The 136,693-nt window shown below is 41.8% G+C and overlaps 3 protein-coding genes across 4 annotated transcripts; 1 reads left to right on the top strand and 2 right to left on the bottom strand.

Moving 5' to 3' along the window:
- Window positions 1-6,314: 6,314 nt before the first annotated feature.
- Window positions 6,315-36,107, bottom strand: HERC4 (HECT and RLD domain containing E3 ubiquitin protein ligase 4). 2 transcript variants are annotated; one of them, XM_054288357.1, is made up of 26 exons: window positions 36,000-36,107; window positions 35,084-35,231; window positions 33,642-33,931; window positions 30,806-30,965; window positions 29,682-29,758; window positions 27,718-27,939; window positions 25,736-25,827; window positions 24,340-24,470; window positions 23,519-23,679; window positions 23,106-23,182; window positions 20,982-21,106; window positions 20,406-20,465; window positions 19,817-19,928; window positions 19,297-19,486; window positions 18,126-18,298; window positions 17,060-17,176; window positions 16,042-16,065; window positions 15,448-15,546; window positions 14,104-14,271; window positions 13,863-14,006; window positions 12,833-12,999; window positions 11,999-12,065; window positions 11,704-11,786; window positions 9,228-9,411; window positions 8,583-8,685; window positions 6,315-7,697 (listed from the first exon to the last, which is right to left on the bottom strand). In XM_054288357.1, exons 3-26 carry the CDS (start codon window positions 33,865-33,867, stop codon window positions 7,489-7,491), a joined length of 3,171 nt encoding a protein of 1,056 aa, XP_054144332.1. In that variant the 5' UTR covers window positions 33,868-33,931; window positions 35,084-35,231; window positions 36,000-36,107; the 3' UTR covers window positions 6,315-7,488. The 2 variants fall into 2 exon arrangements, with proteins under 2 accessions (XP_054144332.1, XP_054144333.1); XM_054288358.1 differs by having other exon boundaries at window positions 35,134-35,231.
- Window positions 36,108-65,664: 29,557 nt separating this feature from the next.
- MYPN (myopalladin) lies at window positions 65,665-109,959 on the top strand. Its single transcript, XM_054288356.1, has 19 exons — window positions 65,665-66,602; window positions 74,606-74,781; window positions 76,242-76,293; window positions 78,277-78,424; window positions 80,448-80,519; window positions 80,743-80,884; window positions 81,458-81,481; window positions 83,469-83,585; window positions 83,983-84,349; window positions 86,428-86,976; window positions 88,821-88,965; window positions 97,916-98,137; window positions 98,688-98,837; window positions 99,684-99,763; window positions 100,253-100,379; window positions 103,000-103,207; window positions 104,308-104,473; window positions 106,620-106,753; window positions 109,790-109,959. The coding sequence occupies exons 1-19, from the start codon at window positions 65,665-65,667 to the stop codon at window positions 109,957-109,959; spliced, it is 3,987 nt and encodes a 1,328-aa protein (XP_054144331.1).
- A 9,915-nt stretch (window positions 109,960-119,874) lies between these two features.
- On the bottom strand, window positions 119,875-120,435 carry ATOH7 (atonal bHLH transcription factor 7). The gene has a single exon (XM_054288375.1). The coding sequence runs from the start codon at window positions 120,409-120,411 to the stop codon at window positions 119,875-119,877; it is 537 nt and encodes a 178-aa protein (XP_054144350.1). The 5' UTR covers window positions 120,412-120,435.
- Between the last annotated feature and the right edge of the window lie 16,258 nt (window positions 120,436-136,693).

Raw genomic sequence — 136,693 nt, 5'->3', positions numbered from 1 at the left:
GTTTCCAAGCCTTCAGAACTATTTTGTACAATTGCACAGTGCAGTAGTCAGTGAAACAGCATTTTTCTATAAACCACTTTTTCAACATTGGCCCAAATGATGAACTCAATGATGTAGATTATTCATATACTTTGCTTTAATATTTATTACATTTTGGAAGATGTATAGTAGCTGTTCTTTGAACATAAACCAACAGTTAATAAGTATTTAAGAACAGCCTCCTGTATTCACGGGGAAATGTTGGCATGTCGTCTCATTGTCCAAATTTAACACGGCTCTTATTTGGCTACATAAAGAATGCAATATGTTTAGTTTTCACTTGCATGTCACAATGTATTAGTTTGTGCTATAGGAGATATTTTAAATTGAAATACTTTGTTTTAAATTATTTTTACAGTGAGGATTGGTTTCTGCTCTTTTATATTGTATATAGTGTCTTTTATGTAATCTACTGGCATATGTTTTGTAGAAGACTGTTTAAAATGACTGGCTATCTTCCTGCAACTTTTGAAATACAAAACCAGTGTTTTATACTCGTACACTCTGTTCTAAAGTCTATTAAAATTGTCATTTGATTTCTGGTTTCTATTAATTTCTAACTATACCTTAAAATTTACCAAAGATGCCCTATCAAGTCAAGGTATACCCTGGCTAATGAAGGCATCACATTTGGAATGGCTTTTTTCCACCTGCCCTGGATTGTTCTGGGTTTGTCCCGTGGCTCCCTGGGGGCTGCAGCTGTGCTGAGCACACCCCAGAGCCCTTCCAGTGGCCCTCAGGGCCCAGTTTAATCAGCTCCCCACTGCGGGACACCTCACTGTGTGGAGGGTTCCACTGTACTGAACCACCACCTCTCACACAAATTGATTTGTATTGGAAGAAAAAAACCCAGAGGTGATAAAACTCACATACTTGAGGCACCAAGTATTAAAAACAGACTCAACACACAAGATGTTTTTCTATCAATTACTTACTACTCTGGATGACTTGTAAACATTTTTCCTCTTGAATAGAACAGCTGCACCTTTTTCTGCACTTAGATGAAGAAGTTTTGCATTTTGTTGTTTCTTGTGTCTTTGAACAGAAGAGGAACCCCAAACTCTCTCTCAGTCCTCCATTTCACACCCTGCCCTCTCCCCAGAGCACGGTGCTGTCTTCCAAGAGTATTTAACATGGTGATGAGCCCAGTGGTGGGCATGAGGAAACGTTTGCTGTCACAGTTTTTTGTTATTCCAAAGCAGTCAGCACCTTGCGTGAAATCTGGAAGCATGGCAGAGCATGTCCAGGTCCAGCTGTAATTTGTACCATCTCAAAAGAGGAGATCACTTATTTTTCCTGATAATTTACACAACTACCCTATGAAAGCATCTTAGCCCTTAGTATTTATATTGAATAGATGCCCTGAAAAAAAAGCAAAGTACAAGCATTTGTTTGCCATTCCCCAGACACCTTCCAGCCTATTCTGGTACATTAGACACAATAATGACCTTGCAAAAGTATTTAAAGAAGCACATATTTAAACATTTTCTCATAATCTCTTCTTAAAGGCTATGTATTTTATTTGGATCTGGCTTGAATTCAGTACATTTTTAATTAGTGTTTCTGATTATGGAAAATATGTAATATTTTAAAATGCCTAACAACAAAGGGGCAGACAACATCCATTTAGGAGGGGCTATAGGAGCACAACAATCTAATGAAACCAGCATCCAGAATCAAACTGGAAAAAGTGAGAAAAAAAGACCCAGGGAAGTACCTCAAGCTTAGTAATCTATGTTAAATACTGAACCAGAACAGCCAAACTGAAAAGCAGCTGCATTTCTTTGCATAATACACTTATCTACAAAGTGACTGGAGAATAAAACCCCAGTGCAAAACTCTGAATTTCAGGCTAAAACAACTGGCCATGTCTGGGTTACAATGGTGCGCCAAGCCAACTGTAAATCCTTGAGGAGTCATGGAGTTGTACCCTGGGTTACTCTCTGCTGGGCAGTTCCAAAAGACACAGACTAGGACTCAGTAGGAAAATAACAATATTAATGATTAATGGTGCAGCACTGTTGTTTGTACCCTCACAGAGCAGATAAACTCCGTTTCCCTGCAAAGCCCCTGCCATGTGCCCTGGAGAGGCAGCCCAGGCTCCCTGGGAGCAGCTCCTGCACCAGGATCACCCAGGACAGAGCCCTGCACAAAGCAAATGCACCAACTACAGACTCGGGTATTTCGAAAGCCACAAAGAAACACAAACTGGAGGTCCTTAGAAACAAAACACAAACACCTTTGGGTGGGATTCAGTTGTCTGGCCATGGGTTTTTTAGCTCTGTACAATTATTATCCACCACCCTTTCCAATGGCAGAGCCCTGCTCCCAGGTCCAAGCCTGGGCTGGGGGGGACCCTCCCCTCTCTCCCCCCAGCAGGAGGGAGCCCACAGGGAGCCTGGATCCTAGAGAAGCTCCAAACCCCGGGCTCCAGAGACCACCCAGGAGTGCTGAATGCTATGGAGAACTGGCCTTTGGCCCTGTGGGGCATCACCACCCCCCTGCTCCAGACTAAAGCTGAGCATTCCCTGCTGGGCACTGGCAGAAATCCCTGCAGGGCCTGACCTCAGCCTGCAGGGCCATTCCAGCCACCTCCCCCTCTAAAGACACTGCAGGGCTTCCTTATCTCAGCTACCCTCCCCCTCTGCTTGCTCCTGATGTCACACTGGCACCTGCTCAGGACCCCCTGACACTGCACAGCCTCAGACCCTGGAGATGCTGCACCCAGAGTCCTCAAACTGCTGCTGGCAGGGGCTCCCACAGAGCCTCTGTGCAGGATCAGGCCACCAAAATTTACACTGATGGCAGGTACAACTCCCACTGGAAGCTGGTTCAGCTACACTCTGCCAAGTGTGTTTGTTACTCCTCCCAGACATGCTCAGAAAAGGGAAGGAACCCTGACTTGTGCACTCGAAGTGAAGTCTCTGAGTCACACCCATCCTCTGTCTCCTCCTGCCATGAGGCTCTGGAGGGAGGCACTGAGCACCTGCAGACATTCACTGCACAGGTGAGGATCCACCACCTGCTGCTAAGAGCAGCCTGGAGCAATGGTGAGACCAAGATCCCCACCAGCACTGCACACTCCAGCTACTCTGAGGTTACTAATTTGGTACTTCCTACGTGGAATGAGATTCCCAAACCTCATTTTCCTAATCTGAAACTGATGTGCCTTTGGCTGGAGAAAAATAATGATGCCAAGTGCTGTCCTGGCTAATGTAAGGGGGCTCTGATGGCACTCTGGCACCTGCCACACACCTGATTTTGTTTTGTAGAGTCAATAGCTATGTGCAAACCCAGGAGCTCAGACTGTTCAGGCCAGCAGGGCTGTGGGTGAGGTATTTCAGCACAGTTCTGTGCCTGCCATGGCCAGGGCTCCCCAGCCCCAGCTGCCCTGTGGTTAGAAGGTGACACATCTTTCTCATTCAGCACTCTGCAGCAGGGACAGGCAAAGGTTTGCAGTTACCAAGTTTCAGCATTCCCACAGAAAGGCACTCAGTGTAAGAGGCACTAGCACAGAGAAAATTCTGTGTATAGGCACAAACTGGCTCCCCAGGAAAATAAAAAACCTGAGGACTCAGTCCCATGGGCAGGGAACTCAGGTGCACAGAAATGATGCCTGGTGGAGCTCCTCCATGGATTAGCTGTGCACACAGAGCAGGCAAACACTCAGGGGCATTTCCTGGGGCTCTAAGGAGCTGCATCGAGCTGGAGACAGCCAGTGACAGAAGATGCTCTGCACCTTTCACTGTCTAGCCAGGGTTACTGAAGCCATGGCTCCAGACCTGACCAACACCAACAGCAGATTGAAGGACCAAACCAGCAGGCTGATAATTGGTGCAGCCAAACTCCACTCTGCCCTGGCAAGTCAGAAATATCCACCTGGTAAGCAATGGGACCCTGACTCTTGTCAGGGGAAACAAATATTTTGTTTTTCCTCTTTTATCTTCTCCCCTTCAAAAACTGAGTAAGGCAACTCCCCACAGTATACACAAGTACGTAGTTCTGGCTGCTCACAGAAAGTCAACACAGCCACTCTTGAAGGTTTCAACTCTCTACCAGAGCTGAAAACTGTAATATTAAATGAAACCTTTTATCTACATTTATCTTAGCAGCAGAACCTCAGGTGTCTTTAAGGAGCTCTCTTTTACAGTGATTTACATTTGATTACATTAAGCTTCATTTATTATCAAGTTTATTGCAGCAGAGAGCAGTGCAATGAATTAAAACCCTCTTCAGAGTTGTTTATAAACATCCTTAAAGGGAATACCATGGCTCAAAGCTCTATGATGAGTAACAGCCTCATTAACAGCAACTCCCACAAAGTGCCAAAGGACACAAACCATTGTGCTTAAGCAGGGCTCACTGCTTTAACAGCTCTACACTGGGTTCTTACCTTGGCCCTGGAAAATGAGGGAAAAACATCTGCTGTGCCTGTAGCTCAAAAAGCCTGGGGAGTTCAGCCTCCATCCCTGTACTCATGTGGAATCCAGGCCATGGCTGCACTGCTCTGGCAACAGCAAATCTCCCTCAGCAGTCATGAAGGCAAGTCTGACATGCAACTGGTCTTCTCCACTGAGAATTCTGAATCTTTATCAAATGCTAATCTAATCATCAAATAAAAATACTTAAAACATTAATTATTGTGAAATGCTCCCACTGAATCCCAAGCTACTGTAATTCCCCAGTCTGTGTTACCCTTTTAGCAGTGGTACCCAAGGTTTCCTGAGTAACTGAAGGTCTGAGGAAAAGGAAAGCTCTAAGTTTTCTTCACTAACATCATGGCTATTTCAGCTACGCACAAAATGGGGTTTTCCCCCTTTCCTACATGTTCCACAGCATCAAATATTGTATACAAAATGACACTTGACCCAAGCAAGAGAATTGTGCCTCAGGGCACAGTTCCGGCAGAGCTGTGCTGCCCAGGGCTGCTGTGACTGCCAAGGGAACTGAGGGCAGACCAGCACTGCAGGAAGCCTTGAACTGCCTGGCACAAGTGATGCCACCACTATAAATTGTTCGGGTATCACACGGAACTCCTTTACCTCGTTACACAGACAGCTGGGCACTGCCTCCCTGCAGAGTGACCCGACACCTCTAAGATCATCAGGAGCATTCAGCATTTCCTGCAGAAGTGAGTAACACCAAGGCCAGAGCTGCAGAGAATTCTCAGGTGAGTGCTGTCCTGAGGGAAGTGGCTCCAGCCCTGCCCTGCCAGTGGGCTCTGATGTTAAACCAACCATTCCAGCACCACCACCCTCCTCCCAAACTCATGTCCACTCGTGTCCCAAGAGAGTAAGGAATGTGTCTGCCTCATGCTGCAGCAACATGAAGCACCTGCCACAGCAGTTTAGGCTTAGCAGTTTAGTTTTTGATGTGCAAGAACTGCACATCAAAAATGAAGGACATCTATGATGTTTAGTGAGTGCATCCTAAACTGGGCACCAAAAGTGGGCAAGTGAATTACAGCTTGGATTCTGCCTCTGAGCCCTCACCTACAGAATGAGGTTCCTTAGTCACCCTTCAGGTTAACATTGACATTGACTAGAAATCCAATACAGCAAAAACCAGAGAATATCCCACAGGGAAATGAAACACATACATGTACCCCTGGATTTGCATGATATGGACTAAATCACAACTGCACATAAAGCCCTTCTTACTGAGCAAACACCAGCAGCAAAGGAAACAAGGCTCCCATGGTGAAAAACCCAGCACTTGGACATGCAATAATACACAGAGGAGAAAGGAAGAAGATAATTTTACATTAGCCACTTCCTAACTTCTGAATATCTAACTTTTGGTGTTTCATAATTAAAAATGATGGTTTGGAATTACCTGGTAATATGACTGCATAATACCTTTTTTTCCTCTTTCTTCTCTCCTTTTCTTTCTTCCATGTACAGCAAGATTAAGCTGCTTTAGTATTTGCTGGTTTCTTGTTTTTTCCAAGAGGGAGGATTTCCGAGCCAGGTAACAGAAATTGGAAAAGATGGAATATGGGCTGCATACAAAGAAATTACTAAGAGGTTACACCGTGTGAGAAAGTTGTAAAAAACAGTGCTAAGGAAAAACACTGATTTTAACTGTACTGACCTTTTTTTTTTTGTATTGTATCAATATGTACTGCCAGCACAGAAACTGGATGTTATATAGCTTATTGCAATGACTGCATTTCCCTGCTTTTCCTAGTTGTACTCTCCAATTTAATGCACTGGAAGTTCCTCTCCAGCTGAAGAACTCTGCTTGCTGCAAGCATCCGTACACATCAACCAACAAAGGTTTTCATTCAAGTCTTTTATTATAGCTTGAATTTTTTCACTGCATTTAAAAATCTAAAAAAAATAAATATTTGTTTCACAGCTGCAAGTCACATATGCATTAACACCACAAAATCTGGAATTTAACCAGAAAAGGAAAAGTCAAATCCAAAAGTGTCCAGCTAAGCACAATCGTCTCAGGGCAATTATACTAAAAATAAAATCTTAAGAAAAAAGGGAGAGGGGTGTTAAAGGTTATTTCAAATGCATTTATCTGGAAAAAAGTGAAAATTCTATTAGAAACCATAAACTACGCTTTCAGCATTTAAAAATAAACGTTTTAACCTTTTGACAGCAACAATTGGCTGGTGCACCTTTTTCTTTTCAGCTGTATTCTCGACACATGACTGCAGAGGTTTCAAATAATAAATTAACCTCTTTTATAACTGTGTCCACTTAATTACAGAATCAGTCCTTAAAAAGAAAACAGTGTCTCAAGTCAGCTTGTCCATCCACAGATTAAAAATGCCATTGGCTGCGGTTTTGTATCGGCACTAAGTGACTGCTTCATGGATTGTACATTGTGAGGATGAATGTCTCTTGAACAATCACTTTCATTAAGGTTCTTAAAACAAACCAGAAAAATAGATATCTTCAGAAATCAGAGTAATTACTTTTTTTTTTTTTTGTTAAAAGCCATAAAATAAGCTCATATTCAATTACAAGCAATAGAAACCATACCGGTATTGGAACAGAACTATTTTATCACAAAAATTTATTATTTACAAAATGAAAAGGTACCAAGTGAATTTATCAGGGAAGAAGTTAAATGTTCTTACTAAGTGATTTGAAAAACTGAAGCAAGTCTCTCATGCACTCACACGCCAAATTGTTTGCATAAGGTGAAATGTTAATTCTTGTTAGTGAAACTTGACTCCCATTCACAATACTCTCATTTTTATTGTAAGATGGCAAAATCCACATGGCTCTGTACAGGAAGGTATGTATTAAGACAGCTCCTCAGTTTTGGAAATGATTTTTTTGGCTCTCATGAATATCCATACCACTGAACATTTTTTGCAAATAATCAGTTATATTATCAACTGCATCACTTAATCCACTGAATTTACCACCACAAGAAAGACACGAAAACTCAATGATCCCACGGTACACGGAACTTTCATTGCTCAAGTTATACTAAACTGAAACCTTCATAGTGGTCTATAGCCTGGATCAACTTAGACTTCAGGGTTTCTTTATCAGTGTATTTTGGAAGATCAAGAAGATTAAAGCAAGTGTGAGCTACGGGCAGGTAATCTTCTCCCCCTCCTGTTGGCTGGATGACCAGTTTCAGACACTTCATTCCAAGGATGGGAATCCGATCGCTGCCTGTCAGAAACACTGCCAAGGAAAAACAGAGGCTTGTAATAACTAGCAGAAGACTGTCTGTGTCACTTATGAGGCTCTAATCATTGCTGGCCTTTTGTAATCATTCCAGCAATGGCCAGCTTTTCACACCAGCATCCTCTGAACTCTGGGAAACAGGGAATAATGACTCCACCCTGTCTCTCCCCTCTACATCTGAGCTCATAACTGTAACACAACAAGTGATCCATAAAGGAAAGTATTTCATTCTAGCATATGAAACCAAACAGTCCTTCAAATACTATAAAGTTTTTCATGCAACAGAACCTTCTAACTTAAAATCCACTGGCTGTATCTTTACTGAGCACTTCCAAGAATCTTGTAAACACAGAATTAGTTTGTTCAGTAAGTAATTTATCTGAATTGGAAACTAATCTGTGATCTATTCCAAGCAAATCCTCACTCACAGCAAGCTTTGATTACTTTATCACCTGTACATTACCACTTACATCAGTACCTTGACAGATATACAATCAGTTACTACTCCAAATTTCCATCTCTGTGCAGTGAAAAACCTGGAGAATGTGGACTGTATGTCAAAGCACAGGAAAAGATATCCTAGTTACCAAATAAATGTCACCAGCAGATTAGGTTGTTGGTGTTTTGGGGGGTTGGCTTTTCTTTTTTTTAATGCTGCTCTGAGCTACTGTGATCTAACTACCCATCACCCAGAATGACTCAGGACACCCCCAAGAAAATCAGAGACAAGCTCACAATCAATTTTTTCTATCATGTTTTTCCCAAATAGTTAATCACATCATTACAGACAAATACTTACACCTGCCCTCATACAGCAAGAGCCTGAAATCCCAGTGATCCTGCTCAGTTAGAAACTTCAGTGAAATAATTTCCAATACTTACACAAAAACTGCTTCTTCTTCTCCAAAGACAACTCGTGAAAAACCTCCCAGAATATTTTAATTGTAGGATGGTCTGCCCAGTATTCTCCTTTGTATTCTGTGTTCTAAAATGAGCAGGAAATGGGGTTATTGCTTGCTCACAGAACAGTTGGATAAGCTGACAGAATGAATGCAGTTTGTGTGCAGGCACACAGCAAGTGACACACTACTACAACTTTCCTCACTCCATTTCCTTCAGCTGCTCACTCTGAATTCAATACAGGGACAGATGCCTGTACTGCAAAGCATTTGCAATCCCAACAGAGACCAAGTCTCACTGCACTCTGACAATTGAGAATATTTACTTTTAATAACTGTGTGCAATCACTTCACTTTCTCATGTCTAATATGAAAGATTGTATAGCTGCCTCAGGGTTCTGTGGATTTTTCTGCCTCTCCTCTAAGTCTGATTTCCTTCAGAAATTAGATGGAAAAAGTTAAAGCAGGAAGGTAAATAATATTTTAGGATCTTCATTCACTGATGTTTTAAGGTGTCAATAAATGACAGGAGTCACATTAATTAAAACAGAGCTCAAGAGGACACCGAGCTGCTTTTGCACCCTAAAATTAGAATTATACAAAAGCAAAAGCTAACTATGATTCTTACCTTCTCCAGCTCCTTCCAGTCATAATTTGTGTTCCCAATCACCATTGCCTGCAGCTCACTGGGCTGGAAGAGCTGAAGAACTTTGCCTCCACACACTTTGTGGAAGCCTTCATGGAATGCACTGTACAGGGAAGCCACAGATGTATTGAAGATGTAGTCCACATATGCATCTACAAAATCTTGCCTGCACAAAGAGAAAGAAAAATTATGTTAAGGAAATCAAGAGGAAGTAGTACAGGTCATCCTTCTACCAATAAACCAGAGGCCATTTCTGTACAGAACAGACAATGAAGCAACCAGGAGCCCAATACATTGTATTGTCTGCTTTGTGTAACAAACACAGTGAAGACAAAATGGCACATGAATGTATTCCCCCAGCACACTCCCAAAGGCAGTCTGCAACACAAGAGCAGGAACATTTAATGTTATATACCTCAGGCACTACAAACACCTCCCTTGTGTGCACTGCAGTGAACTGGACTCAGTGGCAACAAGCTGAAAGGCCTGAATTCCAGGGAGTGTCCTGAAAGCCACTAATGAAACTCACTGCTCCATTTTTTTAAATTAAAAAGATTACCGTATTTGCACTAAAAATGCAAATCAACTTCAAAAGGACATTTGAGTCTTGCACAGTAAAAAGACCAGTGCCAAGGAGCTGGGATAGTGAGGAACAGATGGCCTGCTATCTGTGCTGGTACAAGGAGTTCTCAGATCCTGCTGGAAACATCTCCAGCAGCACTGAAGGGAGATCTGAAACTCCTTGGTGTGATACAGCATTTATGGTGATTTCTGAATCAATGCCAGTGCACAGTGTTTAGTTTCTGCACTGGCAGTGCCCTCAGCTGCACATTACAGCCATCCTACCAACACATGTTCACTGTGCAGAGAGAGAATGCATTCCAGCACCACCCCCAGCCCCTGAGCAACATCACCAGCAGTTTACAGACTCATACAAACACATTTAGATGATGTGTTTATTGCAGCTGCTGCACTGAAAATGCTGGAGATGACCAAGTGGTGATCCACACTGCTCCCCTTTAGCACTCCTTATCCATGGAGGGCAGGTAACTCGTGTAACACTAACACTGCAAGGCTGCTCCAGGGAAAAGTCACAGTGATAAACTAATTTATATCATAAAATTAACTGAAGCATCAGGGAATATTTAGAGCTTGAGAAAGAGGAATTCTTCATTACTGCAAGACAATGTGTGGTAGCAATGCAGGAGGCATTCCACAGGCACCTTGAAACCTTTCCCATAACTCAGTTTTACAGTCCCTTAGTGACAGAACATCAAACCTACACCAGAGAACTGCAGAGCTGCAGTGTTTTCCCTGTGCATTCAGTTCTCATGGAGTGTGCTCTTTCCAGTCAATTCTCCCTTTAGCCTGGGAGAAGTACAAGCACAGAGAATTCATAAAGATCAAAGAACAGACTGGAAAATTCTGCAAAAAGGGGACAAAAGCACCAGCAGGTATGTTCTGCCTATCTTCCAGGAGCAGAAAGGGAACAAAGGGCAGGAAAGACTGTTTTTATAAATACAAGTTACAGAATCCTTGACTGAGGAAAAATCCCTCCTGTCACTCCTCTTCTGACAACAACACTGGATTAACTTATTTAATGTTATCTACTCCACAAAGGGAAAACTGCACTGAAATCATTTTCATGTATGAATGAGGAGTTGTAATGATGGCCCTTAAGTTAGAGTTCTCATCATTACTCACTGAATTTCAGTGATATGCAGCTTCCTGCAGTGATGCCTTAAGACTTCAGCTTTTAGTTTCTCACATCCTACACTGCATTAGTGCACAACTCTGAACTCCACACACAGTGTTAGTCAACTCCCTTCACATTTATTTAGACAAAACAATCCCTCTGGGCCTGTGACCCAAGGACAGCCTCAGGCCCCAAAAAGTACAAACAACAATGAACTGGGGGGCAGCAAACTGGGGGAACATGACTTCATTGCCTGAGGCTGGAATTGGAGCTTTAACCCCTGATATGTGCAAACAGACCAAACTGATCTCTGTCTGAAAAACTGGTGACCATTGTCCACCTTGGGTGGAGCCTCTGGAAGGCTTCTGGCTGCCCAGGCCTTGAATAAATACTGACATTATTAACCTTGTCTAGCCTCTGTCCTAGGCAGGCACTCCAAGGCATCGGCAGCACCTCAAACATTTTTAATCTTATAAAATGTCTTATGGCTGGGCTTGAAGGCGACCTCTGGAGATCCAGTCCAGCCTCCTGCCATGGGCAGGGACATCTTTAAGCAGACCAGGCTGGTCCAAGCCCTGTCCCACTCCCAGGGATGGGGCACAGCCTGTGTGTGTGTCAATACAGAACAACAGAGAGAAGAGCTTGGGAAAACAGCCAGAGCAGCTCTGCCTCCAACAGCAGTGTCAGAGCTCAGCAAAGGTCATTTACAGCAGCCCAGAAACCCTCCCAGGGCACCCAGCAACACCAACCCACAGAACTCACCTATTTTGTTTGACTACAGGAATGTCAGCACCTTTAGGAACAAGCTCCTTAATTTCTGTTGTACCAAAGTTTTCCACAGTGATCTATTTGAAACAAACAAAAATAGTGCAAATCTTATTTACTGCATAAATACTTCTTCCCACCACTTAGTGAACAGCAACATGAATGGCAGACACAGGAGCTAAACCCCATGGGAATCAGCTGCTGATGCTTTGTTCAAACACTCCATCAGAGGCAATTAAAACAGATGGTGTGAGCTTGGCAAGACATACTTCAAACACTACAGAAAACTTACAGTAAAATTAAGACAAAATGCTTCTTCTATGTCATCCTCTGGATAGTCCAGTAGCTGTTGCATTCCCCTGCAAAATAAGTTACAAAATACTTGCACCAGGGGAAAGAAAGATGAATTTATTTTGAAGTGTTCTTTATGCTTTGATAATTCAAATTTTAAAAGTATCTTTCTACTGTTATTTCATTCATTATCTTATTGACTTGCAACTTGTGTAGTGCTGGGAAATTCCAAGCAATCATTTCATTTTGGTTATCCCATGGGGTGAAGAGAGAACATTCCTGCCCTAAGACTTCAGCTAAGGAGTTCCCAAAGCAGAGGCAGCTGGCTGGCTCTTCCATTGATACCTCTGATTTCTCCTTGAATCTATGAAAACTTTGCCATCCACAACACTGAGGCAAGCAAGCATCCTTTTCTGTTCATTTGAGCCTCCTACCTGCTAGTCAGTCCTATTCAAATCCCTGGTCAAAAGTAAATATTTAGCAGGCATTTGTTCCTGAAATAGGCAAAAATATTTTCTTGATGGGTTTAATTAAGGACTGAAACTATGTTCACACTTAGGCTTATAAAATTAGTGGCTAAAGCTCGAGGGGTTTGAATTTCAAGGGTTTATTTTTCCCCTAAAATTCCTGTAGGATCATAAAACAGAAGAGACAATCACTAACACCAGGCACTGGGACACAGGTGTTTATTACATTTACACCAAATGACACAGTGGCTGCAATTTACTCTGAGCTGTTTTCCCAGTGACTGTGGAAAGGAAATGTAATGTTCCTAGAGGAAAATGCTGATTTCAAAATTAATTTCTACCAACGCCCGTTTTTCTTTCTTGCTTACCTGCCAACATCTGGCATCAATTCTTTTAAGTCATCCAGGGATGGTTTCTGATTCAATAGCTTTTTGTACAAAGCCAGAGGAAAATGAAGGTCTACAATAGTAAAATTATATATTGCTAGCCCACAGACAACACCAATCAAATGAAACAAGTCACTGTCTTCAAAGGTCTAAGAACAGAAAACAGACAAAATGGTTTAAAATAAAGAAGTTATTTTAACCTTGCAGAGTGCAGGAAGAAATGTACAGTACAGTATAATCTGAGTGAATTTAATTCATATTTTCTTTAAATATGTATGTATCTGTAAGTACCAAGGAAAACAGAATAAAGTTTAACCAGCTGAGACTGAAATCCAAGGGTACGGAATCCTTTCTACTTAAAATTAAAAAGGCTGAGCTGCAACATATCCTGTGTTACAGGGGACCCAGACTGCACTAAGGTTCTGCTTTTGTCAGTCACTTCCTATTGCACTACTCAGTGATTTAAGATGTCAATTTTAAAACAAATTATTCTGGGGAGGAAGAGGGAAGAGTTCACTATTGAAACCCTCCGAATTAATTACCAAGGCTTTAAGCACCACTGTGGGAATGTAAATATTCAGGTGTTTGGGATCCAGCCACCCCAGTCAGTGCTCTTTGAAAGATGACTCAAAACTTCCAAATCAAACCTTCCAATAAAGCACAACCCCATGAGCACCCATCACCCATAAATGCAAGTGCACACAGGGAGCCCTGTTCAACAGGCCACCTCCAGAATTTGTCTCTGCACCCTGACTTCCTGACCCTGCCCTTGGAATCAGTTTGTTCTGGCTACTTCTTCCCAAAAATCTGCAGGGCTTGGGGACAACCAGTAAAGAGTAAACAAGGAATGGTGGAAGTTTTAATCAAACAATGGCCAAAAAAATTTAACTTTTTTTGAGAATACTTGCTTCAGCTCCTACTCGTGAAATAAAACCACCACCAACTACAATGTTCATATATTATTAATATAAATCCCGTAAGTTAAAATGAGTGAATACAGACCACAGCCTACCTTATCAGAGAACCAGATCAGCCTGGACTCCTCGTAGTACCTGAACATTCCATATTTGGGATCTAGCAACTCCCTCATGATGAGCAAGAAAAACTCTTTGCGAACGCCTCCAGCATCGACGGCTTCCTCCCCTACAAAAATCACCTGAAACACACACCTCAGTGAGCACTGCACTGCAGACAGAGTGCCCAAAGATGCCCAAAAGCACCTTCCCAGCACCCTGAGCAGTGTCCTGGGATACCTTGAGGGGCTTCTTGTAGTCCACGTTCTTTGTTTTCCGGAGCACCTCCACGGCGTCGCCCACGATGTTGTCCCTCCGCACCATCACTATCAGGCAGGGGTTCACAGACTCAAACACTGGCAGGAAGAGAGAAGACAGATTCTGCCTGTGGGCCTGATCCACAGCCATCTGCAGAAAAACAAAGAGAAAAGCTCCTGTCAGTACCACCTGGCCAGCAGTCTTGTCTGCAGAATGCAGATGGCAATAACTACTGAATTCGCCCAAGTTTTCTCTGCATTCCTTTTATCTCAGCAAGTATTTGATTTTAGGAAATGTTTTCCTTTACCCATTGCTCTCAGGGAAGTGTAAGAACTCAGGTTTTAACATTCCAGTCATAATACCTTGGATAACAAAAGGAAGCAAAAAAATCCTGCATTCCATCTAATGAAGAGTAAGCTGTTTAATATAAATCTGGCATGAAACCAAATATACATTAAAAACTAACTCACAGCATGAAAAGCAATTCATTTAACTTGCATGATAATTTCTGTATTAAAACTGTTTGAAAAAGAAAATGCTGTTGCAAATGTTCTGAATATGACAGAGAGCTCTTGAGAGTTTGTGTGTTTTAATGCTATTTAATATTGTTAATAGAAACATTTAATGTGAACATTTCCCTGAACTCATCAAATGTTGGTTACTGACTGTGCACATCCATTTTTAAAGGCACATAAAGGACATTTATTATTAATTAGCAAGGTAGTATTTTCCTGCACGAGCCCATTACCTGAGCATGACTTCCATCATCTGGTTATTTTCAGACTCAGATCAATGACCCAGGTAATATTCCAAGTCTGCTCATATGGGAGGTGGGGTTGTTCCCTGGTTGTGGGAGGTGTTGGGGTTTTATGTTTGTTTGTTTGGGTTGTGGGTTTGGGGTTTTTGTACCTATACTATGGGCTGATAACCCATAAAAAAACCATCTCACTACTGAAAGGAAAAGAAGCTCCTTGGAAATGTATGGCAAGTACAAAACAGTCTAATTTCAATGTGATCCCAACCCCACTACCCTTTGTTGTGTGCACACCCTGAGATTAAAACTAGATCCTTGATTTTTATGGGGGAGAAATTACACAGAGTTAAAAAAAAACAAAACACCACAAAAAGCCAACAACAACAAAAAACACAAACAAAAACCAACAAAAACCCACAAACAAACAAAAAACCAAACAAACAACCCACAAAAAAACCCCAAAACAACACCACCAACCAGACAATCCAAAAAAAACCAACAGGAACCCCCAGGGTCCCCAACTCAGGGAAAAAAATTAATTAATCTGAACCAAAAAAACCAGAGCCTCCTACCTGCATCTGTATGATTGCATCTGTTTGCAAGAGAGTTGTCTTTGCCTGGGCATCAAATACAAATGGGTATGTGCAAATTATAACAGGAACCTCTGTTAACTGCAATGAGAAGAACCATGTCATAGCTCAGCTCATTCAAAAGCCACAATCCTGGTCAAAAAAACCACAGTAGCACTCATTTAATAGATCTATTTTACGGGAAAGAGAACTGAACCCTGACTTATTATCAATGCAGAACCAAAGCATCTTAGGAACATTAGGCAGATTTTTAATTGTTTAGTACTTCAGCCAAAAACAAACAAAAAAACCCCCAACAAAACTCAATCAAGCCAGGCACAAACAACACTCTCACTTAGCACATTTTCATTTCAGAACTGTTATTGCAGCTAGTGGGCACAGAAGTAGCCCTTTCTTCCAACTGCTGTTCCAAATTTGCAATACAGACAATTACATATTTTTGCACCACAAGATTTTTTTCAGATTACAGCCATGGCTAATTTGAAGCTTTACTCCCAACAGAACACAGCAGACAATCCTTAACATTTCTGATTTCCTGACATTCTTCCAAAGAAATCAGACTGCATCCAATCTTACCTCAGTTAATCCATGGTTGACATCCTATGACAGCATTTGCACAAAGGTAGCAACAATTAAGATGAAAAAGCAGCATTAGTGTCTGCATTAATTACTCATCTCTGATGTAGAATTCAAAAAATATTTATTTACTGCTTCCCCCCAAGAGAAGGTTTACTGAGAAATAAACATTAACCATAAACATTTGAATTCATTTATTAAATACAAGCTTGTCTTTCAACACCCTGTTTATCAGTCTTTAAAAACAGGGCTGCTAAAGTACCATGTTTGCTTGGATGCACAAAATTACACACTTAAAATGTTTACTTCCACACATTAATTAATGACCTCTGCTGGTACTGTTGCAAAATAATAAAATATGGGTGGCTAGAGAAAACTTCTTAAATTACTTACAATATTCTTTGAAAGCTAAAGTCAAGGAACTGTGCAAAAACCTATCCAACTCACTAATTCTCTGCAGTGTCATTAATTTGCTCCCACTTATCACTCTTCTGTGTTTACAGATGCAGGAATTAATTATCTCAGTTGTGGCTGCTAAACTCAAAGTAGAAAATTCCATCAGTTATCTGCCCCTGCAGCTCCTGCTGCACTCATTACCCAAGAGAGCTGCAGCCTGCTCACTGACTGGACCTGTCTAATGGGGCAATTCAGATTATTCTGGATGTTCTCCTACTGTGGATTCTTACATTCCCAACGCTTTTGACATAGCAAGTGTTCAGTGAGAGCATTCTGAATCCCTTTTTAACTGACAGATTCAAATGCTGAGCAGTGTCAGTCCTAGGAATGACACCCCAGGAGAAAAACACCTTCTTAACAATTCCTCCTTAGCCAGTACCTGACACCAGTCTGCTCAGCACTGCTCATCTCTGAAGGTATTTGTATGAAAAAAAATTTTAAAAAATTATGAAAAAATCCCTAGGCTTAGAGAATCTATGGATTTCTTTAAAGGGATAAACCAAACACAAAACATGGGAGGAAAACACCCACAAAAACCCAAATAAAAATCAACACAACTTACCATTCCCAACACCTGCTGCTGGAACCAGTTGGCATAGTCATTTCTGATATCTATCAAATCTTGTATCTCATGAATGTAAAATCTGTCATACTGTATGACTTGTCCTCTTTCATTTACCTAAGGAAGTGCAATTTATTTTTTATTAGCTTTCAAAGGGATATTTTTCCATGTTTTTCAAGCATTTCATATGTCAGCCACAGATACCCAGCTACCAAAAAATTCTAGAAAAACAACAGTGCCTACAAGAAAGCAAAAAACAATGTTAAAAACATGGATACAAGGACTATTCAAAATCACATCAAAGAGTGAAGGAAAATACAATTAACTGCACTACAGTTATTGCATAACAGGGCTGCCACTCTGAAACACCTCAGAGGAACAGTGATAATACACACATTCATGGGCACAAGGGAATAAATACCTGTTCCTGTATTCACACAGGTTTAAGAGCTACGATTCAATAACTCTAGTCTTAGTTATAGTATGGACACTATCACCTGTGAGCAGAGGAACAGTTTCCATCTAAAAACAATAAGCTTAAAAAAAGAGAGATGTGGGAAAAGTAACTTTGTACAGAGGCTTGTCTCTACAGTACAATTTTAATCCAGAAGCATCCCCATTTTCCTCATACACTCTTCTTTTCCCAAGCACTGCTAACGGGCAAAGCAGCAAGATAGCTATAAAGATCCTGCCTTTATACTCAGATAATCTAATCCACTTTTCACAAATACCTCCCACATCCCTCTCCAAACCACCAGATACTCAATCTGCAAAACACCCCAGGGCTGCCACCCCTTTTCCCCCCTCTCACTTTAATCCACACAGAAGCAAAGGACTGGGTAACTCTGTGTTCCCAAAAACCAGTTAATTCCATCATCATCCTGTCAGACTGGAACCCAGAATCCCAACGATTCTTAGGTCCAGATGGAACATCTACAGATATTTCTGTGGGTGCAATTCTGATCCCTCACACTGATCAGTAACTTAGCTTCCACCAAGTGCCCAGCACAGAGATGCTGACCAAGCCAAGCAGCCCAGGAGCTGTTCAGAAACACCACAAACTTACTCTGTGCAGGATTTCCAGAACTCTGAAGGCTGTGTGGAGGAAATTGGTGAGTATTCTCCTGTCAGAAGGGGGAATGCCCATCTTGCACACCTTCAAAAGGTGCACCACGACATCCTTGTAGAGTTCCACTATCTTCAGGAACAAGGGAGGCTCAAGTACAGACCACCAATTTTCTGCCAACACATGGTGAACACGTAAATTTAGTACTTGTCACTGCCACACACTGTTATGTTATCCTCTTAACTAAGAAACATGTCTGGCTAGAAAGCACAAGCATCAGTTACTGCAGACTCTGAAAAGAAAGCTGCAGCACAACAAATGTGCTATTGTTACACATCAAATCTAAGTCCCCTCAAGTCTGCTCATCCAGACAGTGTCACAATGTAACATTTGATAAGACAAGACAGCTCAAAACCTGAAATCTTAAGGGAACAGTAGTGAGAGCAACAGAAAATGATGGAAAAGAATCTAAAGCTCAAAAAACTGTCAGTTTGCTTTTCTTTACTCTCACCAAAAACTACTGAAAAAACCAAAGTGAGATTGCAAGGCAAAGCATAACTGAGGAAAATGAAAGAACCCTCTCAAAAAGAAACCAATTAATAGCAAAATATTCCAAAAACAATTCTTTAGGCTGAATTTCTTTAAGCCGAGGCAAACAAGAAAGTGTAAAGAAGTAGAGTTAAAAAACCAGAGCTATTCCCAGCTGCATATTTGAAGACCACATCTTGGCACCAGCAAGAAAAGATCCACGGCCTCAGAAGCTCAGAACAGGTGCTGTAGTCACAACCAAGACAATTTAACATCTGCTCTGCAACACTTCTGCAAATTGCTTAGAGCTTGTTAGCTGTCTGACCACATAATTTTCACTTTAAAGAGCAAAGACACATATCAATTACACTGAGCTACATGGTTTAATTCCTCCCAAATGGCATCAGTCCAAAAACTACAATAGCAGATGAATTCACAGGGATGGCCTGCTAACTCACCCCGAAGCAACAGAATAAGTGTTTTCTTACACTAAGCAATGCTGAGCCTTAACTTTCTCACTGGGGAATTGAAAGGAACTGTAAATACACAGCAGGTGCTGCCAAGGCCAGGTCTCACTGATGGAATTTCTGCACATTTTCATCTGCAGATCCTTAGTTTTAGGAGTAAAAATTCAGTTTCTTACCAAGAACTTTCAGAGGAGCTTTTTCCAGGTTGAGAATAGCTGCTCCAAAAGGAATAGCTAATGTTGTGAAATTGTTTTCATCACTCATCAGTGGGCACTCTGGTAGAGTGAGATACAGCCTCAGAGCTTCAACATCTGGTAAGGAGCTGGTCAATTTGGGAATAAGGTTCTTCTCCAAACTAGCTGCCACCTACAGCACATCAGAAAATTCTGTTTATTTTAATACAATCGAGATTTTAAACAAATCTCCATGTATATGAAAACTAATCTAGAAAACAATAATTAAGAGCTTCAGTGAAAACTATTATACATTTAGACAATGACAGTAAATATTAAAATAGAATATGCTGATGTATCACCTAATTGTCACAACAAAACACAGTTTCACACATCTGCAGTCAATACATTACTGAGTAAATAAATCCATTTACAGGGCTGGACAAAGCATAACAGAAGTATTTCTGGAGAGCTGTAGCCCAGAAAGATAATCCCAAATGTGAAGAAAACACACAGCACAAACCTGTTGTGATATCTGAGCGTGCTCAGGCTGTATGAGTTTGTGGAAGAGTAGTCTAGCAGCATTCATGTCAACCCCTGAGAATCTAGCACTGGTTTTGTAATGATCATCATTGCTGCAGGAAGGGAAAAACCAGAAAGACTCAATCCTGTGCTCTCAGCAACTCAAGACTTTAACCCCTTGACTTTTAGACCCACTGACTAAGAATTTAAAATATATCAGACCTCCATGTTTTATATGGCCTTAGAAACAACTAAGAAACAACCAGAAAAAATCTCCTCTACCCACAAGAAAACGACACAAAAACACTTGGATGTGAGCCAACCCACACAAGGGACTGCCCTGGAATTACCAACAACCCAGGGGTGACAAATGTGACGAGCTCTGCTGGCTCACATGGCAGCAGCCAAGACAGCCTGGAGCCATCCTCCCTGGGGCAGCTGACAAAACACAGGGCAGGAAAGAAGCAGGAGTTTCAAGGGAGGAATGAGACAGGAATGGGACAGGAAACCCTGGGAAGGTGTCCCAGGGACAAAAGGGACACCAGGGAGGCAGCCACCACAGAAACATCTGTTAAAAACCCACCACTTACCTCAATGCCAAAAAGCTCCCATTCAGGCACCCAGCAGAGGAGAACGTTCCATCAATTTCACTGAAATTGGTCACATGAAATGTTACATTTGCTTTTCCTTTTAAAAATCAGCATTTGCAATAAATAAAAACCCCTGTATTTAATCCCTATTGAATTAGATTGTGCAAAGGATGGGACTCTGAATCAAATGTGACTAAGCAATACTAGATTAAACTTCCATTCAAGACTCAACACTTAGGACAGCTCAAATCACAGCCAGTCTTGCATTCAATTGCTCTGCATACTCTTTTATTAAAATAGAAGCAATAATCTCTGAGTTGTTCTCATATTCCTTTAGATGTATTGCTATTTTTCAATGTGCAATTAGATACTTAATTTATCTTGCATAATCATCTAAGCTGCAGCAGAGATGCCACAGTCTCAAGGACCTAAACTACTCAACAAGCATGACAACAGAAGCACAGCAAGAGCTCTGCACGTCCCAAAATCAGTAATTACAAATAGTCCAAAGCCCCACTACTGCTCAATTCAGAAGCAGGATCACCAAAGACCACTCCTGTCCCTTCCATCACTTACTTAGCTATCTCTACAGGAAGTCTTCCAGATGGGAAACTCAGCAATCTTTGAATAAACATTTCATTCACAGTCCAGATCTGCTTCAAAAGGTCAGGATTCCTAAAATCATCTGGTGGCACCATGTTCTAAATAGATTGCAAAGAAAACATAAAGAGTCAGGCACACAGAATTGATTTCCAGAAAAATCAGCCAAGGCTGAGCTGTCATAGCTGACAATTTGCCTACCCAGACTATTGCAGTGAAATACTCTGTGTTTAACAGCTCTGCCTCCCTGTGAAAGCAGAGCATACATAAAACCAGCTCGATTAGGTGTAAATTCACACACCTTGCTAAACGGCAACTCCCTACACATCACCTGTCTCGGTGATGAACACTGAGCTTCAGATGTGAGCAGCGAGCATCTCCCTCCCCTGCAGCCACAGGAGCCACTCAGCTCCCTGCCAAGCTGAGAGCACACAGCAAAGGAGCCATTCCATTCTCCAGACAGATGTTCTTCCACCCCACTGCCACCAGGCTCCTCTGAGAATGATCATGCCTCTGTGAACATGCCCTGCCTCGTCAGAGGAGCTGCATTTGGAAGTGCTGCTCACAGACAATGAATTCCACTATTACTGTAAGAGTAAAGAGGAGAAGCAAGATCATTGTTTTCAGTAGGAGCATTGGTTCAAAAAGAGAAGGCAAATAGCACCAAAACCAAGATGAAACTATCAAGAGAAAACATTCCTCCTGAGGATGCCATCAGCTGACTCAGAGTGACAATGGCCATCTGCTGCCAAAAATCAGCACTTCTGATCCCATCCCACTGCATCAGCTCGAGGAACACTTTTGCCATTTTCCTTCTGTCCAGCCATAGGAAACAACTCAGGGAACTGAGCAGCCCAAAATGGATTTTGGCTCGGCCCCCTAAATGGCAGGGACACACAACCCCCAGGGGTACAGTACACACAGAACTTTGGAAGGATTCAACACAAATTACCAAACCAAAGAGTTCTAAAGGGATATTTCTGCAGCATCAAAGTTCATCTATTGCTAATACCTTCTGTACAGAACAAGCCACAATAACTGCATTCATACAGCCTCCAGTTCACCTCAATTAGTCAGCCAGAAACTACTCCAGTAATTATGAAAATTGCACATAAAGTTATAAAGGAAGCTTTAATAGACAAGTTTTGAATCTCTATTATAAACAATTTTCCAGTTTACACCTGCTAAGCAAGTTTCTCTCAAATACAGCAATGGTTAAAACTCTACCAGAATTTAGACAGAGAATCCAACAAGTCAATCCTAGAAAAACTGCTGATTCTGTACACCCAGAACAGGCTGTGAGCACAAAGCACTGCTGCAAGCCTGACCTGTACTCAGTTTTTTCTTCATAAACATGCTTCCCCACTGAAATCCATTTTCCCCTGTGTCCAAATTAGTTTTCACCCTACATACTGAACTCTTGATGCTTCATTAATCCCCATGGTCTAATATCTGCTGAGCTGGACTGGAAACAGTCCCATGAATCTTCACCTTGTTTATATTTTATCTCCCAACTCATCCCCCAACAGCATTTTCCTTCCATCACACTTCCACATTGCCACTTTTGCTGTAAAGTCCTTCTAGACTCTTTTAGGTAGCAGAATTTAAACAGATCAATTCTTGTTACTTTAAAATGTAAGCTTTAAGACTGTGATAAAACTGACATAACAAACTATGTCACCAGCAGCAATTTTTAGCAAAAAGCTCCATTTGTTTCCTTGCCACTGTGGTACTTTAAAATGGCCACAGAGCAGACGACACCAAAGGAGGTATGAGGAGGACTGGGCAAGGAGGAAAGAGCTCAAATATTCAATCAACTCTTCCCTTATGACATGAAAAGAAGTGCATTCATCCATCAAGAAAAAAGCTTATGCCAAAAAAGTCTCAATCTCACATGATTTCTGCCAGCTAACACACACTAACTGGGTCCAAGTCCTCCAGCTGCTACCATGACTTGGTGCCTTTTGCTTCCACACTGCTCCAACAAACTTTACAATACACTCACATGCACCTTCAACATCAAAATAGTTAAAATGCATCCAAAAAACCTAAAATCCAACTTTCACAAGCTTTGGAACCAAATTACACTTAATTTGTTACCTGTGGATAAAAGTAGTGTGCAAAACTTTGGTCCCCACCAGAGAAAATTCTCTTTACACAGTAGCACTCCTCACTGTCTGCAAGAGGAATAAAAATGTGAAATTGAGATACTGCAATCAACACTGGGTTACAGAAAGGTTCCCTTGTGGCAGAACCTTGACACAACACACTGAAACACCAGTTAATGATATAATGGTCCAGACCATCTCTCCCTGAGGTAAGTTCTAGGTCTGGTGCTACCAGAGGCCCCCACCCACCAGCCACAGGCATGCAATTCCTACAGCAGGAACCCAGAGCACAATCAGACTGTTTGGGAAAAATTATTACAGCCCATAATCAGTTTAAAACTCAAGAATTTTAAGGCCTACAAAGGAACAGGCAACCAAGCAGTAAATGCATCAGCTGGTGCTTACCTGTGCTCATTGGGCACTGAGTACTAAAGGGAATCCAGTTTCCTCTCACTGTGAAGGGACTTTTCCTGTTACTGGTGGTCCCTGTGCCCAGCTGCCCATTGCCTCCCAGTCCAAAGGAGTAAATTCTTCCAGAAGAAGGGACAAATGCAGTGGTGTGCTGCCTAGGGCAAAGAGAATTCAGTACCACAAACCTAAGCACTGGAAGCAGCTTTGAGCAGGCCTGGCCAGGACTGGGCTCAGCAGTGTGTGAAAGGTCCTGTCCTGCCCAACACTCCCTGCAATGCCCTGCCACTGGCAATATTCCATCCACACTCCAACAGGCACCCCTCCTTTTGTATGGAAAGGTTCCCAGAATGGAGCTGCCAGTGCCCAGCCCCTGGCTGACCTTTAGAGCATATCAGAAATGAATGTCTACAGACTGCCTGCACCTCCTTTCCCTTCCCATCCTGATTCCCCCTCTCCCATCACAGGCCTGTAAAGAACCAGCTGGCAATTTGTGTGAACTGCTTTGTACTTTCCCAAACACACTTGTTCTTCAACAGGAAATGAAGTGACAGCAACAAACTCTCACAGCTCACACTATTGTTCACACTGCCAGTTTAGAAAATCACAGCCTCTCAAATACACAACTTCCTTTAGCTCTTCTATGAATGCTTTTAGAATCCCCAAAACATCACTAAATATCTCTTGTTAGGGGTCATTTTGTCTTCCCTGACCACAAAGGCTAAGAAAACCCCCACTTCACATTGCAACAGATATAAAGTTTTATACAAAACAAGTGATGTGTAGGAGTCACAGGGTTAGCACAGAATAGACCTTACCTGCCACAGGTGATTTGTGTGACAACGCTCCCCATGAGCTCAAAAACTTTCCTGGGATTTATCTCATGGCTGGTAGAGTTATGTCCCAGCTGACCATAGCCTCCAGCTCCAAATGTGAAAACCCCACCTTCCTAAACAAATACATTTTTTACATTAATATGATCATATATATCTCAACAAGGAACTTCATAGAAATAGGGGTCTAATATATCTTTTCTGGTGATTTTGGCATTGCAGGGAAAGGACAGAAAATATACAGGGCACAACAGGGTCCTGAGACACAGAAGAATTGCAAGCTAACTGGAGTTATGAAAACACAGCAAGCTATGAAACATTACCTCACTTGTGTTAAATCAGACTAATCTAATTTCCTTATTATCATACAACAGTCCTGCCATGAATTTGTGTTATTTACGGATCCTAATCCTCATTTTCCCTCTTTTCCAGTTTTCTTGATGAACAAACTCCCACTATTAAAAGTATACTTCAGCTTTGAAACTCAGATTACAAATGTTGAAGCGATTAGGCAGCAGGAAGCTGCCCTGCTCAGCAGATGAGACACAGCATGGCTGAAACAGCCTCAATATTTCAAAGCACAAGAAACCAGAAAATTCAACATTGTTGTGAGGCAAGTCATTTTTGAAGAGTTTTTGATTAATCAAGAAATTACCAACACCTTTAATGTTTAAACCAAAAATATTTTCAGAAATTACACACCTTACCTCACAACAACCCTGAAACTTGCCATTTTCAGATGCTTTGAAATTGTGACTGTTTCTTTCAAATCTAATTGCATCAGCCAGGCCCTCAGCTGGAAACCATCACCAGAACTGCACTGAGAAAACCCAACAGCCTCAGTCACAGCAAACAGTGCCAGGCTCTTCTGAGCTTCAGGAGGACTTGGAGAATGCTCACACACACAAACACACACAGTTTCAAAGTTGTTGTGAGGTAAGGTGTATAATTTCTGAAACTATTTTTGGTTTAAACATTAAAAGTGTTGGTTAATATATTAATTAATTAATTAACTGCCTACAAAAGGTGTGTGAGCCCCTGGCTCTGCAGAGACACTGGAGCCATGCACATGGGTGGCAATCTCTGCAAACATTCACAGTACATTCAGTACCTGAACCCAGCCCATCAGCTTTAAAGTAAGTTTGGAGTTAACTTCTGTGCATGAAAAAGGAAAATAAGAATTTAGAATGCAAGCTTTTTTGTATTTAGTAATTTTTTTCAAATATTTAACCATTCTTCCAATCTTCCCTCAAATTAATCCCATAAATTCACAAGAAATTTTATTTAGAATTTAGTTTATTATTTGCTGTTCAGGTAGCATCTTCTCCTTCAATGGAAACATTAAAAAATTGGAGCATAAACATATCCTTAAGTTCTGTACCTTTGTAAGGGCAGCAGTATGATCCTCTCCACAACATATATGAACAACCTTCTGACTTCTCAGGGACTTCAGCAGGGTAGGAACATACCTGTCTGAAAGGTTTAACACAGAAAGGTCACTTATTTTGACAATAAAAATCAAAACCCAAACACTTTGCTTATTTATTCTGATTTGGTTCTACCCAATCAAGCAGTTTAAATTTGTTAACATAACACAATCACCATGACTGAGTTTATGGATTCTGGAGATGGAAGTGTTACTACAGAATAAAACAGGGACTATGACACTGAAAAACTTTGTGGCCCATGCCCTCATTTTCACTAGCACAGGATCATGTGTCAATACACAGACAACTAAATATGGAACGTTACATTAGACCTGGCACTGAGAAAAGATAAATTTACATTGTTTCTGTGTTTTAAATGAATTGTTTATGTGTTTCATGTTTTTAAAACGTTCCTGTAAGTTGGTATTGATACCTTTTCCTTGGTCCTAAAAATGGAGAGCCAGACCCAGCTAAGGGATAAGGGGTTTTACCTTAGGGTTTAATTAGGATCTTTACTGGCCAAGGTGCAATGTGCTGCAATGCACACACATGACAGACCCCTGTGCCATTTACAGACCTCACAAATCAGCATTTCTGCCAAGGATGCCCCAATGGGAGGCCTGGATGAATGCTGAGCTATTCCCCCATGTGTGGAATTCTACCCTGGATGGGTCAAATCTCTGTTCCACAGGGTGTGTTCCAGAAGGGCTTCCCAAGATAGCGTAGGGTTCTCCAGCCTCCTGCTGCAAGGCCTTTAGGATGGTTGGCCTCCTGGCCTGGCACATTACCAGCACTATCAGGCTTAAGGAATGCTAAGAACACTGAGGATACATAGAAGGTAGATTAAAAAAAAGGCAAAAAATCATCTTGGCATCAGTGTCAGTCGGGCTTCTTTGGAAAGTAAATTTGTACACATTTTAATGTTACTGACTGCATGACAGAATGGAGCTCTGAACAAACAGGAAGCAAGTATAACTTCCCTCCATCACTAGGACAAGTCAACTTTGTCAACTTTGCACAAAGGCAATTCTTCAAAATGTCAGTGCTAACGTCTTAAAACCTGTCAGGCATGCTAACATGTCTGCAAGAAACCCCATGAAGACACTGAGAAGTGATGCTGCATAAAAACCTAGGGTTACACACATTCCAAAGAATATGCAGGAGCAACTGAAGTCTCCCATGATTTCTGAAAAATAATTGTAATTTTCTTATTACATGAACGTGGCAATTTTTAAGGCATTCAGATGAGTATTTTATTTACAACCCATTTTCCCCATTTTAAATGGTGTTGACAACAATGAATCAGTAAGCAAATCTGAACTCATGAAACCATCTATAGATTATCCACTATTAAACTGTGTATTACAGCAAATACTGTCACCCTGGAGCCCTGTGAGCACATACTGTGCATGTAACACAATACAACTCAAAAAAGAATTTTTTGTCTAATCTAACCACTTGCTAAAAATCATTGAGGGTCATCCACCTAGCAGAGGAAATTTTGGAAATGGTTAGCCAAAAATTGTGAATGATTATCAAAAGTGGCCTGAGAAAGGAATGTAAAAGTAAATGGCAGTAAAATATGAAAATGGCCTAAATGTGACTACTAAGGACAACCAATCAGTTGTGACAGATTGCTGCTTTTGCCAAGCAATTTCATTCACTTAAATTCAGTTGAAACTGTAACTGCACAGTATTTCAATTCAATCCCATTAAATGACAGGCAAAGAATACAAGTGAAGCAGGCAAGAGCTTCAGCATAGCACTGTCAGCATTCCCACTACACTGAGGAAAACACCTCTGTGCCTGCTCCATGCCATCCCACGTGGCACTGGCACACCCCAGCTGTGCCTGCTCTTTTCCAGAACACTGCTCACCTCAGATTCACCACCCAAACCCTCCGGCACAAACCCCCACTGAGGCAATGCCTCCTTACCTGTGTCATCATTAACACCCAGCTGCCCAAATTTGTTGCGTCCCCATCCGAAGATGGCTCCAGAAAGAGTCAGCACAAAGCTGTGAGCTCCTCCTGCTGCAATCTGTGCAAAAGGGATTCCCAGCAGAGACTTAATCATCTGTGGGGAGGTTTGTTTTTTATACTCATAACCTAGGCCCAGCTGGCCATATTTGTTTTGTCCCCAGGAAAACACTTCACTTCCTGTTGGAAGGAAAAAATAAACAACCAAGAAATACAATTAATATAGTTTAATAATACAATGTTTATCCACTGTAAGAAAAGCTGAAAGTTAGACTGTCACTCTTCCAAAACTTTTGAGTTTGAAAATGCATACAAATTACTGACTTGTGAAGCTGAGCATTCTTGTGTAATTTGCAGGCATTCAACTCAAGCACTTAATCAGACTGGAAGTATTTAAATCACATTCAAACCCTTCCAAACTGCTCTTAACATTCCTGTTTCCACAGTGCAGATCTACTGAGCTTGGTTATTCCAAAGCAAGGCACTGCTCCATGGGAAGCTCCTCTACTGCACAGATGTTTATGCAGACATCTGCTGAAGATGGACATGGAAAATTTTCCTGCTTCCAATCAAAAGCCTCATTTAAGGTCTTCTAAGGTAAGATACTTAAATTTTGACAGACAATTTAAGAGATGTATGTTTTTAAGTACTGTCTTCATTACATGATCACTGAAGCACAAGATTTATAATGTCATTTGATAATTTACAAAGAAAAGCATTTTAAAGAATGACAATCAAAGACCTATTGATGTTAAAACTGCTTCTAAAATAAAACATTATCTTGAACAACCAATGTTTTGCCAAGGTATTTACTATCCTAAAGATCAACACCCAAGCACAAAATAATTTACTTTTGCTGACATGAAATGTTTTCAAGAGCAATGTTACCTTCAAAATGCTTCCCATGTCTCTCCCATCTTCACCTTTCCAGTAACAGTTTTATCAAGATGGGGAAACAATGAAACTCTCTGGAGTTTCTGGGCTCAGATTTTATTTATTGATATTAACAACTAACCCAAAACACCGTACAGCCCACGCCAAGGACAGACACAGAGCTGCAAACCCATGACCTGGCAATAAAACAGTGATGCTGTACTTGAAGTCTGTGACTATTTAAATTTCAAATCACAAATTCCTGTGACATTCTTGCACCTTTGACCAACAGAACACTTGACAACACAACTCACAACTCTGCTGCAGATCTTAACTCGGGCAAAGGGTTACTCCTAAAGCTCTGCCTGCCCTGAAACAAAGGCATTCCCCTGGGTTATATTGATAATTACACCTGGGAATTCATAATGGCACAGGAAATGCTCAATATGAGCCCATGAAGAGTCACACACAGAACCCAGGCACACATAATCAGTATAAACTACTGGATTTAAAGAAAAAACATCATTCAGAGTACAATGAACACCTGCCTCCCCACAGTTATTTGGTTCATATTTTAAACACACATTGTTAAGCAACATTAAAGGTGGCTTGTATGTGATATGGAATTTTAACTATGGAAGCACCAAAACCCAGAGGCTTTGCCATAATAAAGCACACAAGGAAGTCACTCCTGCCAGCCTCAGTAACTTGAGGTCACAGGTTAAAACAGACCAGTGTGAAAGATTTGGGACCAAGAAAAGAAACAAAATAAAAAGGAAGTCACATGAAAGCCAAATGATGAGAAAAAAACCAACATAAACACACACCCTGAAGAAATAAAAGCACAACTCAACATCTGTTTCTACATTTGTTTTTCAAATTGCAGCTTCCATCATTAAATTACACAGCCCCTACCAAACTGAAATCCCATCTGCGCTAAGTGGTAGCATGTTTAATAATGAAAAAAAAAAAAAAGATAAAATATATCTTGAAAACATCTGAATTCCTTGGTATGAAATTACACAAAACTTCAGAAGGATCTGGCTTACCTTTTGAGAGTGCTAGTGAGTGATAATAACCACAAGCAACTTGGACAATCTGGATCTCTGATAAACTTTTAATATTTCTATTGGAGTAAGAAAACAGAGAAACAATTAAGCTACAATGAAGCTTTAGTTCATGGTATGAAATAAAGGGTAATATACAAAATGTGAATCCTTTTTACTGAAGTGTACTAAACATCCCAACTTTAATTAGATGCTAATTAGTAAAATCTGAAGACAAAACTGCTTTTCTTCTAAACCTTCTAAGGTCAGGTTCTGCCTTATTTTCAAATAGATCAAGTTGTAAAAGTCCATAATGAAGAATTAGGGAGGTTCACATGCTGTGAAGGTGATCTCACACAGCTGAATGGAGGAATGAATACAGAATACAAGAAGAACCTCATTCTTACTTTCCAGTTTCCAAAATTTCAGTTTATAACCTAATACATATTGCACAATATTCTAAAGAAGTTGCAAATACATGCACATGTGCACTAAAACTAATAATGCTTTCCACTTGGGATGAGAAAAAAGTTTCTAAGGGCCTGTGGGCATTTAAATTTGATGCAGATAGAACATTTTTAATATGAATTACTAAGGTTCCAAGGAATTGTTAACTTTGCATGTGGACTTCAGGTAGCTGCAATGCTTATGGCATTCTGAAAACAACCCTGGCCAACATGAACTTTTTTAACTAGAAGGTGTATTATTCAATCACAGCAGAAAAGCTTTGGGCTGAAAACTGAAGTACAAAGATAGGACAGCAAATGTACCTTCTTCAAACTGAAAGCTTAACACACTACTTCTCTTTAACTTCTCTTAAATGGCATTCATACTCTAAAATACCCATCCTACTTTTCCAATGTAAGTCTCATTGTTGGGGGAGGACTATTAAAAAAACCAACAAACAAAACACCCCAAAAAGCAACAAACCAAGCACACCTGTAAGACATTTCTCACAAGAGTTTCTGAGAAAGGAAACTGTCCACACACAGCATTCAAGTGTCATAGCTAATATACATTTTCTATATTTATATGGCTTTACCTGTAACAACAGAACAGCTTAACCAATGTGATTTAAGCACATTATTTTTTTAAAAAAAGGCAAATTATCATGTACTATTTTTAACCTGGGCACTCTGACGCATTCCTCTGTTCCTGGCAAGCCAAGCTGTCCATCAGTGGCCAGACCCCAAGCATATACCTGACCTTTGTCATTTAATGCAAGAGTGTGGGCTTCTCCACATGACACAGCTACAATATTTTGGGCATCCAGTGCACCAACATGCTCTAAAAAAAGGAATAAATAAGATTAGTTGGTTAAAAAAAAAATAAAAGCTACTAACAAGCTAGGCTTGCTCCAAACAGTTTACACAGTACTAAGACATCAACTAAGCCCATAAGTTCTGCTGAAACACCCTTTATTTAAAATTATAAACATGCAATTATGCAATTCTAGAGAAATGAGTCAAATTTGACACTCTGAAGTAACCAAGTAATGAGTGGTTCTGGAGTAATGCACAAAGTGCACAAAACCTGCACCTCGATCCTGACGGATCCTTCTAACGCTGCCCTCTGAAAATGAGTGCAGAAACTCAATTAACAGTAAGGGCAAACAGATTACTGTCAAATGACTACACGTGTAGACATTATGTAAGAGGAAAACATTCCACCACAGCAAATTAAATTCACCTATTCATCATTAAGAAAGAGCCTGCAAAACAAGGCAGGGCAAATTACAGACTAAAGCTACTGATTTTGCAATGAGCTACACAATGTCTTCTTTATAATGCAAAATACTGTGGAAATGGATCCTAAAGAGTCATTTTTCTAGACACACAGTGACACCTCTGAAAAGCACACACTAAAATATCTCTGATTTTTTTCCAGTAGCCTGCACCAATGCATTTGGAAACACTCAAAGCTTGGTTTTGGGCTTATGATTTGTGATCAGAATAACATTTCAATTCCAGCAATAAGTAAAGCAGAGAAATATCATCAGGGCCTGTCATTAAGGCTGGAATTTTTAACAGTTCCCTTAAATAAGGGACTGCTTGGACATTTTACTCCCAGTTTTCAAACACAAACTCTATCCCAGCCTGAGAATGGCACAGCACTGGAAAAGCCTGGGTATTGTCAATGTTATGGGCACTCTAAACACAGCCCAGCCCAAGTCAGCTTCACAACAGTAGCTCACATTATCTGCAGCACGACAGGCACTCAGCTTCCAAAATAAACCGACACAGGCAGCAGATATAAGTTCTTTTTATTCCACCCAGCTGGTCTGACTGAAGAGGCTGCCACCCCAATTCAGCCACGAGAGCCTCCCACAGCTCTGCCAGTGGGAGAGGTCATGGAAACACTCTCCACTGGGGCACCAGCACACAGATTAGCTCGGGCAATCTCCCCCAGCTGCTGAGCCAGCCAGCCTGACTGCTCAAATGGGTTAAGGAGCAGCCATGCAGTGCCCGTGGCAAGCAGAGCTCTAGGAGGAGGAAAGAAGAAAGGCAGTGGGACAAGGAGGCAGCAAAGACACACAGTCAGCAACAAAATTATCTTCAGTTAGCAGGAACACATTTAAAGGAGAGCATCCACCCATCTATAAAGATACCAAGCCTCTTTGGGCTGTGCAACTGAAGCTATCCCAATGCTCTGACTTCATACAACACTCGGCAGAATTATCAGTAACCTCTGGGTGAAAGGAAGACTAGGGAGGACATTACAATCCTCGTGTGTCTGAGCATGTTAAAAAAAAATTCAAGTAGGTCCATTACATATGAAAGGTCATGCAAATTAAATGTCAGATATTTTCATTGTAATCTTTAGAACTAAAAGACAATTCAGCAAAATTTTTAAAGTGGGCAACAAGCAGTCAGAGTAAGTTTGACATACTGAGTTTCTCTTCATGTTCGTGAAGCAGATGTTTGCACAGGATTAAAGTTTATCAGTTTTAATATCCACATACTGTTTCCCAATAGAAGTCCACATTCGTTAAAAAAAAAAAAATCAAGAAAATCTTTAATTGGCACCAAAACTGAAACTCTGTGTAAAGGAGAACTACTAAAATACCCCATGACACCTCATTTCCATTTGAAAAATTTGTGGCAAACATTGAGCCAAGCAAGTTGTGAAAGTGCTCTAGGAGTGATTAGCAGCAAGTCTCAGTCAGCCTTCCCAGTCTGCTGTGCTGTGAGCAGTGAGCAGCTCTGTTCCTGGCTCCCAGCACCAGCTATGACTCACATGCAAGCTCTGAAGGGAGCCCATGTGCACACTCCTCTGCAGTCCCTGCAAGATGTTTACCCAGCTCTGCTCAGAACTGCACTAGGAGGGAGCACAAACACACACCAAACACAGGTGGGAAGGAAAAAAGCCCAAAGAAGTGTTACACAGCATCCTTTAGGCTTCTCCACATCCTCTCCCCGTAGTGCTGCTTGTGCTGGTAAGTCTTTTATCAAAAGTTTTATTTTTAGTTCTCACAAAAAGAGAACATTGCTTCAATCAGACCTGCTGTATGCCATGTATTAGACAATTAAAAACTGCATGTTTCCCCTGCAGTCATATCCCAAATACTCATTTCCACCATACTCCAACAGCCAAACCCGTACATGAAGTACAACACCAACCCATGGACTGCAGCAGCTCAGCTCCCCTTGAGAGTAAAAACATCACTGAGTCTCTCACATCCATGGCTGAAATAAAAACTAGTGGCAGTGTCCAGCTGCACAGCATGCACAAATATGGGGGGCCGGCCATGTTTCACAGCTGTGTGTTTCCAGCTTCACCAGAACCCATCCCACAAAGCAAAGCTGTTCCAGTTAAAAAGATGTCCATTCCTGGAAGAACTGCTGAGCATGAGTCTGCCCCGTGCAGACACTTGGGCAATCTTGGCTCTGATGAAGCACAACAAAACGAAAGCCACACCCACCACCCCACAGAATCCCCACAATTCATCTCTTCTAAACTTACCGGGTCTTTTCCTGCCTTTGTCATGCCCCAGTTGTCCCAGATCATTGCATCCACATGTATAAACTGTCCCATCGTCCAGGACAAAAACAGTGTGTCTCAGTCCACATCCTACATCTCTGACCCTTTTATTTAGGAAAAAGTCACTTTTTCTGGGTTCTAAAACAATCTCTTCATCAATTCCACCCAATCCAAGCTGTCCAAAAGATGCATTGCCCCAGCACAACATGTTTACACTTCTTGTTATCAGAGATCTTCCAACTTCACTTTTCTAGAATATTCCTTCTGTGTAGCTGTTGAGAAAAAAGGAAAATTTACGTTTTTCAGTATTGTCCCCAGCATTTACATTACTTTCTACACAGCATGTAATCCATGAGCTCACTTTCTCTATACCAAGGTATTCAAACCCTGAACAATTTTTTAGAGTGTGATTTGCTTTCTTGGACAGGATTTGCCTTAACCCTGCAGTAAAATGCTTTCAGATACAACTTTTAAGATGTGCAAGTCACTGGTTTTGCACAACTTTGTTTCAAAAACTTAAAACATCATTCTTCGTAGAACTTCTTTAATCCCTTATTCAGATTTATACAAACTTGCAGTTGCAGCCAGTCCCAGCCAGTGGAAACGACTCCAGCTATCTTCCAAGGGGACAGTGCAGGCTACTTTCTTTACTTGAGGAGTTGCATGACTCCAGCAAGGGCTGTGCATGGCCTCAAGATCATCACCAAAAACAACACTTGACTCACAGCTTGGAAAAAAGTGCTCAGCTCTGATCAATCCAGTTATGCAACACAAAGTGCAATATGCTGTGTCAGTCATCGCATTTAAACAACTAGGAGTCAACTGAACTCACAATTTAAAAGAAAATAAAGAGCTGAAACTCAAGTCCCCAGCCTTGCACTGCAACCAGCTACAGCTTCAGTTACTCTGCAGTAGCAGCAGGCCACGTCCACCAGCTCCCCCAAGCAAGTCCACACCCCTAATCCCTAAATTACAATTATCAGTATTTGTGCTGACAGACTCTGTACCTTTTTGGAAAGCTGCCCTTCTCTTTCATTTGCAGCAGTGCATACAACAAAAACTCGGTGACAATGTTTTCACTACTACTCATACCCCATTTCCACGATAGCAAGTTTCCCTGCATTTTCAGAGCAATTTAAAAGTCAATATAATCTAATGAGAAATTACTACAAATTTTCATCTGTGACCATTATTTTGCATATAAATCCCAAACCGCTCAGAGAAGCAAGCCAAGACTGAACATCTAAATGTTACGTACACCAAAGGGCAGAATTCTTGCCAGCACAACCGAATAAACTATTTTTCTCTGCAAAAGACAAAATGCAATAAACAAGACACTTATTTTTGTGACCACATAAAAAACCCCTAAAGCAATACCAAACCAAAACAGCCAAACAGCTTAAAACATATTTCATTCTGTTTACCTATCTCAGGAGGTGAGGCATGATCAAATATTTCCCTAGCTATATCCTACCACATTCAGAAGGGGACATCGAAAGCAAGACGTCTCCAGTTAAGCCATAGCTATGCAGCAGCACACGTCACACATCTGGAGCGGTGACTTGCTTCAACCTGCAACACAAGAGATCAGAAAAGATGTATCACTATAGTTCGTCGAGATTTCTACAGTCAAGATTTGCCTCCATCTCCAGCAGGGAAAAAACATAAGAAAAGTTCTCCTTTCTGTTGAAGTCTACATGTATTTACACGGAAGGCGGGGTTGTTTTGTTTTGCATCATTTAAGAGCCAGTAGCCAAAGTTCTGTACTTTGATCTCAAATCACGGCACTCTTCCACCGCTGTGCGTGGCCATCAGAGCCAACTGGCGCGGCCAGGGCAGGGTACCCGGTACTCGTGCGGGCGCTGCCCGGTGTGGGCACCGGCCCGGCCGGGGCAGCCCCGCACTCGCCCCGGGCCGCGGGCGGGCGCCCGGGAAGCGCCTGGACGCTTCTCGCGGGCTGCGGCGGCTGCCGGAGCGCTCAGGCCGTGCCCGTGAGGGGACCCCGCCCGCCCGCCCGGCGCTCGCCGCGGCCCCGCGTTCCCCCAGCGCTGAGCCGCGCGGGGAGCGGCGGGCGCGGCCCGGCGGCGGAGAGGGGCGGCGGCCGGAGCCCTCCGTGCCCCGCGGCCCGAGCGCGGCGCCGCCCGGCCTGGTCCCAACCGCCCCGGGCCGCACCTGCCCCGCGGCGCCGCCGCCCGGCCCGCCCCGCTCCCGCGTCCCGCCCTGCTCCCGCGTCCCGCCCTGGGGCCCCGCGGCCCGAGCGCGGCCCCGGCCACTTTCCCGTCCACCCCGCGGGGCCCGAGGGCGGCGGCGCCGGCTCCGCCGAGGCCCGGCGGGACTCACCGGTGGTAGCGAAGCGCTCCGCTGCCGTCCGCAGCCCGCCCACCGCAGGCGCTCGCCGGCCACGGCCGGGGCGTGAGCAGCGTGAGCAGCCCCGGGCGCGGTGACAGGGCCCGGCCGCCGCTGCCGCGCAGGCGCCGGCTCGGCGGGCGGGACCGCAGCGCCCGCTCCACCGCCCGCCTCCCGCCCGCCCGGCCGCGTGGTCGGGGGCGGGGACGCGGCGCGGAGCCGTCGCCGGGGCTCGGCCGGGCCCCCACTGGGACGTTGCGCTCGGAGGCACCGCGTGGTTCGGTTCCCGCCGTTGGGCTGTGCGGAGGCGGGGCGAGGAGCTGACAGCAGGAGTGAGGCGCGGAGCCCCGGAGGGACGGTCCCCTCCTCCTGCCCGTGTGCTCGGGGAGCGCGGGGCTCGGGGCTGGCGCGGAGCTCGGCCCTTCCCTCCGGTGGTGACCGAAACCGTGCGCGTTCTTGGCATGGGGACAGTGTGAGCGCGAAAATACAGAGCCGCCGTTGTGTTACATCGCAGGTTTTAAACTGAGAATTAAAGAACTGGAGCGGGTTCTGGGGCAGATAGCTCCCTCAGGAGCGGTCTTCGTATGGCGAGTTTCGTCCGCCGTGCATAGTTCTCCAGACACTTGGGCGCGTGTTGCTGATCCTTATTCCTGATCTGCGGCAGCCTCTGCTCGATCTCTGAGGGCACGAGAAGAATGAGCTCAGCGAGTGGGAAGGCGCTGGATCCGCCGGGCGGATGCAGGAACAGACTGTTCCCCACACTCCCGTTAGGCGTCATTGGCTGTGGGAGCAGGCTGCGGCTCCCGCGGGCGCTCGGAGCCGCCGGCCCTGCCCGGCCTCCCGCTCCCGTGGCTGCTCTGGGGCTGTGCCCTGCCCTCCCCAGAAAGAAAAGCAGCGTTCGGAACGTGCCAGCCTGCTCACAGGCTTCGCTCAGTGTCCATGCCCACCATAGGCACCGTAAAACGTCTCTTTTCACTGAACACTTATCTCTAGTGGAGCCGCTAAAGGAGAAGTTTACACGCCAGACACATTTCTTAACTTTTTTTCCCCTGGTATTATGCTTGGTACTGGGAGGAAAATCCATCGCAATTTATGTAATTGGACAAGGGTTGGTAATCCAAATGAGATTTCCTAATTTAGTAGCCTCTTTGCAGAAGGATCCACCTTTATGTAGGTCGGGAAGTGAAAAAAGGCCAGGACCAGGCACGCGTCACAGCAAGGGATTTTGCAAACTGTGTGTGAGGAAAGTTCCGTGTTTGGTGTCCTTCTGCCCTTTTGTAAAACGGAAATCATTTCACAAAATCCCAGTAAATGGGAAGTCTTGGTCCAGCCGTTAAACACTCCTGTATGTGTAAATAGGTAAGATTGTCCAGGACTCCTCAGGATTCCTGGTTGTAGATTCATCAGGAAAGATCCGAACCAGAAATATGAAATTCATACCTAGGGAAAATGAGATTGCTGCACAGCTGACACAGGCTAAATGATGCAGCACTTTTCAGGGCAACAAATGCCCAGTTTTGCTATTTAAAGGAGAAATGTGAGTGATTTGCGTTTTGCCATTCTGCTTCTAAGACTGAAAGGTTAGCAGGAGCTGTGACACAGAGCAAATGGAGGAAAACGTTTCATTTCTTACCTTCTAAACTTCCTTTTTCCTTTATTTGTGAGCCCAACGCAGTAGTAACTGTGAATAACTACACTGTGAAATGGATTTTAAATATTGGCATTCATTGTGCAATGTGTCCTCTGACCAGCATGTGGGGATATGCCCAAGTACTTGAAGAGAACATTATATGCCCACTACAATTTTATACAAGGAAAAGTCACTTGGTGTAACTGCTTAACACATTAAATAAAAAATACATAAAGCACGAAACAACATACAGTGTTGCACAAATTCAACTCCCTTCTGCAATAGACATAGCTATTTTATTTTAAAGAATTATATTAATCCTAACATCAGATTACTGTAAATTGAATAATTCAAGTGTGTCTTCAAATAAAGTACAAGCCATATTTTTATTCCACTTGTCATTTATCTTAGCAAATGTGCTTTTTTGTGCCCGAGGAGCCATATCCTACCTACCATGCCTCGGAACCTCATGGGATGCCCTCCTTGGGGCTGAAGGCACAGGGGCAGTGGGGGCAGAGGATGTGTGAACCTGCCACAATGGGGCTCTGCAGTGCTCAGGGGAGCTGTGGGGTGCTTGCACCTCAGAATTCCCATTGTCCCTTCTAGCACCTGCAAAAAACCCCTCAGAGATGCAGAGCCCAGTGAAAGCAAGAAATGTAAATCTGCTTAACTTCAGGGAAGGAATTTATTTCCTTGTAAGTGCCTTAGCCCTGAGGGTTTCCTGTTACCATTGCACAGTCTTCTTATGGGTGGTCACAACAAGCAGGAACCTATTTTCAGTTCCCCTGCCATTATTAAAATAGCGATGCTTGGCTACTGCCTGGCGATAGCTGTCAGCACAATTGTGGCTCTTAAATTGTACCCCAGTTAATCCCCCACTGAGATAATACAAAAATGGGAGAAGAATCATGTCTAGGGTTAACTAATATGTCCTTCATGTTCAATCACTAGAAAACATCTTTCAGTTAATATAAAGGTCTTGAAGGCTACATTATTATGGCATAAAACTTTCTGTGTAGTTAGTAACAGAGACAGACTCTGCTCTCTGCCTCCATTTTCTCCTGGCAACAGCCAGGACATACTTTATAAACTTCAATTTGGATTTCAAACCCCTTTGCTTTATACTTTGATGTGTCACAGACTACAGAAAATAGAAATGGGTGTCCAGAACAGCTGATAACATGAAATTCGAGATGTCAGCATTTTGCTGTGAGAAATTACCCACCTTTGTGTGAAGCCTTTGTGTAGAATATTCTTGATAAAAACAAAGAAAAGGCTTTAAAATGCAAATACGCTTACAAACAAGGGATGTTTTATGCTATTTCAGTTTTACATTTCATCCTTAGATTCTGCACAGTATCCCTGCAGGGAGCTCACATACACAGAGGATGTGTTTTATATGCCCATAGCTCAGTGTGTTGTAGTTCTCTCTCTGCCCACCCTGCTCACAAACAGTTCTGGTTAGCTCAAATGCAAATGTGCTTACCAGTAAGACAATTAATTTATTAATTGATGGCAACATGCTGAAAAAAACTGAACAGCTTTTCACCTGTTTGTGAACATAAATCACTCTAAAAACACTAAGCAGACGACATTGTAAATTCTGTGGTTAACTCAAGGTGTCTGATAAAGGGAGCTGGTTAAGGGAAAACTGAGGAAACACCTTCAAATTAAGATAAGCAAAACCAAAAACCTGCAACCCTCCCACTCACCTCATCCTATAGCTGAAATAGCCAAAGGAAAGCTATTCATAGAAGGATGAATGCAAAGAAAATGAAAAAGCAGTGAAGGGTGAGGAAGAGCCCTGGACATGAAGTCTATAATGAAGGAAACAAGCTGACCTTTGTGCTGGGGATGAAGCTCCTGCATTCACAAACCCTTGTGTGGATCCAGTGTCCCCAGGCCCACAGCAGCTGGCACTGAGTGCCTCCCTGTGCCCTGGCAGCAGCCACACAAGTGCTGAGGCACCTGCAGGCTGGGGCTCAAGATGCTGAACATTTTTGAGCGTCCTACACAGAGTGTTGGGAGTGCAGCCCCTTCCCACATGTGGCATATTTTCTTCCTATTGCAGTGATGTTTCACACTATTACATGTATTTTTCTGTTATAAATAGATCAGCAGGCCAGGTGCTAACTGAGCACGAAAATTCCCATGTAATCTTTTGGGTTTTTTTTGGTTTAAGAGATGGATGCTGAGACACCAGTTCCCATGTCATTAAACTGGGTTTTGGTCAGGCCAAAAGTGACCTTTGATTTTTGAGATGCAATCCTTCAGGAACACAATATCAATAATTGAGCGGGCTGTGCCCTGCAGAGACCGATTTGGTAACAGGCTGAACCTCAGCTTATAAAATAGCTGCAAGTGGTGCCACATGCTGCTGGTTCTGACATGACACTGTGTCTTTGCAAGGCAGCATGATGAAGCACCCTAAAATTAGCCTTCTTACTATTTCGTAAAGAGCAGGCAGAAAGGTAGCAGCCTGCCCTGAGGAGAACAAAGAGCGCAGGAGAGGAGCAGGACTGAGGCTCACACACAGCCTGGCCACAGCACTTGATGGTGAGCACCCCTGGCTTCTTTGCAGATTTCCATGTGGGATTGTTCAGGGGAATGTCTTACCCCAAGCACAGGCTGAGTTGAGTATGAAGAAGGAAAGGTGCTCGTGTAAACAGAGGTGGGGAGGTGGGACCTGTTCTCTCAGGGGGATTGGGGTTCAGCAGAAGGGAAACTAACTGTGAAAATTACATGGATGGTCTCTTCTAGGGGTGTGGTGGGAGCTGGCATTAAATCCACAAAAACTGAGTTTGTTGTTACTGGAATATAGCTGGGAGTGGAAGAAAAAAATGGGCTGATATGAAAATCAGAAACAGCATGATAAAGTCCCTTTCTATTGAGCCAGACCGATTTTGTCCTGCTACTCCATTCTATCTCTACCCCACTTACTGCATGTTAAAGTCCTTTGCTTTACAAGGAGTGAGATTTGAGAGCAAAAAAAAAAAAAAAAAAATCCACCTTCCAGGCAGTAGGAATACAGGGGTGTTGGAAGGAAGGGAAGTAGGAAGATAGATGTGTTAGGGAAATAGGAAGGTAGATGTGTTAGGGAAATAGCAAGGTAGATGTGTTAGTGTACAGGAACAAAAACAGTGGAGGAAAAGATCCCAGACCAGAGTAACACTTGCTGATGGGGAGAGAAAAGAAACTGAAACATTTGAATATCAGAGGGCTGCTGGAATGAAGGGGGCACCCCACAGTCTCCGGGACCAGAGCACCCCCCAGCAGCTGGGTGGGACAGCCTGTGGCCCTGTGCCCCAACAATTGTCACTGCATGCTGTTTTGTTTTCTCTATTCCTGTGGTAGCACTCTGCAAGAATAGCTGGGAAGAAAATAACACTGGGGCATAAACTGTGCCTGGTACATCCAAAATACATACAGCTGTTCCTGCTATTAGGTATCGCTCAGAAATATGGGACTGTTTTGCAACACAGGTATTTTTGTTCAGTAAAGGTGATTGGACAGTACTCTGCAGCTTTTATAATTTAATTCAGGACTATATTTATGATTTCACAGGTATTACCAAAACCCAGAGAGGCATGGTTCTATAAGATCTCTTTTGTGATGTTAGCAACCAACAGATATTTGGTGAAGTAATTTGAAATGTGTCAAAGTTGGAGTGAATCTATGACATTTCTATCAACTACAGTACAGGATTTCTCTGTTCATAAAGGGGATTAAATATTCACAGTGGTTAAAGAGTCTTGGACAGATGGAAAACTAAATTCTCTTGCAGATGTTCTTAAGGAGTTCCACAGAAATTGTACGTGAGCAGTCAGAGCTTGGAGTCCTTGAAGGACTGTAACTCTTAATTTCCTATAGTGTAAGTCTCAACCATGGCATTAGAATAAAAAAAATTTGGAAATAGAAGATGAGCTGTATGAGCTGAGCAATCAAATCCTCATAACTGTCTGAAAAATGGAATCACTGGTGCTCCCTACACACAATTCCTATGTAGAGAAACCAAGACTCCTCATGTTCCCACAGGTCTCCTAAGTCAATATTTACTTTATTTAGGAAAGAAAAATTGCCACAAATTAGTAATCTTTTGTTTCTGTTTACTGGCACCAGAGTGGTGCAAAGTGCTGCCAATTTTGTGGTTGATTTTTTGCTATGAGTGATTTGGATGCTCCTATTTCACTGCAGAAGACTTTGGGTCAGTGTTTTTGGGATAATGTTTCTTTGTTTATTTGGTCTACCAGCACAGAACAAACTGCTTCCATTTAGAACTTCAAGCTTGCAAGGGGAAGCCAAAGCAACTGAATATCTTTTGGAAGCAGAAACAGCAGAGCAGCCACTTGTGCCAAGCCTCCATTGCTTTTAGCTGTGCCTTTTTCTTGGACAGGGCAGGAGGGAGCAGTGATTCATCACCTGTGTCTGCCTGGTGAAGGCTTTCTTGTCATTCATGTCAGCACACCACTAAATATGATCACTGGTCCCAGTCAGAAATTATCATTTCAGGGCACTGGGTACTCCCCAGTCCACACATACATATTTACTTTCATAGAAAATAGTGCAGAGATCTTTTCAGCTCCTGTTCAAGGTTCTAGAGCAGCAAAATGACTCCCAGAATAGACAGAATGGATTTGAGAGGAGTCCTAGAGCTCAGGACCCTGGAGATGTGAGTGAGATTGTTCCTGAGACTGTCTCAGGAAAAGACAGAGCATTTCAAGAGTGTCCAAATGCCACAGCAGCTTCTGCTCACCCCATGGCCCAGTGGGGACACCCAAAACCAGAAACATTACAGGAGAGCCAGCTTGAAACACCAATCTCCTCAGAAAACAGTCACACATATTTTAGCCAATAGACTTGTCAAAAAATATTGTGTCCAAATGTGACATAACCTCTGCAAATACAAACAATTCTATCCAAACACTATAAGGTGCTTCTAGCTTGTAGCAAACTCAGCCAGGCAAAATGGCTTTTTAACAGACAGTTTCAATTTTACAAATTAAATTCCTTTGATTATAACTTTTCTTCTTTTTTTAATAAAATGCTTATTTGTTTCATGAACAAGTGGCTGCTTTGTAGCAAGCAGCAATAGGATTAAAAATCACTCTTCTGAGAGGCAAATGATGTGGTTTTTATCATTTTCTCTGACCTCTTGTTCAAGTCTGAGTTTCTAAATAGTTCATCACCATTATAAACCTGTTTGTGTTGTCTTCTGTGTTTATAATAACCACAAACATTAAAATAGTCTGTTCATAACTATAATAGTCCTGCAGAATTATAACAGGCAGGAACCTAGAAATGTTCCATTTATAGCCATTACAAACACTTGTAATTTCCAGTGTGTTGTATCAGCAATGACCCCTCAGGAATCCAGTATTTGGGATTAAAGTGTCTGGACATTTTCAAATCAAATTTATGAACACTGTTATCTTCTGGCAAAGTTTTGGTCTAGGATAGTTGATAACAACACATACAGCTTTAAAATTTTCATTTTTGAAACTTCCCACACCAGTAGTTTTACAGCTAATTTTGACTGGATACAGAACTATTTGCCCAAGTAACAACAAAACAGATACTGTAATTATAATGATTTCTGATGTTTTCTTTAAAAACCACAGCAAGTGGTTTTAAAAGAAATACCATTTGACAAGTGGAATTAAATGGATTTAAAAATATAATTTAAGTATACAGATTTTGAAGTGAGATTTAAAAGCTCAAGGATTATCAAATAAATTTTATGTTTATAGCTGTATTTCAAGAAACTTAATTTTTTTTTAAATTACTCTTTGATAAATTAGAGATTCAGATTAGAGATTCTGCTCCCCTCCACCCCAGCCCCACTTACACTTCCCCATTCCCTCCAACACTTCAAATCCTATTCAGCAGCAAAATGCACAAAAAATCCACCACACACAGGAGGAAGAGCTTTCATACCCACAGGTTATAAACATGGTGATTGAGATTTTCTGAACTCTGTGCCTTCAAAATGGCTATTGTAATTTCAAAAAAATGGTGAGTAAAGACTTAGGTGACTGCCTCCAGTCATTTTAAATAAAACTGTTGGCCAATATGAAGGTAAACACCTCAAATGGGAATATACAAGTAGATCTACACAGGCAAGTCCCCAGATTTTCAACAAAAATGTAATACATTTTAAAGCTTATCTTTTTAACTATTTAATGAAAATATAGTCTTGGCCTTCATATCCTTTCCATACTTTCCAAACTAGTAAATATTTCTTCATAAAATAGATGTTTTCTTGATTTACCGTGTTGTTCTGATTTAACATTAAGAGCATTACATCTAAAATTTAATTCGAATGTTGAATTTCCACAGCCCCACATCACCAATTAAGCATGGCAGAAAGGTTTTGTTGTGCTTTAAAAGGCATTTGCTAATCAGATTAAATGAAAAGCACTTACCATGTTTGCATTTTCTTTCTAAGTATCACAGGTTGAAGTCTTCCAATATTCTTCCTTTACTAAAGCAAAAGAAAAAAGTGAGACTCTTAAAAAAGGATTTCCAAAGGCACCCTAGCCAGATAGAGAATTCCTTTCTATAACTGGTGGCATAGCACAAGGCATTAATGTATATCACTGATGTACCAGTTAATCTAAACTTGGCTTGTTATATGCATGGTTTATCAGATCACAATGTATTTTAAATCCTGTGATAGATCTTTTGACTCCTTCTGTTGAGTAAATAATGTTTTGACTGGTAAGAAATTAGATGGTTCTGGAGACTCAACTGAGTAAGCAGAACCACTGGCCTGGGAAAGTATTCAGTGATATTTCTGATTACAAGGTGACTTATTTGAAATAAATTAGAGGTCTTATTTAAGGTCCTAAAAGAAAAGGCATAGCCTCCTTTCTTTTACTTATCCTCACTCTTTCTCTGTCTTCTATATTTGTGAAAATAAAAACACTTTGGCACGGCCAACCATCTGCTTGCCTAGTTGGAATGGCCAGTGCCTCACTCTGTTGTTGCTCTGAGGGAATTTTCTGGGTCATGATCGTGTGAGAGAGCTTACCTTACCTGAATGCTGTTTGTTCTTCAGCTATACAGAATGGTTCTGACACTGATGGTGTTTCCTAAGCTGGTACTAACAATTTCCTTTTCCTAAGCTGGTACTAACAATTTCCTTTAATTCTCCTCTCTGTCGCTTCTGAGAGTTTGCTTGTGCTTGTGTTTTGACATGAAAGATCTTTATTTAAAATGAAATCTATCAAATCTGTCAGCAGAGTCGTATCCCTAGAACCCCCTGGTGCTCCGGAGCGTCATCAGTATCTACAGATAACATTCTGCAGCGCATCGGTCATCCGCATTTGTACAGTTTACGCTATAATGCGAGTCAGTTTAGTGTTACAACGCGACATTTAAAGAGGGGAGGTGACTCAGTGGCCCGAGGGAAGCGTTCCAGACAGATGAGGCAGCGCAGGGACAGAGCCAGAGCCCCGGGAGGGGCCGGGAGCCGATCCGGAGTGGGCACAGAAAGGTGACACTGGAGGGCTGGGACACTGCAGTGGGCACAGAAAAGTGACACTGGAGGGCTGGGACACTGCAGTGGGCACAGAAAGGTGACACTGGAGGGCTGGGAATGCTGCAGCTCCAGCCGTGCAATGGGAGCACTCCGGGGATGTTATAAATGAGAACCTTGACTGGGCGAATATTCAAGCAGCAATCAATTTATTAATTAATATGGTAAAGTGTGAGCAATACAGCGCTGGGTACAGTGGGGGAAGTTTTCCCTCCAACTGCACACCTGTAGCTGGGGCTCACAGGTATTTCTAGGGGTACTCATCAGCTTTCTCAGCAGTTTCTATTCCAGTTTTTACTCATCAGCAGTTTCTATTCCAAATTTTTACATCACAATTCTATACACTATTGTGATTTAGTTTTCCTCAGGATGTACATCCCGAAAGGAGTATCCCAGGTGGTGGTGGTCTGGTTTCCAAAAGAAGGAAGACCAATCCCATCTGGTGAAGTCCAGTTCTCCAGATGTGTGTCCACCTTTTAATTACAAGGACTATAAATCCCATAACAGTGATGTCCAGCTTCCCTTGGTCAAAACTATAAATCCTTGAGTTGATGTTAATCTTCCTTTCTCAAGCTGCTTTTCTCTGTTTTGTTAAGGTGTGAGATAAGCATGTTTCCTTTATATATATTCCAAAGCTATAGTTTCAAGGATACAAGCAATATTCTAAAACTGTACTTCAAAAGTTTATTATTGCAAAACTCTTTAAGGCTTAGCTACAAGCAAAGAGCAACATCCTTAGTGCTTTAATTCCAATGCTCCTAAATCAGCTAAGGTTAATTGCAAACAAAGGGTAGGTTCAAAGGCCTTTTTCCATGCTTTACTTTCCTCAGTTATTATTAGAATTCGTCTTTATAGTGGTCGGTCTCCACACATACCACAATCACAAGTACACACGTTGCCTGTATGTACCTGACACGAAACACAGCTTTGTATTTCACAGGGATCATATCCTGGCTGTGCTTTCATGTCAAAACGACCCCATAGCGCTTCGAAGGAGGAGCATTTTCACAGGGCTTTTCCCCTTGTCAGTGCGGGGAGAGCGGCGGTCGCTGTGCACGGAGCGCTCAGCAGCTACAGCCCGGATTCCCCCTTCCTGGTGCCGGGCTGGCACAGGGACTGCCACGCTTTCCTGCTGCCCCCGTGTGTCCGGGAGAGCTCCCCTGGAGCTGCGGATATAACCGGGCTGGCCCAGCTCTGTGCCCTTCCCTCAGCTCACCCTGCTGCACCTGGACTGCCACACACCCCACACAGGCTCTGCTGTCCATGGAGTTTGCTCCTGTCCCCTGTACTGCCATACACCACACACAGGCTCTCTGTGCATGGAGTTTGCTCCTGTCCCTTTCCCTCAGCTCATCCTGCCATGCACCACTGCCACACACCACTCACAGGCTCTCTGTGCATGGAGTTTGCTCCTGTCCCCTGTACTGCCATACACCACACACAGGCTCTCTGTGCATGGAGTTTGCTCCTGTCCCTTTCCCTCAGCTCATCCTGCCATGCACCACTGCCACACACCACTCACAGGCTCTCTGTGCATGGAGTTTGCTCCTGTCCCCTGTACTGCCACACACCACTCACAGGCTCTCTGTGCATGGAGTTTGCTCCTGTCCCCTTCCCTCAGCTCACCCTGCTGCATCTGTACTGCCATACACCACACACAGGCTCTCTGTGCATGGAGTTTGCTCCTGTCCCCTCAGGTCATCCTGCCACACACCACACACAGGCTCTGCTGTCCATGGAGTTTGCTCCTGTCCCCTGTACTGCCATACACCACACACAGGCTCTGCTGTCCATGGAGTTTGCTCCTGTCACATTTTAGCAGACTGGTATCACACCATGCTCTCCTGCCCCCTAAGCCACACATTTCTATGCAATCCACCTCACCAAGCTCTTCTCTCCAGCCAGCTCTCCTGGCCACCTGTCCTGGTTTAGGGCAAATTTGGGAGAAAACCTCCAAAATGGGCCCCTCCAGAAAGCAAACCACATGGCTCCTCCCCACAACCGGGTCGGGAAGGATTCCTTGGAGAGTAGTGGAAAGAACCTGTTTATTTAACAGGCACAGCATCCCCCAGCACACAGAGTGAACAGTACCAGATGACACCACTCTGAAAAAGATGACAAATTCAGAAAGTCTCTCTTGGGGTGGTCACTCTGTTATCAGTCCCTCCAGTGCTGGGGCAGCTGCTGCCCAGAGCAGGCCTCGCTAGGCCCAAGGTGCAAACCCTCGGTGTTCCCAGGGCCCAGTCCAGAGCAGGTTCGAGTAGGTCCAAAAAAGGGAAAGGACAAACAGTTCAGGAAGAAATTTGGACTGTTTAGTTAAACTAGCTAATGAGCAGAAGCAAGAGCAAAGCAAAAAGCAAAGCAAAAAGCAAAAGCAGCACCATGTACTGCCCTGCCTGTGTGTCCCGCCAGCTGTGGGGGAGCGGCTGATAGCAAAACCAAACCAAAACATTCGTTCTTCAGAGCCAGTCTTGAAGGCACAGAACACGATATCCAGCATGAACAGAACACAGGGATGGGGATACAAGCATCAGAATGTCACCCTAGGACACCACCTCACTGAACAATCATGTTGCTGCTCCCCAGACTGTTTATCTGAGGTGATCCCATAAGTGCAGGTTCAGAGATGAGGGGGCTGTCATGCCCCTACTGATAAACACTGAAACTCTCATCTGAATGTGCCTGGAAAGCAAGAGGTCTCAAGAAATTATTTTTAAAATGTAGGCTGTCCATGAATGCTCTATCCTTATTTTCATCTACCAACAATTTTCAAGACATCCTAATTAGGGGTGTATCTTGTGAAGTATAATTTTGACAACTGAACTATTGAAGGTTTTTTCCTATTAAACATCTGATAGAGCTGGTATTTTGTACTGTTTTGCTTGTCTAGAACAGGTTGAAAACACCAGCCATTCTCATTCTGGGTGTGGGTTCTCCAAAATCCCGAGGATCCTGATCTACAGTGCCACACTGGCAGCCTCAGCCTCCTGCCACCTGCCCGGCCCTCTGGGGTTAATTTGCTGTGGCCTCAGGGCCTCTGACACAGACCAAACAACTCTGCAAAGACACTACCCCTAAGCAGAAAAAAGATACTGAAGATACCTATATTTTATATATAGGGTTCTTAGTTCAAACAGAAGTCAAGATTCTTTGAGCTTATTTTCCTCATTACCATGCAACTCACATTAATCAGGTTTGCACAAATAATTGTCACACTTTGTTTTGTTGTTTTATGTTAAAACCACTTGCAAATAGGCTCTCAGTAGTCTCTCTGTTCTTTCAGGGTTTGGAAATTTCTTTGCAAGGAGCCTGGGTTAAATTCTGCTCTCTTTTCTAGATGTATGAAGCCATTTAAGTGATAAGAATAAGGAGTGAACTGTAAATCTCTGTTTGACAAATGTGTAATTGGAAATAGAGACTGTGGTTACAAAATATGCCTCCCTGGACTGACTCTTAATCCACTTTTAAAAATACAATTCACAACATGTTGCTGTGTTAATCTCAACCCCAAGTCAAAAGCATTCGTGCTCCTGTCTCTGCACAACAGTAAGTGGTTAACAAAGGCAGACACTGCAGATGTCATATCTACTTAATATCAACTTAATATCAACCACAGAAATAGCTACCAGGAGAAAAAAAATCAACGTTTTCTACAAGTAACACAAGAAGAAGTCCAAATAATCAAAGTATAAATGTACAATATGGTTTTCACTGTAGCAATATTGTTGTATTTAGTACAGCAGATACTGCCACTCTGTACCAGCCACTCTGACAATGTGTTCAGTTGGTATTAATTATGGATATGAATTTATTATTATTACATGTTTTGGAGATGTATGTTCTAAAGAAGGGGGAAAAGAAATTGAAATTGATGGGCCTGTGTTTGGCTCAGTGCCCTCTCTTACACTGAATCCCAGGAAAATCCCAAGTCCAGTGGTGTGTCAGCTCAGAGAGGTGTTCACACCTGTGCCAGCATCAGGCTGAGGCAGGGCCAGCCAGGGCTGGCTCAGCTGCAACAACACAGAAAATAAATGAGCCTTGTCTGCTACACCAGGGTCCCATCAAAAATGGGAAAAGAGAAGGAAAGACATGTCAGACAAGAAATAAAGGGATGAAGTCAAAGAAGATAGGGAAGGAGAGGGAGCATAGGAGGAAGGCAAATCTCACATATTGCAAAGTGTCCCAAATTCGGTGAAGACACCAGAACTGGAATTATCAGATCCCTTCTCTGGTCTCTTTGGTCTAATCATGCCTTGTAATAGGGACAGTGAAATCCTGTAGTGTCAAAATGGATCCCCCAGCCTCTGGTGATCCTGAAAGCAGTAGCCCTGACTGTAAAACTCACACTTCAGTCAAGCTGGTTGTCAAATCAGCTGGTATCAGTGTCAAATCAAGCTTCCTCCTGCTTCACTTGCCCAAAGAAAGTCATGAATGGAAGAGCACATACGCAGTAATCAAACTCAGCTTCTGGTTTTTAGTTTTAATCATTGTTTTCTGATCTTCTGTTTCTGTCAGTCACAGTCTTCAAGACATTAAACTTTATAGATAGGAGCCATCATTAGTTTTATCTCAATTCCTAAATTATTTCTAAAACCAATCTGATGTAAGAGGTTGCAACCAACTTTTGCTTTTTGGGCAACTGCCAGTCTGTGTGTGTTGGTATTTGCTGTGTGCTCTGTGAGTCACTGAGGCCTGAGGGTGCTGACCACGGGAGGAAGGCTGGTGTGAGCCAAACTCTGCACCCAGACATGGTGCAGGGCCACTGCCAGGAGATCCTGTCAGAACCCATACATCCCTCTGGCTGTCCTGAGCAGCCCAGACCCTGCCAGGGGGCTCAGAGACCCAGGCACAGAGCCCAAAATGGCCCTGTGGGTTTGATTGTGACCCATGGAGAAAATCACCAACCTTAGATGAAGATCTGCAGGCCATGACAAATTAAGTAGAACACAGTGAATTTATCACAAGGTGAAAAAGTAGATTTTGGGGTTTTTAGAATGGGGGTTCAGGGGGCAAGATGGAGGGATCTGGGTGTGTCCAGCCTTTCTCCTTCTTCTTCTTGGCCTCCATCTTCTGCTGTGATGGTGGCACTTTTAGATTGGTTTAGAGTAGAAGCTCACTGTCTAACATGGGTGATAGGTATTGAGAAGTGATTGTAAATATTAAAATATTAAACATAAGTCTTTAGTATAAAGACATAACACTGCCCTGGGGGCAGGCAGAGTGCCTGGACTGTTGTGCTGAGTTGACCTCAGCAGGGCAGGAGAAAGAATTTTGTAGGTAAAACACAATAAACAACCTTGAGACCGAGAAATGAAGAGCCCTGACTCCTTCTTCAAGTGCCAGGCTGTGAAAAGAGACTTCCCAATTTTCTTGGGGTCACTGTGAGCAGCAAGAGACCCTGAGACAAGATCCTGCTCAGCCACATCAGCCTTTCGTGGCAGAGGGCATGCATGTTCTATTGGAACCATAGGGGAAAACTGTCCACTTTAAAATCTGAATGCTGGCAAGCTTGTGAAATGTTGGTTAAATTGCCAACATTAAAACAAAAGTAATTTCCCTTAGAAAAGGAAGAATGTAGGAGAAGCTAAGGAAATATTAACTGTACAGGAACAGTGAAATGCCTGTGAACACTTTTTGCTAACTCTTTAGCATCACAGGCATTTTTGAAAGGCCGATATTTATAAGATAACATTGTACAATGGCTAATAACAGACAAGAAAAAATATCATAATTCAAAATAAGGACATGGTGTTCTCCATGTTTTTAGGCAGGGAATCTGCCTTAAAGAACCTGATGCTCTTACAACTGAGTAGAAGTTTTTTACAAGAAAAGGGATTTTACAAATCACCTTGTACAATTGCCACCCATAACATCAATTACTTCATGTTCTGGAGATTATCTGTCTTTATAACATTTTTCAGCTGTACCTTGTCTACTGCAACAAAGCAAACTACTGGTCTATTTTAACCTATTGAATAATTTTGAAAAGCAAATAGATGGAATACTGGGGTACAAGAGATTGTGGTTCTGTGTGGATGACTGGAAGATTGCTTTCATTACTGTAGTTATAACTTTCTGGAAAAGTCTGACTCCTCTCCTGTTGATGACAGTGACAGAACAAACTCTGATTTCATTGGAAACAGCATCAGGCCCCATAAATCACAAGTACATTTCATCTAAATAATGAATGACACTGAAAAATTATCTGGTAACACTTGGGCAATCCTCAGATGAAGAGAGGATTGAAGCTGCCTCATGCAATGATAAAGTCTGGTTTGGGCTGGGTGCAGAAGAAATAGCCCTCAAGGAATTTCTAACATCATTATTTGTACTTTCCATAGAAAAGAGGAACCATTTCTATCATCCTTCTAATATGTCTCCACTTCTAAAATTAGAATCCAAATTAGGATTACACAATACCTGGCAGACTCGTGGTAAGAGATGTGCTGCATAGTGATATGAATAGAAAATACCCAACTCATCTTGCACAAGGTTTGTAAATCACTTGAAATAGCTCTTCCAGGAACATCCAGAAATTTGCTGTTAACACTTTTCTTACCAAAGGAACAATGGCCTCACAATAATTTATTAAAGTCTATGAAAGAGAAATAGGGCTTGCCACTGCTGTTCAGATTACCCAGCCTCTAACTGTACTTATTAAAGCAGCAACAATCACTGATGCTTCAGGAAAAGCCACGGCTGCTCTTGCCCAAAGCTGCACAGGTAGGGAGCAATTAATTCACTGCCCCTGGAACAGCCTAGTCCAGCAAAAGGCAAAGTGAACATTCATCCTTGCCCAGCACAATGGTCACAGCCTAAGACATGCCATTAACAGAATAGTATTAATTCCATCCTAATATCTAGAAAATCAAGAATTTTCCATTTATGATAAACCCACAGGTTGACAAATACAGTTGGATAATCCTACTGAGGAATAACAGTCCACCAGCCATGTACAAAGTTCCATTTTAAACTCACCTCTTGTGAGTCTTGTTTGAGCTTGTGAAGGTAGTTTGGGCTTTGACAGCCAAGATCTGGAGAGAAATAGTGCTCAGTAATTTATTCTAGGACACTATGCCTCATTCTTGTGCCAGCCAGCAAAGACAAAGGGACATGAAGCTGGAGGTCATCATACTTTGAAGTGCTTTCTTTAGTGCTCAGTAGGCAAAAGCCTGACTTCATTTTTATTCTATAGATGCAGACAGAGGAGCCACAGTATTTTCATGGGCTTTAGACTGTTACTTACAAACTACTGAATCTGAAATTCTCTGGTGCTGCTCCATCAAAATGCCAGCTCTGCAAGACCTGGCACATTGTGTAGGCTCCAACTTTTTGTGGTTCCTGGAATTTTTGGCCTTGTACCATCTGCTGTTACAATGGTCTGTCTGCCACAGTAAAGACACATAACTTTTAACTTTTTGTGGTTTCTCAATGCTGTACTTTCTACATAACTCTAAGCTTATTTACTGCTCAGATTATCCAATGATTTTGCAATTCTAGCATCTTAAACCCTGTCTTAAAGTGGAAGCTTTTTGCTTTTTTGGATCAGCTTGAATAATTTTGCTTATCATGCACAAACAGCAATTCACAAACAGCACACTGACAGCAAGACTCCATGGTAAATAATTGCATCTCAGCAGAACTCCCCATAGATTTACAATTATTACCAGACACATCAGACTTCATTTTCAAGCTGCAGACTTGGTACAGACACTGTCCAAACCACAGCAGCACAGGTACAGTATCAACAGGCAGTTCCTGCAGCACTGTACGGCTCACATCTACTGTTACAGATACCATAAAGAATATCTTAGATCTCTATTCCCAATATAAAGTCACATCACACACCACCCAACCCATAAAACACCTCACCTGTGCCCAAAAGAATGGCTGGCTTCACTACACAGCCTTTCCCTGTCTTCACACAAACTCATGCTCTAAGGTATTCTGCCAATGGAATTTGTGCTGCTGCCAATGGAATTTGTGCTGGTTTTGGCTGGGATAGAGTTCAGGTGTTTTCCACAGTAGCTGTGCTGGAAGCAGTGTTGGCAGCACAGGGATGTTTTGGGCATTGGTGGCACAGGGATGTTTTGGGCATTGGTAGCACAGGGATGTTTTGGGTGTTGGTAGCACAGGGATGTTTTGGGCATTGGTAGCACAGGGATGTTTTGGGTGTTGGTGGCACAGGGATGTTTTGGGCATTGGTAGCACAGGGATGTTTTGGGCATTGGTGGCACAGGGATGTTTTGGGCAGTGGTTACACAGGGATGTTTTGAGCATTGGTAGCACAGGGATGTTTTGGGCAGTGGTAGCACAGGGATGTTTTGGGCATTGGTGGCACAGGGATGTTTTGGGCATTGGTGGCACAGGGATGTTTTGAGCATTGGTAGCACAGGGATGTTTTGGGCAGTGGTAGCACAGGGATGTTTTGGGCATTGGTGGCACAGGGATGTTTTGGGCGTTGGTAGCACAGGGATGTTTTGGGTGTTGGTAGCACAGGGATGTTTTGGGTGTTGGTAGCACAGGGCATTGGTGGCACAGGGATGGTTTGGGCATTGGTAGCACAGGGTGTTGGTAGCACAGGGTGTTGGGCATTGGTAGCACAAGGGAGGGATGGGATGCTGTGCCAAAACTGGAGGAAATGAGCACTCACAGATCCCTCAATCTGCTACACAAGGTGTTGGCTCCAAAGCACCACGCCTAAAATGTTTCCACACTAATGCACACAGTACCAGGAGCAAACAGGAGCAGCTCCAGGCTTTGGCCTTGCCCCAGAGCTTGACATCATTGTATGGGTGAAAGCTGGTGTGATGAGTCTTGTGCCTGGAGTTCCCTGTTGGATGGTTGCAGGCCCTTCAGGTGGGAGAGGCAGGGCAGAAGAGGCACTGTATGGAACAGAAGGGTTGGAATGCACGGAGCTCACAGCTGGCAAGGGCACAGCTGAGGGGCTCTGGATAAAACTGCGAGGCAAACAAGTAACAGAGATGTCATCCTGGGAGTCTCCTATAGACCTATGCAGGACAGTGACAGTGACAAACTTTCCTTTGAGCATCCAAGGGACACTTCCAAATCAACTGTGGCCTTATGGGGGACTTCTACTTGCCAGAAATTAACTGGTACAACCTGGGGCAGAAAATTCCTAAAAAATCCCGGATGACAACTTCATGGAACAGGTCCTGAGGGAGCTGACTTGGAAAGATCCCCTCACTGACCTGCTGCTTGTCAACAGAGAGGATCTTGTGAGCAAAGTGGGGATTGGGGCTGCCTTGGCCACAGTGACCATGAAGTGATTGAGTTCAAAATCTCTGTTGACAGGAGGGAAAGTGCCAGCAGAACTCCAGCCTAGCATGAGGAGAGCAGACTTCAGGCTGCTCAGGGAGTTAGGAAGCAAGGTCCCCATGGAATATATTTGTGCAGGTGCTGGGGTTGATCTGTGCTGGTTGCATTTAAACATCACCCCCAAAGTGCACAGGAGCAGCAGCTCCCAAATGCTGAAGCTAGGCTGGTGAGGGGGAAGGCCAGCTTGGCTGAACAGGAATCATCTCTCAGAAATAAGGCAAAAAAGGAAAGTGTATGCCCAGTGGAAGCAAGGCCAGCAGACATGGGAAGAATCCAGATATGCTGCTTGCAACTGTAGGGATAAAATTCATGAGGCCAAAGCTCAGCTAGAGTTGAAGCTGACAGAACTCTATGGGACAATAAAAAGGAGGTTTTTTCAAATATAATAGTGGCAGGAAGCAGTGTAGAGAGAACACCAGCCATTCCCGGATGAGGCTGGTCACCTCACAATCAGGGACAAGGCAGAGCTGTTTAATGCACTCATTTCCTCATTTCCATGGATGGTGGACCAAGGGTCTCAGTGCCTTGAGCTGCAGGACCCTGACTGAGACAATGATCAATTCCCAGCTAACTCTGACAATGTGCAGGATCTGCTGCTCCAGTTGGATCCCTACACATCCATGGGACCTGATGGGCCCCATCCAGGAATACACACAGAACTGATGATGTCATCTCAAAGCCTCTCCCTCTGATTTATGAGCTGTGTTGGGAATCCCAGGTAACTGGAAGCTGGCAAATGTCGTCCCAGTTTTCAAGAAGGGCAAGAAAGAGGACCCTGGAAATTAAACCTGTCAGTGTCACTTCAGTGCCTGGCAGTGTCATGGAGAAGATATTCTGGGAGGCATTGAAAACACCTGAAAGAATGCAGTCATTGGTCACAGCCAGCACAGCTTCATGAGAGACAAGTCCTGCTCATCAAATCTGATTTCCTTTTAGGACAAGGCAGCCCACCAAGCCCTGTTGATGTAATCTTTCTGGATTTTAATCAATCTGAAATTTTGGCACTGTCTCTTCCGGGATTCTTCTGGACAAAAGGTCCATCCCACAAACACATTACGGGATGGGTGAACAACTGGCTCACGGGTCTGGTGCAAAGGGTGACAGTGAAGGGTGACATCAGACTGGTGACCTGTCACTAGTGGGGTTCCACAGGGCTCCATCCTCAGCCCTGTGCTCTTCAACATCTTCATGAATGCCTTGGACACAGGACTGGGAGGGACACTGAGCAAAGTTACAGATGACCCAGAGCTGGGAGAGGCTGCTGACTCTGCTGAAGGCAGGGAGACCTTGAGAGAGACCTCAACACATCAGAGGACTGGGCAATCATCAACCATATGAAGTTCAACAGGGAAAGTGCTGGATTCTGCACCTGGGACAGGGCAAGCATCTTTCCTCTGTGATGACCTGGGTGCACAGCCTGAAGCTGTGCCAGGGTGGATTTTAGAAAAAGGTTCATGACCCAGAGGGTGGCTAGGCACTGGAACAGGATCCCCAGGGAAATGGGCAGAGCCCCAAGCCTGACAGACCTCAAGGAGGGTTTGGACAATGCTATCAGGCACATGACTCTTGGGGATGGTCCTGAGCAGGATCAGGAACTGGACTTGATGATCTTTATCAGTCCCTTCCAACCCAGCTTACTCTGTGATTCTATGTGAAATTCTTGCTTTTATTTGCTTGTGTGCACAACCTTTGTTTGATTTATTAAACTGGCTTTATCTGAGTCCATAAGTTCCCTCACTTTAACTCTTCCAATTCTCTCCCCTCCTGCCAGGGGTTGGGGGTGAGCCCCTGTGTGGGCCTTTGTTACCAGCTGGGGTTAAACCACGACAATGTTTTACAAAAGGAGAGGGAAATAATAGAAAAGTATCTGCAATGCATCAGAAAGTTTTACATGAAAGAATTGCCTTTCCCTCTGGCTTTCCATACTGTTACAACTCATAAAATAGCATTCTGAAGAACTGCATTCCACAGATGAGCTCCTTTTGTAGCACAGGTGCTCACTTGATAATGTTTTGAGAGTTCTGGGAGAAGGTCAAGAAGCCAGCTCTTACATCATTAGCTATGAAAAGGCTTACATATCAAATCCCCATCATAAACGCATGATATTTTAGGAATCTTTTAAAATCAGAATTGTGAAAAGCATTTTTAATAAAATATCAAAAATTGAGCAGCATGATGAACTGTTTAAAATTACAGGCCACTTTTTGTTGCTTGTGTGTAGGAAGAGTAGAAATTAAAATCTCATCTCTGTGTTTACCACATGGTGTTGTAGGTTTTGGCCAAGTGAAGGTTTTAAGCAATGAAATTCTATATTATACACAGGGTTTCTCTGTGTACTGATTCAAGTGTGCTGAAGTTATCCCACCTATGTTTCTTCCTCAGTTTTATTTAGAGCTTAATTTCGATTGCCTCTTTGAATTGCTTTCCCTCCAACAGCTCATTTCTGTGCCTTCAGTAACAGATGTAGAAGTTCTAGCCCTTTGAGGATCTGTAGTTATGGGTCATCCTGAAGGATTTCTGCACTGTTCACTGTGTCTATTAAACTGAACACTCCATAGAAGTCAGGAATATTTTACTATTTAAATAACACGTTTGCTAGGTTTGCCTTTGGAGTTGCAAAACGTTTATGTTGTTACCAGCTGATGGGTTTCCCTGTGACTGAAACCTTCGAGTTCTGATGGAAACGTAAGGAAGGAGCGACAACGAGCACTCTGAAAAGGCTGAAGTGCACAGCAGCTGCCAAGAGCGATCCAATGCCACTCCAGAGGCTCTTGGATGAATCAGCAAAACCCACAGTTGCATCCATAGGGGCTGTTGTGTGAGTGGGGAGAGGGCAGTGGGTGCCCAAGGTGCTGTGGGAGCAGTGGATTCCCTGTCCAATGAGGTGGAATGCTCCGCGGGCACATGGTTCACGCTGCTCAAAATAACTTGGGACCTGCACACTGACAAATGCTGCTGCTCCGGTGGTGACAGGTTGTCCAGCTCCTCACGGCCATCCTCACAATAACCAAGGTTAACTCCCCTCACTGGATGGACTCCTAACTCTTTCTGTTCCTGACGACTCGAGAATCCCCTCGCTGCCTTAACTTTACTCTCGCACTTCTGGATAACTCTCGGCGCTACTCACTGCCACGCTGGGCAGCAACACCTGGAGCAATTAAAAAAGGTAATCCCTCCATTTCAGATTGGTCTGCATTTTGATTTTGCAGAGTGTAGCAGCAGGGTTTGGTAAGCATGTATATTTGAATGCTAATTATAGCTCGTAAGGCATATACAGGGAACGAGTATGTTTTTAAACTGACGTAGATTATGCTGAGGTATGTGCATTGCAGGGAAAGGGAAACTGTGTTCTGCAGCATTATAAAGGACCTGAATAGCAGTGGTGGGGTTCTCAAATCCCTTGGAGCCAGTCTGACTCCTCTGAAGAGTCAACGAGACTCTAATGACCTGAAAAGTTCCTTGCCGGGACTCTTTCCTCTTCCTGCTCATCTTCCCTTCATGGAACAACGGAGGAGTGAAATATTCACATTCTTGTACTCAGCCTTAAACCAAGCTGCCACCATTTGGTAGTTCTTCTTAAGCAAAATCCAACCTAATTTAATGTGACCCCCATAGTTAAATGCTTTTATTTATTTAATTATTTATTCTGTCATGTAAAATGACCCCCGTGGCTATATTTAGTGCAGGGAGATCTGCTCTCTGGATTAATGTACACAACAGCTGCAGAAACAGTCCTGCTAGAAGGGCATAGCTCTCACCCTTGAGCTCACTATCTCCTTTGCTCTCTTTCTCTCTCTCAGAAAAGTATTTGACTGTCAGTAGCAAATGTTTGGCCCAATATATTGCAACATTAAGCAGTAATCAGAAGCCCATGTTAAGTTACCAAATAATACATCAACAATTGACAAGAGAACAGAGTAGCTCCTGAGCATAAGTTAACAGAACATTATAGAAATCATGCTAAAGACACTGATTATTTCATCAGCAGTTTTGTTTCAGTTGTGAGGTTTACATTTGTGAAAATGCTCCAGAGTTTAAGAGTGAAAACAAAATCAGCAAGTGTTAATGGAACAATTTAATAAACTTCAGCTCTGCTCTTCTCCCTCTCCTACCCCTCCTGAAGGTTCCTAAGGTCAGGATATTTCTTTGGTTTTGTCTGTCTTTAATTTCTTTTTACTTTCAGAAACAGCTAACAAAATTAAACAGCAATAGCGTGATAGTTCCTGTAGCTGAGCAGAATAAAATTTACATATCAAAGAATATTTATGGTCAATTCAGGAGATAGGTCTTGTACATGGCAGAGTACCCAGCACAAAGGGGAACTGTGTGATCTGTGCTGGTTTTTATTCCTCTGCGTTCTTTAGAGATTTTACAGCAGGTCTTGCTGTGGTACTGATGGAATCTTTTTCTATCCACAGCTGATAACTATTAGTAGTCAAGGCATATTTGCACATAAACACAACATTAAGATAATTTGTCAAAAACACACACAGTACCATAAAGGTAATTGGGCAATGCAACCTCAATTGTAACCTAAACCACAGGGTGAGGGAGGAAAGAAAAAAATTCAGTTTACTTTTCAGTTTAAAGCTTAACTGGATTCGTGCTCGTTTTCATAAACAAGAATGGGCAAATTATTCCTGTAGAATATAAACCTCATTTAAACATTGCAGTTTAAAAATGTGGCTAAAATATGAAGGCTTTTATGTTACAATGTTCTTAGGGAAGACTGTTGAAAAAATGTAAAAAAGAACAGTGGACAGAAAGAAATATAGTGAGACTGTGAGACAAGAAAGGCACAACTGAAAAACCTGAGGAGAAGAACACAATCTAGACTGCTTTTGTGTCTAATTTAACACTGAAGTTCCCTTTTCCACCGGGAACCTGTATTTGCAGGAAAACTGACTCTCATTTTAAAACCAACCAGCCCATGGGTTTGGGATGTGCAGCCAAAGAGATGTGCAAATGCCATGTGCTTTCACAGCCCTGCATTTTCAGGGTGCACACACCGGCAGGGCTGCAGCCAGCAGCACTCGTGTGTGAGTCCCTGGTGCCACTCACACACAGGGGACAACAGAGATTTCTGCTCAGCTTTTGGGCTGTGCAAGCTCCCATGGCAGTGCCAGGGCAGGGCTGGGATGTGTCAGTCCAGGCTGAGCCTTTGAACACTGGAGCTAAGCTGGAGTTCAGTCCCAAGCTGAAATCCTCAGCTGCGTGCAGGTGTGGATTTCTGCTCTGCTCCCACACACTGCCAGCAGGACCACAAACACGGCTCAGTTCAGATCATTTGGCTCACAATCCATGAAAATGCATTTGCAGTCCAGCAGAGCGGTGTGGGTGTGTGTTTGAACCAGGATAAATGAATATTGTTACCTGCTAGTTGTATTTTCATTGAGGACTTCCATGTGTACATTCAGCATCAAATTGTGGATCTCTGCTGCAACTCTTTTGGCCTTGCATATAAACTTTTTCTCATATGGGCAATCCTTGAAGGAAAGAGGACACATTACTTGAATCAATAAAAACTTGTCCTGCATTGAGAGCACTTAGAGTTCCCTCAGAATTTGTTCTGATATCTGAGGCCTGGCTGCACAGGGCATTGGGAGAGGAGGATGGAGAACCATCCCAGGCAGGCCTCAAAGACAGCCATCACCTGTCTTCCTGCTGAACTTTTAATTTAAAAATCAGCTGAAAATGTATTTGTTTCAATGAGATGTTGTTTCTTCAAGACATTGTTTGCCTTGCAGTTCAAGGAGATTCACTGAGGAGGAAAAAGGAACTTGATGGGATAAAGGATCTCAGTTCTCATTTTGAGAACTACTAAGGGACAATATTGATTATGGAATAAGGAAGATCTTTTGTGATCAGAGTGAAAAATTAAAGGTCTTGTCATTATATGAGAGTACAAAGGAAATGCTGACAAAGTTAGAGAGTTCTTAATGTGCTTTCCTCTTGAAGCAGAGTTGAGTATTTCCTCCTGCTCAGGGTGTCCAATACTGTACAGTGAGGTCATGGGCCAGGGCATGACTCCAAGTGCACACAGGGCTCCTGCAGTGTCTGCTGCAGAATAACTTGGGGAGAGGATTGATCCCATCCTATTTCTGAGGGACTTTGTTTCCGTGAGAAGTTGTTACACTCCTGAGCCTGGAGATTCCCATTTTCCATATTTAATTACATTATCGAAACTGGGACTCTGGTTATCTGGCTCTGTGCAGGGAATGGAAATCAAAGCCACTGAAGTGTCTAAAACAGAAAAGTAAAGCACCCTCTTGCACACAGCTTTCTAAACACCATTTAAAAATACCTCACACCCACGCCCCCAAACACAACCTCAGTCCTCCACCCCAGCCCAGCCTTCCCTGTGTCTGCAGCCTCAGCCTGTCTTGCAGCAGCCACAGCTTGTCAGCAGGCAGCACAGAAAGGGTGACAATGGCAACTGCTAAGTGAGAATTCCTGCAGGCCCAGAGAATGTGCCTGTGATCCTCCAAGCTCTGCAGGCACAGCACTTGTGTCAGCTCTCACCTTGTTTTCCACAGCTGCAGCCATACAGCTGTAACACCCCCAGAAATGTTAAGCTCTCTATGGGTAAATGCAATTTATGTGCAATTAAATTAACCATGAAGCAGATAGAACCTCAAATATTGGCTAAACTTTCCCCTTGGCACACTGAGGTGCTGGGCATGCAGAGTGCTGCTGTGTAAAGGGCACAAAGGCCTCTGGGCAGAGCAGGAGCAGAATCAGAATCAGAATCAGAATCAGAATCAGAATCAATCAGAATCAGAATCAGGATCAGAATCAATCAGAATCAGGAGTTTGTGTGCTTGCTGCTCTGCTGCTGGGGTTTCACACAAAGGCACTCCCAACAGAAGGAATGGAGCTTGAAAAGACAGGAACAACCAAAATTTCTCCTTTTAACTTCTGAAAAACCAAGGAGATGTTCCAATGCTTTTTGCGTCAAATCTGCTAATTAATGACCTCTTTATTCTGATAGAGAGAAGGAGAGTTTGAAAAATTATCTTTAGGGCATCAAGCATTAGAAGCTGCTCTCACCGAATAGAATAGAGATATATCAGATATATCTTGGATTCCCTTAAACTTGCTGAGATTTCACTAGTGCTATTTCTGTAGGAAAAACTCAGATTCTTTCAGTGGTGACTCAGGAATGAGTCTAAGAAAACTCAGACAAGAAGAAATGAAAGTGTTTGGTGTCACACTATGCAAGACCCCTGTGGTACACATTTCCTCCCTTCCATGTCAGGATTTTCAGGTCCAGCCACTGCCAAAACAAACTGGAAACTTATTCTACCTTTGTGAATATTTAATCCTAAAGATCCCTTGGCTAATAAGAGAACATTGCCATCAGCAGAGGCTCCTGGAAACTCAAAGCTTGTTCAATTAGTTGCCTAATGGAAACTGAATTAGCAGAGTGAAGAAATTCCTGGAATCAGTTTTGTTTGTGGCATCCTCTGGTGCCTTTCAGGGTAGCAGGAGCCCAAGGTCACTGCAGTTGGTGTGCCAGGAAAGCCAAAGATGCTCTCATGCTGTGGTTTGGTGCTTATGAGCCAGTCAAGAGAGGAGAACTGCAGGCTGCTGGTGGCAGTCACCCCATTTCCCCTAAATAAAACCAGTTTAGAGACATTACTTGTAACCAGCACTCGCTGAAACTTAACATTTTCCATTAAATTAAAAATACAAAATAATTCCAAATATTTTAAAACTTCAGTAGACAAGCACTGCCTCAAAGTGCTACATTTGACTAGAACCCAGCGACTTCATTACTAAAAATAGAATAAAAAGACATCTTCTACACAAGCTGAAAATGGAGAAGAGTTAGATATAAAATTCTGACCCTGGGTGAGCTCTAAAGAAAAGTGATGGCCCTCTAAGTAATAAGAATTTGGCATCAGATTAATTCCCATGAATATCTTCCTTCCCAACTCTAGAAGGAGAACTCTGCTCCCTGTTCCCTCTTCTGCTCCAATGGGCAGGAGGAAGGAAATTGTTGCAGCTCCATTGCTGGGGAACTGTTTGTTTTCCTCCCTTTGCTATCAGACAGTGGCTTCCTCACTGGGGGTTTTCAAGCTAGAATGATAAAATTATTTTGCCTGAACATGTCTTGGAGAGTAGCTCCTTATGTTGCAGTAATACTCCGTAAGCAAATTGGCAGAAATTCTTTCTTTCATGTTTCAATGCTTTTGATTCATCAAAAGATGAAGAGAAGACATGCAAGAACAAAGTGTCAAACATACCCAGGATGAAGTCTCACATGACCATGCTGAACACACAGGTGCTTTACCATGGTTTCCTGCAGAAAAGCCACACTGTGATTAACAAGCTCTGTTCAAACAGATATAGCACTGTGAAATAACACTGATGTCTGTGCAACAGAGCAAATGAAACCCTGAACACTCTCAGTCAGACAAGTTTCATATACTCTTTAGACAAAACCATTAAAGGAGTTCTTCAAGTTCATTTGACTTCAGGTTTTGATCACACCATTCCTTCCCACCTTAGAGCATCCAGTGTCCTCCAAAGATCTGCATCATCTTTTTTCAGCTCTGATGACCTTTACAGGCACTGAGATGAAGAGGTGCCATTCTGAAATGCTGCAGAAAGAGTGGCCAAGAAATGCAGCAAGCTAAATTTTGCCACCTTGTAAAACACACACTTCTCCAGCCACATAACACAGCCTCCCACTGTGTCCTGTGAAGCTGCAAAGAGATGGATGTCCTAATTCAGCCAGAGCCTCACGTGGAGAGGTTCTAGGCTGCACTTCATTCATGGGACAGGCCTGTCCTGCAGGCTGTAAACTCCCCATGGCAGAATGTATTTCAGCTCCTGGGAGCTGAAACTGTAGCTTTGGCAGTGACCTTTAGAGCCCAGAGTCTGTGATCAGCACATAAACAAGCAAAGGGAGCCCCTGAAACACGTTCAGCTGCACCGAGGGGCCACAGCTGCCCAACAAGAGAAAGCTGAGCAAGCAAAAGCACTTTCCACTGAGCAGGAGCTTTAAGCCTCATGGAGAACTCTTTGTACTCTTAAGAGGTTAAATTATAAACTCTGTGCAGTCATGAAACAGCTCACAATATTATCTCATGTGGGATTCCCAAATCAGTGTTCTCTGTGTGCCACAGCTCCACTGAAACACTGCACCAGATAATGGAATGCCAAGTGTTCAGTGGGTATCACAGAGCTGGCTCAGTGCAGGGACTCCATGGTGTGCTAAAAACCTGCAATTTATATGGCATTTTATTTCCAGCTACAAACTTAGCAATATTTTGATCGGGTGCCTCTGTAGTCTTAGTGATTTTCTTTGTTTAATACTATGAAAATAAAGCAAAATCAATAAATATAAAATGCCCAATATTTACATAAGGAAGAGGATTTCAGTATTAAGAAACTTGCCTCAAGCAGAGGGATTAAGGTCTCAAAATGCACATCAGATTGTGATAGCTGTGTGTCCATTCATTGAAGAAGAATATAAAGGGTTTAAATTGAAACCTTCCTTTTTGTAAATAAGGAATAAGGGCTGGCACTCACATTCCTGGAAGAAAAACTGCAGCAGTAGGAGACATTACCACTTCATTTGTTCTTAAGCATCACTTTTCCAGGGACAACTGTCCCACTAGAAAGCCCAAAGCCTTTCCCAGCAGAAATTCCTTTTTAACTTTCCCTTCCCTGATCACTTCAGCTGCTACACAAGGCTGTGAATGGAGACAGCCAATGCTGGGGCATGGATGTTCTCTTGAGGACAAGAACAGAAGCTTCTGCAGGGTGACAAACCACTCAGCTTGGGGCAGGAACACCTGAAACCACTGCAGCAATGTTTACCATACCATAAATGAAGCAGGAGGGAGATAATGAGCACTGAGAGACAGATCCAGAGAGATAATGGGCACTGCACAGCCTGAGAGACAGATCCAGGGGGATAATGAGCACTGCACAGCCTGAGAGACAGATCCAGAGAGATAATGGGCACTGCACAGCCTGAGAGACAGATCCAGGGAGATAATGAGCACTGCATTATCTGAGAGACAGATCCAGGGAGATCATGAGCACTGCACAGCCTGAGAGACAGATCCAGGGGGATAATGAGCACTGCACAGCCTGAGAGACAGATCCAGGGGCCAGTCCTGCACTTGTTTCAGTCCCTGGGAGGAATCAGCTCTCTCAGTGGGGTACAGAGCACTCATTTGTCTCCCTGTTTAGGGCACCAGAAGAGGAGGGTGTTGTCAGGGTGTCTGAATCCCTCTGCACTCACCATGGCTCATGTAAATAAAGGGAGAACCCCACACAGTTACACTTGTTCAAGTATCAAAGGGGATGCTTTAGCTTTGCTTACCAGGCATGCAGGTTACTTTTGGCTTCCTGACGCTCTCATCTCATGTGGTACATTTTTTCAGAATCAGGATGGCCTAAGAACATGATTCTGAAAGCCCTGTAGTACAAATTATGTTTGCCTCAAATAATGACACAGTTCTCTACTTACTTTCAATAAATAATGACATAGTTCTCTACTTACTTTAAATGGCTTATTAGAAATAATGCTGGATTTAAGAAGCTGTGGAACATTCAGCACCATTATAGCTTCCTATAATGCACGAGAAATTGTCATTATAGAATATTTTAGTTCTTTTTCCTTCCTCCTCACATCCCTCTTATGATTTTGAGGGTTCATTTACTTACTACTTCAGTGCTTTTCAAGCTAAATTTACTTCACTTTAAAGTACTGTTATTCTCAACAACTTTCAGTCCCTGAAATATCCAACACTTAATCTAATCTGGTGAGATTGTTTCTTAGCTGAGCAACACACGTCAGCAATGATGAAGATTTGACATTGAAACTCAGTTAATAGCTCTGTAGTTGAAGTTTTGCCTTGAACAGAGTAGAAAACACCACACTCTCAGTTGTTTTATGTGAGGTCACTGACAGTGGAAAGTGATGAAGGATGAACTTTGCTGGCTGAAGGCAGAAGGAGCCTTTAACACAAGGCCATCCTTATGCTTCAAGTACTACAAGTGCTCCCAAGTATTCAGCACACAGGTGCAGTTTGAAAATGTTGTGTTCTGCTTTCCAGAAGCCTGTCATTGTGTTCAATGAAAATAATTGCTATTGATAAGGCGTGGTCCTGTTTGTCCTTTTTGTTGGCAGCATGCAAGACGACAGTTTAGAAACCTCCACTTCAATATCTCAGCTTCTGAGGGAGAGCTATTTAGCAGAAACCAAGCACCAAGGGAGGAGTGAAAGAAGCAGATCAGAGCCAGTTTCTCATAATTTCCACTATGGCAATGCTTCTGGTGATTCAGATGAGGTAGCTGCCCAAGATGACCTCCCAGATCTGTCTGCCTTTTTGAGCCAGGAAGAGCTTGATGAAAGTGTAAACCTGGCAAGACAAGCTATTGATCAGAGCCCGCTGGAAATGAAGCAGGATGAGCTTCAGGCACATTCACAGTGCCCTCCAGAGCAGCTGAACACCACGGGGAAACGCAAACCAATGGCCCAGCCCACGGCTCTGAAAACGGCAGACAATGGCCTGCACTCCAACTTCTGTCAGGAACACGTCAGAAACACCAAGGGGTCCAAAGGGAGCTCCCAAGACCTAAAGAAACACCACCTCCCTTCTGAGTCAGAATCCAAAAAGGAATTCCTGAACAAGGCAGCAGATTTCATTGAGGAGCTCTCGTCACTTTTCAAAGCCCACAACTCGGAAAGAATACGGCCCCGAACGTGCAAAAACTACAAGAGCAAAATTGAATCCAAGAACAAGTCTGCTCAGAAAGGCAGCTCTAACCTGTCTATCACATCAGAAAACAGAGAAAGGCTTTCCATTCCAACACCTCAAGACTTGGAAAACAAAGCAGAGAAAACTTTGGAACAAACAGATGATCAACAGGCAGCACACCTGGAATCTCTCAGCCAATTAACCAGTGCAGAGCTGAAAGCAGAGTCAGAATCTGCCTCTGTATATTCTGATGAGCCCCTTGGACAGCCACCACGCTTTACTCAAAAACTGAAGAGCAGGGAAGTTCCTGAGGGATCCAAAGTGCAATTGGACTGCATTGTGGTAGGAATCCCAGCACCTGAAGTCAGGTAAACACATTCTGCACTTGTCATTTTGTATTTCTGTAATGGTAGGTGTGTGCAAGTGGGGAATACCTTGCTTGGGAAGAGTATTATTTCTACTATGTTCCAGTCTAAACTCACTGCTCTGATTAACAGTTTATAGGCATTTCCTTGGTGGAGCCATTACAAATGTTGTATTGTGTTCAGCCCATAAACTCATAGAGGAGTCTGACTAAAAGAGAAAACAGTGCCAGCAATTAAGGGGTTTTTAAACAGAAAACAAACAGGAAATATCATCATCCCCTAGATATTAGGGACACTCTCTGTTTATAAAGCAAGACTCTGAACACTTCTTTTGCTTATTTCTCCAGGCACTTGCCTTGATAAATCCTTTTGATAATAAAAATGTCAGTAGGATCCCTGGAAGTCAGAAATTATTTCCCCCCCTTTTATCGTTCATAGCTTATCATGCAAAGACAACAAGTGAAATCATCTTCTCTTATGGATCTGAACCTGTACACAAACTCAGTCTGGCTTTCTTCATACTCAGAGCAGGTGAACCCTGAATTGCTTGTTCACAGATTGTACTCCAACACACAATGTTCAATTCAGGTGTTTCTCCAGAAGGCCACAGTGCTTTCCTTATCCCAGCAGTCATGTCTGTGCTGTTGACATACATAAAAGTGACAAGGTGCTCATGTCAGCCAAGTTTAGGCGTTTAACAACCCCCAGAATTAGAAGCTGACACTGTGGAGTCACTGAAGGCTCACGAGGGCAGATTGGAGAACCCAGGAGTGATGGCTCATGCTGCAGATATCCAGGGATGAGCAGAATGCCTGCACACCCCATTCAGGAGCCACTGATCCCACAGAAACGGAGGATGGATATCTTTGTAACTTGGGTCCATTTGTGCCCCAACAAACCTGAGGTTTTTAGTTGAAATTTCTATTTCAACATTTGATTTTGTTAATTTTGATTAATTAAATAAGTTACTTATGTGAATACCATTCAGTACAGGAGCTACTACACCTCTGTAGAAGAAGTATCCATCAGATATAGGAAATGAGGGACAGGGAGAAAGAAATCCCCTAGGGAAATTTAGTCCCAAGCAGTTCCAGCTCAAGAAAAAGATCAGGCTCAGCTTTCAGTTTCACAATTTTAACTAAAAAAATAAAAGATAAGTCACAGGGGAAGAACTCTGAACTCTCTGTCCCTTGTGTTTGTGTGTGTATGTATGTGCTATATTAAGGAGAAAGCTGGGAATGTTAGCTGCTGGAAGAGTTTCCTGATCATAATTGTTTATTAACAAAACTTTGTCATGTTCCTCAAAGATTCTTTCACCTCCACCACTGTGCAGAAGTAACAGTGAGAGAGGGTGCAAAAACTGTCACTTGACTGAGTGATAAATATTCACATGCTTCCATGTACGGTGGCCTTGTTAGTCACTGCTGCAGCACAAGGAAACCAGAAACCAGAATGTACTTTGGGGTTTGTGTGCCATTAATCATGGGGACCAGAAGATTGTGGGGGTTTTTTCCCTAAAAATAGTGCTTACTTTTAATCTGCTTCTGCAAGAGTGAGGGAGGCATCTTGCTGGCCATAGTTGTGGGATTGTGAGCAGAACTCTGCTCAGAATTGCCAAATGTCTTGCTTGGAGGGTAAGAGTTTTCCAAGGTTTATGGTGAGTGAGTTCAGTGTCTGTGGAGCTGGGCAAGGCCGGAATAGACAGGTAAAAGAAATAAAAAAATCAGCAGTGCCAGGAAAGGACCAACTGGCAAGGTAGCAACTGTTGAAAGAAATCTCAATGACCTTTGACTTGAAATGGACTTCTGAAGCACAGAAAGGGATCCCAAGGGCCTTAAATGCATATATTAGACACAAAGACAAAGTGGGAGTCACTGTGGGAACCCAGAGCACTGTGAAACAAGAACAGGATTCAGCAAGCTCTGCAATGCAGTTAATCAGTCAACACCAGGAGCAGACTGATGTAATGGGGATTACAAGAGAGAAATTAGAGACAGGATATTTAGAAAGAAGCTGATCACAGGGATAGAAAGGACTGGAAAATATGAAGGGCAGATACCATGTTTGAAAGCAAGGTAGTACTAAACCAAATTGATGTAAAAGATGGTGTAAATGACATTTGTGATGGATCAGGGTCAAAATACCATTTTGGTTATTTATCAAATTACCAAAGCATGGCAATGATAAAGCATTACAGGTGTGGTACATAACTATCCAGCACAAGGGCTCACTGAGGGAAAGAAAACTGGATGGTGGAGCAGGGGAAGAACTGGGGAACTGATGTGAAACACCAGGACAGGGAAAGCCAAGTCCTCTGGGCTGAATTCAGAAAGACCTGCCCAAATGTTCTTAAAGGTAACTCAGCCTTAATGTAACAAGCCCACAATTCAGAGGAAGCTCACTTGGCCAACCTGTCTAGAAATGTGTGTGAGAAGTGATTCATTTTTCAGTGTGACAGCACAGGATGTGTGCCTCAGCTCGCTCCAACCTCAGCTGGCAATTACAGAGCACCGCTGCAATTCCTGCTGGTTGCTTTGCTCTGGCTGCACTGTGGGCTAGAAACAAACCTTGAGAGAAATGCAGGGTGTACTTCCAAAGTGTGTGATGACCTCCTTCTCATGCTCCCTTCTGTGAGTAATGGTAGGTGTGACATTTACTCCCCTCTGTGAGGAGAGCACTCCTTTTCCCCTCAAGTTCAGAGGTGCCTACATTTTTCCAAACTGTTTGGCACATCGCTCTCAGGTTAATTTTACTGATGAATCACATTGCATGGTTTGGCATACACAGCTATGCTGGAAGTGTCATGAGGATTTAATGTTCTAAAAACAGGCTGTATGTCATAAGGTTTCTATGAAAACATTCTTTAACATAGGCATACAAAGCCTAAAAGCTGCATTTTACGCTGCTTTGTTTGAGGAGACCAGACCTGCAACTAATCACAGATTTTTAGAAACTCTGAAACCCTGCAAGATTAATTAAGATTTTTCTCCCTGGCTGCCAAATGAAAGCATTTCTGTTTTAGTGCTCTGTCTATAGCCAAACTTCTCTCGCATTCAGTCAAGTGAGCGGATTAGGATCCTGAATTTGGCACGGGGGATGGCAGTGCTGTGCTGAATGTGAGCTGCCTTGCAGGAGGAAGCTCTCCCTGCAATCCATGGCAGGGATGAAATGTCAGTGCAGAGCTCTGTGCTCAGCCATGGCACGTAGCTCAGGGCCAGGGCTGCTGGGGCTGACATTTCATTGCCACCATGTACAGTGTTCTCATGGGAAGTGCAAAACCAAATGTGAGCAAGGAAGGAGTAGCTACACCACCCCAAAGGTTTCCATGAAGCTTAACTTCACAGGAGACCACTGGTTCTGATTTATCAGCATTACAACAACATGCACACAACATGCTCCTTTTTGCAACTTAATCTCAAAATACTTCAACATTATGCTGAAAAGAGTCACTACAGAACACACTGCACAGAGAACTAAACACAGGTTTGAAACAGGAGTTTATTCCTGAAGTTTTAAATTACTGATGCTGCAAATCTGGGACTAACCAAAGGAAAAAATAACTGCAAAAACCCCAATTAACTCAATTCACAGTTTGACTCTACTTAAGGAATATAATACTTGTATACTAACAAGGGAAGTGTAAAGATTAGCTTACATGGTGTTTTAAAATTTGCTTATAGGAAAATTAAATTGTGCCTCACAAAAGGATGATACAGACTTAACTCTGCACAAGCACAACAGGTTAATTGGAAAAGCTGATCAGTAACACAGTGAGTTCTACCTTAATGGCAATTATATCACAGCAATTTGTGTCATGTGTTTTGCCCAATGTGCCACTTCAGTAAGGAAACACATTTAAGTGGACAAAAAAATATAATATAACTGTACTATGCAAGATATTTTAATGTTCTGAAAAGGAGCTGCTGGAAATGAAATCAAATTCTAGAGCATGGGTATTCTCCTGAATGCTTATTGATATGTGCCAGGGCTCACACACACTCCAACAAGGCTACAATATCAGGAAGAGGCATGGGGTGGGAATATAAAAAGACATGAGTAAGTGCCATGACTCATGTCCCAAAGTACACAGTTGCCTACATGAATTACACACCTAAAAGGCAACTTGTACATTCACATACCAAATTTGTGCCTGCAGTCACACAGCTGCATGGACCTTCTCTCCTGGTAATGTGACCATTTTCAGTGATCACCAACTGCAGCTCTTGAGAACAGCAGTAGAATAAACCATAATATAAACAGAATTTTAAAAAATTCTCCCTTCAGTATCACAGGAATCCTATGTAATTCCCAAGTCTGGACCTTGAAAAGGCACTAATAAATGTCACAGGATATTTTCAATGGACCCTGTAGTGCACATTGCCATAGTTCTCCCTTGGGGCTGTGAACATTTCCTCTGCTTGCCCCTGGTAGAGTTGTTCATCTATCCCAGGCAGGGGAGGTTTCTGCTCTGGATCCCAGCTATGAGTTATGGTGTCTGTACCTGTGTGAGGACAGCACTGAACAGAAAGGAAAATGTGATCCTCACTTCTGAGGAACCTGTCAAAAAAACTCCCTTTGTATCCAAGTATTAGTGGTAAAAATTCCAGATTTGGGCAAGCCATGATGGGCAAAGTTTAAAATAGGTGTAGCTCCTTCTGTTTGAAGGGTTTTGTGTTGGAGGATCTGACAGGACTGTGACAGAGTGTGACCACTAAAAGCTGATCAGAAGAAGGTAGAAAGATAATAATTTTTAAAGGAAATGTATTTTAAAGGAAACACAGACCAATAGTTTCAAAATAAAGATAACATAAATAAAGATCAGTATTTTCAAAATAAATGTTAGTAAGGAACCATACAGTCTAATCTATTGGAAAATAATGATAAAGGCACTGTGACCATGAAATTCTTAAAGGGAGAGGTAGTTCATAAATTATGATTTTAAGACCAGTGATTTCACATTTTTAGAACTGTTTTTAAGTGCTGCTTCTTGCCTTGGGGAAGAAGTTAAAGAGACTGGCTACACACTCCAGGGCAATGAGTGAATATACACACAGGTGTAGAATATACACACATGTACACAATGTACACACATGTACAGAATGTACACATATGTATAGAATATTCTATACACACAGGTATAGAATATACACACATGTATAGAGTGTACACACGGGGATAGAATGTACACACATGTATAGAATGTACACACATGTATAAAATATGCACACATGTATAAAATATACAGACAGGGATAGAATGTGCACACATGTATACGATGTACACCCATGTATAGAATGTACACATATGTATAGAATATTCTATACACACATGTATACAATATACACACATGTATAGAGTGTACACACGGGGATAGAATGTACACACATGTATAGAATGTGCACACATGTATAGAATGTACACACATGTATAAAATATGCACACATGTATAAAATATACACACAGGAATAGAATATGCACACATGTATAGAATGTACACCCATGTATAGAGTATGCACACATGTATAGAATGTACACACATGTAAGAATGTACACACATGTATAGAATGTGCACACATGTATAGAATGTACACACATGTATAGAATGTATGTACATGTATAGAATATACAAACATGTATATTCTATACACACATGTATAGAAGGTACAGATATAGAATGTACGTACATGTATAGAATATGCACACATGTACAGAATGTACACACATGTATAGAATGTTCTATGCACGCATGTATAGATATATACACATGTATAGAATGTACACACATGTATAGAATGTGCACACATGTATAGAATATTCTATACACACATGTATAGATATACACACATGTATAGAATGTACACACATACATAGAATGTACACACATGTATAGAATGTGCACACATGTATAGAATGTACACACATGTATAGAATGTGCACACATGTATAGAATATTCTATACACACATGTATAGATATACACACATGTATAGAATGTACACACATACATAGAATGTACACACATGTATAGAATGTGCACACATGTATAGAATGTACACACATACATAGAATATGCACACATGTATAGATGTATAGAATGTACACACATACATAGAATATACACACATGTACAGTTCATTTTGCTGGTTTTTCCCTCAGTGTCACTCTGGGCCAGTGCCAGGAGAGCTTGCTGGGTGAGGTGGGTCTGTGATCTGAGCCACAACCCCCAGGCGCTTCCTCCTCCTCCCACATGTGCCAGCTCACCTGGCACCCCTGGATCTGTGCTGCTGGCACTGCTCCCTCCTGTGGGAGCACAGCTGGCTCTGCAGCCTCCAGAGGTTTGGTTGGTGGCCAGAGAAAACTCTCTGCAGCTTCAGCATCTCCACCGGGGTTTGGGAAGCAGCATGAGTGGCTGCTGCAAGCTGCCTGGAGTCAAGTGCACTCCTAGGAGGTGTCCATGGGCAGGAGGCAGCTGAGGGCAGCTCTGGGGTGAGTGAAAGGCACCCCTTGAGGCTCCTTCCTCAGTTCTGTGTTTTGCTTCAGTTATATTCTGGGTTTCTGCTGGTGGGGACTGCTTAGAGATTTTTTTCATTATATTAATTTGGCTTTTTCTTCATGCTTAATTTGGAGCACAAAGTTTTTTAAAAGTTCTGCAACTGAGTGATCAAAAAAATTTATTCATGTTTTCTGAAAGTATCTGAGATGGACATGTATTAAAGTAGCTTATAATGTAAGACAGGAGGTATTAATTATTACAATTTTTTACTTAAAAACCTATCCTTATCCTTTCCACAACAATCTTATTTGCTGTAGTACCACTTAAATGTTGACAGGTTCTTTTACCAAGTTACAATAAAAGATGGATGAAATTATTAATAATTTTTTATCTCATTGAATAAAAAATATTGCCAGTATGACAGCCCCCACCCTCACATGCAGCAGATGCAGTAGCTAATCACATGTAATTAAGAAAGTCACAGTAAGAAAATGCAAATACTTTAGTGGCATTTATATCTATCTATATCTATCTATCTATCTATCTATCTATCTATATCTATCTATCTATTTATCTATCTATCTATCTATCTATCCATCTATCTATCCATCTATATCTATCTATCTATCTATCTATCTATCTATCCATCTATCTATCCATCTATCTATATCTATCTATCTATATCTATCTATCTATCCATCTATCTATCTATCTATCTATCTATCATCTATCTATCTATCTATCTATCTATCTATCTAATCTATCTTTCTATCTATCCATCCATCTATCCATCCATCCATCTATCCATCTATCAATCTTCATGAGAAAAGTTACAGTGAAGATGAATGCACTCAATTTTGGCTTTTCAAGTTTAGCTAGTTGTCTATAATTACAGGTATTTCTGAATATTATCTCAAACATTGAACTCTGGATCTTGATACACAGCACTACATCTTCTTTATAAAGCCTAGATTTAATGTGAATGTGTTTCTGCAGACCCACCTGCTTTGTGTGCCTCTGTTGTGCCTTGTAACCAGCATCCATCAGTGCTGCTCTCCCTCCTGAACAGATCAGCTCTCTTACCTTGTGATACACTTCTGCCATATTTTATAAAAAGCAGATTGTGTTAAATATATCACCAAACAAAGACAAATTTCAGTCACATTCTGAATTAACACGAACTTAAGAAACACAAGTTTGAGGGATATTTGTTAACTTAGAGTTAGGTGGCTTTTGCTGCACATTAAGCCACTACACAGATCTGATTGTACCTCAAGAGAAATTCAGAGCTGGATTGACAGTGTTCCAAATTCAGAACTCTTTTAGTCTTTATTGACTATTATGAAAATCATCCATATTTTATTCCTATGACTGTTGATTCAATACTTACCTGCAGTACTCTGTCAGAACCTCCAGGCTAAACCTACCAATTTTACCATCAGAAAGACTTCAAACACTATCACCCTAGTCACCAACTTGTTTGCATTGAAGAACAATTTCTTTTTGCCTTGCAGGTGGTACTGTGAAGGGAAGGAGCTTGAGAACTCACCAGACATCCAGATCATCCAGGCAGGAGAGCGACACTCTCTGGTCATTGTTGAGGCCTTTGAGGAGGACACGGGGCGCTACTCGTGCTTTGCTTCCAACATCTATGGAACTGACTCCACCTCTGCAGAGATTTACATAGAAGGTAATCCTGCAGTGTTCCACAAACTGGTGGTTGAAACTAAGATATAATTATGTATCTTGTTTGCTGACTGTGATAGTTTTGTCATTAAAAACCCATAGCAGGAGTCAACACTTTCCATCGTTACTAAAATCATTATTATTTTCCTGTAAAACGCTCTTCAGACAAGGGACCAGCCCTTACATTTTATTGTGTTACTTCCCAGAGGTTTTATATATCTCACTGCAAGATCCAAGTCTAAAAACACTCAGATTCTGAAACTACCTTGTATTTTTTGTCTGTGGAACTCTACAGAAGTGTAAGAAACTAAACTTTGTGTCTAATTCTTATTAATCCCTTTTCCCTACAGTCATTATCGCAAATTGAATGTAGGACAGCTTCCTCTTAACTCTTTCTTGGGACCCTGTAACCAAAATAAATATGCCATCAATTTTATATTCTCCTTGCCCAGTAGATGCTGTAAATCAAACAGAAAATATATTTGCAGGTTTAGGTGTCCTTTCTTTCTCCTTATGCTTTTTACTATACATAGTAGACCTAAGAGTGGTCTATGTATTATATTTTTTTTTTACACTTTCTTGGGTAAGATTTGAGATTGAATCCATTATTGTGCTAGCATGACTACAAACTTAAAATAAACACATAGAATTTTTTTTCCTTTTCCCTCAGAGAAGCATACTATGGGCACCATCACTGAGCACAGCGGGGCCATTCACAGATTAAAGCAGTGCCAAAAAGATGAATTTAGTTCTGCTGCTATTCTCCTTCCACGACTCTAAGCTGACAGGGAAAGGACAAATCCTTTTTCAGCATCTGCCCTGCCCTGATCAGAGGGAGATGTCTGTGCTTGGCAGGGATTTACAAGGCAGGGGCCAAGGTGGGTGCTGGATGGGAGCCAGGGCTGAGGGAGATGCTCACTGGCAGGAACTGCACAGAAAATGCAAATTCCAGCACAGTGAAGGCAGAATCAGAAGTGTAAAATGTCTCAGTAAGTGACAGCAGTCAGTAAACAGAGTGAGGATCTCCTTCACACTGTGGTACAAGGCACCAGCTGGAGAACAACAGCCACAGCTCCAGGTCTCTCTTTTTCCTTTCAATCTGGTAGCATCAGGTGTCTGAGAGAAGAAACTTGTACTCAATTCACAACAAATATGGACTAAATCATAGTGGCATTTGAAAAAGAGCCCAAGGAACACCCAGGTATTCATTCCCTCTTGGATATTCCTCTCCTTACTTCAGCTGCACCTCCTGCCAAATAAGTTGCACCTTACCCCAACAGCAGCTCTGCACCTTGCACAGAGTGGGACCTGTTCACCTCTCCTGCAGTGGGACTTTTGTCTGGGCACAGCTTTATAACACATACCCATGGAGTGGGCTACAGGAAAGCTGAATGAAGGTTTGTACCATTCAGAGAGAAACTCAAAACCTCTCTGCTAATTTTATTTATTTTTATTTTTTCACAGGCATCTCTTCTTCTGACTCTGAAGGTGAAATCACCAAGGACGAAATGGATCAGTAAGTTTAAAACCAACTCCACCTCCCAAATTTCTTACAGTAAAAACCCCACAAGTGCAGACATTTCAGCTTGCAGCTTCCAAGACATTATCATTCTGTTTAGGATTAGTTTGGGTTGGTTGGGTTGGGTTTTGTTTGTGCACTTGTTTGCTTTACAAATAGTATGGAACAAACATTATTTGCTTTTGTGTCCTCAACTTTGGATTAAGAACTAAAATTTCACTATTAAATATTAATATAAAAGAAAAGGTGTTACCATAAATATTGAAATTCTAAAATTAATTTACTAAAACAACATCCATTTGACTAGATCCAACTTAAATGTTGATTTAAGTGTCTGACTTGGACAAAGAATGTAGTACAGTTTCTCACATGAAAATATACAAGGTTTTTGGTAGAATAGAGGTAGATTGATGATTTAGATTTAAGATGAAGAAATTAATAGACATGCACTAGAGTGAACTGAAATGATGGTATGAAAGACTATTTAATTATAAAAAGAAAATATGTCAGATGTAACCTAAAATCTGGGAAATATTTATTTATTCATTTCTTTATTTTTCCTAACTGAAATGCATTCCCTGATGATTTAGAACTTGATCCAATGCTGTTAAAAATCTTTCAGAATCAAAGTCCTTCTATGAACTAGAAAGGGAGTCACACTGGTTGAAAACTAAAATAATCAGTCTTTTATTTTGAACTCTTTTGTATGCACAGATTCAACATCAAAAGCAACCAGTCCTTGATAAGAGAGGCCCTAATCAGATAGATTGATGCACCTTCTTGGTTTTTTCCACCACTAAGGAGAATTACACTCATTACAAATGCCAGTTTTTAAAATGCAAAGAGAAGACATTTGCAGTGTATTTGACTGAAGACCTCAGGCTGACAGCAAATCCTGTTGTATGCAATTCAAACTTCAAGGTCATAAAGAACTCCAGATGGAATTGGTTCACGGACTTTGATAAATGTTAAGGGTTTTATAAAACTTAAGGTTAAGAAAGTCTCAGATTTGGGATGTACTGCTGATCAGTTTGGATGAATTGTGAAGTTTTCCATTCCAGCTCAGCCCTGTCCAAATGTCACAGACTTTTTTTTTTTTTCAAATTCACCTCATTAGATGTCAATGTAGGGTTGACCATGATCCTGATCACTTGATGGCATCTATAAATCACTTACCTCATTAAATTGTGAGGTAATTTTTTTCTCGCAATGCTGCTCTGACATCAAAGCAGGATGTCCCCAAATGATCACATTATGAAAGGCCAGGTTTGGGTGTAATGTCTTCATTTCTGCTCACCTTCCACTGCCATCACACCAATCTGAACACCTGTAACTAAAGGGAGTTCATATGAGAACAGGTGCTAAAAGAAGTTCAAAAGAGAAATCAGTGATCACAACAGCTGTACCTTCACTCTGAGAAAAGCACCTTCTGTTTTGAAGGCTAGATTTTCTGGGGAGAATTCAAACTGAATAAAAAGACCAGCTGTTCACTGTCTGCATCATTTCACCAAAAAGGGTCAGCTCTTGCATTTCCATATATAAACAACCACAAAGTGAGGAGGTGTCACTCTGTACACTAAAACTGATGATATGTTGATCAGAAAGCATGCCTCTGTTTTATTTTTGAGCAATTAATTACTGAATCTGTATCCAAGCAAACCACAGTATTTGCATGACCTTAGAGGCCAACTCTGCACAAAATGGAAAGCAGCAGTGTCCTCTGTGAAAGCAGCATTGCTCTCTCATGCTGCTGTGAGCTGGTAAAGCCACAGCTGGGATAATCCAGGCCAAAAATGAGATCTCAGGGTGCCCCGGTGTGCAGGCTGACTGACCAAATGCAGCTTTACAGAGCACAGCTCAGCCTGGAGCAAGAGGAACTCAGTCCCGGCAGCGAGGCTGTAACTGAGACAGATGTGGCTGAGGGACACACACAGCTCTAGCCTGCAGTCAGAGAACTTGTTCTTGGTTAATATTTCACAGCAAACCAAAGCCAGCCAACACCTCTGTGGATGCAGCATCTCCTGCTGTCAGAGCTGCAGCCAAGCACCAAGAAACCTCCAAGGCCCCACCAGCTGAGGCCCAGCCCGTGTCTGTCCTGGTCCAGACTGTGCCACCACCAGTTAACCAGGTAGGGGAACACCATGGGGCATTTCGAGGATAAAAGTGAGCTCTTAATAAAGTCTTTCTTCTACAGTTTGGGACTGAGAACCCCAAATTTTCTAGCATTTGCTTAGCTGTTGAACTCCAGCTTTGAGCCTGGCAGCCATCCAGACACTGCACAGGATCCAGGTGTGTTCCCTGGGGCTGCACAGGATCCAGGCGTGTTCATTGTGCTGCACAGGATCCAGGTGTGTTCCCTGGGGCTGCACAGGATCCAGGTGTGTTCATGGGGCTGCACAGGATCCAGGTGTGTTCATGGGGCTGCACAGGATCCAGGTGTGTTCCCCTGGGCTGCACAGGATCCAGGTGTGTTCATGGGGCTGCACAGGATCCAGGTGTGTTCCCCTGGGCTGCACAGGATCCAGGTGTGTTCATGGGGCTGCACAGGATCCAGGTGTGTTCCTTGGGCTGCACAGGATCCAGGTGTGTTCATTGGGGCTGCACAGGATCCAGGTGTGTTCCTTGGGCTGCACAGGATCCAGGTGTGTTCATGGGGCTGCACAGGATCCAGGTGTGTTCCTTGGGCTGCACAGGATCCAGGTGTGTTCATTGGGGCTGCACAGGATCCAGGTGTGTTCCTGGGGCTGCACAGGATCCAGGTGTGTTCCTTGGGCTGCACAGGATCCAGGTGTGTTCATGGGGCTGCACAGGATCCAGGTGTGTTCCCTGGGCTGCACAGGATCCAGGTGTGTTCATGGGGCTGCACAGGATCCAGGTGCGTTCCCACAGCTCCGAGGCTGGAAGGGCACCTGGCTTTGCCCTTCTCCCATCCCAGACTGCCTCATGCCCCTTCCAGCCCAGCAGGAATTCCTCTCCCTCAATACAGAGCTCACTTGAAGTCCTTTCCTTTCAATGAAACTTACTTTAAGCGGAATCGTTTCACTGCTATGTTTACTTGATATGTAAATAAACTTGTTTGCCACATAACATTTTACTTTCCACATCAAAGGAAATTAACGTTACCATGTTCCAATTAATGCTACCATGTTCTAATTAACATTGCCATGTTCTAATTAACATTGCCATGTTCTGATTAACATTGCCATGCACTGGGAGTCCTTTTCGTTGCCAACTGACAGCATATTCACAGCTGTGAATTCTTTCCAGGTAGGAAAGAGAGCCATATTAACTAAAACTGAAAAGTTCATGAGTTTCTCACTTTCCAGTGCCTTTTCAAAGCTTACAGCCCAGGGTTAGGTGGTAAGCAATGAACAGATACTGAACAGGGGAACTAATGCACGTTTGCTTTTGATTACAATGAGAATAGAACTAAGAACAAATAGAACTAAGTAACACGCTTCCATTTTGAAAGGAGATTCTTAAGGGTAATAGTTACTTCAAAAATCACTACTGTTAAATTTTGTTGGCTGATAAGGCACCATCTGTGTGTAAATGTGGCTATTTCCTGAGATACTGAATCATTAATTCTGCTGCTCTGAGGCAAACCCTGTTGCACTAAAATAAAAAACTGTATTAAATACTCAATCCATATAACAAAGTTTCCCAGCAGGAAAACAATTCCATTCTGCTCCACTGAGTAGGATCAACAGGTTGACATCCCACCTCTGTAAAAGGTTTGGGTTTGGCAAAGGAGAAGAATTATAGTAGCAGTCACACACGTGACTTAACATTTCCTTATTAACATCAATAGCTATTTTGTAGATTAAGGATTTTTAAAAGAAGACTATGACCAAGCAGACAACATTTATTTGCCTTATTGAAGTATGAAGAAAAGATGTTACAATACACTGTGCTAAAGCTTTTCTTGCCATGATGACCAGAGTAAGGCAATAAATTAATAACATTTCTGCTGTTATCCCATCCAGGAGGATCACCCACAACAGAATTTCTGTTCATTGCATTAGGTGTTTTGCTTTGGAATTCATCCACCAAAATCTCTTTTATGTCATTCCAAAAGCACATTTCTCTTGTATATGATAACTAATGTCTGCACACCTCAACATCATCTTGTGATGTTTTGCAATCCACAGGCTCAAAGCCCCACTAACTATTTGCAAGGACTGGATGGAAGACCTATAATTGCTGCTCCTGTATTTACAAAGGTAATTTCTTCTGTGACATATTTGAAAAGTAGAGGTCAGATAACTGTAAAGAGAGATAACTAAAAATGAGCTCTCAAAAAAAAAAAAAAAAAAAAAAGGGAAAAAAATATGCTTTTCCTAAGCCATTCAAGGGTTTACGTGGCTTTATTAAATCTTAGTGAAATCAGTGTTACATCCAGACCATTAAGACATTTACTGACTGTCTATTCATTTTCTCTAATAGATGTTACAGGATATTTCAGCTTCTGAGGGGCAGCTTGTTGTTTTTGAATGTCGGGTGAAAGGAGCTCCTTCCCCAAAGGTTGAATGGTATAGAGAAGGAACACTGATAGAAGACTCTCCAGATTTTAGGATATTACAGAAAAGTATGTTTCTTGTGTGAAAATATTGTGTCTAATAAAATACAGGCAAGCAACAAAATTGCTAACATAGCAACACTGTGAATTTCTTATTACAACTGTAATTTTAATTTTCAAATGCAGTCAGAACATCTGCAATTTTCTCTAAGTCACTGAAATGCTAAAATTGTGAAAATTCAACAGGAATTCCTTAAATACCACACTAAACTAAACCTAAGTGAAACAATGGTTCATCATATCTTGATTTCCTGTGGGTCAGAGTTTCAGAAATTGTCTTCAAGACAAAATAAAATTGTGCCAATAGTGAAAAAACCCCCACCCAGCTACTTGGAGAATTTATTTCCTATTCCCAAGTTCCCAACAGTGTTCATAAGTGTTCACATTGTTCAACTGTGCCTTTGACACATTATTGAGTAAAAGGCCTGGCTGTCTTCACCTCCCCTTAAACAGAAAATTGGATCAAAAAGAGTATTCCATCTTATTTAGAAGGTCAAACATTATATATAGTGCTTAAGGAAAAAGAAATATTGGCAAAAATAACTATATTCAATCTAATAATTCTGCTCTTCTTCCCTTCAGAACCACGATCTATGGCTGAACCAGGTGAGGATCATAACTTTTAATTACATAAATGTGGTGGTTAAACTTTATAAAATATTAAATATTAAAACTTCATTATTTAATTAACATAGTTTCTTCTTTTCCTCATGCTCTACAGCTACTAGTGGCACACATTTTACTGTAGACTGTTCCACAAACATGTAACTTGAATTAATTCAGTCTCTTTTGCAGAAAATGCTTCCACTTTGCTTAGACCCAGTTTTACCTCAGGATTTAAACGAGCTAAAGATTAATAAAATGAATGTATGAGGGTCCCCTGTACATCTGAGGTCCTGAAGCACAGGAGATGAGGTAGAGCTGGGCTATTTTTATCCAGTTTACCAGTTAGGGAACATTGCATCAGATGCTCAGCCATGTCAGCCATTCCCTGCGCTCCCGAGCAGCGAAATGTGAGAGCAGCACATCAGGTGTTCCACCCCTGGCATCAGCAAATCCTATAAATGTGGCTGGGCCTGCTGATGCCAAGGACCAGGGCAGAATGGGGACTGCTCCACAGGGCTGGAGCACAGGAGCCCTGTAGCTTTGGGTATTTCTCCATGACAGATTCACTCTCCTCATGGCTTTTTGCCATTAAATATATGAAGTCGCTCCTGTCAAGATGCAAAATTATCAAAGAAAAAAATTATCAAATCAGTATTAATTCTTATGGAATACAAACTTCTGTATTCTCCTTGCCCTATTTGAAACGTTTTTACCCCAAAAAGAGTCGTGAAAGAAAGTGCCTGTGTCTGAGAGTGAGGAATATAGAGATGGAGCCTCTGCCAGAAGGCAGTGCCACTGTTCTGTTACTGTGCAGTGGCATCACTGCTGAGTAATGTGAGGCAGTTTTTAGGGGATAATCAGCTGGGTGCAGTTGTCACAGCCTCATCACCTGCTGCTCATTCAGAAGGAATCTGGATTTCCATGCATGCAGTGGTTGGCAATGCCAGCATGATGAACTAGATACTATAATGCCTTAAACTGGTTCTGTTATCATACTGCTATAATAAACTGTTATTCTCCTATAGTTGATAGGAAACAATCTCTTTGTTGCTCTTGGGTTTTCCTTGGTGATGACATGAAACAATCAAGTTCAAGTGTGCAAAAGTAGAATATAGAACTCATAGAATATTTATCCTGTAGGGGTTTAGGAAAGTGTACTGCACAACTGTAGAAAAATAGCCACTGAGTAGGTGAAGGAATTTTATCAGCCCACATTTAAATTCACTTTAGATGTTGCTGTCCCTCCTCCTCCCAGCTACTCAGGCAAACCAAAAGACTTCAAATCCCATCATAGCAGGTATTTATTAGCTGGCACTGCTGCCCAAACTGGTCAGACAGGAATGGCATAAACCCAGACTGACTTTTCTAGATGGAATATAGTTTTTCCTAGTACAATTTTGCTGGCATATTTTTGGTGTCCTTTAGTCATCTTCACCAAGCAGTCAAAAGTTAACTTTCTGTGAGCACAGTTAGCACTATCCCCTCTATCTGCAAATCTGTACTTTTGAAAACAACAGTCTATATGTATGTGGTTTATATTTATCCCCATTACAGAGTGACTCCACTTGAATTGTTCCCAGTCAATTATAATTAATCTTTCAATCATCAGAGAGAAAAAATACCTATATTTTAATGAGCTGAGAGTGTGGAGTACACTATAGATTTTTCCAAATTAAATTTTCAGTTCTTTTAAGTCTGTACTTCATGTGTTAGGAAAACATTTTCTAATGTTTTCCACACTCTGCTGACACCTGTTCTTTGCTTCCATTGGGCATGCTGGAGCACAGAGGGTACCAGCTGCTGCAGACAATGCTGATAACAGCTGCTGCACACAAAGGCTGCCAAAACTGATAATACTGATGGAACTAGAAACAAAGTGAGCAAGGTGGGAGTCCCTAAGGAGATCTCCCCAAAGGCAGCCAGGGTTCTGTGTGTTTGGCCACTGCATGCTCACTCCAAGTGCTAACCCTGCTCTGGTGCTTTGCAGAGGAGATTTGTACTCTGGTTATTGCTGAAGTATTTTCAGAAGATTCTGGCAGTTTCACCTGTACTGCAAGCAATAAATATGGCACAGTGTCCAGCATAGCTCGTCTGACTGTCAAAGGTAAGAGCAGCCGAGTCCTTTAAAGCTCCTGGTAAATCCAGCAGAGCTGGGATTTGGGCTGTGTGCTGTTGGCTCCAATGCAGCTCAAGCTCTGGCACTGTTCCTCATAACTAAAAAGTGTGGGAATTCTCTGGGGAAAAAACAACGTTTGCATTTCAAAGATGTAGGGGAATAATTCACTGGGGACATGGCTGAACACCACTGACTGATTTTCCAAACTGGAGCAGTGTCTCTTTCCCCTCTACCTTTACAACATTCCTTTTTCGAGGGAATTTGTTCTTAAACAAACACGGTCAATCAAGCCAGTGCAACAGCTGGAAGGACAGAGAGAGTGCTTTCATTTCCCTATGATTTCTGGCATTTACACGTCCCAAAGGTCTGACCTTTCCTCCTGCAGCTCCCGAGGACAGCAGCAGCACTGCTGCCCTTCACACGACGTGCTCCATCGACTTTGTGGCCACTGAGCACCAGGCTGCCCCCCAGGCTCCTTCCAGCCTCCAAAGCCAAGCCCCCAGACCCAAGCTGGAGGGAGTCCTGGTGAACCACAACGAGCCCAGGTCCAGCTCCAAGGCAGGGCTCCGCGTGCACTTCAAGCTGCCCGAAGATGAGAAGGGCAGTGAATCCTCTTCAGAGGATGGACCTGGCACCACCAGCCAAAGCAGACCCAACCACTTCCCAGAGAAGATAAATGGACAGCCAGTGAAAACACCAGAGCCAGCATCACCATCCAAGGAGCCTCCCCCAGTGCTGGCTAAACCAAAGCTGTAAGTAAACACAAGTCTAATTCTCAGGAGCATCACTGAGATTATTTAGTATTTATTGACCACAACACTATTGCACCAGAGTGAAAACTCAAATGCAGGATAAAGAGATTACATGGTATTGGCCTAACTGACCATAATCTTAGAAAACAAATTCGCCAGCACTAGATTATTTTTTCCGCATATCCCTGTCAGAAAAAGTGACCTCCAATTTAAAAAGGAAAATGTTTTCCCTTTGAAATGTTATTAATTCCACAATGCTTTCTGCTGCAATCAAGAGGGGAGGAACACTGATCTTATGCAGGCAAAATAAAAGTAGTTTCTTCAGACATTTCTCACTCAATTCTGGGTATGAAATACTGCCCAAAGCAGACACTTTCAGGCTAACACACAGTACAGACTGTCATCCCAGAGGCCTCCTGACTTGTATGTCCCACAGATGTCATCTCCCCCCAAAACAGATAAAATACTTGGAAATGCTTGATAATGGGAACCCACTTGAGCTAAAAAGTGATTGGTGCATTGGGAGCTCGAGGGGAAATTTGAAGAAGTAATGTGGTTTTCTTAGAGGACAATTTATGGAATTCACACTGCAGTTTATCATGGGAAGTATTTTCAGCATTTTTTCAACCTCCCACACGTAATTTAACAACAAGCACACAAACATCTTCATTTAATTTCTTTAATAGGCAGAGACTTTTCCTGAGGGCTCAGGAATGACTCCACAAAGTAATTCCCTGGTACCCTCAAGCCAGGATGCAATTCCATAGCATAAACATTACAAGAAGACAGAACTTACATTCCTTGTGGCAGAGGGAGAACTCAGAGCACAGGGTTTGAATTGCGAAGCCCACATTCACAGCCCCACACACTTTCTGAGCTATAGTGAGTTTTGGGGGCACAGAACCAGTATTTAAGTGCCCAATGCTTGCATAAAGCAGAATTTCTCTCAGCTCCCCCTCCCAAAAAAGCTGTGTTACCAAGAATTGCTTTATTATGCAGATATATACATGAAGGGCACAAAATCAGGCCCACAGAACTACTAACTCTAACATTCTCCTTTATGAAAGCTTGAAACTGCTATCTTTATCTGCCTTTAATGTGGTTTTTGTTTGGTACATTGTATAAACAAGTCTTTTAACTAAAACCAATTATGATGACCATGTATTTGCTTTGTCAGGAGCTGTTGTGCTTAGTCTCTATATCCACATTTTCCATTCTTATCAGTAGATATTTAATACTCCATAGTTTATTACACAGTCATTTTCTATATCTTCTATGTCTTCTCTGGTTTTGGAAGGGAAAAAGCTCTCCTGTTTCCATGTGCTGTATTTCCATATACATAATAACTAAATAAACCTCTTGACAAGGCAAAATGATTTTCCTTAACTGCAAAGTAAAAAAGCCCTGAAAAATTATCTAGTAGATAGCATCTAGAAAAACAACAACTGCATGGAATGCAAGTCCTCTCTGAATTACCCACTCCTGCCTGTCACTGAGTGCCAACACCACCTAAACCCCATTGGTAGCATATCCTGTGGTGGATTATTACACAGCTTTAGCAGTCAAAGTGCTGGCTTCAGAAACCACTTCAGCAGGAGGTAAATAATGCAACCTGGCTTACAAACACTCATTGAAATTATGATACACCAAATCTCACTCTCAGTTACACAACCAAGGAGCTACTAAGGTGACTTTAACAATGATATCCCTTAAATATCTTTGAGTAAGATTTATATTTATATTTCACATACTAAAATGTAAAAATTATCTTCAATCAAATAATTTGTGGACAAATAGCTTTGGTGCCTCCGGCAAAGAAGGGAACATGAAGGAAAAGGTTATTTTAGTAGAAAACTAATATTATGCTTCTCTCGTAATGTTAGAGAATTCAGTGTCCTGTGGGGGACAGGGGAGCAGGGGCTCCCTGTAGCAGTTTCCTGTCTCTTACTGTATCACAGGACACTGAATTAATACTCTGAATATATAATACTTCTCTCTGAATTAATACTCAGAAATGCAGCCAACTGGCTCATGTGGGGCTCGTAACCAATTCTGTTCATCTTTATTTTTCTGCGCAGTGACCAGAGCCAGCTAAAGCAGCTCCACAACCAGGTCCTGCTGGAACAGCAGCAGGTGCACCAGGCATCTCTGAGGGAGCTGTCCTTCACCAGCACGCTGGTGAATTCTGCCGGTGCCCTGTGCCAGCAGTCCGGCTCCGTGCTGTACAGGCAGGGCTCGGCCTTGGGCTACGGGCGCCCCAAGCAGCTGCTGGCACCCCAGACCCCGCCGGGCAGCCCCTGTGCCAGCTCCTCAGGCTCCTTCGGCAGCGCCCCCGCGGCTGCCCCCAGGACAAACCCCACGGAGAGCTTCCCAGCAAACCCGGCACGGGCCTCGGGAGGCCTCACAGGCCGGAGCGAGCAGCGTGTGCCCGGCCCCAGGGAGGCCGCGGTGCCCCCGCTGACGCTGCCCCCTGTGAAGCAGTTCCAGCCCCAGAGCGTGGCCCCCGCTCCCCTGTCCCCCTCCGCGCGCATCCAGAACCCCGTGGCGTTCCTCAGCGCCGTCCTGCCTTCCCTGCCTGCTGCGCCATCCACCAACGCCATGGGACTGCCCAGGAGCACCCCAGCCACGTGAGTAGCGCCAAACACGGGCACAGAAACGGCGACAATGCTCAAGGGAAGCGGGATGCCTTTCTGTCCAGCTGTTCGGTGGGGAGGGTCCTGGTGCAGGGAAAATTCTGGAGAGAACTCACAGGCTGGGGATAAAAGCATCATACAGTCAACCCAGGACAGGGAGTCACTGAAATGCAAGTCTTGTGTAAAATAGAAAAGTGGGATATCCTGATATTCTGGGCATTTAATCCAACCTTTACACGCAGTAAAGGAAAGAAGGGATAACACCTGCCACAATACGACATGAAATTACACTGAGATGTCCAAGGCAAAAAGGGCTGGTTTATTTCTGGACCTCGATATTTATAGAATTCCAAATGGATTGGAGGATGAAAATTGCCACCTCTCCAACCACACTGGTCCACCAATTCTCTCCTCCTCCAGAAAGGAATGCAAAACAATCATTATTTACATGAAAAGTGCGTGAGAAACCCCATTACAGAAATGTAAACATCAGAAGGCTTGGAAAAACTTTAGAGGAACAGGGTGACAAATACCTTCTGTAGAAAGAGAGAATTGAAGATGGAGAGATGTGAGTGTACAAACAGATATACAAGAGTGTGGGGGCTCAGAGGTTCATAAGACTGCACTAGTGTGAGAGAAGATGTTTCATGAGCTTGCAGGATAAGTCACTCCAAAGCTCTTTGCTTACACCAGGTATAAAAACATTCATACCTAATGTAAGCAAGAAGTAAAGTTTTAAAGGTACCTTTACTGCAAGGGTTTTTCTAGTCCAGGTGAATCTAAGATATAACTTCTGTAAAGGTATTTTTCTCATTGCAGTATTTCAACATTTCAGGTCCCCCAGAAAAATCTCAGGAGAGTTAATGGTTTGCACATAAATAATTTCATTAAGAGCCAGCATGATTTCTATGACAAAACAGCTACCATGGTAAAGCAAATAAGGATGATGATGTACTGAGAAAGTGGGGGCATTAAGAGTCTCTTCTTTAGTGGTGGAGCTGAAGCAAATTTCCCTTTTGTGGACTATGTGAACTCTGCTTTAGCATGGCTAGCACCTGTACATTGGTACAACTATTTGCCAAACTGTTTACCATAGAACTCCAAATCCTGCACAAAGTGAGGAATATTTTCCCCTTTTATCAATGGTACAGCTCAAGGTAGTGGTAACCACCAGCAAGCCACAATCTCCTGGCTATCCTGCTGATACTACATCAACCAAATTGTCATTACAGCAGAAGAATGTGCCCTGTGTCTATAAAATTCACCACGCTGTGTGCCAAGAATCGTGCCTTCAGACCTGTACTCTTTACTTAACTTTACTTAAATCAAACACACCACATCTATAAAATAAAAACAAACAAACAAACAAAAAAACCCTGCTGATATTGGGCATCATAAAGGGGTGAGAGAAATTAAAGGAGTAAGCGTTCATGGAAAGAGTAAATGATCAGTGAAGATGTGAGATAAAGATCAATTGTATTAACTTTTAAATTATTGCCTGTTAGCAGTCAAATGTACACATTATACACCTAAGGCAACACCTACCCTCATTTCTTTAGCATTTACTGTGACATCATTATTGCAGGATAAATATAAATGGCACTTAGATGTTTATTGTATCATTACAACCCTTACTTTCTTTAAGATGGGATGCCCCATTAAGATAGTACCAAAAAAAAAATAATATTGTGTCTTGTGCTTTGGCTCCTAAGTGAATAAATAACAGGTTCCATCATAATGTGTCATAGCATATAGGTGACAATATTTATATATATATATATATAAATATATATAACTACTGGTTGCTGCATGTTAGTATCAGAATTTTCTTTCAATAGCCCAACCCAGGGATTAAAGAAAAACCTGAAGCCTCTGCCATTGGCAACAGAAGATTCCATTCGGGAAAGCAAAGCTGCACTTGTAAAGGACCTGGAGAGAAGACTGCATTTCAGAGAGGATGCTAACCAGCAAAGTGGTCAGCAGGTAAGAAAATCAAGTGTTATAAAAGTAAATTTCACTCATGAACAAGACATATATGATGATGTGGGTAAAAAGGTGTTGGTGTGGGTGAGCTGCTGCACAGCTTTGCAGGAGGAGCTTTCATGTGAGCACTGGTTTGGAATAGCAAACTGGAACTTTAAACAGAAGGCATGAGGGATGCAGCTGTAGAAAATTCACTTTGTGACTGAGCAGCATTTCTCAGTTGTGATCATCTCAAAGGCTGGTATGAATGTAAAACTTCTTTATTTTCATGGAAGCTTCAGGACATTGGCTTTTAAATTTTCGCTTTACAAGTTGCTCAATTCATTGCACACACACATTCATACACTGTTTTAAAACAAAGTGTAATGTAACAAAACACTTTAGGATAAGGTTTTTGTTTTTCTTTTGGTTGAACTAAAATGGGCTTTCAATTTTTTAGCATTAAACCTGTATTTCCAAATTTCCAAACTTATATGAATTGATAGGGACTTCTTGGAGAACTTTACTATAAGAATTTAGCAAAATAAAAAACCTTTTACAAAGTTCAAGGAACAAAATATCAGTTCCCTCTTCATTGGAATCACTGCATCTGTGCACTGTTTATGAAACTAAAGAAGAAATAAAAAATTAAATAGTATTTAGAGGTTGAAATTACTAAATCTGAACAAAATGATCACTACCAGTGTCAAAGTTAGCTGCTGACAGCAAAAGATATTTATACTCATACTTATTTGCTATTCTATATGAGACCAAACCTAAATCTTGATTCTCAAATTCCTCAAACACTGGAAAGGTTCAAAGGTGGCACTTCTGTAATTGTTACAGTAATTAGAATGCCAATGGCAATGAACTAAAATCAATAAAGGTTTCCTCATTTTCCTCTCAACTCCCAACTTTAATTCCTTCTGATTTTACTCTTCTCATCTGAGAAAAGCCTACTCCAGCAAATTCAAGCCTGAGTTTTCTCCTCAATGAAGGCAGTGGCTATTTCAACAGATACCAGGATGGAGAATATTTTCCAAAATTCCTATTGCTTTACACTATACAGAACAATCAGCATCATGAGAATAACAGGCTGGAGTGCTGCATTCACACCCATATAGTCTGTCCTGTTTTTTCCTCTCACAGTTAACACAGAATTAAAAAAGGAGACATTTTCATTCCACACATAGAATATCTGTATTGAATCAATTATTGTAATGGTAGGGCAGGGCTTACTCTGTCATAAATACAAATGCAAGTCTCCTCTGTGTGAGAGATCACTGCAAAATGGAGTATAGCATCCAGTTAGAATCTCAGATGTTGGTTTCCTTGTATTGTCTACATACTACTTTAAAAATTCCTTCTCAGAAAATGTGTCCTCTGGTGTATTTTCATTTAGAGCATTGTTCTGGGACCCCACATTTCAATAGCAGAGTTCATTCCCATTTGCAATACCTGCAGAGCATGCAGGGATCATCCAGAACAAATGCTGCAGATGACAAGCCTGTGCCTTAAAGTCCTGGTATTGTCTTGTACTGCTACATAAAGGGCAGTAATGAACAGGAGGGATTTGCATTCTGGTGCTCTATTTATTATCTAAAATTGACTTCCATATGAAAAATGTTCAGCTCACAAGATGAGATTTTCCCAAGTGTCAGCATTATGCACTCAGCAGGATATCTGATAATCCAGATGCACTCCTTCTGTTTCATCCAGTACATCATTCATCACCAGCAATAGAGAAATCCAGCATCAGAGCAGAGCTGGGAATTTTGCTGATGCTGCAGGAGACAGAGCAGATTCCTCTCTGGGCTTCCACAGCCATGATGACCAGGAGGTGCTGACAGAAATACAAATATGACTTTGCCAAGATTCTAACTGCAACTTTGACCAAGTACATGCAACAACAAGCTGTCATTTTTACCAGAAAAAAATGGCCATGCCCCTCATTTCTGCAGATGGTGGCAAGTTCTAGTGCCAGGTGAAACTTTGTCGCAGCCAGGAGTGCTGAAAAAAATGTGATCCAGTTACACCCAAACATCTTCAGGCAGATTTGCTCAGTTCTTTCCAACAAAAGGGGCAGCAATGGCTTTATGCAATCCCAGGAAGGTGTGAGGACAAATCCTAGGATAGAGCAGAACTGACTCAGTGTCTTCCTTGGCTCAAAGACAAGTCAAAAAATTGAATTCCTGACTCGGCATTCCCATAAGGACAGGCTTCACTCATTGCCAGTGGGTGTGTGTTGTGTTGGTGCTGAACCAGGCTGCTCAAATAACTCAGCATTCTTTAAGAGCAGCAGAAAAATCTGGAAATCCCACCCTTCAGAGCAGTTTCTGTAACAGGGGACCTGAGCTAGAAAAGCTAGGAAGAGAGCTAGGTGGTGGAACATCACCTCATCCAGCCCCAAGAATAAAACTGGAGCCTTCAGGCACCAAGAACAGGCCCCCAGCTAGCAGGACATTTCAAAGAGCATTTCAGCTCAATGATTAGGGTCCTCTCAGGAAGCTGTTAGCATTTTTTCTTCCAGATTGTGATGGAGAAAAGGAACAGAGGCAGACTGAGACAGAGAAATAAAAAGATAATCACTCTACTGCCCAGGAACCAGGACAAAAATCTCCTGCATTCTTGTCCTTGCTGTGGTGGATGTTTCAGTATTTCTGCAAAGTGAAAGAGGACAAAAAGGACAAGGAAGATCCCATGCACTCCTCTCCAGCCCCAGAATGTTTTATTGGCACAAAGCTGGGAGTTTTCTCTTGGAGACTGGCACTGGAGTGCTGTGAGAGCAAGCATCCAAGTCTCATCACCTCAGTGAGAGTCAGGAACTGCAGCCCCTGAGGGAAGGAGAGCACAGGCAGCCTGAGCTCCACTCCCCAAATTCTGCCTCTCCAGTCCATGGGGCCCTTCATCTGCCCTACAAGTGAAATATCTCAGCAATCTTCAGCTAGAATGAGTCATGTGGAAACAAAAAGGTGTGTGGGGAGAAAAGGAAAGAAGGAGACTTTGGCAAATGGAAAAATATAAATGTCTAATGGAAACTAATTCTTTTCCCCTGGTATTTGAAAGCATTCACAGGCTTCACCAATATAAATAAATCTATAAATGTTTCCTCTGTTAACAGAGGAAATTCAGCTTTACAGGCAAAACTTTAGAAATTAATGCTATTACCTCCTCAACATTTTGTTATACAAATAGTATAAAATAGAAAAATGATGTAATTAAACCTCAAAATCCTGTACAGTAATAAAATAAATTAATTATCCATGCAATAATAAAGGACAGCAGAGTTAAATACCAGGGCCTGGTTTATACATTTTGGTTAAAAGAGCCACAAACCATCACACATCTGTGCCATTTACTATGAAGAACATCAGGTTGTAATGCTGATTGGTTGTGTTGTACATAAGACTCAGATTGCGGCCTTATTTTTAAGACATAGAAAAACCTACAGCTGTTTAGAAAATTATGCACAGCCCTCACATGAATATCCTTCACCTCTGCTAGAGAATGCTTGGTAAGAAATTTCAGAGCAGAAGAGAAGCAGGGTTTGTCCAAAAGCTTTTTGAGCATTAAAACCAAAGCCACATGCAGATGCCAGCTCACCACACAGGCCCTGACTCCAGTAATTCCCCAACACTGATCACACAGAACCATTGGATCTGCTGCTTTTGACTCCCACTGCTGAGAGGGAGCAGGGAGAGGAGAGAGACCCCAAAATGAGCAGGAGATTTCAGGGAGAGCAGCCCAGATTGGACTGAAGTTAAGGAGTGGTACAGCTTGGAAACAGATGCTGACATGCAATACATGCCACTTTCTTAGATAAACTGTTACATGGATTTAGAGTCATCCTGCCAAAAAGGCAATCTAGTAAAAGTTACAAAACTGGGATTAAATTGGGAAATTTGTCTAGTGTTGGCATTAAGTTGGCAACAGAATTGTTTTTACATAGTATATGGCAATCAACATTTGAGTAGAGCTCCCCTAGGCTTCCTGTTTGTGGTAATTTCCATGAGTTACTATCCTAACATCAGATTATTTTGACTCTACAAGCTTCTACTAACTGTTAGTATGTATATTCACTGAATATATATACCAAATGTCTGTATATTCAGTCAATCCTGCTAAAGATAAATTTAAATCCTGCTAAAGATAAATTTGAACTCCAACAGATGCAGGATTTTAGAACTCATATTCATATAGAAAGGTGCTTAGAATGGGAATTATTACACTCTATTTAATTCCTCTTTTTTGCTAAAAATGTTCCCAGGTAGCAGAAAGGCCCAGGTGTTAAATTACTTGACAAGACCTAGGAGAGCATGATCCAGCTCTGCTCTGTGACAGATTTTTGTGTTACCTTAACAGGTCCCTGAGCTTCTTTAGGTCTTGATTTCCCACAGGTGAAATGCAGGTGACAGCCCTGCCCTGAAGGGTGCTGTGCCCTCAGATTGTCAGAAATGATGGTGATGGGGCCAAACAGATCCATCACAGACACAAAATGCTGTGAACCTGCACCTTCAGCAAGGCTGGCATGCAGAGGAGATTTTGTTTTTAGTGCAGGACAAACACAGCCCCCAGCAGCAGCCACAGCAGCATTGCCAAGGCACAGCAAAGCAAGCGGGAGGAAAGCTGCATTTCACTTCTCTATCTGCCACACAGTTCCACCAGAACAGTACCAAGTACCAAACCACTTCAGATACACATTCAGCAGATTTCCTAGCTTTGCTTTGGCCGGTTTTAAGTCCTTTACCCTTCAAACTATATTGTGACAATATTAATACAGGCACCGTTGCCTACTCCCCTTTTGCACACCATGCACACTAAACAATGTGCATTAGATGCAGCAGAAATAGCCAGGTTTCCAAAGCTGCAATCTTCTCAGCCTATAGAATTATATACAATTATAGATGCATTGTATACATTATACTTTGTACTGAGCACTACACCACTGAAGAGAAGCCTCAATTTTTAGCTGGTAGCTATAATAATTTTAAATATCTGGCTACTGTAGTGAACAAGTGTGTAAATTACTGCCTGTAAAAGTTTCATGTTCTAGGAAAGCTGCCAAAAAAGGAGCTGCAATGCTACACTTCTGACTCCAAACCAGGGCCTGAACCTTTGTGCTCCTGCCCTCAGTCTCCCCAGTATGCTGAACTGCAGCCTAGTTTTAACATTGAACCCTATGGCTCCATGGGCGGCTTCTTTGCGTGACACTTTGTGAAATATTTGTCTGAACCGCAACAACAACTCTTTGCCCTACACCACTGCTGTAATCACATTCAGAAATAGGTTCATGGCTTCTGTGATGAACACAGTTCTGCAGAAAGCCATATTAACCACTCCTTTCTGTTCTTGCCAATCCTAAAAGAAAATCTACCAAACAAGCAAAAGCCTCCAAGGTTATTCTCTGTATACAGAGGTTTATTCTCACTTCTGTCAGAGATTTCTGTTCTTTATGAGAAGTTTGGTGTAACACCTTCAGCCTCTGAATGTTGGTGTTCAGATTTTTCCAGCAAAATTAACTTGGTCTCGTTGGCTTGGTTGTAAATTGATACAAGCATAAATATGCACACAGAACAGGTTTAGAAAAGCAAAGACTGAAGTGTGAGGGCAAACCACAGGCAACAGGGGCTGTGGAACCCTGACTTCAATGTCTTTAATTCAGAATGTATTTTTGAATAGAACTCCTTCAGATGAGCAGTCAGACTCCTGCAGTCAGGCTGCCCAGCTCCCTGCAGAGCCCTGCACTTGTGCAAGGACACCCAGGGCTGCCATGGGCAGGGAGCAGCTGCCAGCAGTGACAGCCCAGTGCTGATGGCGCAGCAAAATGCTTCTGTCCTCACAAAGTGTCTCTTTTATGCCTCTTTCTGTACACCCAGGGTCACAAGCAAAGAAACGTGGGAGAAAACCTGTCCATGATTCACCTCAAAGGGTCCCATGAAATGCATTCCTTCCTCTGTTGTATTTTCTTCTGCAAGCAGACATTTGAAGAGGAGTTAGTGCCCATATTTCTTAATGAGGTAGTCTGTAAGAAGTTAATATCCTCAGCACATCAGCCAGGAAAAAAAATCATACATTGCATTCGCTTTTTAGGATCTAAAGCAGACTCAAGGTTAATTTGGTTACATACAACTTGAAAATGATTGCTCCAAGTTTTATTTATGTTAGTTGGTTAGATCACTTAAGACAGATCTGCACTTTTGGAGTAGAGGGAAAAAAAGCTGTAATTGTCTCTATCAGCATTATCTGCTTTCATCTGTAGGCCATCATGGCTACAGCAACCATACACTAATAATTTCTCATAACATACCATGACTTCTTTTGGACAGCGATGATTCTAGAAAAAAATCCATATGAAAAACTGCTGACTAAACTCAGCTGCCTATAAACAAACCGGACTGTGCCATCAGCTTGCAATATTTCAAATTTTAACTCTGTTCTGCAGCACTTTGCTCTGCACATTAACGTGATGCCTTCAAAGTGCAATGGCAGTGCCTTCCTAGCCCATTTCTTCCCTCTGCCACAGCAGCCACTCCCTGATTCTTCCATGATTCTGCCTTCCTAAAAAGAACAGGGCTGTTCTCAGTGTCAAGGGTGAAACACCAATGGCCCAACTTTCCCTTGGAACACTAGAACCAGTTCCTGCCACCTGTGTGGGAAAATGATCCATTTGGTTGGTGAGGAATCAGAGAAACTCCAGTTCTACCCTGGCTTTAATGAGATGAGAATCTGACCTATGCAGCAATTTGCTGAGAGCTGCTGCATGAGGGCAGGAAAGCTGAGGAGATGAAACTCTATCAGGCTGTGGAGATGAAACTCCATCACCCCCAAGTCTTACAAACTCCTCAAAACTCCACTGCAATGTCTAAACTTTTGGTCACTTCTGTCTCCTTGGTCTCCTGAAGAAAGCAGAAGAGTTTGTCAGCTAAATTTTTTCTGCCTCCATCTTTCCTCCCTTTTCTCTGGAAACTGTTGGTCAAGAGCACAATCAGCAGTGAGATGGAATGGCCAAACAATCAGGGAGGTAATTGCCAGTGTTTTGGGTGCTGGCTCTTTAATTAACTTCTGTCGGATTTCAGACAAGATGCATTTTCTGAACCTTGTTTTTTCAGCAAATTGAATATACCTAAGGATTGGCTACACCTTCATTTACTGCTTTCAACAGTAAATAGAAATTCACTAAATAGTAAATTAAATTTACTACATTTTCAATAGAAGCAGGAAAACTCTGGGCTTAAAACCTGCACAAATCCAGGTCTGAGCAAACTGATTTGTCTTCTACAGGTAATAGAATATTTCTCCCAGAAAGGCAGTGCAGGGCTCCCCCTGCCCAGGACAAACACTGCTTTGGAGGCACAGACTGAAGCTGGCTCCTGCTCTCAGGCTTCACAAGTCACAGCAAGAGAAATTTGGTCAAATGCCTCCTGGTCTAGACAGGAGATTTCCTCATGCAAAACAGCAAAGGGATAAGACATTTCTGATTGAATTCAGGGGATCAGGAGAAAGTTCATAATCACATCAAACTATCTGGAAATGTTCATTTATGTAGGAATATGCTGGGTTTACTGCATAATCTGTTTAATCTTCTAGGAATTTTTATGTAATATATTTTGCATTCTCAGATACACCAGCTAGAAATCTGTCCAAGTTTAATGTGATGTTAATTACTCTGAAAATATTTCCCTTTCTTCCTAATTTTCTCTTTTAGTTGGTATAGTTTTCCTTATTTAATAATGAACTAAAATATACAGCATTCATTTCTATAATTAGCAAGTAATTAATATTTGAATACAAAATCTCAAAAAATTGGTATGTTTTAATGATTTCTTTTGATCAACAGTATGCAGGAATATAATTTTTTTTGACAGGGACTTAAGAGGAATTACATGTTTCATTTCTTTTGCTGCCTGTGAAAAAACTCAGTCTCATTACAGTGTGCAGACTCACTCTGCAGTATCTGTGCCTGCAAACCAAATTCAGTTCATGATGTCCTAGCTTTACTTAGGTTTTTTTATTTTCACTTGTAGAATTAGTCTAAAAGTGCTGCAAATACCCCAGTGTACAATACTTTTTTCTTGACCTAGAGATGGGGCAACTGAGAGGAGTTTTAAAAACTTCTATTTTCAGTTTCGTGAGAAGGGCAAGACAATAGAGATGTTATAATTCACACCATCACTATCAGAAGCCAATTATTTCCTAATTACATTATAAGTGTTTCTTGGCCTATCAGCTTTTGCCACACCATGCTGTAAATGCCTTAAAGGCAATAATCTAAAATTATCCCTTGTAGGTCCTACTACAGTGCATCTTTCATAGTTCTATTGCTCCAAAGTATCTAGTTTTATAGTTTTATTTGTAAGGCCATCTTTTGAAACTTGTTTCTGGCTCCACTTGTCTCTCAGCAATATCTCTGTCACAGACACATTTTAGGGAAAATCCTTTCCTTAGGATTTTTCCTCCTGAGAAGCTGACAGGCCTCAGGAACAAAATGCAAACAATGGTTATCTGCTGCTGTGGAATGCAACAGGTGCATCTGGGATTGGTCTCATGTGGTTGTTTCTAATTAGTGGCCAATCACAGTCAGCTGGCTCAGACTCTCTGAGACTCACAAACTTTTGTTATCATTCTTTTATATTCTTTGCAGGCCTTCTGATGAAATCCTTTCTTCTATTATTTTAGTATTAAGAATAAAAGTTTTAATATAATATATATATCATAAAACAATAAATCAGCCTGCTGAAACATGGAGTCAAGGTTCTCATCTCTTCCCTCTTCCTGGCACCCCTGTGAACACGGTCGCATATCTGCTGTTCCACGGCATTTCTAAGTCAGCATTTTTCTCTCAAAGTTTGCACAATGTGTGAGCTCCTGTCAGGCCCTGGAGTCTCTGCAGCTGGATTGGCAGTGCCAGGCCCTGGCAGTGTGCTCAGAGCTGTCCCTGTCCCTGTCCCTGTCCCTGTCCCTGTCCCTGCAGGAGTACAGGATCTCCAGCTTCGAGCAGAGGCTGATGAACGAGATCGAGTTCCGCCTGGAGCGGACGCCGGTGGACGAGTCAGACGATGAAATCCAGCACGAGGAGATCCCCACGGGCAAATACATTGCTCCCATCTTTGATAAGAGACTCAAGCATTTCCGGGTCATGGAAGGATTCCCTATCACCTTCACCTGCAAAATAGTTGGAATTCCTGTTCCCAAGGTACGTCACTCTCACTGGGACTGCTAAGGAACAAAACCCAACTCCCCAGCAGTTTCTGTTCATCCCTCCTAAGCACATGGTTCTGTGGAGAGAGCTCCCAAATAAATCATTTCCCCACCTTCCTAAAAGCACAGTATCTGCTCCTGAGCATGCAGCAGGCCTTGAGTGCAACCCCCTGACTGCAGGAGAACAGAACTGCTCAACCCCCAGCACTTCCAGAGAGATGAGACCTGATCTAAGCAGTAACGTGCCTAGAGCCAAGGAAAGAGAACCTGGCAGGCCCAGCTGTGACATGCAGCTTCCTGAGCTCTGCCTGGAATCACTGTTTCACATTACAACTGACCTGCAAAGTTTATAATATTCTAAAATTGTATTAGCTGTCCCTCAACTTCTGTTATTTTTCTAGTCCCTGTTAAGTCACGGGGGTGTGTCTGATCTCTACAGGTCTACTGGTTCAAGGATACAATTCTAAAATTGTATTAGCTGTCCCTCAACTTCTGTTATTTTTCTAGTCCCTGTTAAGTCATGGGGGTGTGTCTGATCTCTACAGGTCTACTGGTTCAAGGATGGCAAGCAGATTTCAAAGAAAAACACACATTTCAAAATGAACAGAGAAGAGGATGGAACGTGTTCTTTACATATTGAAGCTGCTACTAATGATGATGATGGCAACTACACAATTATGGCTGCAAACCCACAAGTAAGGTGTTTTGTTTTCTTTTACAAAAATGCTTGTTTCCTTTTTTACTAATATACATTAATAGGAACACAAATTAGGCCACATGCTTTGACATCAAGTGGTGACTGTATCACAAATCAGATGCTTCAGAGCACAGGAGAGGAAACCATGTACAGATGACTGATGAAACTACTCCCCTGTTACACAGATGGTTAAAAGAACTAAGGACATTTTCCCATGTTAGTAATTCCTGCCCTATCCCCTTCCCACTCTCTGTTGCTGGTGGGTACCTTTTGAGATGTGCTGACAAGACTGACATGATGTTTCAGGCAGAAAGAACAGAGCAGGAACAAACAAACAGTTACATTAAATTTGGAACTGTTACTAAACAATACTCTTTTTCCAGGATGCAAAGATATGGATCTGCAAATAGTCCCATTCCCTTACACCATTCTCCTTGACCCCATGTGCTAGCTTTGCCGTTTATTTAGAAGTACATTCATCAGGCAACTTTTTCCAGTTTAAATGTTTCTTTTTTTGAAATTATTTTTCTGTTCAGTTTCCATATGGCTGCATTTTAAAGCAGGCCAGTACAAAGGCAGTAGCAGACAGTACCTGTGGCATGAATAAATAAAATAAGCAGGGACAGGCACCACTGCCAAATGCATTGGCACAGCCTGGAAGAGTTTGGGAAAGCCCTGCCTCAACTGCAGGCTGACAGCATTTGCTTTGGGAAAGTGGTGTTCTCACTATAGCTTAGCTGCTTTATGAAAATAATCCTAATGCACTGTAAGGCTCAATATTTATACTTTAAAATTAAATAAGCCATTAACCAACTATTAATTGTGTTTCCATTGTGAATTGCAGGGGAGGATCAGTTGTTCAGGACACCTGATGGTTCAGAGTGTCCCTTTTCGGGGACGAATATCCACAACTCAGCCTCACAGGTGAAAGAAAAAAGTCCTGCAGAACTTCTTTATGCTTTTTACTGAAGGCATCCAAAATAACCACTGCATTCATTGAACTTCAGTTCTCAGTCATAAAGTGGAAATAACAGCAGCAGTTCCCTCCCAACAGGTCACTTCTATGTTTTTGAAGGGCATCCTCAAATACAGGGAAGTCTAAGTACGATTTCATTTACTTGTTGTAGTGGAGCTAAAGGCAAGGGATGGATTAGCAAAATGAAATTCAGCCAAAAAAAGCAAAAAGAAGCAAAGGCTGCCTTGGGAATCTAAGGCTACTACATGATATAGTTAACTGGATAATCTTTCTAAATGAAAATATGCAAGAATTAAATTACAATCAGTCCATTTCTTCCTGCCCTTTTATGTAACTCAAGCTATCTCTCCATCCTTTTCCTCAATTTCTTCCCTTTTTTTAAGCATTAAGGAAAAAACTTGCCTTGCAAGCACAGCCATGTGATTTTTGCTTTGCAGAACACGGCCCCGGGTGCCGGAGGGAGACAAAGAGGCCGTGCAGGAACGCTTCTTCAGGCCATACTTCCTGCAGGCTCCAGGGGACATGGTGGCACACGAGGGGCGGCTCTGCAGGCTGGATTGTAAGGTATTAACTGCTCCTTCTGTTCACTTTCCCTACCTCTGTTCATGCAGTGCTATGCGCTCTCATGTTCCTGAATGCGTGCATGAACTCCATTCAAAGTTTTGATGCTTCATTTTCAATACTATTTCTTAATGCCGTAGTCTCTGAGCTGATTCCAGGGATTTCTTTTGAACAAATATTCCATGGGATGAAGAACACAGAAAGCACAACCCAGAAACAGAAGGCTTATCCAAATTACTAGATGTGCTCACAGTGTCCTTTACCAGTATGAACTCCAGAAGTTCTGCTCCATTACCAAACTCTTGAACATAACCCAGAATAGCACAAAACCATGAGAAAGAGAGGATGCAGCAAAGAAAGAGGATTGCTTTGTGTTCAAACAAATGTTCCATTGTACTGGAATGAATTACTGAAGGTTAATACTCCCTGAAAAGAAGGAATTAAGCCTAGTTCATTTTATGCTTCCCCAGCATGCACAGAGGCAGAAACATCCCAATTTACTGATTGAAATCCTGGCATGAAAGAGTTGTCAGAGTACACAGAGTGAATATTGAACACCTTTAGGAGAATCATCTGCCCCAAGCTCCTCTGGAACCCTCAATGTCCCTGCAGTGCAGCAAAGGTGGCAGTGCTCACCCTGACCAAAGAGGGGAGAGGCTCTGAGGCACAAGTTAATGCCCTGAGGACGAGCAAGACTCATTATACTTAATTTACGATGTGAAGTTTACAAGGAGCATGCCAGAGAATTTGGTTATTCCCAGCTCTGCTGGCCTGGCAGGGCTTGTGAGGCCTTCAAGCATGTCTGGCATTGCACAGAGCTGGGACAGAGCAGTCCCCACTCAGAAAATTCCACTTCCCTCTGTCTCTGCTTTGTAAAGTGTTGTTTGAAAAGCAGTATTCTAGACATGAGTAAGAACTGCTCCCTATTGAAAAGGTTTTTAATACTACAAAACAGTCTTATCTTTAAAAAAATACCTAATTTGTAGTGCTCTAAAGCAATGCAAGTTCAACAGCTATGAAGTATTATATCATTCTTCATCAAATTTTACAAAATACAAAGTAATTTGTATTTAAACTCTTTAAACTCTGTAGTATTTTACATCAAGGAATTCGATTTCTATTCAGCACCAAAAAAAGGAAAACTAGCAGATTATTAAGTCTTTTGTGAATCTCATATTCTAATTTCATATTTCAAACCAAGTTTCTTCCTTTTTGACTAAGAAAAATGTAGATTTTTCATGGTTTTTTGTGAATCTCATATTCTAATATCATATTTCAAAACAAGCTTCTTCCTTTTTGACTAAGAAAAATGCAGATATTTAATGTATTTTTAAATCTCTTTACTCATTTGTTTTCTGGATTTCTCCCTTTCGGAAGCAGTCAGCAGACAAACAAAAACAGAAATAATTTTAGCAGAATATAGAGAGTCTTTTTGTGAATCTCATATTGTCATTTCATATTTCTAAGTTTCTTCGTTTTTGACTGAGAAAAATGTAGATTTTTAATGTATTTTTAAATCTCTTTACTCGTTTGTTTTCTGAGTTTCTCCCTTTCAGAAGCAGACAAACAAAAACAGAAATAATTTTAGCAGAATACTATGAGTCTTTTGTGAATCTCATATTCTAATTTCATATTTCTGACCAAGTTTCTTCCTTTTTGACTAAGAAAAATGTAGTTATTTAATGTATTTTTAAATCTCCTTACTTGTTTGTTTTCTGTGTTTCTTCCTTTTGGAAGCAGTCAGCAGACAAACAAAAACAGAAATAATTTTAGCAGAATATAGACAGTCTTTTTGTGAATCTCATATTGTCATTTCATATTTGTAAGTTTCTTCCTTTTTGACTAAGAAAAATGTAGTTATTTAATGTATTTTTAAATCTCTTTACTTCTTTGTTTTCTGGGTTTCTCCCTTTCGGAAGCAGACAAACAAAAACTGAGAAATAATTTTAGCAGAATACTACGAGTCTTTTGTGAATCTCATATTCTAATTTCATATTTCTAACCAAGTTTCTTCCTTTTTGACTAAGAAAAATGTAGTTATTTAATGTATTTTTAAATCTCCTTACTTGTTTGTTTTCTGTGTTTCTCCCTTTCGGAAGCAGTCAGCAGACAAACAAAAACAGAAATAATTTTAGCAGAATATAGACAGTCTTTTTGTGAATCTCATATTGTCATTTCATATTTGTAAGTTTCTTCCTTTTTGACTAAGAAAAATGTAGTTATTTAATGTATTTTTAAATCTCTTTACTTCTTTGTTTTCTGGGTTTCTCCCTTTCAGAAGCAGACAAACAAAAACTGAGAAATAATTTTAGCAGAATATTACGAGTCTTTTGTGAATCTCATATTCTAATTTCATATTTCTAACCAAGTTTCTTCCTTTTTGACTAAGAAAAATGCAGATATTTAATGTATTTTTAAATCTCTTTACTCCTTTGTTTTCTGGGTTTCTCCCTTTCGGTAGCAGTCAGCAGAGAAACAAAACCTGAGAAATAATTTATAAAAATAAATTTCTGGTGTAGATTTTGGCACGACTCAGGTGGCATTTGCAGGAAGGGCTGGCTGTGAGTTTCCCCAGCTGTGAGTGCCAGTGGCACCCAGGCTGGGGGTGTTCCCTGTGTCCCAGGTGAGCGGGCTGCCCACGCCGGAGCTGACGTGGCTGCTGAACGGCAAAGCCGTGCTCCCCGACAGCAGGCACAAGATGCTGGTCAGAGAGACGGGGGTGCACTCCCTGCTCATCGACCCCCTGTCCCTGAGCGATGCTGGCACCTACACCTGCCTGGCCACCAACAGGACAGGACAGAATTCATTCAGCCTGGAGCTCACCGTTGTAGGTAAGGAGCGCTGGAAAACTCACCTCAGTAATGACGTTATCTGCATGCATTTCTTCAGACTCACCTTACATAGTTCCCTACAGACAAGTATAATTAATACTTAATAAATAGTTAATGCACTAAGAGTAGGGAAATCCCACAGCAGTGGATACAGACATGTAATTTTTACCTATATATTTCCCTTCCCAGCTGATGAGGGAAATGTGTCGCAGTCATCCTTTATGAAAAATCCTTTCCTTAGGATTTTTAGGATTTTTCCTCCTGAGAAGGTGAGAGGCCTCAGGAACAAAATGCAAACAATGGTTATCTGCTGCTGTGGAATGCAACAGGTGCATCTGGGATTGGTCTCATGTGGTTGTTTCTAATTAATGGCCAATCACAGTCAGCTGGCTCGGACAGAGAGCTGAGCCACAAACCTTTGTGATCATTCTTTGCTATTCTATTCTTAGCCAGCCTTCTGATGGAATCCTTTCTTCTATTCTTTTAGTATAGTTTTAAGGTAATATATACCATAAAATAATAAATCAGCCTTCTGAAACATGGAGTGAGATCCTGGTCTCTTCCCTCACCCAAGAACCCCTGTGAGCACCGTCACAGAGATGCACCTGGTGCTCAGATGAGTCCTGCTACTAAGAGAGTGCCAGAAGAGTTCTGCCTCATTATCACCCATCCTCACTTTCTCCCCAGAAAATGCTTAGGGTTTGAATTCATAATATATATGTTGAGGTATTCCAGTTTTCAGCCCAAATTTTATTGTTATAAAAATGTTTTTAAATAGAAAAAAATTAATCTGAATATTGCTCTTTAATAAAGCCTTAAAATATGTGAGATATTGAAATTTATAGATCTGGCATTAATGTTCTGCAATGGTAGTATGTTTAGACTCATTAGACATGCATATATTCTTTTATGAACATCAGTTCTGCCTATTATTTACTTTATAAAAGCTGTATCATGGCATTTCACTTCCCTTCCAACATCCCACTACAAATTCACAACCTATTTTGCCATCACAAGAATAACTTTTAATCGTGCTCTCCCATCCTATTCAAAGAGAAGCAAATAATAAAATACCTGTTGTTGAATAATTCTCTTTGCAGCAAAGGAAGTCAAGAGAGCCCCCATGTTTCTGGAGAAGCTTCAGAACTGTGGAGTTCCAGAAGGCTACCCTGTCAGATTGGAGTGCAGAGTTGTGGGAATGCCACCTCCTGTATTCTACTGGAAGAAGGACAATGAGACCATCCCATCCAACAGAGAGAGGATGAGGTACTGTGACACCATGCCTGAATTTCCTGTGCCTGGACCAACAGCTTCCATGAAAAGTCTGTGCTGAGGGCAGATCCCAGTGCTGGGTAACAGCTCCTTTCACCCACAGAAAGCTGTACAAGCCTTGCTTCCCTGTGGTTTGTTCCTTGGTTCAGAACAAAGGCACGATGCTCCCCTGCCTCAGAGAGTGGGGACAGAGCCTGCAGGCTGCCAGAGTGTTGGATCCCCTTATCACACACACCCTGATATGGTACCTCAGTGCATTGCAGCACCTTATTCTCTCTAAGCTGTGTTTTCCCACTTTAGTTCCAACTAGGTATGAATTCAAATTCAGAACAGTTGCAGAGCATGGGATAATAGAGAATTTATCATGTCAAATAAAGAAACTTAACAAAGTTGGTCACAAACAAAGGTAAAGATCCATGCTTACAAAATACAACAAAGTTCAGGTTCACCTCTTGCAGTCAAATGCAGCACTATTTTTTAATTTTTGCAAAAAGAAGAGCTGATGAAATAATGTGCCTGGCTGTAATTAATGATAAGTGAAGTGCTTTCTTTTTTTTAATATTTCTACTTCAGCAACTATCTGACTTTTAGTATTTTATTTCACTTGGTTCCAAGTAACAACTTGCTGCAGTCACTGGATCTTTGAGATCAGCTTCAGGAAGTCCCCAATTCCCACACAGGCTGTGAGTGCAGCAAGCTGCTCAGGGATGGACATCAAGCACAAGGAAAGCATTCTCAGAAAACTCTTTTATGGTCACCCTGTCCCCACCCAGAGACTCTCCAAAATCCCCACCCAACCCTGACCTTCTGCAGCCCACAGGCTCTACGGTTTGGGCCCAGTCCTGTTTAATATTAATGTCTTTATAATCTGGAGGAGGGAATTGAGTCTGCCATTAGCAAATTTATGATTACATACATAAAGATGTTCCCCTTTCATAGGGATTGTGGTTCTACACACACACACACACACATTGTAGTCACTGGAAAATCAACAACTCTCCTAAAATGCCACATTTCCAGTTGTTTCACAAAAGGTTAGAAAACAAATTTTACTTCAGTTCAGCAGAGGAATGGCTAAGAGAAACCTTCCCAGCCCACAGGAGCAAGGATAAAGGCTGTGACAGCCCTGCTATCCCAAAAGCAGAAACCCCAAGGGCTCCAGTGGCTGTGCACAGACCCAGGGCAGCATCACCCCTCCTGTCCCTGCCCCACCTCACTGATTCCTGCCTGAAGCCAAGAGAGACTTCTGTAGCACAACAGGGACACACAGCTCCTGCACCCCAGCACAAGGCAAATTGTGTAGAGCAGGGAACAAAGGGTGAAATGTTCCCTTTTTATTAGAGCACAAAATGTCCTCTTGTCCTGCAAGCCCGTGGTTTCGTTCCAGTTCGTACGGAAACAAAATCTCAAATTTCAGAACATCCTGGAATTTCAAGTGTTCTGAAGTGCTCATCTCACTCCTGTTCCTTTATAATGAGAGAAACACTTGGCTTGATAAAAAGGACCAGGCTCAGCCTAGAGAGCAGAGGAGTCTCAGTTCTGTTATATCCTGCTGGAAAGTTTTTCCTGGAAATTGCAGCCACAAAGCCTCAGATCATTGGAGAGCCAAGGAAGTGGAGGGAACAATGAAGCAGGTTTCTTTCAGAGTGTCAGCCAAACAAATCTTTCTGATTTTCCCACTTGGTCATTTTATCATGGAAAGGGTGCCCCAAGAAAGTTTGTGACTGGCTCTGGCTGCTGCTGTGAAAAATATCAGAACTTTGTACAAGAGCTCTTGGTATTTTATGTTCTTGTTCCAGCTTCTGACCTAGGAAAAATACAGTATGATTGTGCAGCAGCTTTGCACAGGTTTAGCTCATGAGTATTCAATAAATAATGCTAATATTAACATATACAGAGGAACAACTCAGCTCCTACAGTCACACCATGGCTGTGCACAGCTGAGAGGAGCCAGAACAGGTCTGAGATTTCCTGATCATTGTTTGAGGCCATACTGAAAGCAAATCTACTGACTGTAGACCGCTGCCTCTTTGGGAGCAGAGATGACAACATTTCTGTTTCATATTCAATATACATATTTTAAAATCTGAAAGCTGACGTTCTCGTGAGAAGTACTAATTCCCAAACACTTGTTTTCCAGCATGCACCAAGACACCACAGGGTATGTGTGCCTCCTGATCCAGCCTGCCAAGAAAGCAGACGCTGGCTGGTACACCTTGTCTGCAAAGAACGAAGCTGGCATCGTCTCCTGCACTGCTCGCCTGGACATCTATGGTAGGTTGGATTAGAACAGACATTTAAAAAACCCAAAAAAAACAAAGAGCCCGTGTTTTCAAACTCGTATTTCCAGTTTGGTTTTTAAACCCAACCTAATATGAGAAGTGAGTCATCTCTGTCAGCCTCCTGCCACCTTGTGGTGGTATGGGCAACATGGAAGGCTCAAGAGAGGGGAGGCTGATTTAAGAAAGGTGAAACAAAATTTAACATTTCCTTAGGTATCTAAATGCTGAAAGACATAAGTTTTCAAATTAAGGCTTCAAGGCACAAACAGGAAAAAAACAGAGATCAAGAAATGCTTCCCAATTCCAACCACATTTCCTAAGATAAGCAACTCACACCCCAAAGTGAGTGACAGAAGTATTTTTCTTTGTGCTATTTTGAATGGGTGGGGTTGAGAGATGGAAGGTGTGGTCTGATATTTGCAATTCTGCATGCAATGAGAAAATAATGAGTTCAAGTAGAAACAAAAGTAGAAAAAAGGAGCTTCTTTTTAAAATACTTCCAGATAGATAGGGTTAAAATTCAGCATGGAAAGATATGTCCTATCAATGCTTAACATGTAGATTGTTGTCTCCCACACTATGTTATCTCAGAGCCTTGGAGCCTGAACTTGACTTCCATTTTCATACCCTTTTATTTTAACTGTGGACAGATATGTCTCTCTGATTTGGGTGCAGACCCAAATAGATAAACATTGGCAAAGATAATATCATTTTCCCTCATCTGAAGTGTTTTATGGATAGCAGCTACTAGGTATTATGTAATAAAATATTTTTACAAAATTTTAGCATATGGGAGGATGTAGAATTATACTTTTAAATTACTGAATATGTGTCTTTGGAAAACATTTCTTTCAGTACTTAAAAAAAATTCTAGAAAACATGTTAGTAGTTGTAACTACTACATGGCAATAAAAATTGCAGTCACTTCCTTGAAGAAAAGCCATCCAGAGGATGAAGCAGAACAGAATCAGAGCCCTGGCCACTTTGTGCATCTCTGTTCATGCTATGTATGTTTGTAGTTCTGATTGCAAGGGCTCTGGAGAAGGCTCCAAAGATTCAATCATTAAATTCTGGACTTTGTGAAATCCATGCAAACACTGCCATTGAATTGAACAGGGATGAAATCTTATCTGTAGACCTCAAGAGAAGCAAGAGAAAATTGCTGAACAAGAAACAATGCCAATGATAAGATTTGAAAGAACAGACCCTAACCCAGAGAGCTCAATGCTGTGCTCTCCTCAGGGATGTTGGGAGCAACTTCCCGGCTGTGAAAAGGCCAATCACTTGTTTTTAAATTTTTAAAAGTTGAATAGTAATAAAATGGTTATGAAAATAGTAATAGAATTAGAGTAATAACAATTTGGACAGTTTGGATTAGGACAATATGAGACAATAGAAACAAAGAGTTATGGACGTCGGGGTACCTTTTTCTGGGCAGCACGAGCCCGAAAAAGGCCCCACGTTAACAGAGGATTAACCCTTAAAAGCAACAGCCTGTTGCATATTCATACACCTCATACATGGTGCATAAATTCCATTCAAACACAGGATTCTGTCTGGGCAGTATCAACTTCTTCCTCCTAATCCTAAGGCGCCTTCCACCCTTAGCCAGGCAGGAAGAAGTCAGCTTCTTCTGATAATGAGCAATAAATTGTCTTTCTGTGAAAGATTCAGATGTCCTGTGGCTGCTATCTGCTGCAAGTACCTCATTCCTTTCTTAAAAAAAATACCCCACTTACATAGTTCCTATTTTAACTACACAAGTTCCCTTTAACTACAAAACTACATTTCTTAAATGTATATAATCTATGTCTATTATTTAATATTTCTACATATTTATATATATATAATTATATATTATATTGAAATGTTAATGCAGCACTACTAATCAATACTAGAAAATACAGATAGTGAATAATGTGTACAGCCATATGATGTGCACTTGTGACATGGGTGTGTGGATGGATGTCCATTGTTTCTCCTGTGTGTGGATGGATGTCCAGTGTTTCTCCCATGGGTGGATGGATGTCCATTGTTTCTCCTGTGTGTGGATGGCTGTCCATTGTTTCTCCGGTGTGTGGATGGATGTCCATTGTTTCTCTGGTGTGTGGATGGATGTCCATTGTTTCTCCGGTGTGTGGATGGATGTCCATTGTTTCTCTGTGAGCCAGAGCAGGCTGTGGATGGATGTCCAGTGTGTGGATGGATGTCCATTGTTTCTCCTGTGTGTGGATGGATGTCCATTGTTTCTCCTGTGTGTGGATGGCTGTCCAGTGTTTCTCCCGTGTGTGGATGGATGTCCATTGTTTCTCCAGTGTGTGGATGGATGTCCATTGTTTCTCCTGTGTGTGGATGGCTGTCCATTGTTTCTCCGGTGTGTGGTCTGATGTCCATTGTTTCTCCCGTGTGTGGATGGATGTCCATTGTTTCTCCTGTGTGTGGATGGCTGTCCATTGTTTCTCCGGTGTGTGGTCTGATGTCCATTGTTTCTCCGGTGTGTGGATGGATGTCCATTGTTTCTCCCGTGTGTGGATGGCTGTCCATTGTTTCTCCGGTGTGTGGATGGATGTCCATTGTTTCTCCCGTGTGTGGATGGCTGTCCATTGTTTCTCCTGTGTATGGATGGATGTCCATTGTTTCTCCCGTGTGTGGATGGATGTCCATTGTTTCTCCAGTGTGTGGATGGATGTCCATTGTTTCTCCGGTGTGTGGATGGATGTCCATTGTTTCTCCCGTGTGTGGATGGCTGTCCATTGTTTCTCCGGTGTGTGGTCTGATGTCCATTGTTTCTCCGGTGTGTGGATGGATGTCCATTGTTTCTCCCGTGTGTGGATGGCTGTCCATTGTTTCTCCTGTGTATGGATGGATGTCCATTGTTTCTCCGGTGTGTGGATGGATGTCCATTGTTTCTCCGGTGTGTGGATGGATGTCCATTGTTTCTCCCGTGTGTGGATGGCTGTCCATTGCCTCCCTGAGAGCCAAGCCAGGGTCTCTCGAGCCCGCTGTGTCTGTGTTTGTGTCGCTGCAGCTCAGTGGCACCGGCAGATCCCGCAGGCTCTGAAGCTGCGGCCCGGGGGCAGCCGCTACCCCAGCGTCAGCAGCCAAGGACTCGACTCCTTCTGTGCCTTCCCTGCTCCCGAGAGCCCCGTGCTGTTCTCAGCCCCCAGCCACAAGCTGGTGGAGAGTGAAGAACTCTGAAAAACAAACACTCCTTCCAGGTGCGCCTGCGGAGGTACTCAGAACTGTGAAAAATAAATAATAAAAACAAAAAGAGGTACAACTCACCGTGCTCAAGGTTTACAAGCAACTTGTTTGTAATTAAGTGTTCTGCTGCTGCAAGTGCTGCGAGTAACATATGGTACAAGACTTTTGCATATGATTTTAATGCAGGATAATTGTGGTATGGAGTGTTGTGCAATAAATTCAGTACTGTCTAGTTTGCTAAGGATTACATAGTAAACATAGTTTTCAGCACCTAAAAGCCAATACCACTTTTACTTCTTGAATTCGAGCTACTGCACGGTAGCTGCCATGGTAAGGATTGGTGATGATTAACTGGAATACTGCCGGTGAAAACACTGACATTACAGTAACACCAATCCTGAATGAGGGTAAACAACAAGACTTTGAATGTAACTTAAAAAAACATGCAAAATAATCACAGAGCACAAGTTAAATGGAAAAGATGTAACTCATTTTTATATATGATTATTATTATGCCAGCCTATTCTAAAATTTTTGAACTCCAGACTAGGTAAATATAGCATTTCATGTAGGTACAGCTGTATACCCTAAATATTTATATCTGTGTGTGTGTGTACTCTATGAACTGTGTATTCTTGGTGTAAGGGTTCATAAAATAAGGTACAGGGCATGTGCATAAGGCACATAGGAAATGGAAATTCCTCTTGTCTGAAGCATGTTCTCTTGAGCCCATAGCTGAAATTATTTACCAGATGTGCTTCATACTTTTTCCTTCACCATGTTAGTGATCCTCTGACTTTAACATGGATGGTACCAAACTTGTCACTTCATGGCTTTTAAATATCAGTTTCTTTTTCCTAATTTTTAATGTGCATCTACCATCTAGCTCATTTTATAGCTAAATGGAAAGGAATTGTGACCTGGTAAATTTTTACCACCGTGTAGTAAATGATCATAAGTGTGGTGTCTGACAGGAAGACAGAAAATTCTGTTAATATACAAAAGTTAAGAAGTTAAGCAACAGTTATATGCAGAAAGCTAAAAAAAAACCCAACAGTAGTAATAAATAAGGCAAATGATTGAAAAATCTACAGAAGGTATTAAGTGACAACACTTAATGATTGATTTAAATATATTTGGCATCTATACAATTACATCAATACCCCCAGCTGTTAAAATCTGTGAATGTTTAAGATGTTTTCCTGCATCTTTAAATTACTGCTAACCCTCTCTCTAGACATTGGTTTCAAGCACTTCTTACTTACTGCTTTCAACATAGCTGCAGAATGCCACAAAGTCATGATCAAAGTCACAGAGATGGAAAAAAAAATTAACAGACACTTTCATTTTAGACTATTTTCGGGGATTCTTCAAATTTAAAATTTTAACTTTAAAAAAAGAAGTCTATATGCAAAGAAAACAATGAAGAGTTATGTTAAGAGCAAAAGAATATTGGATATAGCCAGAGACTGAGAATGTCTTTCACTGAGCTTCCCACAAATAGAGCTCCTGCTGTTCCTAACTGTTGATTCCCTCAGGATTTAGAGGAAGTGAATTTCTTGTGTTGTTTTACTTCCCACCTGAGTGAACACCATAAAACAAAACCATCATTATAACTCTCATGCTTTTGTTAGGAATCTCAGGCAACTCAAGCCTGGACAGACCAGAAGGATAAAACCCAGAATTATCCTAAGAATTAAAGCAAGGTACAGGGGTTTCCAAGGGAAAGCAGATGTTGCCCACATTGTACCTCTTCCCTGGCAAACAAAATAAAACTCATGGCTATTGAAAGAGATGCATTGAGTCAAGTGACTTCAGTAATGAGATGCAGAACCTAAGACATTCTGTGGGTCTCATCTTCTAGGACAGAGAATCTACTGCTCCTGTTTCCTTATTTTGGTTCTTAGAATGGCTTAAGGATTCCAAAACTACCTCCAAAATTTCAAGTTTCCCGCATTAGTTACTACTCTTGGAAAAATAATCCAAGAAAAGTTATTGGATTTTGCTTGCTTAATTCAGTGCTGCTGGGAAATGGAAAGGTAGGAAATTAGGACACAAAAGATCAAACTCACACCTACAGCCCTGGTCTTGCCATCATTTCACAAAGCAGAGAGCAGGTTTTGAACCCAAGTACTCCAGGTTGTATATTGGCCATCAGCACAAGCTTAGCCAAGAGATTGCCTGCTTGGAAGTTCCCTGTGGCTCTTTCCTGGCTGACAGTGAGGGGTTGGACCAGATAAACCCCTGAGCTTCTTTCAGACCTAAATCACTCCGCACTTCCTAAATTATTTTATTTCCCACTGCCTGTCTAGATATCCCACCCGGATTAAGTTACCTGTCAGCTGAGTAGAAACTCAGAATTCAAGCAAGCACAAACTTCTCCTTTTTGCTGGGCTCTAACCCATTAGGCAAGGCCAGCTCCAAGAGCTCTTCACAGAGTGTAGAAGACAGGAATCTGGTACTCCCCACTGGAAATACCAGGTTATCAGTGCTGGAACCATACTGATCAGTATTACTGACAGAGCAGGACTTCTCTCAGACATCACACCCAAAAACTCAGTGCAAATTGAAAGACAAAGTGCACAGTGCAAACATGCAAACCATCTCTCTTCACCTTCTCTCTGCAACACCAGAGGAGTGTCCCCAGACTGTCATCATTATAAGCTGAGCTGACATGCTGACCATTTTGTGGTGAAATGTTTCTTAAAATGTCCATTCAGTTCTTTGGAAGTGGGAGGACAAGAAGCTGAAAAGCTGAAGTAAGTGTTCAGCTGAAGCTGAATACTTTTCCCAAAGATCTGAGTAAGAAGGATTAATCCTTAGTCATTCAAGAAGGGTCCCCAGAAATCTCAATGAGAGTCAGGCTACTGAAGGTAGATCACCAAAAATGTGTTAGCTGAACTATAATATTCTCTCCTGAACAGTATTTCCTAGCAAAAAGATCAAAACCCTTCACATTTCCCTACAAAATGCAGAAGCCAGCAGTTTCAATTCCTTTCAGTAGCTCAGATGAAAACCAGCTCATACTCTGGTCCCAAATGGCCTGGAGGTGTTACATTTTCTTCCCTAAGTAAATGCTCCAGGACACTTCCCCTCTGTGTGCTGAGCCCATGCAGACAGCCTGCAAAGGCAGCTGTGGGAATGGATGCCAGTGCTGTTGGACAAGTGCTATTGATGTGCTCATCACAAGAACTTGCAAGAAAATGACACCAAAATTATGTTTGTGTTGTTAAGTGGTGGAAAAGACAAGGGGGAAAGGGCTGTGGAAGGAAGGACAGCAGGACAGTCCTGTGTTGCCACAGGATGTGCTAGAGCCACTCTGCTCCCTCCTGAACAACCTGGCTGCTCCTTGCTGCTCCTCACTGAGTAACCAGTTCCACTTCACACCAGCACAGCTTTTCATTCTCTTACTCAGGGCAGGCTACTGCAGCAACAAAGCCTCATGTTACACCTTCCACTGAAGTCACTGGTAGTTCTTAACTTCCCTAACCCATGAAACCACCCCAGTGTGGAGCACAATGCTGTGTGTGATACAGAAATGCTCGTGTTTGGAACCTCTCAAGTGTTCACTGATTCACAATCTTACAGGTTTGTTTGGTTTCCCATTTCCTGCTAGTCCTGGTTTGCTGTACAACCAATCAGAGGTATAGTTTATTGCACACCACAGCAGAAATGACATCTTTGGTGTTGCAATCCTAGATTTCAAAAAGTTTCCTTCCTGCTCTAAACTTTTGGTCCAGACTGATGCAAAGCCAGCCTGCAGCAGCATTACAGATGGGGCTGCACTGGTATCATTGGACCTCCTGCCCTAAGACCACTGGACTGAGTTCCACATGGAAGGTGGAGCAACCCTTCCGAACGCCTCATGTGGGAATTCATAAAATCAGGGGGTTTTAGGAACCCTCACATCTGCTAGCATGAGGAGATGAGAGCACACACTGCAAAAAGGAAAGCCTGCAATTTGCATTTCAATGTGTGAACAACTGCCAGTCCCAATTGTTTACAGCAATTGTAGGTACTTCAACCAATAAATCTGGAATGCAGATTCATTTAAGAACTGGGTTCTTCACACTACCAGGTTTAAAAGCACTAGTTTCTGAAAAATGTCTTTACAAAACCTAATGAAATATTTCTACTGTTAATACTGGAGAAGTGATTCATTGAAAATTGCCTCATTATTTTCAATACAAAAATGTTCACTTTGAGCCTTAACATTCTAACTTAATATTTCTTCTTTATTAAAGTTGATATTTTTAATTTTTTTTCCAAAGTCATTCTCACTGGGAAGAAAAATGCTCACATCAGTTTTATAGTATATTTTAAGTGCACATGAAAGGAAAAAAAAAAAACACCTGGCTGTTCAGTAATGTGTTTCCCTTCATCTCTCCTGAACTTAAATAAATGCTTCAGAGTTGCATACAAGACTGTGTCTTTCACATGTTCAGATAATTGTGAAAATGTGCAACAATGCCAGAAGTTTTCTCAGAACTTTGCTGTGACAGCTGGTTAATGAAATCAGACTACATTATTTAGAAGAAAATCATAAATATTGTCAAGTTGTATACTAGCCATGCTTCTAGCAGGTAGCTGTGAAATAAAGTTGTTGCTTTTTTAAACAATTCTTGGTATCAGTTCCTATCAGTTCTAAAATATACTCCTGTGGAATTGTCCATCACATTTATTGCATAGTCAAAAGAAATCTTGGGCCATATGTGTGTGAATTTAAGTGGAGTTCTCCATTTATGCCAGTGGGAAATCTGTTCAGGAACTGCCCATCCTTTATGATCACACAGTCTGTTAGTAACAGAAACACAGTTTTGTAAAGGAATGGAAGAATATTGAAGACAACCTGAAAATTTAAAAGAAAATATTACTATGCACCTCAGGTTGCAGGAAGCCAGTCAAAAATGAACTTCTTATTTCTTGGAGTTATGTATGCAGACACTTCAAGCAAATTTTAAGACATATTTTGCTAATTTCTATACAAATGCTAATTTCTATACAAATGAAAACTGAACTCCAAATTAGAAAAAAAAAAGGTAGACAATATGAAAATGTACTCTTTCGTAGAAGAGTATATTTCTGTATTTTTTAATGTTGTATAAACATGGGGTTGGTTAGGGTTTTTGAAGCCAAGTTTGCTTGACATGTAATTAAAGTTTAAAATACAGAGAATTTTTGGGAAGTTCACAAGTACCAGATGAAATCAATGGTTTTTTAAGCTGTCTGTGTAGAGTAAACACTGGACTGCTTCTTCCATGAATAAAATGTCTCCATCCTCAGTGCACTTGGCTTTTTCCCTTGGATATTTTGTAGAAATAGAAGAGCTGAACATACTTAGAGCAAAAGCAGCTATTCTCTGAATTATTTTTAAAATCTGGATAAATTTCACTCCTAAACTACAAGGAAGCACCTCCATAGTGCTCAGCTCAAATAGTTGGAATCCCAAGAGTAAGGGTACCTATGTTAAGGCCAAAGCTTCCTTTGGCAAATCAATTCCTTTGGCCTGGAAATAGAACTTTTTTAAAATTTGTTCCCAGTGAATCCCACCACAGGAGGGACTTCCACAAAGATTTCACACAGAAAGTTTTACTCAGCAATAGAGAGGGAGTGAGGTAAATATTGAAATACCTAATGATACTCCAGCTTCCCCCCAAGCTGCACTGGCCTTGACTTTACAAATGCAGAGCTGAGGTCAGGGACATTTTTACTTTCAAGAATGGGTACTGCAGCTCCAGTTCAGAATTCCAGTCAAGAACTGAGACTTTTCCTGTGTCTATGTATAGTACAAGATGGACTGTGCACTAAATACCTCATAAATGGTGAGACGGAAGACAAAAGCCTAAAATTTTGGGATGAATGGAAGTTGAAAGGCATGGTGATCATGGGGAAGAAAACACTGAGGTTTTATTACTAACACACATTTTGGGAATGTGCTACCCCAATTCTGCTTTTAGCCACTGCTAATCCCTGTCTTGGCATGTCAAAACAGGATTATATGATTGAAGAATCATAGAAGCACAGTACCTGCAGCTTCAAATGGAAAACCCTGCAGAAAGTCCTTTCAGAAAAATAGAGGGTAATTTCCCACAAATAGTTCATTAGAAAGTCACAATGAGTTTCAACAGTGACACACATATCTGTACAATATGCAAGAAACATTAAATGAAGCAAGCATTTGTCACCCCCAAAGCTCCCCCGATAACGTGGTTCTACAATTACAGAGATAACTGCACCTGATGTAGTACTGACACTACAAACAAAAGTACTTCAGGTTTGCACTGCACTGTTCAGTGGGACAAAGACTGATGAGCAGACAAAACTCAGCCTCTAAGAATACACCAAGCTCTGAGCATCTGATCTTATTTGGAGGCCTAAGAGAAATCATAATTATTTAAGGGGAGGGGGCATGAAATGCCCACACCAGCAAAGTCCAGTCCAGGAGGTGGTTCAGAGCCATTGCCTGACCACCATCAAAAAGTCAGTGGGGAACAAATATTTGGGAGCAATAATCAAATCCAAGTGAAACTGTCAAGTTTACATTTCACAAATGTCACTGAAGTATTTGTGAAGGAAAGCTATTAAAAGAAATCAATGAGTTACTGAACAGGTGTTGTGTTTGAGAAGTCCCAACCAGCATGGATATTATCTGCTTTTCAAACTGCACTCAGACAGAATTTTTAATGATCAAACTTTCCCATCACCTCAACTCAGTCCCCAAAAGGCTTTGACAGATAATCAATAGACAGACAGCTGTCTGTGCACGACACAGAATTTACTGTGCTGCCTTCACTACTACACTAAACTGAAAATCCCAACTTCAACACTGCACCTTCCCAAGGAACAAAACCAGTACAGCATTAGATAAAATCACTAATTTCCCAGCGGCAATATTACTAATTATGAATAAAAATAAACATCCATGTCCCATTAGCACAACTAAAATCTAAGAGAATGGGGATTACAGAGGATTACAACTTTAACCATATGGTCAGAAGCAGAGATTGATACCATGACCTGACTTATAAGTGCTCACTACCTACATACTGCACTGAAGTGCTTTGCAGGCCTTCAGTTTCAATTCTTAATAACTTTTGGTAACATGAGCACAGATATTTCATGGGTTTGTGTTGATTTGTTCCTCTTTATGAGAGTTTATTACCATTTAATAATACCTTCCCTGTATACTAATCCATTTTTTAAACTATATCATCATATGCAGCAGAAAGTACAATGCTGCATACAAGAAACAAAATTGGAAGAGAAACGGCTGTTGAGTACTTTTACCTGAATGACTGCAGTGTCATGTCCCACAAAAACAAATCATATGTCAGTGGCACAGAAGCATCAGTCGTGTTCTTGCACCATATTCTGGCATTTATCCTTTTGCACTGTACTCCCCTTCCCACCTCAGCTTTAGGCAATCTCTCACTACTCCAAGCTTTCTATGTCATATAATGACATGGCTTATTTGCATCCAATTCCTGTTCCAGTATGGAAAACCCACTGCTGTTGGCAGGACAGGTGAGACTTTCTGCCTGAAGTTTACAGCCAATACTTTAGGGTAAGATAACAAATAATTTAAATAAGAATTGTTGTCATTGTTATTACATATATAAACTTACCACTTAATTGTAAGTAATATTCACACAGTGTTAACCTGACTATATGATGGACAACAATTAATTCTACTGTCTGAGTAACATGACTTCATATCTCTGAGGCTGAATCCATTTTCAGCTTGCTGATAAAGATCTAATGCAATTCACACGAAGCAAAGGCCCACATTTTAATAATTGACACTATTCATTACCTTTAAAGAGGCTAAATACACATTACAAACCCATTCCTGAATGCCAGTGTTCAAAGGAGAGAGTTGCTCAGAATGCACGGTGTGTTTAAGGCAGCCTGAAAGCCATCCTCCATGGCAGGGCAGGAAAGGCAGGAGCAGGGACAGGACTCTGTACTGCTCCTCTCCCCCAAACACGGCTTACTTCCTATCCATGCCTTTGTTCTTCTCTGAAAGCTGCTTAATTGTCGAAAATAACTCCTATCAAAGCTATTCTTTTGTCATTTGAAAGAATCCTAAATGATAAGAGATGGCAGCAGCCAGCAGGGAACCCGCCAGCCTTCCCTGCTGGAAATCCACCAGCAGCTGTTGAGGGCAGTGTGATGCTGTTCACAGGGGTCCCAGGATGAGGGGAGAGACAGGATCTGACTCCATGTTTCAGTAGGCTGATTTATTATTTTATGATATATATTATATTAAAACTATACTAAAAGAATGGAAGAAAGGATTCCATCAGAAGGCTGGCTAAGAATAGAATAGGAAGGGAATGATAACAAAAGCTTTGGTCTCAGACAGAGAGTCCGAGCCAGCTGACTGTGATTGGCCATTAATTAGAAACAACCACACGAGACCAATCCCAGATGCACCTGTTGCATTCCACAGCAGCAGATAACCATTGTTTGCATTTTGTTCCTGAGGCCTGTCAGCTTCTCAGGAGGAAAAATCCTAAGGAAAGGATTTTCCATAAAATGTGTCTGTGGCAGGGCAGCAGCTCGTTCTCCCCTTCCCTCTCGGGGGTAACCCCAGGGAGGGCTTTTCTCTGCACTCTCCCCTCAGCAGCAGCAGCAGCAGCAGCAGCTTCCTTCAGCTCCACACTCTGCTGCCACCACTCAGGCACTGACAGCTGAGCCTCTGCACCCTGCTGCAAACACGTCTGCTTCCCCAGCCATCCTCTCTCTCCTCATTTCTTCATCTTCCCAACCTCCTTCCTCTTCTGCCTTTTCTGCCCAGACCCCTCTATCCCCCACAAGTGAAAGCAGCAAGTAAACAAAAGGCCATTCAGCACATCACCAGGGCTGAAATGAACTCAACTGCTCTACAAAAATGCTCTGTAATTTCTTCCCCAAATTCCTACATAAAATACATTCCTTACTGTAACTGGGAAGAAAATATCATTTGCTGGTTGTTTCTTCAGCACATTAAACTGCCAGGATTGTGATAGAAGTAGTGAAACATTTGGGGTAGAAAATCCACTAGCAAGTAATACCTAGGGTAGGAATTTCAGATATTTAGTGAGGACATAGTATACAAAACACTTTATTTAAGATTTACAAAATCTGTTCTTGTTTCCAGATAACATAAGGTTAAAAAATAAAATCCCATCATTTAAAGCCTACAAAAATCTAGAAGCTTAGATTATTTTCACACAAGCATTCTCATTTATAGTATACAATCACACGTGTTTTTACAACCATTGAAAATAAAACATTCCATCCATGACTTGAAAACAGCTCTTTTTCGAGCATACAAGAGACACCATAAATTGGATCAAAGCAAACCTACACAACTTTGGAACCCATATGTCAAACTTACAAAGTTTAAGAAAGTTAGTTCTCTGAGGACTAGAACTCCAATACATTATAAAACTTTTTCCATGTGTGAACCATTTATGCAAGGACACTAAAGAACAACTTTAAAGCTGACATTAAAAGAAAAACATGGAATGAGGTCCATTTCTGGTGCTATTCCATTCAGTTACGCCACGGGTCAACTTGTCCCATGATCTATAGAAACACTGCCATGATTCATCACAGTAAAAAAAGACACCAAAACCTTCTTTAATTAAAGCATTAAATACACTAGATAAACTAGGAAAGAATTGCCAGAAATACTTCAAATTAAAAGTATAATTTCCACCAGCATTAAATAAATTCAGTCACTGAATTTATGACTTTATGTTCTTTTGACTTTATGTTCTGACAGCAAATTTATTTTGTCAAATGCCTATGAGACGCAAACAAGAATGAGCTATTATAACGGCAATATTACCTTAGTCAAGCAGATTAACTCTTGCTAATGATTAAATTACACATGTGGCTTGCTGCACACCGTCAGAAGCTCTAGTTAGCAATCTGGAAGTGCTCGGGGTGGTAGCTGAACAGCCTGTGTGCGTACGGGTCGCTGTCGGCCGTGGCTTTCTGCGCCGGGTACTGGTGGTAGCTGTCGCCGTGGAAGTGCTCACAGTGCAGGCTGAGCCACTCCCGCTCGCTGCTGAACCGCTCAGCCTCGGCAAGGATCCTGGTCAGAGCCATGATGTAGCTCAGAGCCATCTGCAGGGTCTCGTACTTGGACAGCTTCTTGTCCTGGCCCCACTGCGGCACCACCTTCCTCAGGCGGTCGAAGGCCGTGTTGAGCCCCTGCATGCGGCGCCTCTCGCGGGCGTTGGCAGCCAGCCTCCTCTTGGCAGCGTTCTCCATCCTCTCCGAGCTGCCCCTCAGCACACAGCCTGTCCCACTCTCCATCCTCTCCGAGCTGCCCTTGAGCACACAGCCTGTCCCACTCTCCATCCTCTCCGAGCTGCCCCTCAGCACACAGCCTGTCCCGTTCTCCATCCTCTCCGAGCTGCCCTTGAGCACACAGCCTGTCCCACTCTCCATCCTCTCCGAGCTGCCCCTCAGCACACAGCCTGTCCCGTTCTCCATCCTCTCCGAGCTGCCCTTCAGCACACAGCCCATCCCATTCTCCAGGGGACTGGCTTTACAGGTCTTCATAGCTGGTGCAGCTTCACTTGCACACACACAAAGATCACAAAGATAGCAAAAATTCGCCTTCTAAAGAGTGGTAAGGAAAGCACTCATGGAGTAACCCTTGTACCACTTGAATCTGTTTCCCGATATCAATTATGGAGTATTTTTCTTGCCTTCTAAAAAAGTAAATATAATAAAATAAAAGTTCTTCTGGTTCTTCTGGAAATGTCTGAAAATTGTTTCTTATCGTTGAAAGAAAGAATGAAGCATTTTTATGTCTTATGCTTTCACTCTTTTAATTTCTTTAATCTCAAAGAGAGAGAGGAAACAATGAAATCTCCATTCTCAAAACGTATGTTAGGAAGAAAACAGTCCGTTGAATCCAAGAAGCTCTTACTGGGTTACAGGCACAGCAACTCCAAATGGCAGTTTGCAGTGAGAGCAGTCGTGGCTCAGCTGAGGAGGGATTCAGTGATGGCAGTTTGCAGTGAGAGCAGTTGTGGCTCAGCTGAGGAGGGATTCAGTGATGGCAATGGCTGTGCTCTGAGGAGCTGAGGAGGGATTCAGTGATGGCAGTTTGCAGTGAAAGCAGTCGTGGCTCAGCTGAGGAGGGATTCAGTGATGGTGCTGGTTGCGCTCTGAGGAGCTGAGGAGGGATTCAGTGATGGCGATGGCTGTGCTCTGAGGAGCTGAGGAGGGATTCAGTGATGGCAGTTTGCAGTGAGAGCAGTCGTGGCTCAGCTGAGGAGGGATTCAGTGATGGTGCTGGTTGTGCTCTGAGGAGCTGAGGAGGGATTCAGTGATGGTGCTGGTTGCGCTCTGAGGAGCTGAGGAGGGATTCAGTGATGGCGATGGCTGTGCTCTGAGGAGCTGAGGAGGGATTCAGTGATGGCAGTTTGCAGTGAGAGCAGTCGTGGCTCAGCTGAGGAGGGATTCAGTGATGGCGATGGCAGTGCTCTGCAGCCGTGACTCCCTCAGAGATCTCTGTTCCCCCAGCCAGCAGGGATGGTGTGCAGCGGCCAGGACCAGGCTTTATAGGAACACAAGGGCTGAACAGGTGGTGGCAGGTGGGCGGGCGGCACGCTGCTGCCATCCCAGCACCTTCCCACCCTGGGAACTACAGGGGAAAAAGCCAAACAGCAAAATCCCAACATTACAGCCTTCATCTGGTGAGAAGTCTTCCAAAGCCATTCTGTCCAGCCCTAACAACTTGCCATCTGGAGTAGTGTCTGGCTGGCCCCACAAGACTCTGGGCAGTTAAGCAAAAGACCCTTTCAATGGATAATCTGTTGCAACTCAGGGGGAAAAAAAAATCTCTGTGCATTGTAGCATTTGTACATTAAAACCTGTGAAAATTCTGGCTAAGTGTTGAGGACAGAAGAATAACTGCATTAATCAAACAGCAGAAAGAGCTAAAAGATACACGGCCAAGAATAGAACTGTTTCACACATATAGTACCAAAATAAGTAAACTCAAATTATTAGAAACCCTCCAGCATTCACAATTTTAATATTTTATAAAGTGCATAACATTGCAACCAGAGTAGTATCTCAAGAAAAAAGGGGATTATATATTTGCCTGTTATCAAACTCAAAGTCATTAAAATAATTTAAATATATTTAAACAGTTAAAATGTAGCAATAGATTTACCTAATAATTGCAAAAATATTTAGATGGGTTATGATAGTTATACACAAAAACATGTAAGTATACTAAGCACCTGAAAACTGCCCTTTTTAATACATCCTATTAAAGTTTCTATGTGTATTTGACATGAATTAAAGGTGTATTTTTAGTACTATATCTCTAAATAAGTAACAAGAATAAAAGAGGATGTGAAAAACAAATCTGCTTGCTGGCAGCAAGGGATCAATTCTGCTACAACTGTAACGCCAGAGGAGCCACAATATGCTCACACCCATGCCCCATAATTACAACATATTTCTTTTACTGTACTTGTATTGTACTAAAGTCACAAGTACATAAACTTACAAGGAAATATCACATGATCTTTTTATGATGTACACAAAAGGAAAAAAAAAAACCCTGCCACACAATGATTTATTATCTGTATTGATTTCAAACTTAATTAAATTGTTACCAGCATTCATAAATTAGTAACTTTTTTCATTAGAGACTGAATACTGTATATTTATTTAGAACTATAGCTCAATTGTTTTCATTATGACTCCAAAACTTGGTGTAGTTGTAAACAGCTGATTAATCCCTAGCAGAAGCAATGACAATGAAATGAGGTTGAATAATCCAAAAACAATAGGATGCAATTGAACACTAATGGACTCCAGCATGACAGATGTTGGACGTCGGCTGTTACGCCCAGTTGCTCTGCTCTTAATATTCCCCATCCTAATGATCATGAGCAGAGATGATAGTTGGGGTAGGGAGCCTCCATTATTCCATTATCAAAATGTATGCCACTTCTTCAATTTTTAAAGAAGTGCAACTTGGTCACGTTTCATTAGAAATGTTCGGCTTGGCTGTGTGTGTGCACTGACCTATTCTCCAAACATAAAGAGCTTTTACCACTCGCTAGAGCACCACTTTCTGATTGTCTGTGTGAGAACAGCTCCCTGCAAAACCCCACAGAAACATATGTCTCCCCTAAAGGATCAGCAATTAGAACTTGTGAGATTCCTGTTTCTGAGGATGCTCCACGGGAAGTGCCGCATGTGCAGGAAACAAGACCCACATCTGATCTTCATGCAATTGCTAAGCATATTTTAGTGCTCCTGCAGCCTTCTAGCCCTAATTTTGTTATCCCTAAGTTTGTTTTGTTATCCCTAAGTTTGTTAGTTAAACCCTAGGTCTCTTACAGTGAATGTCAAATGATTTTTCATCTAGAAGAACACCAGAAAATTAAGGTGTTCTGTGAGTTAATAAATGCTGTGTGTTCTCATGAACTAGCTGCTACTCAATTCAGGTAGTTAATCACTCTTCATCTTAAGAATGCTGCTAACCATAAATACAAAAAGCTCCCCTTTAAAACAGAGTACTGTATTTTTTCACTTAGCAGTTTTGTTTTTTTAACTTAATATGTCCAGCCAGCATAAACTACAATGAAGACTTCAAATATATTGAAAATCACAGTGCTTCAGAAACTTTGTATTTTCCTTCACTAATGCACAGTGACCCAGCACACAGCAGTGCTGGTAATTCTCCCTTCCTAATTGATTCACCACCATCATCCTGCTTTGACTAACATGCTGCTGTAATCTCAGGAGAGAGGCTGTGATTTATCTCTCCTACTGAACACGCTGTAACTTCAGCGTAAATGATTTACTATCAAAGCACAGGACAAGAGTCCAGATCCATTCAGACTAACAATGAACTAATAACAGGATTTTATAGCTCATAGGCAAAGCTAAAAAATGCTGGCTGACCAAAATCCCCGGTTTTCATCACTTAAAATTTTGTAAAGTTCCTGCTTTACGAAAGCAAAATACAAAACACATCAAGGTCCTATTCACACAATCCAGTTCATTTGCCCAGCCCCATTGCATTGCCTTTTGATATTGTTACTTCAAACTAAAAAATAATCTGCTTTATCACTCAGTGAATAGGAGAAAGGGTATCAGGTGGAATTTTCACAGGTTTCCTTCACTCAGTTCGATTTCCTCTATATTTCAGTTTGTCTCAATTAGCCCTTATGTAATTGTATTCTCTCCTCCCTTTACTTTAAACAATTCCTCATATGTATTACTATTTGAAATTTTTTTTATTATTATCAATATTTTTATTACATATTTTTAAAAGCTGCTACTATAGCCTGATGTGATAAACTGCTGTGGTGCTAAAACCTTTTTTAAATCCTAACTTATATTAGTTTTGTGGGTTTTGTACATCAACCATTTCTCAAAAAAATTCCCTTTTACTTTTTTTATTCTCATAAAATAATCTCAAGCCAGAAAAATATCAGAATCACCAAAAGAAGTTCTATGCCTACCCAAGCGCTCAAAATTCAATCTTTGATTCTCTAACTATGCAGGTACCAATTTAGTGCTATTCCACAATCCTCACAGCATTATTCCTGAGTCATATTTTAATTCTAAACCAGTATCATTAACCAAAATATTATGTTTCCCTCAGAGAAAAACAAGAGACAGATAAGAATGCTATTTCAGTCACAAACCAGATTGTTTTAGCAGCTTCAAGTCACCATCAATATTAGGAAAATAAAGGAGTTTCAATCCATTAAAGAAATTAGTTCGTTTCAGGATTTATGACTACATACATAAACCCATTCAAAACTGTCTGCTAGGTATCCAGGTTAAAAACTCAGATGCAATTAGTGCAGCACCCACTAAGAGATGAATGTCTTTCACCTGCACTACTATGGAAAACACAATCTAATTACTTTGATTACTTTTATTGGGGATTGACTGGGACCAGAGACAAAATTTAAAATGAAATGAAAGCAATATTTCTAGTTAAGGTCTAATTCCTCCCTACTTTCTCCACCTGTATTTACAAAAACATATACAAGCAATGTACCAAAAGAAGAATCTTACCTCTCCCTTCTAGCCAGAACTATTTCCTCTCAGGTAGAGCCTTTCTAAAAGCCTCAAGCCTCGTCACACTGCTGTTTACCCTGAGCAAAGCAGAAAGAATGGCAAGCTGGATGCTGCCTAATTAAGAGCAGGTGGGTAACTACCAAAATATGGCCATCCTTGAGGGCCCAATTTCTTGTAACATTTGACTCAGCTCACAAGACAGGCTAGAAATCCACGGTGTGCAGAATCGCTCCTTTTCCTGCCTTGGTTATTTGTGTTGTTTTCCCTGCCACAGCTACAGAAGTATCCAAACCCAACAATTCACTAGAGAATGCTGTATCCTGCAGGGACACTCAGTAAGTAATACTGGAAATGGAATAACAACCTACAGCAGCAGCAGGAGTTTGAGTCATTTCACCTGGGGCTTCCCAGCCTGGCACTGGACACCTTTTCCTACAAAGAACAGCTCACTTTCCTCCTCAGCCTCTCTGGGCTGAGCTCTTCCTTCTGGCAGCCAAGGACCTGTCCCAGCTCACTTCAGGCTCTACCACCCTCCTGTACCACTGAAATTCATCCATTTCTCTTCTGTTTCACACTGTCCTTCTCACCTCCCCCAGCTGAGGCCCAAAAAGCAGAGCTGTCCCCAGTGATCCTGCACAGAACACCCTCTCAACATAACTTTGTTTGAAAGCATACTTTAGAAACGGGAGCTCAGAAACCTCTCAAAAAACCAAAAAGGAGAAAGGAGTCCTTTTACCATGTTACCAGAGGAACCAGTCTTGAACATTTAATTGTTTCTCACCTACTTTATATATTTAATTTGGTTGCATTATGTACCTTTGTATACACACACAATAGATCATGAAAGAGGTTTCCACCTAGAATGATTGGTAACCCACTGCACCACTAGAGCAGCAGAAAAGCTCTGATGTATTACAAAGCTAGGGAATTTTTCAGTATCATATACATGGCATGTGCTTAAAAATACGGTTATCTGCCAAGGTCAACTGCACCTGCACGTGCTCAGCAATTTGCAAAAGCTGCCCTGATGTTTTTCACAGGGGAACCTACAGACACAACACTCCAGGGCACACACAGTGACCAGGCTCAATGCTCACTGGTCACTGCCCCAGCAGGACTGAGCAAGGAAGCTTGGCTGCTGCAGTTCCACAGCTGAGCCAACTGGTCTGGGTAAATACTGACTGAACACTGACTCTGTTCATCTTTCAGCTGTGAATTGACTTGATCAGCGCTATCCCCAGTACCACCAGGCAATACAAATTTTTTAAAAAGCCAAATATACTTAAGCACTACTTGTTAACATTACACAGGCATTCTGACATAGGGAAGAGCAGAACTCATTTATTTAAGATGTAATTCAGTTTCTTTAAGCACCTTTTATTTTCCTACATACTCAGTTTCAATGAGACAAGAGTCTTCCATGGCTGACCTTCCATTCCTATATAGCTTGAGAATTCCTAAAAGCACCATGCATGCTCTGCACCATGAAGCAGATGAGAGAAGGAATCTACTTTATCCTCCTGATTGCAGACAGGAATCACAGTTTCTGTGATCTCTGATACATGTTTTCCTAACCTGCTCTATAAAACCTCTAACAGGGTAATCAGCAGCACAAGTGGTAAATTATTATCTTTGCATAGATCAGATAGCTCAGGATTAGAAAGATGAAGAAGATGGCCAGGACATACTCCATCAGCTGATTTGACCACATTTCCTCCCAGAAGAAGGAATTATAAACTCTTGGGTTCAGCACCAGAGCCTGGGGAGAGCAATTCTCCAGAGGGTGTTCACCTCTCAGTTCTGAGGCTCCTACCTTAGTCCTCCTCTCCCATGTAGTCCTTTTCCTTTTTTAACTTTTCCAGGTGTCTCTCATCCAATTATCACCCTGCCCATTCCTCACACCTGTGCATCACAGTCACCTCTGCAAAATACAAAGGGATCTGTGAGATTCCAGGGATGGGAATTCCCATGTTTACCCCCTGTGCCCACTGCCCTCCAAACAGGAGAGCCTCCAGTTGGTCCTTTCAGCCTCAAACCAGAAATGGCTGTGCCAAACTGTTCTCTAGAGATGGCAACAACCAAAGCCCCCCTATTCATGAATCTGCCTGTGTGAAGCAGGATGTGTGCCCTTGTTTTTAGAACTTTATAAATGTAGCTGAATTTAATGGGCTGCTTGACACTGCAGCAACACCACTGCTACAAACAAAACAAAACCAAAGATCCCGAGCTCGCTGCAAAGAATGGATGAACCAAAATCTTTTAATAGGAAAGCAGCTGTGCTCTTCCTTAACCAACAGGCATGGTCAGACAGCCTCAAGCAGAAGGTGTGACTTGTTATTCCATTTTACCTGCTGCCAGGACAGCCTTTTGCTGGATCAGGTGGTGGGATGGCTTTCCTGTCCCTAGGAGCTGCTTCCTGCCAAACACCAGCATGAGAGGCCTTAGACTGAGCCAGGTCCCCACACCAACCTTGTGAAAAAACCATCTTTCTTACACTGCACAAAGTTACTCTGAAATTGCCTATTTGCTATGACAGCAGAAGCACAAGAAAGATATTAACATTACTGCAATGCTAAAAAAACCCTCAATTTCATTTGCTCTACATTAAAAAAAAATACCAAGACCATTCACAAGTTAGCCTTTTTTTTTTTCCCCTTGGAATTGAGTAGAAAGCCTACAAAAATCCTAAAACCAGAAACTGAATGGGTAACTATGCTGAGAGACAGTATGGAAATGCAGCATGGAACAAAATTAATTCCCTAGAAGACTCTTCCCTGTTGAAGATCATTGAATATCAAGGTGTGAAAAAACAACCCCTTTTTATTTTGTGATAACCCTTTTTCTCTTAATCTCTGGGGATTCTACTCCTGACACACAGGGAACTAAACCTGTTCATACAGTATCTACAGACTTCAGTATTGGCAATGAAGTGACTTAATTACAGCCTGTGGCAGAGAGAGCTGACACAGGAGTGGAGCTCTCTGTTTACTCTTGAGGGGAAAAGAGGAGCAGAGAAAGGGAGATATAAAAGACATATAAAAGGTGTGTCATGGTATCAAAGGAGAGGAGTGTAAAAACGTGCTCCCTCTGAGTTTCACAAATACCTCATCAGAAAAAATCTTATTTAAAATCAAGCAAACAAAAAACCTACTTGCACGTGCAGATTTTGGTAAAATAAGGAGTTTGGTGTACTTCAAAAGCAGGAAAAAAACTGCAGCATTTTATTACTGAATTACAACCTATTTTGTTAAAACTTTTCTGCATAATTTGTAACTGTGAAAAAAATCCCTGAGTGAAAGGACCTTTCCTCTCCCCAGACATGAACAGTTAGTCCATCTCACTTCTCGTGAGGTTTTTTCCCTCACATGCCACCTGTCCATTGGTCAGGACCAACAACAGCCACTCTGAACATTCAGCTTCTTATTCCTTCCACCAAAACCACTGATTTTCTCAATTCTTTCCTACTGTGAAAAGTCACTGTCTATTTTCTGTTCTCCATCAAGAGGCATAAAGAGCTCAGACTGAAGCTGACATCTCCCTGCAGCTGTTGCCACAAAACCCAAGGAGATGCTGCAATCCACTCGTGGGACACTGTGGCTTGTGATGGAAACCTGCAACCTGCTGCACCCCAACTGCAGAAATCATCAATGTGCACAACAATGCAGGGATGCAAATGAGGGTGTAAATTGTTTGAAACAGAAATACTTCTTGACAAGTAGATAAAAAACAAAAGCCAGTAGATAATGGTCTCCTTTTTGAAAAGCAGAAAAGTACACAAGGAAGAAGCTCTGTGTGGGATAAAATATATCATCTAATGCCATGAACATCTAAAGGCCTGAGTACTTTTAATATTCAGCCCTAAGTCATCTCACTGAATTTCATGGCAGTCTGCTTACAGTATTACACAGGATCACCTGGAATTTCAGGGAAAAGAGAAAAGTGATAAAAGGCAATGGGGAAAAACAAGGGCCACAAGATGAGCTATAAGCAGAGATACAGGCAGGAATAGAAAGTGACAATAATAAAACATGGGAAGGTTTCAAGTGGACTGAGCTGCAACAGCTTGCAGTAGCAGGAACACACAGTCCCTAAGATTAGGAACTGTCTTTGTTTTATTTCTTCTCCAGCCCTCTGATTGTTGTAACATGGAGAAGAGAATGTAATGTACCTTGGAAATTAATTACAGTTATACAGCTGGTTCCTAGCCAATTAGGAAGAAGACTCTCAAAACTCATCTCCCAAAAACATAATTAATGCTACAGTTAATGTTGCTTGCTCAAAACAAAACTGTATAGATTGTGCCATAACTTATTGACTAATAAAAACATAAGAAGGAACAATGGAAAAAGCGATGCCAAAGGATGCTTTTTATAAAATCATTTTTCACTTCAGAAGGAGTTATTTTCCTGTGTAAACAGGCATAAAATTACCAGCCAGCGCCCTGCTTCTCATTGATTTCCACTTGGCACAGTTTGCCAGCTGCTGTTTGCTCTGAGTGCTGCCTTGACCTGCCCTGGTGACGCTGGCCCCTTTTGCTTTGTGGCAGCATTTTCCCAGCGGGGAGGTCCCACCCCTCCCAGAGTTCAGTTGCAACTTTTGCTGAAGGCTCAGAGGTTGCCCATATGTTGGAGTGGAGGGGCCAGCCTGGCTGGAATTAACTCGGGAGTGGCGTCCAGCTTTGTGGCTGGAGCTGGCCCAGAGGAGATTAGAAATGCCCCAAAACTAATTAAATATTTTGTCTCCTGCTGGTAAACAAAAGCCAATGAGGGCAAAACTACCAAATGCCTGATTTAACTAGGATCTGTAAGTAGCTTGACATCAGCAACCCTGAAGTCAGTGATGCATGATTTAAAAGCCCCTAATGGGTCAAAGCTGTTCCACAAATGAGACTTTGGTCGATTATCCTTCACTTTATATATCTGCAAAACTGTTACATAAATGTACTTCCTATCAGTTTCCAGAGGAGCCTTGCTGGGGTAAGAGCCATGCAGTCCTCATATTTGTTTGGAAGATTTCTTAACTTTCACTTTTGCACTGAAGAAATACAGAAAGCAAATATAACCACCAAGGAAACAGGTACAAATAAGAAGTGACAGCATTTTCAGTAACATTTTCAAGGATCTGAACTGTCAAGTGTTGCTTCATAAAAATGAGAGAGAAGAATTCTCTCAGTTAATAACAGATCTAGTAAAACATGTTCAATTCCATTTTCTCAGCTAAGTGTATTCTTCTAGGCACTTCTATTTAAATATGTAGCTATAAAATACAATATTCTATATTCTATATATATTATAAACATATAGAATATACTGTATATATTCTATAGAATATATAATCAGTTAAATTATTTAAATGCAGAATAATATATACCTAACCAGTTAAATTATTTAAATAATGGATCAAATGCTTTTGATATATATAATTCAGATTTCATGTATTCAGTTATGTAAATCAAAAATCCAGTCTCATGGCATTTTAAATATTGTATGTCCATAAGGGTATATTATATTTTAAAATACACTGCTGCAGACTCAGTTGCTTTTCTTTTAGAAATATGTAAGACTTGTCACATAAATATTCCATGACAATGTTTTAGAAGGTTAAGTGATGAAAAGTCTCACAAAAATCCCATTATGAAAGAAAATGAGAATTCTAATTTGATGTTCTGTATATGAATTTTCCATTCATGCTTAACTTCACGTGTTTCTGTAATCCTACTGCAGCTAATGGGACTAACCCAGTATCCAAAGGCAAAAATAAGGTTTGGTTGTCCAGGACCACAGTGCATAATGCTGTGAACTACAAAGTGACTTGTTCAGGAAAGCAGAGCCTTCACCTCATCTGGGAGGACATGTGGTCAATCTTTATATTTTCCATAAGCCCAGTTTTAAAAAAAAAACCTTTTCAGTAAGGTTATCTTTATCCGCTGAAATTTGAAACTTACTCAAAAATGGCAAGGATCAAGAATAAAAGAAAAGGAAAACTTAAAACAAATTGGTATATATATATATATATATATATATATATATATACACACATTTAAAATATAGAATCTATACGTATGTATATCTCACTTCAATTTTATTGTACTTTTATTCTACAATTTTATTGCACTTCAATTTTATTGTACTTTTATTGTACTATAACACTTTACTGCATTATTTTTACGTTATAATTTAGCTGTTATGCAAACGAAGTAACCCCCAGTCACTTCCAGCGAGGGTTTACACCAAGGGCTGATGTTGCAGTTACTGCTCCCCAAATGCAGGAGGAACTCTGGGGGCTCCCTGCCCACGCACACCCTCACACCCCACATCTGCTCCTTTGTCTGCACGGACAGCAGGGCGCCGCAGAGCTTTCCCCAGCAAAGAAAGGCAGCTCCAAAAGGTGAAGATGTTCTAGTTAGCACACGGTAACATTTGATGGTTGGGATTTTCAGCTCTCCCAATGGCACATTTGGGAGCTCCCAGGAATGGGATGTGACAGGGGTGTTCTAAAAGCTACCAGGAAAGGCAGTTTGAATAAAGAAACACTTAATGTGCCTGCTAACAGTTAATGCTGGCTCACAGTGCACAAAGGACAATGTTCCCATCAGGTGCCACAGAATGAAGTGATAAGCCAAGGCTAGGAGAGCAAAAATCTCACTGCACTGCATGGACAGAGCAAAAGGACTGAGCATTTGATATCTAAAGGTGTTTGCTTTTTTCTCCCATGAAGAAAATGGTTTCTCTTAATTCCTTATTATTTCAGGATTTCAGGAGTCTTGAAAGTCAGCATTCTATCAGATTTCAGTGGAGTTTTCTTCTGAATTCTACAAACTTGAGGATGGGAAAGTAAATTATTAGTCTTAGTGGTCTTAAATTAAGGTCTTAGTGGACCTTAATTATTATCACAGTGGAAATTTTAAATTAAGAGTTCTAATAATTTTTACAGAAGTATTTTCAGCCACTGCTGTTATGCAAGTTCCCTTCTTTCCATACAAAATAAATTACACAATCATTCTTATTTAATTGCATTCATCATGGTTTATGATGTATCATCAACTACTCATGGACTTTAATTCCTGCAAAAAATGCAGGAAGGCAGCTCTGTTTCTGTTGCAGCTAGCCTTATTTACTTATAATTGAGAAGCAAAAATATATGTATTACTTTTTTTTTTTTTTTTTTACAATTTAGAAAAAAAACCAGTCTGAGCACAGTAAGAATTACACTTGTGTAATTGAGACTCACTGAAAAATGTCAATGTGCCTCTGATGAAAGTGCTGTCAGTTTGAAGAATTAGGGATGCTTTTCAAGTCCAACGCTAGGTTGAGGAATATGGGTGACAAAACAGGAGCATGTATGTATGCCTGCACAGGGCACACGAGCTTGTCTCTGCTTTTTCCAGCAAGGCTCTTTTCCAGACAGGGTGTTCATGTTTTCTCCCCCAAAGCAAAAAGATTTCAATGAATTGCACAAGGCCTTTGCACAGCCCAGTTAGAACCATGTAAGAAAACTTCTCCTAGTTAAGAAAAGATGCCACAACCAGTGTCAGCTCTCACTAAAAGAACAAGATGCCTGAAAACAACTGAGGAGAGGAAACAAACACCCAGAACTTATCTCCTGCTTTTCCTTGCTGGCAGGAAAGCCAAACAGAAGCAATGAATTCATATTGTACTCTTCTAAGGATCAAGATCCCACCTTGGTTTTGCCCATCTCAAAATCTTAGCACATAGCACAACTTAATCCACACTCCCATCCAGCCAGGAATGCAGCAAAAACCACCTCCCTGCATACAGCTCCCTTTGGAGCCCTTCCTGGAACTGGCTGTGCTGCTCTTCAGTCAGTGCTGCTGCTTGACAAGACAATCAAATCCTTTGTTAAGAGCTTCCAAAATGAAACAGAAATACCAATTAACTGGTTTTCTGTCTGGAACTAATTTAATTCCAAGGTGTCTTCTAGTACCTTGGGATATGGAGTGTTCTGCTCTGGAGAGAATCAATCAGTGGGAGATTGATGAAGGGGTGCTGAGGTCAGGTTTGCAAATACAGAACCATCTGCAGAGTCTCCTGGGTTGGTACCTGCAGCATAGTAATTTACAGGAGCAGGTGTTTCCTTTTAATCTACATTTTTTTTCTGCTGAAATTGTAACTTTATTAAAAACTGCCTGCAGTTTGTTATTAAGAGGGTACTTTGTTCATTTTTGCTATTAACTGACTGCTGAAAGGCTTCTGAAAGTTTTAATGCCCATAATCCTTAAAAATACAGTTAAGAAAAGAGGCTGTGATGTTAAGTATGGAAGTCAACCAGACAAATCTTTAGAAAGCTGCTACATGTAAATACAATAAAGCCCAAATGTTTGTTCTTGAAACAGAATTATATTGTTCAGGACTGAGCCACTTCTTCCCAAACAAGGGTAACTGAAATTATTCCAGTTGTGAAGATTCTAATTTATTTTTGTTTCCAGCCATAACTAACTATGGAGAAAGGAAGCTTTCTGAAACAGAAGAAAAATCAAGAATTCCAGCTGCAATTTCCCACCTTGGTAAGATGGGCACTCTGGTCAGCCCCCTTTGGTTTGGCTCCAAAGCACAGCAAGGGTCAGTAAAGAACATTTGAAGTCAGACTCAGGTTCCTGGCTCTGCTGCACCTCACACCCTGCTCCAGCTCCACTATAATCCCATTATCCATTGCCAGCCCTGGCACCTCCCAGCCTGACCCCCACACCATCCAAACTGGCTCTGCACGGTTGGAAAGGTGCTCACATTGCAGTCTCCACTGAGGCATTAAAGTTAGAAATGTTTCTTTTCTTCATAATCTGCTTTAGACATTCCATCTAAATGTCTTAGTCTAAAACCAACTTCCTGGGAAAAAACCCATACACACCATTGACTATCTGGTCACATCCTGGGTTTTGCTCTTCCACCTTCCTATTGTTTGGAAATTTTTATTTATGGCTAGCAGTAAACTTCAGGAAATAAAAGGACAGTGACTCAGCAATTGAGAAAAATCCCTAGTTCTGTGGTTTTGTTTAAGTCTCTTAATTAATTTCAAGACAGATTTACTCCTTGGGGGGAAAAAAATGGATGTGAGAATAAAATGTGCTTAATCGGCAGATTTTTCAGTTTTTAATTGAACTAATTTAATTTTTACCTGACAAAGCATCACCCTTTATTTTAATTTAGGTTTTGGGTATTTTCTTTAATTCTGGGAAGGTTCCCTCTGTTCCCAGCATGTTTCCCTGTCACTCTGATGAATACTGAGACAAAGAAATCTCTCCTTTCCCAGAAATAACTGCCTCATCTGTTGCTAATTCCCCTTCCCATCCCTTATGGAACACATGGCTCCTTTCTATGACCTCTTGCTGTGTGCACATTCATGAAGTCTTTATAATTTCTTCTTCTTGGAAAACTTTCCAAATTTAATAACAACTTTTAATGCATGTTTTCTGTCTATTCTCATATAAATAATGCTAAAGAAATGCAAAGTATTTTCATGCCTCCTTTAAGCAAACCTGTTAAATGGCTTACTGCATTATTCCCATTTTCTTTACATCCCTTTTAGCTCTACATTCATTTCCACAGCAGTAAATTTGTGTGGTTTCTGTTGCTCACTGAAGTTTCCTGGTTTGCCTCCTTCCTCCTGGCCCCTACATGAGCAAAATAAGCAAAAGGGCATTTTAAAAGTTCATGTCTGGGCTGCTGGATCTAGCCATGGATTTCCTCCAGCCTTACAGTGGCCTGGAGCTTCTGTTGGACACTCTCCCAATAAATAACACTCAAGTGCACAGGAACTTTTGGAATTGTGTTTCCCTGCACGTAATTTGCTCTTGGTTCAACACATCTCTATGCCACCAGTCTTTTAATTAAGAGAGCAGCACAAAACAGTTCTGCAAATCCTCTACACCACAAACACTAAACAAATCATTTGCAAAAAAGATGTGAAACAAGGCCACACAAGTTCTAAATAATATTACTTTAAGTTTGCACAACCTATGTTTTTATATGGGAAGACAGAATTTGTCACAGCTGATTTCCTTTACTATTAACTGAATGTGCAATACATTAAAATAAATCTTAGTGAATAATTAGGATCACCAGGTCAGCTACACAATATTTCATGAGAATAAAGTTGCTCCTCAGAAAATAAGTGCTCTTTTTCTTGCCACCCTCAGCAGCCTTACTTGTTTTGCATATGGTTGCATATTTAATTAGCAATCTTTCCGTAAATGTCTGCAATTAGACAATGATGATTAATAAAATAACTCCTTTAAAGCTCCATTTAGGCAGCAGAACTGCACAATCAGGTATAATTAATTCATCATTAATAAATCATGGCTGATTAACTAACACGTTGATTACAAACACATTACTGCATAGCCTCCCACCTGAGCTCTGGTGATTTTTCTATCCTGAAAAGAAATAGAGACAAAGTAGTAGTAAACTATTAAAAAAATGCTTTAAGCAGCAAAGATATTAGTTTGGTCAGGAAATTTATATAACAAGTCTCTTTGAAATGTATGGGCCTTGCTCATTATTAGTCCTCTTGAGTAAAACAAGTTATTGTACTGTCTATTTGTTAAATGTGGATGTGTGAACAATAGCTGGTTCTTTAGTTCACTTTTACTCCTAAAGAAGCCTTTTTTTCTCTGATTATGGGCCAGATTCAGCCTTTGCCGAAGCCAGCAGGAAGAATGAAAGCAGCAGCACTGCTGCTCCAGAAGGTGCACAGCCCCTGCAGCCAGGAACAATCCAGGGAACATCCAGGGAAGGATCCAGGGAACATCCAGGGAACAACCCGGGGAACATCCAGAGAACAATCCAGGGAACATCCAGGGAACAACCTGGGGAACATCCAGGGAACAACCCGGAGAACAACCCGGGGAACAACCTGGGGAACAACCCGGGGAACATCCAGGGAACAACCCGGGAACATCCAGGGAACATTCAGGGAACATCCCGGGAACATCCAGGGAACATCCAGGGAACAACCTGGGAACATCCAGGGAACAACCCGGGGAACATCCAGGGAACATCCAGGGAACATCCCGGGGAATATGTGGGGAACAACCCAGGGAATATCCAGGGAACAACCTGGGGAACATCCAGGGAACAACCCGGGGAACAACCCGGGGAATATGCGGGGAACAACCCAGGGAACATCCAGGGAACATCCCGGGGAATATGCGGGGAACAACCCGGGGAACATCCAGGGAACAACCCGGGGAACATCCAGGGAACAACCCAGGGAACATCCAGGGACCAACCTGGGGAACAACCTGAGCTGTGGGACAGGAGGCCAGGGCCAAAGCTGCCACCACAGCTGTGACCTGCACCTGATCACAAGTCCCTGTGTATAAATCATCCTGCAGCTCCACCAACTCCAGCAAGACTGAATGCAGGAGAACGTGCATTTCCATTTGGAGACTCCTTGTCCTAGCCCTGAACTGAGCAGTGCATTTAAGTCACATTTTTGGTATGTTTTTTGTAGCTGCAGGAGATGGAATTTTCTATCTAAACTAAGATTCTCACACTGTTGTTTGTCCAGCTACTTGGACTTAAGTAAGATGTAACTAGCAAGTTCTGATAAAATTCAAAATAAATGGAAAAAACAGGAACTTGGCACAACTAAGTTCCTGATGATTTATAATGGGATATGACATCCAACTGTTCCCACAGTA

Source organism: Melozone crissalis, unplaced genomic scaffold (assembly GCF_028551555.1).
Source record: "Melozone crissalis strain CALT ecotype California unplaced genomic scaffold, PUWL_Pcris_2 ptg000062l_1, whole genome shotgun sequence".
In the NCBI taxonomy this organism is placed as follows: domain Eukaryota; kingdom Metazoa; phylum Chordata; class Aves; order Passeriformes; family Passerellidae; genus Melozone; species Melozone crissalis.
The sequence above is the reverse complement of the archived record's forward strand: the minus strand, read 5'-3'. Positions and strand labels throughout refer to the sequence as shown.

What these genes read in the sequence shown, in the direction of transcription:
- ATOH7 (XM_054288375.1), bottom strand. Translation starts at nt 120,411, where the DNA reads ATGGAGAGTGGGACAGGCTGTGTGCTCAAGGGCAGCTCGGAGAGGATG.
- MYPN (XM_054288356.1), top strand. Translation starts at nt 65,665, where the DNA reads ATGCAAGACGACAGTTTAGAAACCTCCACTTCAATATCTCAGCTTCTG. An exon ending in TCCACAACTCAGCCTCACAG is followed by an intron (nt 99,764 to 100,252) that starts GTGAAAGAAAAA and finishes TTTGCTTTGCAG; the next exon opens with AACACGGCCCCGGGTGCCGG. An exon ending in CCTGGAGCTCACCGTTGTAG is followed by an intron (nt 103,208 to 104,307) that starts GTAAGGAGCGCT and finishes TTCTCTTTGCAG; the next exon opens with CAAAGGAAGTCAAGAGAGCC.
- HERC4 (XM_054288357.1), bottom strand. Translation starts at nt 33,867, where the DNA reads ATGTTGTGCTGGGGCAATGCATCTTTTGGACAGCTTGGATTGGGTGGA. An exon ending in ATACTGCTGCCCTTACAAAG is followed by an intron (nt 24,471 to 25,735) that starts GTACAGAACTTA and finishes GTATTTGTTTAG; the next exon opens with GAAGGTGGGGTTTTCACATT. An exon ending in CACACTACTTTTATCCACAG is followed by an intron (nt 21,107 to 23,105) that starts GTAACAAATTAA and finishes CAATCTATTTAG; the next exon opens with AACATGGTGCCACCAGATGA.